The 123460-nt window shown below is 34.6% G+C and overlaps 2 protein-coding genes and 1 pseudogene across 2 annotated transcripts; 1 reads left to right on the top strand and 2 right to left on the bottom strand.

The window, feature by feature from the left end:
• Positions 1–2303: 2303 nt before the first annotated feature.
• On the bottom strand, positions 2304–21749 carry LOC134256039 (uncharacterized; annotated as a pseudogene).
• Positions 21750–33095: 11346 nt separating this feature from the next.
• LOC134256041 (galanin receptor type 1-like) lies at positions 33096–98506 on the bottom strand. Its single transcript, XM_062738632.1, has 3 exons — positions 97946–98506; positions 60529–60646; positions 33096–34038 (listed from the first exon to the last, which is right to left on the bottom strand). The coding sequence occupies exons 1-3, from the start codon at positions 98274–98276 to the stop codon at positions 33210–33212; spliced, it is 1278 nt and encodes a 425-aa protein (XP_062594616.1). The 5' UTR covers positions 98277–98506; the 3' UTR covers positions 33096–33209.
• A 12740-nt stretch (positions 98507–111246) lies between these two features.
• LOC134256040 (uncharacterized) lies at positions 111247–111853 on the top strand (the record flags this gene model as incomplete). Its single annotated transcript, XM_062738631.1, has 2 exons — positions 111247–111471; positions 111556–111853. Coding segments are annotated over exons 1-2 (523 nt in total), but the record flags the coding sequence as incomplete, so codon positions are not given.
• Between the last annotated feature and the right edge of the window lie 11607 nt (positions 111854–123460).

Genomic DNA, 123460 nt, shown 5'->3' with positions numbered 1-123460 from the left:
TATGATGAGAAAGGGTTTTACCAAAATTGTGAATTCGATGGCCCCAGGGTCAGGGGTTCTGGTGTTAGGGTGGGGCTCTATAGATTATATAGTGAAAATACACAAATTCTTTGAAAATCTTCTTCTCTGCTCCTGGATATTAAATAAACTAAATAAGTGCATAGTTATGATGAGCAAGAGTGCCTCTACCAAAATTGTGAATTTATGGCCCCAGGGTCAGGGTTTCTGGTGTTGGGGGGGGGGGGGGCTCTATAGATTATACAGTGAAAATACACTAAATCTTTGAAAGTTTTCTTCTCTGCTCCTTGGTATTAAGCAGATGAACTACCTATGTGGTTATGATGAGCAAGGGTCCTAATCTTCTAGAATTGGGAATTTCAAGGCCCCAGGGTCAGGGGTACCATAAAGGAGGGACTGTACTTATATACTGAAACTGGATGGATTGTTTGAAATCTGCTCCTTGGTATTTATCAAATATTTTTGAAAAGCAAGGGTGCCTTTTCAAAAATTGTGCAATGTGTGGATCTAGGCTTAAGGGTCAGGGGTTCATGTGTGATTGGGGCATTACTGATCATGCTGAATATTACTGATTACTTGAAATGCATTTTTGGTCCCCATACCCTGCCTATGGGTATTAAGTAAACAAACTAGGTAACTGCTAAGTGTATTGTTATGATGATCAATGGTGCCTATTTCAAAATTGTGAATGCCATAGCATCTGGATTAAAACATGAATCAAATTCAATCACTGGAAAGTTGTTGCATAATGCTCAGGTGACCTATAAGGCCCATGGGCCTCTTGTTTAAAAATTGAAAGTAATGTAAAAGTTACATGGCTAATGGTATCAGTTGGAATTGTAATTAATCGCAATTAGCATCGTATTGGAAAAAGTTGAGAGAGATATAAATGGTAGGCTCAAAAGAAAAGAAGTGATTTTGACAAGCCAGAAAAGGGGGAGGGGCTATCATATTTGCAACAAAAAGGGATGGGTTGTCCACTTCAACAATAAACAGCTGAAGGCTTTTGTTAATAGAAGTTTTAGAATTCAAGGAATTTAAAATTAAAGATAGAAATGGCCAATCCATTCCCTGTCTACATGTAGAACATTCGTACAAAATAAATTAAAATAGAAGCTATGGTCCGGAATTTGACATGTACACAGGGTGTTTTTTAGGACTGGGACAGATATATCGAGATATCTGTGAGTACGATACGCATATCGATACATATGAAGAAATATCGAAATATCTGACCTTTGTTTTTTCATCTTTATTTAACATTTGAGGTTTAATATATAAAATAAATAAGCTAAATATAAATGAAATAAATAATAATTACACCACTTGAGTAAAATATTTTTGTTTTACAACATATAAACAATTATTTTGAATAAATTGTTCTTATTTGCAAAGAAATAATGTGTTTATTTCAATGCAAAAAAGAAGATTTTATAAGCAATTAAATATATCGTAATACATATCGTATCGTGGCTTAAATATCGTGATACGTTTCGATATAGAAAAAATTGTATCGTCCAAGCCCTAGACTTTTTTTTAGGTCAAGTAATAAATATGTATTGGAGGCGTGGTTATCGATCAGCGTCATTATCGATATCTCTCTCTCCCCTCTCTCTCTCTCTAGAATTCGAATAATTATGTGTATGTTATATAACGGCGTTGTTAATATGATTTTTTTTAATGTTAGGACCCACAAAATTAATTTGCTACATTCTGAAAATGGCAGTCAAACACGTTCCAAGACGTGATTTATATCAAGATTAGGTTGAAAAATACAATGATTTATATCATAAAAAGAAATAAACACGAAACTTTCATTTACTGGATATTTTCTGGGTATATAGGTCCACCAATTCTTAACTAGTCTTCGTAGTGACTTTCACTAGTAATTTTTTTTCATTGAAAATGGGCTACGATATTCACTAATACAACCACTAATTCTGAATGTAAATTAAATATTATCAAAGAAATATATAGAATGTTAAAATATGAATTTAATAATTTCTTTTAGATACAAAAGTTGGCACTTCCAGATACTGTCTTAAATGAAAAATGACGTCATGTTTCTTTCCGAACTTTGCCGGAATGTTTTTCATACATTTTTTTTAACACGTTTAACATATCTACTTCATATCACAATTAGCTATTGCCTGGAAGTTGATAGAATGATATCTTTTTCTGCAGACGTACAAATGTTCATCTGTTGTAGGTGCCATGATGAGTATGCGAGTCCCTTCGATGGCGCCAAGGACATATAAGAAACCAGCGATTGCATGGAAACCAACCTTCGTCCTTGTTGTCTCGGCATCACCAGTCGGAAACTTTATCTTGTTCATTGTCCGACACAGAATATTGATAACCTCGTCGATAGACCTAATCAAAATTTTATATTGTATAAATTTATCATGAGGGCATATTTAAACTTTGCCCTCTCTCGACCCACGAAAGAAAAAAATGGACCGACTTAAATTTTCTAAACATTCCCACTCCCAGGAAACAATTCTTTTGTTTCATTATAATTTTCTTTTCATCCCTTCAACAGCTACATTTCAATTTTATCTTCGCTTCTATTTTTCTCTACCCTTTTTCATCATGAGTTAAGAGAGGACAATTTAACATTTTTTGAAAAAAAGGCCTATTGAAATTTGGATTAAATCCACAGGTACTTGTGATTAAACCATCATAAAAATTAATTTTATCATCCTTGTATTTAAATACCTGCAAACAGATGCCTTGGATATCCTCAGAGTGTCTCCAATCACTCTCTGCTCGGAGCCAGATGCAAGAAAGGTGACGTAAAGTTACGTTAATGTACGACACAACGTGAATTAAGACGCTTTCGTGAAACGCCGAAATTTATCTACGCACTACTTACGTCGCACTTACGTACTACGTATAATTTTGCGAAACGATACCCAGGACTTGTGTGAACAGGAAATATCACAGCTATTATTGTCCGGAACTGACACTAGTGAATCAAAATACCTAGAAATGAATGTTCTCCTACAGAATTTTCTGTCTTTTACCGATTTGTCAATATGTCAAGATCTGTTCCATTATAACAGAGGATCTGCCCTTGAGCTATCCCTCCCAGCACGACCAACTTCTTGTTTGTAAACTGTTAATGCATATAAATAAACATGTTTCTGTGTTGATTTCTTATTTATGATATAATGATAATACATGTAATCACATATTTTATTTACAGCATAAAAGTAATTTGAATTTGAAGTCTGTGTTTGTTTTTATGACAATATCATGATCCTTATATTTCATGTATAAAATTATATACCTTCAAGTGAACTGGGAGGACCTGCATGTATGATCCTTTTGATGTGTCGAAGATCACAACCCATTCCTAGTGCAATGGTTGAGATCACAAGTCTGATAGGTAAATCGCTGTTGGACAGTCTGTTACCTATTGATGTATTAAAGCTGAAAATATTAAGGGTATTAATCATATGAATTTAAAAATTTGATTATATTCTGTAGTATTTGAAATCTACAATTGTAACAATTGTTAATGATTATATACTGGTATACATATTCATGTGTGAATTATGTGAATATATTTACATCGTGTGGCTGCTAGACATGATATTGCACGACTCGTGGTAAATCATTAGCATCTGCACACGTTGATCTAAAGGTTGGACTTGAGACTCTTTGCGCAAGTTCTACTCCATATCCACTGAAGTTTGCAGTAAACAACTCTTAGGGGAAAATCCTTTTCTTCAGAGTAGAGTTGAAGCAGCAGTGGCTTGAACAAAAAAAAATATGCCTGTATTGCACCCAGTTGTAGATGGAATCCTCTCCTGGACATTGAATTTTACATTGCCATTTAGCACGGAGGTTGTATTCAATTGAATATAATCTTTCATTCCTAGGAAACTAGCAGTTTCTTTTTGAGAATGCTTGCTAGCAGTTGCTGTTATGTATGGTACAGACAACGCACGGATAAACAGGAAGTTGAAATCCAACTTGTACTAAAATGAATCCATCTATACGGCATGCCTCAACAAAGTATGTGCTAAAATTTCAAGCATCTGCAATGAGTAGTTGCTGAGAAAACTGGAACGAAAATTTATTATCTATGGTACGGACAGACCACGAAAAACAGAAAGATGACATTCGATTTTAACAAAAATGAATCCCACCAAATGGCATGCCTCAGCAAAAAATGCTAAAATTTCAAAAATCTGCGATGAGTAGTTGCTGAGAACGGGCAGACAGACGGACAGAGAGGTAAACAGTATACCCCCTCACCTTCGGAGCGGGGGTATAAAAACGTGCAAATGTGTCCCAGGTCTTTGATTGCCATTTTTGTTATACTAATATGATGTTCATAATAACTCGTTTGCTTATAGCAGGTACTTGTCAACTAAACTAAGGAGAGTTGATAACTTATTAAGCAGTTTTTGCATCCTTTTACATGGTAATGATCACTGGACCTCCAAGAATATGTCTTCCCGGCCACACATGGAGAAAAAATTTACGTTGTGTACAGCTCTCACGAAGAGCATTCCTGTAAGATAGTTCGCCACTGATATTGCATAGAATATTAATTGCCTGACTTTGTTTGGGAAGTTGAGTCTTCTTCTGTTCGATCAATGCTTGTTTATATTGGACAGTTTTTACTTATTTAAAACTGGCTTTGCATACGGAACAACAAAATTGGAATTGCTGAAGATCTTTTTGATGCATTTCAGTCCTCGTGATGTGTATATCTTTACACATTGATCTCACAAGAGGAGTAGTTTATGATTTTTCTTCTTTATGCCTAGCGTATTTATGCCTTTTCAGGTCATATAGCATTGCTTCAGATAGTCAGGCCCCCGACACTACGTTTCTCATTTCGTCTAGGGGTCATGTAAAGCAATATGTCCTCCTTTCTTTAAGGAGGGCATAACAAATTTTCTTCGCAGTTTTTGCAGCAACTACTCATCACACATGCTTGAAATTTTAGCACATACTTTGTTGAGGCATACAATATGATGGAATTTATTTATGATCAAATCGAATGTCAATTAACTTTCTATTAATCCGTGCATCTGCCTGTAACTGAACTTCAACTTGATAGTGTAAATTCAAATCAGAGCGGGGTATGATTGATTGATTGTATGTTGTTTAACGTCCCTCTAACGTCGCTGCGAGGGTTTGACATGCAAGTATTTGCTTACAGACTTTTTCACTTATTTCAAACTCTAATTAATCATCTACACATGTTGAATCTCTAATCATCTACACATGTTACCGTCACGTTAGCTCAGTCGGTAGAGTAATCGCTCTGTGACCGTAAGGTCGTGAAGATTTTGAATCTCGGCTGCGACTGAAGTAAGTCGTTAAAAAAACGAGACTCCGTGTCTCGGCAGGCGTTGGCACGATAAAGATCCCTCACTGCTCAATGGCCCCGAGTGCCTAGAAAAGGTCAAAATTTGTAGCTCTTCACTGGCATATGGTGGCGTCTCTTCATGTGTAAAAAATTCTGAAATAGAGCGTTATAACTTATGATCAATCAAACTACACATGTTCCTTTTTGGTTGTACAGTATTATATGAAATTAATATGAATAAACTCAGGTGACCTATTGCTCTCTGTTTTCGTCCGTCGTCGTGTGTTAACATTTGAACATTTTCAGCTTCTTCTATGCAACCGCTCAACCAACTTTAGTACAAAGCATGGGTGAAGGGGGAAAAAAAGTGTGAATTTCATGGTCCCTGCCCCCCTTGGGGCCTGAGGGGCGGGGCCAAAACCACTATAATTAATGCAATCTTTAAAAATCTTATTCTTTACTCCTGGACATCAAGCAGTAAATCTGTTGGCATGATTGTAATCCGCATTGGGTCCTTTACTAAAATTGTGAAATTCATGGCCCTAGGGCCGGGGATTCTAGTGCTAGGGGGTTCTATAAAGATTATATTGTGAAAATGCTTTATTTCTTTGAAAATCTTCTTCTCTGTTCCTGGACATTAAATAAACTAACCAAGTACATAGTTATGTTGAATATGGCTGCCTCTTCCAAAATTTTTAATTTCATGGCCCCAGGGTCAGGGGTTCTTAGGTGCTAAGGCGGGGCTATATAGATTATAAAAGTGAAAATGCATGATTTCTTTGAAAATCTTTCTTTGCACCTGGGTGCTTAATAAACAAACCAAATACAACATCATAGTTATGATTAGTAAGAATGTCTCTTTAAAATTGTGAATTTCATGGCCCCTGGGTTGGGGGTTCTGAGCTTAGGGTGGGGGGCTATTGATTATATATATAGTGAAAATACATTAATTCTTTAAAAAATTTCTTCTCTGCTCCTGGGTATGAAATAAACTGAGCAAGTACATAGTTATGTTCAATAAGAGTGCCTCTTCCAAAATTGTGAATTTCATGGCCCAATGGTCAGGGGTATAACTATTGGTGTTAGGGTGGGGCTCTAATGATTATATAGTGAAAATACATTAATTTTTTAAAAAATCTTCTCCTCTGCTCCTGGGTATTAAACCAGTGAACTATGTACATAATTATGAGGAAGGATGCCTCTTCCAGATTTGTGAATTTCAGGGATAAGGGGTATTGGTGTTAGGGTGGGGGCTCTAATGATTACATAGTGAAAACGCATGAATTTTTTGAAAATCTTTTCCTGTGCTCCTGGATATTATGCCAATACTCTAAGTACATATTGATGATGATGAAAGGTGCCTCTTTCAAAATTAATTTCAGGGCCCCTTGGTCAGGGGTAATTGGGATGAGGGTGGGGGTTACATTGTCTGAAAATAAATTAATGCCTTGAAATCTGCTTTTTAATAATAATCGACCATTTATGATGAAATAAAATTAATGATAAAATTTCTAGAATTTTGCAATATGTGCCCCCGGGATCAGTGGGTCCTGTGGGGTGGGTTGCACAACTGGTTATAACATAGAAATGCATTTTCTCTTTGTAACTCTGATCTACCTCTGGGTATTAAGTAACCAAAGTAAGCAAGATAAGTGTATAATTATGATAAGCAATAGTGCTTCTTTCAAAATTTTGAATTTTATGGCCTCTGGTTTAAAACACGAATCAATTCAATTGTTGGAAGTTGTTGCATGATACTCGGGGGACCTATAGGGCCCATGGGCCTCTTGTTTTCAGACTATGTAGCCCCAAGTACCCTGACCCAGGGACCCTGGAATTTAGGAAAAGGCACCTTTCATCGTCATTAATATGTACTTTAAACATTGGCATAATACCCAGGAGCAAGGAAAAGGTTTTAGAAGAATTAATGCATTTTCACCATATAATCATTGTAGCCCCGCCCTAACACTAAAACCCCTGACCCCGGGACCCTGAAATTCACAAATCTGGAAGAGGCGTCCTTCCTCATCATAACTATGTACATACTTCATTGGTTTAAAACTCAGGAGCAGAGGAGAAGATTTTTATAGAATTAATGTATTTTCACTATATACATTGTAATCAATAGAGCCCCGACCTAACCCCGAACCCCTGATTCCATGAAATTCACAGTTATGGAAGAGGCACTCTTATTCAACATAACTATGTACTTGGTTAGTTTGTTTAGTACCCAGGAAAAGATCTTATTCAACATAACTATGTACTTGGTTAGTTTGTTTAGTACCCAGGAAAAGAGAAAATTATATTCAAAGGATTTATGCATTTTCACTAATATAATTAAAAGAGCCCCGCCCTAACACCAGAACTGCTGGCCCCGGGGCCATGAAATTCATAATTTTGGAAGAGGCAGCCTTATTCAACTTAACTATGTACATGTATTTGGTTTGTTTATTAAATACCCCGGAGCAAAGAAGATTTTTAAAGAAATAATGCATTTTCACTATATAATCTATATAGCCCCGCCCAAGCATCTTAGAACCCTGACCCTGGGGCCATGAAATTCACAATTTATGATCCCCTTTCCCCATAGATGCGTTATGTCAAATTTGGTTGAGTGGTTGCCTAGAAGAAGCTGTAAATGTTCTAATGTTAACGCACAACGCACGTAGTCCAAAATATCTGACGTTTTCCAGGCTTATTTTAGATTTTGATATTTCATATGCCAGGAAAACGTCAGAACCAGCGCCATTATGGAAACTGGAAATTTCGCCGTTTTCAAACGGAGCATATGGAGAAATGGCGTGCAGTTTATTCGTGAGATTGCTCACACGTGACTTAAAACTCAATAATATTCATAAGATCTTGCAAAAACTCAAAATACACCATTTCTTTATTTTTCTTATATGTAAACACTAAAACCTGGCGTTTTGTTATTTTTGCAAGACCCGTCATAATTATATTGGTACAAATTTGCATAATTGATTGTTTACAGGGCGTGATACCGTCTTTTTAATAATGAGTAGGTCGCGCCGGGGCAAGATATTACCGTTTTTAAATCAAAAAGGCGGTCGTAACTCTTCATGAAATGCTAAATCAACTGTATTTTTTTAAAATAGACATTAGTCTGCGCCTATGATAAAAACACTAATCCTGTGCTCTTTCCTTAAATAAAACCATGTTCTCTCGCTTCGAATTTTCAAATAAATAAGGTGGTCGCAACTTTCACTTTAGCATCAACATTATTGTTATTTCCGGTAGAAAATAAAATGAAAAACCAAAACATCTTTAGCCGAAATGGTTAGTATATAAAATTTTGCAATTTTTGTACGTTCACTATATAAGCTCTTATGAATGCTGTCGCCATTATAGCTCCAATATGGCCGATATGCAAATGAGCAGAATGAACACCATTTCTCCATATGGTTCATTTTCTACACTTGCAAACCGAACTAAATGCCGGAATCAGAATTTATCAATAGCACAATGCCTCTAGTACTCACCAATATCGATGAAAAGAAAATATACCACTGCACATTCCGATTCCAGAACTTGCAAGATTTTAAAATGCACGAAATGAAGACAAAGCTCGACACTCTGATAAAATGTTTTCAACGGATTGTATATTTCATAAATAAACCATAAAAACGATATTAGCAAGTATTAAAGGTATTGTACTATATATAACTTGTGACTTTGAAATTTTTTAATTTGGTTTGCAAGTTTCTAAAAGCCGCCTCCGGTTGGAGGCAGCGATTTCCCAGTTTTCGTAATGGCGCCCGTTCTGACGTTATGCCGGCATGTAAAATATCAAAATCGATTAAAAGCCTGAAAAACGTCAGGTATTTCGGACAAAAAACACGAAGACGGACAAAATCGGATAGTAATAGGTCACTTGAGTTTACTCAGGTGAGCTTAAAAGCGTAGACAGAAAAGGTTTCAAATTGAGCATATTTTTGTTGAACTAACGTCAAGCGTACTAATACGTTTTTGACGTAACTCGTTGTGACGTAGGCAACTTATGTTGCACGAAATGGATTTAATCTTTTACCAAATCAAATGACGTGTCACAACTAATATTAAATTGTTAGAAAACGGTCAAATTTAATCCAACTGATACTATCACTTAGTGATATTGTCTTTATTCATGTTCAAGGAAGTGTTTCACAGACTGAAAAAATTATTATATCCGAGTAGCAGTCAAAGTCAATTAAATTCAAGAAGCATTCCCGGTAGGTACATTACATGTTAATGTTTTCACCAAGTCTAAAGGCATTAGCTACATTGAAACAGAATGTAAATAACAATTATTATCAATCATTCTTACATTGATGTTTTCTTTTACGAAAAATATTTTAAGAATTGTTATTTTTTAACACCTATCACAGGACCTTAATAAGCCAGATATAAAAATACTGTTCTGAAATGACTAAATGGAGCACCTTGGGTGAGCACTCCTAATACTCGGAATGGATTTGTTATGTATTATACTGACTTTATGAGCTAAAAGGCATCACTTTGGTCGTTTTAAATGTCAACACACATTAGGAAAAATTGTCAAAGTGTAATATAAGAGGGGACATGATTACAAGAACAAAACAACTAATATCTTTTCGAAAATATCTTTCTCGACAGATGCCATCTTTACTTAATTTATTAAATGCTGCTTTACATTGATTTTTACTGGGTTTTTTTCCTTACGTTTTAGGATTGTAATTGCGCTAATTGGATCTTTCACTACCCGCCACAAAATGCATGGACTTTTTAAACTGTAATGTCCCCGTAGACTATTCATTAGTGGAAGGCCATTTGACTCAGGGGGTGGGGGTACATTTTTCCGAGTCAGCAGAATATTTATTTTCATGTCGGTGAAGGAAAGATAATTCTACTTCAGTAAGATCAAGGACAGATTATTTATTATCTACGAAGAAAGTCTGACAAACCCATGGGTCTTGTGGGTTCTTAGCATCATATAACAACTTTCCAACCTTTGAATTTGGGTTGTGCCGTAAACCAGAGGCCATATCATTCACAATTTTGAAAGAGGCACCACTGGTTATCATAATTATACACTAAGCATGCTTAGTATTATTACGTTAGGTATGTCACTCGTCAGCTTTTATAGAAAAGTTCACGCAGTACCTTTTACTTCAAAACTATTTATTATAATTCAATTTTTATAACATAGTATCATTTAACAATGAATATTATTCAACATTGAATAAAAAACTGCTCCAAAATCCACAAAGAAGCAAGGTTTATGAGGGACTATTTCTTGTTGTGGAAGGATATTTAGCAGAAAATTCGGCAAATCTACACATATATTTATACATTTAATATCTTGAAACTGTTCTCGACCTCGACTCTAGAACCTTTTGACATAACATTTAAGAAATAAAGTCCGCGTTTTCGTGAATGTTGCAGAATAACCTCCGAGGTCGAGAAATGTTGTTTGAAAGATAAAAGCCGAGGCGTTAGCCGAGGCTTTTATATTTCTAACAACATTTCGAGACAATAAGGACTTTATTTCTATTCTACCATGTATACTACAATCGCTAAATTACGGATAATCGTTTCCTCTATAGAGAAACGAATTAGGTCACCATGTCTGTTTCATTTAACTCCAGAGGTAAAATTTGTTTGCTTACCTGTGTATAGAATGCAGCCGATTTGAGCTTTCGTTACATTAAAAATAGCCTTTTTAAATTACAAATTTGTTCGTAATATGTATTGATCAGTTAAAATGAATTTTATATTGATGTATTTATTATATATTACTGTAAATAAATTATTTGAATGTCAATGAAAAACTTAAATTGTAAAACATGTACATTAATACAAAATCTAATATGTTTACGATATTCTTGACAATGCGTCTGCAATAACATTGTCTTTGCCTTTGATATGCTTAATTGGTATGTTGTATTCTTGTAACAACAAACTCCATCTAGTCAGTTGATTCTGGTTTGACAATTTATGTAAAAATGTCAGGGGGTTGTGATCAGTATATACAAGAATTGGATGCAAAGTAACATTAAAAAAAACATCAAAATGCTGTAAAGCTAACAACAAAGCAAGGCATTCTTTTTCAATGGTAGAATAATTTTGTTGACATTTTGCAAGTTTCTTTGAAAAATAAGAAACATCTCTATCTACATTATCACTATGTTATTGAAACAAAGCTGCCCCGATTCCAACATCACTAGCATCAACAGTAAGCTTGAACTGCTTAGAAAAATCTGGAGTTGACAGAACTGGATTGCTTATAAGGACAGATTTGATTTTATGAAATTATTTTTCACAGTCCTTTGTCCATTCAAAGTTAACCCTCTTTGGTAAAAGCTTTGTAAGTGGACTAACTACTGAGGAAAAATGTGGACAAAATTTTCTGTAAAACCCAGCCATGCCCAATAACCTCATTAATTCTTTCTTGTTTGTAGGAATCGGGAACTTTGCAATTGCTTCCACTTTAGCCATTATGGGTGTAACATAACCTTGACCTACTTTATGACCTAAATACTCTACATAAGCATGAAAAATTCACTCTTTTCAAGGTTCACAGATAAATTTGCTTCAGCTAAAATGTCAAATAAAGCACGCATGATTCGGATATGTTCGTCCCATGTGTTGCTGTGTATGATGACATCATCAATGTAGGCCTCGCATCCCTCAAGGTCTTGGAGAAGGGAGTGAATCATCCTTTGAATGTAGCCGGTGCGTTTTTCATGCCAAAAGGCATTACTTTATACTGGTAAAGTCCATCTGGTGTAGCAAAAGCAGATATTTCTTATGCTCTATCTGTTAACGGCACTTGCCAGTGGCCTTTCAACAGGTCAAATTTACTGACAAATTTCGCGTTTCCAATGTTGGCAATACAGTCATCGATTCTAGGTATAGGAAATGAATCAGTTTTTGGAACAGAATTCACCTTTCTAAAGTCTGTACATAATCGGTAGGTACCGTCCTGTTTTGGTACAAGAATACATGGTGAGCTCCAGTTACTTTTACTAGGTTCAATAATGTCATTGTCCAACATGTACTGCACTTCCCTTCTTAGGTACTGCAATTTTATTGGATTAAGACGGTACGGATGTTGTTTGATAGGCAGAGCGTCACCCACTATAACATCATGACAAGCTGCATTAGTTTTCTTTGGAACATCCGAAAAGATTTGATGATACTCATTCATCAAGTTTTTAACTTGTTCTTTTTGGTGAATGTTCAAATGTCCAAGTTTTGCATCCAAAACAGGCTTAACTTCTGAGTTTTTCAAACGAACACTCTGATTACAATCTTTCTCATTCATTTCTACACTCAAATCACTTTCAATACAATTTTGAACAGTCTTAGCATTGGCTAAAGTGGAAACTGGTTTTAGAGAACTTCGGTCACACCTTTCAAAGTACTCTTTTAACATGTTAATGTGACAAAACCGTTTCTCTTTTCGTCGACCTGGTGTCCTAACTACATAGTTTACATCACTAATCTTGCTTTCAATTTCATAAGGGCCGTAATATCTGGCCTGTAAAGGATGACCAGGAATAGGTATAAATACAAGAACCTTATCACCTGGCTTAAAAAAAACAAATTTCTGGCATCTTTGTCATACCACATTTTCATTTTCATCTGAGAACTCTTCAAATATTCTTGTGCTAATTTACAAGCATTGTAAAGTTTTTCTTTGAAATCAGACACATAATCTAAAAGATTAAGATCACTAGTCTCAGTCAGCCACTTTTCCATCAACAATTTCAAAGGACCTCTAACCGTATGACTGAACACCAATTCAAAAGGACTAAACCCAAGAGATTCCTGGACTGCCTCTCGTGCAGCAAATAGTACAAGATGAACCCCTTCATCCCAGTCTTTCTCATACTGATAACAATAGGTCTTCAGCATTGTTTTTAGGGTTTGATGAAAACGTTCTAGCGCTCCCTGGGACTCAGGATGATAAGCAGTTGATCTATACTGCCTAATACCCAACTCGTGCATGACTTGCTGGAACAATCCCGACATAAAATTTGAGCCTTGATCTGACTGAATTGCCTTTGGTGCTCCTACAAAACTGAAGAACTTGGTTAGGGCCGTAACTATGCTCTTTGCTTTTCTATTCCTAAGAGGTATGGCTTCAGGGAATCGAGAGGATGTACACATAATGGTAAGTAAATACTGGTTCCCAGATCTAGTCCTAGGCAAAGGTCCTACACAATCCACCAACACTCGACTAAACGGTTCTTCAAAAGCTGGAATGGGTTGGAGAGGAGCAGATGGTATCTTCTGATTTGGTTTACCTACTATCTGACAGACATGGCATGACTTACAAAACTAGGAAACATCCTTTCCTAGCTTAGCCCAATAAAAATGACTTAAAATCCTATTATAAGTCTTATTGACACCTAAATGACCTGCCATAGGTGTATCGTGAGCTAAACTCATGACATCTTGGCGATAAGCAGCTGGTACCACTATCTGGTGAACAAAACGCCACACTTCATCTGGGGAAGCGTCTGGTGGTCGCCATTCTCGCATAAGGATGCCATCTTTCCTATAGAAGCATTCTCCAACTTTAGTGGCCTCTTCTGGTGGAAGTGCCCTCTTATTAAGTTGGATGATATCTGGGTCTTTATGTTGTGCTGAAAGTAACTGCTCTCGGCTTAGGATATCCTTGTCTTGGTTTACTGATAGATTTGACTCTTTTTCATCACCACTAAGTTTTGGTAAAGGTTCATTCGTCACCAGCTTCTTGATGTTGTGTGGTTCCATGCTTGTTTGAGTGCCATCAAGGTCAGATAAAAAAGTGTCATTCAAATCAATATCAATAGAGGAATTTGTCTCGTAAAAAGCTAGAGTATGGTCTCCTCCTTTTCTCCTCTTCTGGCCATCGCTCTAGTAACAGCACAGGCTGGATAAATGTCATCATCTTCATCATCGCACATGCCATTGGAAGTGATTTTCTCACAAACTATAGGATCAGGTACAACCTTTCCACCAGCTAAATCGTTGCCTAGCAATAAAGAAATGCCTGGAACGGGAAGAGTAGGTCGAACACCTACGATAACAGGTCCAGTAACTAAATCCGACTTCAAACTAATTCTCTGCAGGGGAACATCAATGACGCTTAGCTCCACACCCTGTAATAAAACTGACCCACCAGTAGAAGTCTGCTCAGACAAAGGAAGCACTCCCTCTAACAACAAAGTCTGTGCAGCACCAGTATCTCTCAAAATCTGGACAGGTTTAATTTCGCTAGAGTCACTGAGTGAAACAAATCCCTGAGACATAAAGGGCTTATAATCCTCCATAGAACCAATAGAACTGGACTGTGAACCCTGAACATCAGGAGTGTCAGAACAAATAGAAACTAAAGCTTCCTTATCACCTCTAACTGCCGCACAAGCATGTGGCTGAGTTTTATCAATGTCATTTTTTCTCTTAAGTTTAAAGCATTCACTGATCAGATGACCTTTTTTCTTACAATAACTACAAGTAGGAAGCGACCCTATTCCAGAAGATCCTTCAACACGTCCTGGACCGGACTTAAAACTACCTTGAGATGGAGACTGGGAACTTGTGGAAGACTGAGACCCTGAACCACTCTTTTTACATGTGTCTAAATTTGTAGAATTATTGCTAGACTGAGATCTTGAAACAAAATTCCTTTTATGAGACAGAGCATAAGTATCAGATATAACTGCTGCCTCTTCAAGAGTTTTCACATTCTTATCTTCTAAATGTGTTTTCAAATCTTGAGGAACACATTCCTTAAACTCTTCTACCAGGATGACTTGGCGCAAATTAGCAAAAGTTTTATCAAGTTTCTTAGATCTAAACCAGTGATCAAATAAATCTTCTTTCTCTCGTGAAAATTCAACAAATGTTTGATTATCAAACTTTCTATACTTTCTGAACTTTTGTCTATACGCTTCAGGTATTAATCCATATGCTTTTAGTATTGCTGCTTTGACCTTCTCATAGTCTGAACTCTCAACTACCCCTAGTGCAGAGTATACCTCAGCTGCTTTGCCAACCAGTACACTTTGTAACATCGTTGACCAAACATTTCGTGGCCATTTAAGATTCTCTGAGACCTTTTCGAATTGGGGAAATATTTGTCTACAGATTTTTCTTGAAATTTTGGAACTAATCTGATATTTTTAGCTGCGTCAAATTCAGTTTTGACAACTGACGGTTCTGGTTGGTTCTGTAATTTTAATTTCTCTAATTCAAAGTTCATTTCACGCTCTCTTTTTCGCTCTTGTCTTTCTAATTTGTCTAATTCAAATTTTCGTTCACGCTCTCGTTCTTCTCTTTCTCACTCTTCTCTTTCTCTTTCTCGATCTTCTCTTTCTAATTTTTCTCTTTCAAATCGCATTTTCTCTAACTCTACTTGAAACTGATATTCTGCCATTTTATAAGAGCCTAACTCTGATTTAACTGTATATTCTGGAAGATCGTATTTTTCAAAGATGTTTTCTTCTACTAGTTTGTTTGCAACCTTTTTTCTAATGTCTTGCTTTTTCTGAGAGGATTTAACATCTAACCCAAGATGCAAACCTAATGCGATCAAGTCATTCTTTTTTAACGTATCAAAAACCTGAACACTTGGTGAATTAAGAAAGTCTGTGACCGAAAACACCATGTTGATTTCTGCTGGCTTATAATTTAATTTAACGATTCAACTAACAAAATTCTGACAATAAACTGCAAAAGTGCAAGAAATTCTTTATCCCGGACGAGCCCCCAATTCTGTTATGGGCCAGAATAACCCTAAATGCCAGCAAAGATCAATCACACAATTTAAACTTAACAATTATTTATTTACAGTAATATATAATAAATACATCAATCATTAAGTACAAACTTAGCAAGAATCTAAAAATACATACATCAGAGTGTCCGTTGCTGCACACAATGTCCCAGTGAAAATATATCCCAGTTATACCTTAATGGTGCTTATCTATCCATCGAATGAACAGGGTATTTATACAGTATCATAAATTTAGAATATTCTAGAAGTTGTTAAAACATGATATTACTGGAACAATCTGGACATACACAGAATTTAAGAATGTTCTAGAAAAATGACCAAACATGTTGACCACTCTGGAACATTCAAGACATTTAATGTTACTAATAATATACATGATGAATCAATACAAATATAACACACCTCACAACAGATTATACTATAACAAAATCATGTTCCTGTTTTACTGCTAAAATCACGTTGTTTAATGTGTAGGGGGGTGATTCAACAAATTTGAGACAATTTTCATAAGTGAAGAAGTTGGTATTACTTTTTCTTCTTTCTCTGTCTAACATGGTTCAATGAGCTTTGTAATGCATATGCTCTTTTATTTCAACGCTAGCCGCGAGTCAAAGTAAACAGATTTTATTATATTTAAGAAGTAAAATCATATTTTTTATGCTTTTGTCATGACCGCAACCATACAAAAACATGCAGTATATATTTTTCTATATACTTCAAAGAAATATTTCTTTTACCAATGAAAAGAAAATGAATACTCTGTAATATAATAGAAGTTTTAGAATTTTGGAATACGTTTCTATTCTGTAGAGGGCCAAATAATTCGCCATATTTTAAAAAGATGCTATTTGTGTAATTTCAAATAAAGTTTTTTTGTCGTTGAAAACCAATATTAATACGTTTTAGGAAATAACAGGCATGAAATAAAGTAAATTATATCACTAAGACTTATTTTTTACTTATAATCAATAGCATGTAATTTTATATGCACGAAAGACAAGTGTTGTGGTCATGACTAAAATGTTCTGTCATGACATCAAATTTCGGTCATGACATTGCTTTTAAATACATACAAAGAATGTCAATGTATGACTCTAAAATAACAAAACCAAAAGACCATTTAATACTAAAAATAACAACCATTTTAATTCAAACAATTTCATTCAATTAAACTGCTAAATCTGAACAATGTTATTCAAACATTAACTGATAAATTTGAACACTTCTGATATTGTTCCTATTCATCCTCTTCTTTTTCAATGAAAGAAAAAGTGAGCTAGCTCACATACCCCACGCTCCCCCAAAACTTGACGGTGAAACACATAATGAAAGGCACAGCTAGTGTACATTAAATACATATAGATCAAAAAGGGCAATAATTGCAAAAAAATCTTCACATCAAAATGTCTTACATATGAGGACATTTAAATGTGGAATGAAGTTTCTAGATAAATAATGGAATCAAAATTTCTTGGCATTATACAAATCCAAACATTAATTTGAAGTGGTTGGGGGGGGGGATTTTCTTGAATAATAGGCAAAACTTTTGGGATAAAAGAAACTATTAAACAGTTTAAGAGGAGTGGTGCTAACAAACTGTTCATCTCTATATTCTAAATATGGCCAAAAAGTTTAAGTTGGAAAGTGTGGAAATTCCCGGAAAAATAAAGGAATCGGAATTTTTAATATGCACATCTACACATTGTGTCCTAAATACCTGCAAAGTTTGACGAAATTCTGTGCAGCGGTTTATGAGGAGTTGCGCTGACAAACTATTCATCTCTATATTCAAGGTATGGCCAAATGCCTAAGTTTAAAAGTGCGGAAATTCCCGGAAAAAATAATGGAATCGGAATTTCCTGGTAATAGGCACATCTACACATTGTGTCCTAAATACCTGCAAAGTTTGACGAAATTCTGTGCAGTGGTTTATGAGGAGATGCGCTGACAAACTGTTCATCTCTATATTCAAGGTATGGTCAAATGCCTAAGTTTAAAAGTGCGGAAATTCCCGGAAAAATAACGGAATCGGAATTTCCTGGTAATATGCACATCTACACATTGTGTCCTAAATACCTGCAAAGTTTGACGAAATTCTGTGCAGCGGTTTATGAGGAGTTGCACTGACAAACTGTTCATCTCTATATTCAAGGTATGGCCAAATGCCTAAGTTAAAAAGTGCGGAAATTCCCGGAAAAAATAAGGGAATCGGAATTTCCTGGTAATATGCACATCTACACATTGTGTCCTAAATACCTGCAAAGTTTGACGAAATTCTGTGCAGCGGTTTATGAGGAGTTGCGCTGACAAACTGTTCATCTCTATATTCAAGGCATGGTCAAATGCGTAAATTAAAAAGTGAGGAAAATCCGGGAAAAATAAAGGAATCGGAATTTCCTGGTAATATGCACATCTACACATTGTGTCCTAAATACCTGCAAAGTTTGACAAAATTCTGTGCAGCGGTTTAAGAGGAGTTGCGCTGACAAACTGTTCATCTCTATATTCAAGGTATGGCCAAATGCCTAAGTTAAAAAGTGCGGAAATTCCCGGAAAAAATAAGGGAATCGGAATTTCCTGGTAATATGCACATCTACACATTGTGTCCTAAATACCTGCAAAGTTTGACGAAATTCTGTGCAGCGGTTTATGAGGAGTTGCGCTGACAAAAAAAGAGGACTGACTGACGGACTGACTGACTGACTGACTGACTGACGGACGGGTCAAAAACATTATACCTCCCGCAACTAGTTGCGTGGGGTATAACAAGCTCCCAGATTTCTGGTTCAATTTCTAAATGTCTCTTAGTCACGGGTCTAGGTGGGTTGTCCAGAATTGTTATAATGTTTTCCTTTTGATACCAAAGCACATCATCCATCATAGGCCAGAAGAATCTGTTACGACCAACCCTGTGCATTGTTTTGACTTCGATTTCTACCTCTTCATCCACTGACAAAATAAGTCCAGGATAGGCTTTGCCATCATATTTCACAACACAGTAGTTTGAAACTAGACTCTCGTCCACCTCAACGATATGACGAAGCTTGGAAACCGTGCTCGCTGTGGTGTTTACTGCTACTTCCTCACAGGTTTGCAAAATAGACGATGAAGAATGCGCAGCTTCTCTCTGAAATATATACATGCACAATTACTTTGATTCTAAGCAATGAAGCATCAATTAATCTATACTAACAAATCAACTACAAGACATAATTAAAAAGGAAACTACAAAACTAAAAATTTTAAGGTCAACCTGGGTTGGAAAAGAAAACGTTTCTGGCTTGAAACATTGACAGATGGCTGGTCGTGCACAAAAGCAGGATAGTGGTCTATGCAAAATGGTTCCTCTACTTGGAACAATAATCTGTAAACAAGAGAAAACATAATTATCTTATATGCTAATATCAACATTTAGACTTACTTTTTTACATTATGTCTTATACAAAAACATGTGTAGTTAAAATATGTACCTGATGAATCTGCATAGTTCTTGTAATCGGTTTTAATGTTGTTGGCAATACACTTTCAATCTCTTTAACTTGTTCCTCTGTTATTTTCACTAGCTTAACTGATGTTCCTTTTGACTCTAATGCCAGGATGAGATCATCGGACCCCATTATGTCACCCCCTTCATTAACAAATCTGTCTGCTGATCTTTTTACAACGGCCCCGATGCCATCTGCAGCACCCTTTCCGTGACCAGCTTCAAGAAAATTCCATGAAGCTGAATTGAACCCAAACTCAAAGATCTTGTTTGCCAACAAATAAAAGTTTTGTTTGTTCCTGTACTGAGTAGTGGGGCCGTCACTTATAAAATGAATGACTGTTTTTCCTGTTTGTTGACGTAAATATTTCAACACTGGATGTAAATGTGCCCAAATGCTGGGAGGACCATGCTGTAAACAATCTGAGACAGAACAGAATGATAAAGTATTATCTCTTGTATAGGCTACTCCTGTGTGCAAAGAAATCTGCCGTTTCGATGATCCAAAATGCATACTCTGGATTTCATTACCATATTTGCAATTGTAATTCTCGGAGAAATCTATATGTACAATCAACTCATCAGCCGAAAGATTTTCTCTCAGATGTTTTAACGAGCTATACTGATGAAAAATGTTGAAGTTATGCTTCGCAACTCGAGGGAGATCCCTGTGAATCTCGTCCAGTAGCACTTGAATGGAACCTTGATTGGTTTCTTTTGATGTTATGTTGACTTTTTTTGAAACTGTATTGCCGTCTTGAGTTCTCTCCCTTTCAATGGACTTGGTTTCCCAGCTAAACCATTCAACTTGTTTTCCAAGATGAACACTCTGGTCAAAAGTTGAGAGGATTTTTCCACTGCAAGTGTTGCATTCACCATACATACATTCTTTACTTTTTCTGCTGCATTTCAAGCTGTCTAAAATCTTGTCAACATCTCTACTGTGGAGAACTTTTTCTATGTGAGCTCTTTCTAGTTTTAAAGAAATGTTCTGGCACGTCCTGCAAAGGCATGTGTCACGGTCCTTGTCTGAAGGCTTTCTTATGTGAAATGGCTTTAATTGGCAGAAAAGACTGTATGACACTTTGCAAAAATTCTCTGTAAGGTATTTTGCGTGAAGTGTTTTCAAATCATAGTTCAATAACCGAATCTGTCTTTTTTCGCCTTTTCGAGTAATAGTAGATTTTACCCCTGCCTTTATTCTAGAATTGTCATCACGACTTAGAAACTCATGTATGCTCTTCTTGGCTCTTGGGGTCTTCCTGATACATCTTACCCGTGGATGATTGCTTTTTAAGGGAATCCCTATGGATCGTTTTGCAAATACTCCAATACGATAACGGCGTAATATGTTATGAGCAAAGACTAAACTGGATATTACTCTTTTTTCCTGATTTGTTGATGATCGATATCGACGTTGAATTCTTTGAAGAATGCTTTCATATAACATCAGTGCTTTCTTTGCTTCTCCTTTTTTGATAGTTTCTTCTGCTTTTCTCACGATATCAGACTTGCAACTATTCTTAAGTCTCTGACATTTCTTTTTCCATTTGTTGACTAGCTTCTTTTGCCTAAACAGTGAAACTTGCAGTTTTTCAATAGTCCTGTACGCCTTTGCTCGATCCCTTTTAATTTTTTTTCTCCCTAGCTTCCGCATGGTTTCTGCTCTTCTATCATCCATTTGTTGATTTTGAAGTGGGGGTGAATTTGGTGGTGTTTCTGGTAATTTACTTATAAGATCTTTATCTCTTTTTCTTTTGTTTCTTTGTGTTGTTCTCCATTCTTTTCTCTTCTTTCTTTGCTCTCTTTGAGACATTTCCTTAATACTTTTCCTGTTTTGATCTCCCTTTTCCTTTCTTCTTTTGTTTCTCTCCCTCTCTTTTTTCTTATATTCTTCATAGAGGACAGGGTTTTCTTTTAATTTTTGTCGCCATATTGCTGAACGTTCCTTTGCAGTAAGAACCATTTTAGTTGTCGTGCTTCTTTTTGTCTTAGTTTTAAAATATCTTTTGATGTTTCTAAAGTATCGTAGAGTTCAACCACTCTGGTTGCCCACGAACCTTCTTGCGGACCATGTAATGTTGAATTAAACAAGCCCTCTAATTCCGCATGTTTTTTATCCGTTAGGTCCAACTCTTTACAAAACACTAAAAAAAATGTTTTATGCTTTATTAAATATAAATTAATTATAATAAAGATAGTTTAAAATATTTTATTTAATATATGTTGTTATTATAGCAAAATTAATAAATGATAAAAGTTTGTATTAACAATTGTAACTATTGTCATGACCACAACAAAATTAAGTTGCGGTAAATGACAGTTTTGGTCATGACATAAATTGAGTTATTACCTGATCAGCTCACCATACATACTATATGGATGGTACAATGATGTACATAGCATTGCAGAAACATAAAATAAAGCTGTTTGGTACAAGTTAACTATGTGAAATATTTGTATTATTGTGTTTTAGAACATTCGGTCATGATACATACAAAAGGAATTAATAAAAAAAGATACTTACAACGAGCTTTTTCTTCTAAATCAGTTGATCTAAACTGGTCTCTTCCCGCCATCAAAACTTTTCATACTTTATAAACCTTCTTATATAGAGAGTAATAATACAAAGGGCAGTAACTCCATTTAAATAGCAGATTGCACAATTGTTTCGGTCATGACGAAATATCAAGTGACACAAGAATATGCAACAAAATTTTATTGGTATGATTGATAAAGCTAATGAATAAAAAACAAAACATATTTAGAAGAAGTTTATTTAAGTAAATAAGACAAATGAAACTGAAAAACAAAAACTAGACGCGTCAAAAAAACTACTAAAAGTGGTAAGTCTATCATAGGGACACTGATATACGTCATTGATACATGATTCGGTTGGATTATTTTTCATTATTAAAATCAAACTTTAACATTTTTGCATATCACTACAAAAAAGAATATCTTTTTATTTAATATTTAGAACAAAATCATGAAAATTTTGTTATATTTAACAGACACATTAGAGTGTTTTTCGTGAGGGACAAAATTTGTCTCAAATTTGTGGAATCACCCAGGGAGGTCCGTGGAATAGCCCCGCTTAGCTATAAAAACCGAAATTCATCAGCAACTTGATGCAATTTACAGTGTTTATACTGCAAAAGACGACATATCGATGTGGTCTAAACAAGTATTTCATTCTACAGCCAAATATGCATTTGAATTGTTCAGATTTGATACGTGTTTCTGATCTGATAATTTTTTGATGACGTTCGTGATTTATTGGAGAATAATGTCCGCCGGTTTCCTTTGATCTTTACAATTATCGTAGTAGAATTAGCTATACTGGTCGAAGACAAGAAGAGCTTATGCGATGGTTAGGTGTCCGTCATCCGTCTGTCTGCAAAATAATTTTTCTAAATGCTATTCCTCCTACAGATCTGATTTGATTTCATTATAACCTGGCATACAAATAAACTACACTTAGATGTATAATTTAATTCATCGGTTTTTGATTTAGATGAATGGTGTTGTCATGGTTACTAAAAATAGAAAATTCTGTGAAATTCCTTTAAAACGCTACTTCTCCATTTAGTTTTGGTATGATTTCAATATAACTTGGCACACAAATAGATTACACGAAGATACATAATCAGTGCATCGGTTTTTGATTTCGATGAACGGCGTTGCCATGATTACTAAAAATAGAAATTTCTGTGAAATTCCTTTAAAACGCCATTACTCCTACAATTTTGGTTTGATTTCAATACAATTTGGCACACAAGTAGTCTACACTAAGATTTTCTATTTATTGCTGATTGTTGCAAAGTTTTAAATCCAAGTGCTACTTTTCCTTTGTTATACGTACAGACCAGCAGAGCTACAGTCTCATCGGACTTGTGGTTTTTAGCTTTAATCATGGAAAAAAGTAAGAGTGAATACTCTATTTCGGAAGAATGTTCAGTACCTTAATAGAGAGAAATAGAACGATGTATTTTGTGAACAGAAACCTATTTACAAGTCGTATTAAGGATAAATAACACAAACTTTTTTCTTCCAAAATTCAGATAGTTTTGCTGAATTAGGTGCCTTTCTCACTTTAGAAGTGTTCAGTTAAACCAACTTTATAACTGGCCAAGCCACAAAAAGTGCAAAATTGCAACTTTACAGTTTATAATGTTTTTATAAAAGTTTATAAAATGTATTCAATTTTCCATCTTCGCTAGCTCAGGGTTTCCGATCCGAAACTGTCAAGTAGATTTCGGTTCGGAAACCCCTGGCTAGCAAAGAAGTTAGTTTTCTTGCTTCAAATTTTCTGTGAACATTCTGAAGAGTGCGTTTTAACACTACACACAACTTAAATTACATTTTCGTCAAAAGAAATATTCAGTGCGTGCAACTCTTCTGTGTAGGCGGTAAAAAAAAATTTTGTAGTATGTATCCTTAAAGCATGTTAATGTTTTTCATTGTATTTGCTGGACAATTATTTACACACTGAATTGTTTAAGGATTTCCGCAATCATGACAAGGAGCACACATAATCGACAGGGTATGCTTACTCCTCCGTGGCACGTGATCCCACCTCTAGTGTCTTTAGGTCCGTTTTGATTTTGAATAGTCCTAAACTAGTTAAAATGCATTGCTTAATAATGATAGAAGTGAAATGAATCAAATTCAAAAGACTGATAACATGTAAGGAGACGGACAAGTTGCACGTCAAAAGTTTTCGAAGAGTTATCTGCCCTGGATGAAAAGAAGAAATTTTTAATTTCTCAAAATTTCTTCGGTAAATAATTCATTTTATTTCATATTTTAAGAAAGAAAGAGGTTATGCATATTTTCACCAAGAGATTTGTTTGACATTTAAATTACTCTTTGAAATACTGAGTATCTTACAAAAACATGCACTGTCCATAGACTTCAAAATAAAAATCAAGGTGCAATTAATTGGTCAGTAATCAAAATTTTATAAACTCCTTTGGTGAAGCATTTTTATTTGATAGCCTTTTTAAAATGCAACCATGATTTATAATATCGGACTATTTATTTATTAGGTACAAAATATGGTCGTTATACATTGAATACCTTGAATGGGTTTTTAAGCTTATTTGCTCGTTATCTAAAATATATTTAACCTAAATGTAGAGAAAACTAACGCTTTAAACGAGAGACATTATTCCATATGTGGGTATACAAATATATAGTATTTACGAGGTCTGATATAAAATTGTATTGCGTAGAAAGAAACCATTGGTATTTGACAGTGTAATTAACAGCAGGGCTCTGTCCCACCAAGCTGAGAAAAGATAATCACAGTAAGAACTCTAATTTATATGATAATTTCACTTTGAATAAAGAAAAAAAAATAAATGGGCTGCCACAAAAAGCATGCCTTCTGAAGAATTTTAATCTATGGACATCATCTCTAGATTGGAGGATTATTCAATAGAGAAGACAGTAGAATTTTCAATCTCAAATATGTACAGTATTTCATGTTTTGTCATCTTAAACAGGAATAACAGTAAATTAATACTGTAAACAAGTGTTGCTGATTCCTCAAGAAAATACTTATTCTGATGATAATGTAAAATAAGTACATGTAGTCATTTTCAAAAAATGGTTCCATGGATAGGGTATAAAAGTTTAAATTTTATCATTTAAAAGCAACATGGCTTCACAAATATTTTTTTTGGGGGGTCGGGGGTGGGGGGTGGGGTTTAAACCGTGAGTATACACCTGGTCCAAAGGAGAGAGGGGGGGGGGGGGTAAATATGCCCTGTTTTACCCGTGTGTGTCAGTCTGTCCGTAATAAATTTTCGTCGAAGTTTTCTCGACAAATACTCGTTGCAGATGATTCAAATTTTGAATAACTTATTTAGGCATGTTATTTGGTGAGATTGAATTTTTGTTCAAATCAGTGCCTGAGTCAACGTCTCCTGTTTATTCGTGCGTCTGCCCATTACACTCAGCGCAGATGCTTAAGATTTTAGCACACTTTTTCTCTAGGCCAGTAATTTTGTGGGATTTATGTCTACGTATTCAACATGAGAGGGTCTGTTTATCAGAGAGAAGTATAACTAGTGAGCATTCGTCCATAGTTCTTGTTTTATACTTCTCTGGATCTTTGATATACATTCACGTGCCAAAAGTATGTCAATTTTTCTCAAGATCGTCGCCATACAAATTTTGTTTACTACGTGAACAAGCTCATTCAAAGCATTTGTGTCCCCTGAAGGAAAAAAGAGGAGGATGATCAGATTGCTGGTTCGACCCCTCCCAGGATTTACAGATTATAAAATAACGGAATCAAGTAAATGGAAAAAAAACATAACAATATTCATATAAAGATTTTAATTATTTTAATATTTTTAATAATTAGTTTCAATTCCCAACTGCTACTTTTCTTTTCCTTCGCTATAAGTACAAACCAATGGAGCATCAGTCTCGACAGAGACTTCTGGTTTAGACCTTGCAGTATCACGGAAAAGTGCGATGAAAGCACAGTTTCTCGATCTTTGTTTCGGATACTTTCAAGAACAATTGGTCCTTAATTATCCCCAGCTTGTCCTGCACAAGGTCTATATCAGCGTGCATAACCCCACATATGGGGGCGCGGAATGGTGCCATCCGGGGGTGAGGAATTCGAAGCGGAATTTGCAAAGTTCATTGGCCTGATTAGCTATCCCACAGTGATTGAGATGAAAATAATACTAAATTCACTTACGGCGGAACACAGTGATATCCCAGCTTACTGTTACTCGTTTCCCAGCTCGGGACTCGTCCTAGAAATACATGAACACTTCTGCAATATCTGGCAAGAGCATGCGGGAACGCAAATTTGACCGTTTCTTTGTGAAAATTGGTGTCTTATATATCACTCAGCTTCATTTGACTTATGTGAGGGACTTCTAGATATGATTTTGCTCCAGACACTCTAATGTTTTGGAGAATTCCACCTCAAATAAAGGGGACAGACTTCAATTTAAGTGTGTGGCACCCGGGGGTAAAAATTTTAGTGGAGTCTGGGGGAAGGAATAAATCTCTCACTAATGAAAATGAATCGTTTCTATAAAAATTATATTGATTATACAACCATTGAATTGCTACAATAAATTTATTAACTCTCCCATAATTTCATAAACCTTTTTCCTGAATAAGTGCACTTTCGCGCATATTTAAACTGTTTACTAGACATCTATTTGTATATTTCGATATAATTTAATTTTAGTTGTAACACGTCATTTGATTGGATAAAAGATTTAATTTATATTGTATCACATACATAGGCGGAACCGGGGGGCTGGGAGGGGGCTTTTTTTCCCAAATATATACTTGGTATCGACATTGAACATTGCTTCGTAGATTTAGCCCCCCCCCCCCACTTTCCACAGACACGTCGAAAAGTGGGAGAAGTGGGAAAGTGGTGATGTTTGGAAAAAAAAATTGGTACTGAAGTTCGATCCCCCCCCCCCCCCCCCCCCCCGAAATAAGATTTTCGTGTTTGGCAAATGAACATCCCCCCCCCCTTTTTTTTTTTGCTTGTCAGGTTCATTTCAAGGTATAATTTTTTTTTTACACTTAGCCCCCCCCCCCCTTTCAATTTGCTTCCGACGCCAATTACATAACTTGGCTACGTCACCATCAGCTACGACAAAAACGTTTACTCCGCTTGACGTTAATTTTAAAATTTGCTCAGTTTGAAGTCATTCTTGGAGGAAAAAATTGTCTCTTTGTTTACACTGAAATTAAGCTTAATGTAACCCATGTGATACGATACATGCATATACATAAATTGGTCAAAGTAATGTTTTATCGTTTGTACGTGTATATTATAGGTTAAGATAAGATTCATTTCTTAAATATACTAAAGGTATACATATCTTTCTTTTACAGTAAATAGACACTTGCTCTGCTCCTGTTTTGTATTGTTTTATGAACTATTGATCTTGAATACTGTTCGTTATCTCCATATGTTCCATGTATATAGAATTGATTTAGAATTATATATACGCGTGTTCATGCAGTGAAATTAATTAGATATACTGACTATTGAAAGGAGACGAGCTAACAAGGCGTTCAGAATACCCATAGCTTCAGATATATAAAAATCATATTCAATTTGTGAAAATAGAATTTAGAGTAAATTTTTCATTATTGAAATTAAGATAAACAAAATCTTTCTGAGAAAAATTTTCTCGAAAAAAAAAATATTCCAGACCTGTTATTATAAATGGTATTCATGGGGTTCGCGATCGAACCCCTAGGAATAAAAACATTGAGTATCATCACAGGCACTTGAGGGCTGGACCACCCTTTCCATTTTTTTCTTTTTAAATCTGGGATTAAAACACTTTTCGAAGTTTTTTTCATATATTGGTAGTATAATAAGCATTACTTGATAACATGTATTGATAATGTACCCCTTTTGTTTCTATAAGCCTTTTTAAATACATGTATATCGTTTTAGATTGATACAGTCGAAAATGATATAACTACACATCTCCTGATGAAAAGTGAAGTGGACTCTTAACTAAATGGACTTGAAGTATTTATCCGAAAAAAATCGAATGTTGTGTCATAGAAATGTATTCTAAAGGATAATGGGTCTTTGCTCCATGTTTTTGTTGACCAAAAATGTATATTTTACGCAAACTTCCTTTAATAAAATTGAAAAAAAAGGCCCACTGCAATCGAAAAATTGTGTTAAACTATGAGAAAATGATCCCTTTTGGCCTCCCAAGTGTACTAGCATGTATGGTATTTTATTGGCAAATAATTTCAATCTTTGTAAGATTTTTGCAAATTGTGGAGATTCTTCAAAAGAGATTAATGTTAGATGAAAAGAACTCGTATTATAATTGAATTTTATTATTTCACCTTCATATTTGCCGCACTATAGGATTAGCTTGCAATATTCGACTATTTTCCGTAATTTCTCGGTTTTTTTCAAACGTATTTTTCATGTAGACGTTGAAAGTACGCACGGTTTCCCTGTGAAATCTGTGGAAAGACTTACTCAACAAAATCAAAGTTAAACAAACAAAAAATGTGTCATTAATCATCTTATTGACAATTGTGGTAAAATCTTTGCTGCAACAGGGGGCCAGGGGGCTCTTCCCAACTTTTTTTCACATTACCTTTACTATTGAAAATGTCCATTGACAGTTTGGTTGGACATCCCATTTCTTACCACAGTAGTGATATCAAGGAAATGTAGTATTGTATGCCAAAAAAATTGGCCACTACCCCCCCCCCCCCCCCCCCCCCCCCCCCCGAGATAGGATTTTCGAGATTGTTCAAAATCCCTCCCCTTTTTTTTGTTTGTCAACTTTTACAAGTAAGTAATTTTTTTTTCTTTGGTTGCCCCCCCCCCCCCCACTTTCAAAAACGATGCTACGTGCCTGCAAAAAGCACTATTTGTCGAATCATTTAAAAAAGACAGTTCCAATTTAAATTTATATTCCAGAATCTAAACCAATAAAACAGAGCAGATTTTAAGAATTACGATTGATATACAATGACTAAAAATTATTCCTTCCCCCAGCCTCCACTAAAATCTTTACCCCCGGGTGCCACACACTTAAACTGAAATCTGTCCCCTTTATTTGAGGTGGAATTCTCCGAAACATTGGAGTGTCTGGAGCAAAATCATATCTAGAAGTCCCTCACATAAGTCAAATGAAGCTGAGTGACATATAAGGCACCAATTTTCACAAAGAAACGGTCAAATTTGCGTTCCCGCATGCTCTTGCCAGTTATTGCAGAAGTGTTCATGTATTTCTAGGACGAGTCCCGAGCTGGGAAACGAGTAACAGTAAGCTGGGATATCACTGTGTTCCGCCGTAAGTGAATTTAGAATTATTTTCATCTCAATCACTGTGGGAAAGCTAATCAGGTCAACGAACATTGCAAATTCCGCTTCGAATTCCTCACCCCCGGATGGCACCATTCCGCGCCCCCATATGTGGGGTTATGCACGGTGTATATTCATCACCACTGAAAGTTCTGATAAATTGCTACAGGGATCGAATGTATTCAGGTGGAAAATTCGAAGAGTTGATTCTTTTTCCATCCACGCCTAACTAGTATGAATGAATTTTTTCTAGATCTTTATCTGCTATTGAATCTTTCATTGTGGGTAAGGCTAATTGTATTCGGCGCGCTCGCGCAACAGATTTTGTATATAAAATTTATCGCTTATACAATATTTGTCAGCATCGGACTCGATATTTCACTCGATATTCCTATACTAATCAAAGTACTGAAAGTACCGATAGGAGTTGATTTTGACGATTTTCAATAAAATTTAATGTTTGATACTTTGTTCACAACTTTTTCAAATTATGTTCATTTATGCTTCACAAGAAAGATGTGAGAATTAAATGAAAAAAGATTCTACAGAATCAAAAAGGTAAGGTTGTTTTGATCACCATAACATTAGAATGATTAAAGTAAGACTTTTCCTCTGTTCTATCATTTTCATTAAATTTTAAAGTATTTCTCTGACCTAAAGTTCGTTTAAAAGGGCTATTAATAGCAAAACCATTTCTGTAACTAAAGTTACTCCCCATCCTCTGATAAAGACAAGTTAATCTTTAGTAGTATTATTTTTAAAAGTAACGAGGCATCTTGTTCAAACACTTATACCAATGTATGGTAGCTTATTGCCATGCAAATCAAGTCTTTAAAAGGAGGTTAAACTCTAGAGTATAGGGTTATAATGTAATACTGGTAATTTTATTTTGTTACATTGACGTCGGTAGCAAATTGAAAGGGGGGGGGGTTAAGTGAAAGAAAAAAAAAAATAAATTTCGAACCTGAAAAATCTTAGCAAGACCCCCCCCCAAAAAAAAAACAAAAAAACGGAAAATGTGTTTATTGTCCAAATAAGAAAATCCTATTTCGTGAGGGGGGGGGGACTTCTTTCAGTACCAATTTTTTTCTTTCAAACATTACCACTTACACTACCACTTACCCTTCTTCTAGGACTACACTGCCTTGCCTGATGAGAGTTGGGGGAGGGGGGACTTAATGAGCTTACGCCCTAATGTTGAATACCTATATAATGTCCATCATTATAACTCCCCCCCCCGATTCCGATGCCTATGTGTTATGCATAAAGTTGATTTATAAAAACAAATGAACTAAATGTTTTTTAATGCTATAGTTAAAGTTTGGAGATATAACTATTAATATACAATATGTATGTAGAGAGAAAGAGAGAAAAGAGAAAATAGGTCAACTAAAAAAATGCAGTAAATTTTGGATTACACTTGCACAAATCGTGGTTAGACATGCATGGGTCAAAGGGGATCCGGATCCCTGGAAGATTCTATTTTTTTAAATTGACATAGTAAAATTACTAAAGCTATGTCTCAAATCCTTTTCGCCTTCCGATTTGAGCCACCACCTCCTAAAGAAAATTTTCTGGATCCACCTAACCAAAAAAATACAATCGGACTCGGGGTGTCGACTTGAATATAGCCGATAATGCTTAAATCATAAATAAAATCGCTGTCATTTGTGTGTTTTAATGCAGGGAGAAAATACTTGTGTGATATTGGGATGAGATGGACGCGCTGGTGCGCCGACGCGCCGAATACAATTAGCCATGGGTAATATTCCTGGTGTTAAAACCTCTTCAGATTTATGATGTTTCATTGAGTCCAAAATAGCACGAGATGGTACGACAAAATTTTTGATTGTTTTGGATTACTTTGTCCCCTTTCAGAATGTCCATTGTGTATATTTCAATTATTGTTTAATCCTGACATGAAACGAAGACATTTGCATTTGAATAATTCCAAACCGGTTCTCCAAAAACGTTTAACTATATCTCTGTATCTCATGAAGGAAGAATTTTCTAAAGAATACCACTGGACCACATCTCCAAATAACCTCCAAGCTGTATTATATAGAGGAAATGATCCTGTTGATACCAAATTGATAAATTTCAGCAAAGTGTCGAGCTGAATTGGGAAAAAAAATAAGGGGAGGATGGAAATAATTTCTTCGATATTATGATCACAATCCACAGTATCCGAGAATGTCATTGTACAGTGTTGAAATTCATATGGACTATCATTCTACAATCACATGTTACAGAGGCATCGTCAGATTGGAGGGGATTTGTGCAACCTTTTTTTTTTTAACTTGATCCGTTGGTTGAGTCATAAGAACTGTAAACTTTGAATTGAATTTTTTTTCGAGACATGATTTTGAATACATGTAATAAATTTGCCTTGGCGTTTATTTCATTTGAAATGATTTTAAAATTGTGTTCTTGTTGTTTGCGTTTCCTTATTTCTTGTTTCGTTGTATCTGAGATATTCATTAGGGTGTCCTGTGATCAATGATTTCGTGTAAATTTTTTTGTCTGAAAGTGGCAGTAGTAGCACACAACAAGAAGGTATTCCTCGATTACTGAAAGAAGAACTATAATTTATCCTAAAAATTTCCAATGAAAAACGCACCTAATTTACCAACGCCTCGTACAACGAAAATACTTTCCCGCACAACGACAAATATAGTAAATATTTAACAACGGATATAGTCGTATTTTCACGGAAGCTGTTAAATTTAGGATAATCTAATCATAAGCAGTAATAAATTACGTTTGCATACTAAAGAACTTATATTTCACATTGTTTAGTACAATTATTAACGAATATGGGATGAACTTCAACATGGCCATGCATCTTTTCAAGTCTTTGTACAATTATACTGTACACTTCCAGTTTTTTAGTATGTGGGTTTGACACTGTGAAAAGTATCAGTGAATATTCGATGTGGCCCCTTGGCCTCTAGATAAACCTTTTGAAGACAGCACTTAAATCTTCCTCAAGGTCGTAAAATTAAAGGTTGTTCCATTAGATACTTTGAAATTCAAGCCGTCTGACGGACAGAATTTATATAATGCGCCGTGAATTTCACTATATAATTTATACTGCCCCGCCATAGCAAATATGGGGCCCTGAATTTCACAACTGCGATAGGGGACTTAATGCTGATTATAATCATGACAACACAGTGACTGCTTGATGTACAGGAGTAAAGAAGAAGATTTTGATTTTAGTGGTGTTTGGCCCCACCCTCCGGCCCCAGGGAGGCAGGGATCATGAAATTCACATTTTTTGTTCCCCTTTACCTATAGATGCTTTATACCAAAATTGGTTGAACGGTTGCAGAGAAGAAGATAAAAATGTTCAAATGTTCACGCACGACAATGGACGAAAACAAATAGCAAACCCGAATTTACTCAGGTGACCTAAAAATCATATTATTAGTTTTTAGGAATAACAACAACAAAATGAATTCAGAATTAAAAGATTGTCAAAATGTACACATTTATTTTGAGAAATACTTTATTAATATCGTTCATAATCTGAAAATTAAAATGTATAATAATAATATCATTAACAGTTACATTAAGGGAAATGTAAAATAATGCATCAATGCGTCAATTCAACAATCATCATCAACAATGAAGAATCTTAAGGAATAACCTACTGAATTGAAAAACCATAATTCCTCTTATGTTTGGTGATTTGTTGAGCTTAATGAAGCTCTTTAGAAAAGCAATAATATTGTTAATACATTTTATAAATCTAGAATCATATATTCGTTGTTTGGGATATACAAGTCTTTTCTGTTTGGCATTCTTTATCGACAAGGTTGTCCGGTGAGGAAGAACTTTCAAGCAAGTTATTTATCGCACAATCCAAATTTTCGGGCACTGAGGAAGTTTCCGTCTGGGTGTTCATAGTGCAATCGATAGATCCATTTGCATGTGATGACTTGTCATGGTTGTTGGTTATGCTTCTAAGTTCCCAATGCTTACTGCTGTTGCTCATATCCTGATTATTTGGAATCAATTCAGCATCTTCCCCTAGCATGGCAGAACTTAACGAGATTGCTCTACAGGTAAATGCAGCTCTCAAAAATTTTCTGAAAGTTTTACTCATAAAACAATAAATTGCAGGATTAAGAGACACTGTGATATAAGCAAAACACGGCGCAAATAATTGCAAATGATACGAAAATGTCGTCGCTGGAACGTTTAGTGAATTCATTATTGCTGCTACGTGAAGGGGTAGCCAACAAACTGCAAATGCCAGAGTTACGACAAATGTCATCTTCACTATCTTTCCTCTTATTTTCAGTGTGACAAGTGCCGCCTGGTTTAGTCTGGCACCACGCCTCAAGTGCGCGCGTAGTTTTTGAGCAATCTGAATGTAACAAAACCCAACCAATGTCTGTGGAATCAGATAAAAGAAGATAAACATGCAGGCTGAGTAAGCTTTTCGTTCGTCATCTTCCATTTCCTCCACACAAATGGGACGAAACGCCTTCACTTCCCGCACAACCATTAGTACCCATGAAAATACGAGGAAGGAGAACACCCAAAGAGCTATGATAATATAGCACGTGTTTTGAGGAGTTCTGCAATTAAGAAACCGTGGTTATTAAAAAATATATGTTAATAAACATTGTCAATTTGATAAGATAGCACCTAGTGGACTTCTTTTACGAGTAGCGCTGACTTTTACAGTTGACAGCTTACGTTTACACTAGAACGATGTACAGAAGCTCTTTTATGATAAAATATTTAGCTCAACATTTAATTTAACCAAAATAACAGGTTATTTCAAGGAGTAAATCAGTTGTCCTTAAAGAAAATGACAACCACCCTACCCTCAACTCCCGGTCTTCACATGTTAGTACCACTAACAACATTAGGGGCCCTACCTATGACCACTAGAAAGGTGTTCTTATCTATTATCAAATCCGTACCTCCATACATTATGCGGGTTTAAATGTCAAGTAAACTGTCAACTGTGTAAGTCAGTGCTTCTCGAAAAAGTCCATTAGTGTAACAAAATTAAACAGAAATGTAACGAATAATAATCAAGCTGAAAATTCACATTTTGTCCGGCGTCCATCTGTCTGTAAACTTATATTTGTATATTCTTCTCAAGAACCACTGAACCGATATCAACCAAATCCCTGGGTGAGGGGATGGCCAACACAGTGTTTGCTTTCAAAGACTTCTAAAATACGATTGTAATCAAAACCAATATACAAAGAAAACAACTTAAAAAGTTCAAAAACGATTTTATAAGATCTTTACATTATGTAGAGCGAAATATGAAATGAGTGACGTTTCAGTTTCCGGCGGAGAAATATCGGTTTGATGCATATTCCTCAACAACTTACATCGAAGGATTGTATGGAGCGTAGTGGAGTTAATTGAGGATTGTTTACGTCACACGTTTGGTCCGAGTGATTCAAATGCAGATGATTTTGATACATGAAGGTCGTCGTCAAAATCGAAATGTTGAATTGAAGTCCATATCAAGATAGATCTTTTCATATAGCACTCGATACTGCTACACAATGATATATTATAATATATTACTTGATTTTTAAGTTAACGTAATTTTATGAAGTCTTTCAGTTCTCGTTCAATCTATGTTTTACTTTGCCTGCAAAAAAAGTTGTTCGTTTATGCTTTACTGAAAATAATATGTCAGCTACGATTAGTTCTGGCTATTATCGTTATATCTTACCTGTCGTTATGTCATGTAAGATTGTAGGATTAATAATACAGGGGAAATGGGGTGGATTTTACATTTCATCCTTTGGTAGCCATCAGACTTTACTAAAATCGTGTTTTCCGGTTTGGTGACCTATATGCATTTACTAATTAATGCATTGTTCTGTTCAAGTTAAGAATATTGGATCGTATTCTACAGTTTTAGTTGTGTGTTTGAGGCTATAAGTTGTTCTTTATTGTTAGCATAAGCTTGATAATCAGTCGGCTCTGCCATTGAAGGTATATTAATTCGTCTAGTCAAGTTTATTTTATGTACTCCATTTCCAGTTGCTAGTTATGTTCCCCAAACGAAGTTGGGGAACATATTGTTTTTACTCTGTTTCTTATTATTATGTTCCCCAAACGAAGTTGGGGAACATATTGTTTTTACTCTGTTTCTTATTATTATTATTATTAAGGTCTTCCGTTTCAGACGGAAGACCTTATAGTGATTCTACTGTTTCTTTTTATTATTATTATTTTATTTTCCCCTTTTGTAATTTCTTTTTTTGACGATATCTCAGAGATGACTGGACAGATTTTTATGAAATTTTCAGGGATGATAGAGATCAAAAATATCTTTCAAATGTAGTTTACAGTTTTTCAAAATTCACTTCCGGTCGTCAAATATGTCCAATTTCCGTTTTTCAAAAAGTGATCATGTCCGGACGATATCTCAGAAACGATAACAGATTAAGACATAAAACTTTCATGAATAATAGATCATGATAAGTAGATTTGTGCAATCCGTTTAAATCCGTCCTCCGTCACTTCCGGTCGTCACAGGAAGTGATCTAAGAAATCGAAAATTTCAACTTTTTGTTTTATGAAACTTTTTTGCATCACATTATAGTATCTTATTTGTACTTTTGAAATATATCAGTCCCACCGGAAACAAAAACGACAACTTCCGGTTATAAGAGAAAAACTGCATATTTTCAGTATTTTTCTTTCCCATAAATATTTTTTATAGATAAAGTATTTGTAATGATTTTTGGATATGTTATTCAGACTGCAAATGTCTACAGTAACGTCAGATATCTTTGTAAAATTCACTTCCGGTCGCGTGATTTCCTGTCCTCAAAATGAGAAGTTATCATAGCTAGATCTCGTAAACGGAAAAAGATTAAGACACCAAACTTATACAATTGGTAGATCTTGATGAGTAGGCAAATTCAGTTTGGAAAAGATTGTCCGCCGTCACTTCCGGTCGTTATAGGAAGTGTTCCAAAAAATCAAAATTTTCAAATTTTCTTTTATAAAACTTTTTTGGCATGACGTTATACTATCTTTTTTGTATTTTTAAAATATATCAGTCCAACTGGAAACAAAAACGTCAACTTCCGGTTTTAAGAGAAAAATTGCATTTTTTTAGTATTTTTCTTTCTCCTAAATATTTCTTATACATGACATATTTGTAATGATTTTTGGATATGTTATTCAGATTGCAAATGTCTACAGTAATGTCTAAAATCTCAGGAAAATTCACTTCCGGTTGCGTGATTTTCTGTCCTTAAATTGTGAAGTTATCATAGCTAGATCTCGTAAACGATAAGAGATTAAGACACCAAACTGTTTCAAGTGGTAGATCTTGATGATTAGGCAAAACCAGTTGGGATAACATTGTCCGCCGTCACTTCCGGTTGTCACGGGAAGTCATCAAAGAAATCGAAAAATTCAACTTTTCTTTATAGAAACTTTTTGCATCACATTATAGCATCTTATTTGTAGTTTTGAAATATGATAGTATCACCGGAAACAAAATCGACAACTTCCGGTTAAAAGAGAAAAACTACATAATTTGAATATTTCTCTTTCCCATAAATACTTGTTATAGTTAAAGTATTTGTAATAATTTTTGGATATGTTATTCAGACTGCAAATGTCTACAGTAATGTCTAATATCTCAGTAAAATTCACTTCCTGTCACGAGACTTCCTGTCCTCAAAATCAGAAGTTATCATTACTAGATCTCGTTAACGGTAAGAGATTAAGACACTAAACTACTAGGGGTGGTAGACCTTGATGAATAGACAAATCCTTTGAGTTTAAGATCATCCACCGTCACTTCCGGTCGTCACAGGAAGTGATCAAAGAAATCAAAATTTTAAACTTTTCTTTATGGAATCTTTCTTAGAATTACCTTAATAGCTTTTTACTAGTAGTTTCGAAATATGTCAGTCCCATTGGAAACAAAAACGACGACTTCTGGTTATGAGAGAAAAACTGCATAAATTGAGTTTCTTACTCTCCCATAAATATCTTTTATAAAAAGAGTATTTGAAATGATTTTGGGACATACCTTCTTACAGATAATTAGAGGAGAACGGAAGACCTTCTTTGTTGCTGAAGCAACAAGAGTTTCTAGTTAAGTCTTCCGTTCACAACGGAAGACTTATAGTGTTTGTATTGTTTCTTTTTATTATTATTATTATTATTATTATTATTCCTCCCAAATTTTGTGAGCGCGATTACTCAGAGATGGCTGGATAGATTTTCACAATTTTTCTCATGTAAGTAGGTTGATATATGAAGTTTATATAAAATTCCGTTTTTTGAAAAATTCACTTCCGGTCCGAAGTTATGGCCGATTTTCGAATTTTAAAATGGACTTTTGTCCGGTAGTTTTCTCGGAAACGGTTTTAGGTAAAGATATGAAATTTACAGGAGTATTAGATCATGATATTCTATTTGTTTTGAAGTTGTTTTCGTGTGTTTCCAATACTTCCTGTCCGAACCGGAAGTGAATTTGTTTTTGGTCAATTTTTTATTTTTTTGTTTTTAGATATTTTTTCAAGATATTCTTATGTAAAACAGACATTTTTCTACAAATACTAAATATATAATTTGTTTTTAAATCAGATTCCGCATTTTTTATATTTTCGGTACTGAAATTTTCTCTATTTACGTAGTATGTATAAGGTGGGTAAAGAAAGATAACTCTGACCTGTGAATGAGAATAGAACTTTCGAGATAAAGGCGGAAATAGTATTGATGACGTTAGAGACATATATATATACGCTCTCCAGATCAACATATTTACACATTCAATTTTTCATCTTTTGCATGCTACTTAATTCAGTATATGTAAAGTTTAAATTTGACTGTGTAGTGTTAGTCTGTATATTGAAAGTTATTTATTTACAAATTTATATGTAAAAAAAAAATATCCGTTCTGTGTCAACCATAGACCTCGATTTAGGTCTATGGTGTCAACTAAGCACTTTGAAGAAAATAATATTGTACGCAGTATACAATACAGCGATGTATATACAAATTATTCTACAAAAATACTAAATATATTATTCATTCAATCGGATTCTTCCTTTTGGAGATTTAAGGTACCGTCAATAAATTGATTTTCTCTATTTACGTGGTGACAATAAGTAAAGATAGATAACTCTGACATGTTAGTGGGAAAAGAACTTTCGAGAAAAAGGCGGAGGTAGTATTCATGACGTTGCAGACGTCTAGACCTACACATTCCACATAAAAAAATATTTAGACTTTGAGTTTCCATATCCATTTCTACATGTAAGATTAAAAAAATTTAGATCTGATCCACCTTCTTACTTTGATTACGGCAACAGTCCCTTGTGCACGTGCGGTAAAGTTTAGGACACATATCATTATTTTTTTCGTACGTCCCAAGTATGCGAACGCCAGAAATGAATTTTTACATAAATGTTTACATTTTGACAAAATCCACATATTAGATACACATGTCTTATTGTGGGGGGTTGATTCACTGAATACTGCAAAGAATGAAATGTGTAATTTACATGTATAGGGAGAGGGCGTTATAAGTTTTCAGAACTTGTGCTCAATCCCATTGTAATTATATTACAATAAAATCTGTTCAAATTACATGTAAGATTACGTTAGTTACCGCATTCAGTATATGTATAGTTTAAAGTTGCCAGCGTAGTGTAAGGCTGTAATGGCAGTTATGATTTTACACATGAATATATATATATAAAGTATTCTTAATTCATTCTCTGATTTGAATGCGAAATTATCCCGGAATCCGAGTTTTATTTTCGATTCTAAAATAGTACATGTACTCAAAAGGGAACTGAGCGAAAGAAGAGTAAGTGTAAAGCCTTTAGAAATAAATTGATATCTGCCACTTAAAAGAAAGAAAATCAATCTATAGATTAGATTTGGTTATAACATGTATATTTCATTGATAAAAAGTCGTTGTTATTCATTATACATGATCTATACTTTTATATACCCGAGAAGCTATTAAATATGAGAAAAAACGATTCATGGATTTTTGTGAAATACTAGTACTCAAAGGGTTAACATTATGTAAAAGTTGCGCGTTTCTGTGTGAAATAATGCTACGCTAAAACATGATACAAAAACATCTGCAAAGGTCTGTTGATATGTTGGATAAAGTATACGAATGAATTTTATGCAATGTTATATGATTATATGTATGTACATGCAACCTGACGTATTTTCCTTATAATTCATCAAACATAAAATTACTGAGTATGTAATTTTTTTGAAGCCCCCCCCCCTCTGGATTTATATTCGGAGATATTCTTGCAAGCATTGGCTTTTGATTCGTTATATACAATTAAATCTGACTAAATATTTGGTTATAATTACCATAAACATGTATACAGAATTTCATATTCCATAACAGAATATTTTTTTATTGTGCAAGATACTGATATTCACGTCTGAGAGAGAGAGAAAAAGAGAGAGAGAGAGAGAGATTCCCTTTTAATCCCGATTATCCTATCCATTTACATAGACAAAATATCAGTTCTATATCAGTTGTACCCATTCTTTATTAAATATTTTCTGATTTCATTGTCCGTCATAGTCAATCTATCACGCGAAGTGCACATGTATTGAACTGTCAATCAAAATCACCGGACAATGTATGCATTGCAAAAAAGTTGTTCGAAATGATCTTTATTAAGTATGATCTTTCAGAAAATCTGATGCAACAAATTTGTGAAATGAAAAATAAAATAAAAACATGGCTTGAGCATCATATATCAAAGGCGTTTGGTTTCAGGATTGAATTTTTCATCGCCGACTTTTATCGATGAAAAATGTAGAGGCGTCCCGGAATTAAACGGAAAATCTAGAGAGAACAAGTTTGGCGCGGTTTCTGACCTCTCTAGATTTTCTATGTAATTCCGGGACGCCTTTACATTTTTCATCGTTAAGGACGCTCTAAACACTGCACACGAAAGAGCTCTATTTCTTGGGTAGTTTTTTGCAGTTAGAGTGATCTGCCCTTAGATGTAAGATTAAAAAAATTGTTATATACCGTTAATTACATAATTTATAATAGATTAAAATATTTTTAGCAATAAAGTAGACCAACAGTAAGAAATTTGATTAATTATTTTCATATATTTCCCAATATAAGTAAACAATAGTGATTTCTGCTCACAAATAGTCCATTGTCTTTGAATATTTTTCCTGCGCAAATAAGGCACGCATCCTATGTTCTAAATGAATGAAAAAGTCTCAATATGCATATCTTTATATGATATTTTTTTCTGTGAGTCCAAAAAGCAGTTTCTGTTCTCTTAAAAATCGGCACTTCCGTTGCTTTGGAATAAACAGGTCAAGAATCGAGGACGTTTTGGGTTTAAGTACTGCATGTTTTATACGACAAGTTCAAATCGGCAGACGTTTGAAAGGCGTTAATCAATCATTTTTGAAGCTAGATGTCACCCGACACTAGTAGGAAAAATGTAGAGATAGATGAAAATTAAGTGTGAACCGAGGTACCCCCTGATATAAAGGATGGAGAGTGACGCTCCTTTACTCTTTTTATATACAGTAAATATGACATTTTTAAAACGTGCTAATTTCAGCGAATTTTTATTTTTATTTTGATGATGGTATTCAGACACACATAGAAAAACACATAATACACAATCCTGAAACCAAGCACCTATGTTATTGACTTCAGTTGTGGGACGTGGAGACCGGTCCTTCAGATGAGATCGTTTTTTAAAAATCGAGGTCCCGTATGTCTGATGGTACTGGCTTAAAAAGATTCCCCACTGCTCAGTGGCGATAAGCGCCAAGTTATAGGACAACATTTTGCAGTCTCCACCGGCGAGTGGAGTGAAAAATTCTCGAGAGGGACGTTAAACAACATATAATCAATTAATCGGTTGCTGAATAATTCCTGTAATTGAATAAATTAATCTTTCTGCTGGTAAATCTCGATAGTATTACTTTAAAAATCAACGACTTTACGTTTTATGTGGTACTAACTTATAGTTCATGACATTTTTATAACACCATCACAATTGTGCCAAACATAAACACAGTGAAGTTTATGAGAGTACGGTGTTCGTTCGTCTGTTGGTTTGTCTATGATACATATGTAGCTCTTATGAGTGCCAAAATGATTGATCATGAAAATCAAAGTACCTTAAGTACTGAAAGACCTTTTTGCATTTTTTTTTCTTTTAGAATAGATATGTCTATGTTTTTTGCAGAGAAAAAAAAGCAAATTCTAACAGATTTAGAAGAACGGAAGACTTATTTGTTGCCATGGCAACAAGATTCTAGTTATTATTATTATTCTTTTTTCTTCTTATTTCTTCTCCGGTACTTTTTTGTCCGGAAGTGTTCTCAGAAACTGTTCACCAAACTAAGTTAAAACCTTTTTAGGGTTAGTAGGCATGTTGTGTAGATGTGCCGAACGAAGGTCATTTTGCGCGCATTCGCATGCACGTGCGGGCGCGTGCAATGAGTAAACTGACTGATATATTTAATATGGTTGTAACTTTTACATTTTTTGATAAAATGTTTTGAAACTCATTATATAAAGATATATAAGTTGTGTACATAAGATGACATGGTCAAATTTGCATGAACTCACGCGCATGCACGTGCGCTTTGCTCTGATTGGCTGAAACAGAAATCTTAATATCTTTTTTGTTTTATGATGAAATGCTTTGAAACTTATATCATAGACATGTATTAGGATGTACTACAATATGATATATAAAAAAAATCATGAAATCACGCGCATGCACGTGCGCTGCAATCTGATTGGCTGAAACTTTAAATGACTATAACTCCCTTGGTTTTCAACCAAACAGTATGGGATTTAGAACATAGATAGACATAAAGGACTCCTACAAGATGGTATGGTACTATTCACATGCATGCACGTGCGTGCACGTGCACCTTGCTCTGATTGGCTGAAACAAAAATCTCAATATTTTTTCTGTTTTTTTACAAAATGCTTTGAAATTTAAAACATAGGCATACTTTAAGATGTCCTACAATATGATATATAATAATTGTCATGGAAACATGCGCATGCACGTGCGCTGCAATCTGTTTGGCTTAAACTTTAAATGGCTATGACTCCCTTGTTTTTCAACCAAACAGGATGGGATTAAGAACATAGACAGACATAATGGACTCCTACAAGAAGGTATGGTCATCATGCACGTGCATATGAGTAAAATAGTGTAGACAAGATGATATCGTCATTACGCTCATGCAATCACATGCGCACCCCTGCATTGCTTAAATTTGAAATACTTGGTTTACTTTTGGGAAAACGTTGTTTACATCTTAAATGAATAGATTTTGCCTTCTTTAATGAAACTTACAGGGAATATGGCACGAAAAGGGAGTTGGGGAGCGTTTGGGGAACATCTGTAACGGTTCCCGTTACAATTAGCACTAGTTATTATTATTATTATTATTATTTTTCTTCTTCTTCTTCCTGGGTACTTTTTTGTCCGGGAATGATCTTGTAAACTGTTCGTCCGAGGTAGGTAAAACCTTTTTAGGATAAGTAGACATGTTATGCAGATTTGCGGAATCAAGGTCATTTTGCGCGCACGTGCTTGCAAGAGCGCGCACGTGCAACACTTGAAATAACCAATATAATAGATATAGTCGGAACTTTTCTATTTTTTGATAAAATGCTTTGAAACTCATAATGTAAGGATACATTAGTAGTATAGACAAGATGGCATGGTCAAAATAGCAAGATCTCACGCGCATGCACGTGCGCTTTGCTCTGATTGGCTGAAACTAAAGTCTCAATATCTTTCTTGTTTCTTGTCATAATCTTTTGAAATTTTGAACATGGTCCTACATTATGAAGATCTACAGCATGATATATTAAAATTTTAATAAAAGCATGCGCATGCGCGCGTGCTGTAATCTAATTGACTAAAACTTTAAATGGCTATATCTCCTTTGTTTTTTGACGAAATGCATTGAAATTTAAAACATAGTCATGCATTACGATATCCTAAAATATGATATAGAAAATATTCATGAAATCACGCGCATGCACGTGTGCTGCAATCTGATTGGCTGAAACTTCAAATGGCTATAACTCTCTTGCACGTGAAATGAGTAAAATAAAAAATACACTCGAATGAGTGCATTTTTTAATACTTTTGGATTAAATGCTTTGATATTATTAAAATTTTAGATAGTGTAGACAAGATAATATGGTCGTTACGCACATGAACACGCGTGCAATGCCTATTTTTTTAATATATTTTGTATATTTCTTGGAAGACCTTGATTAAGTCTAAATTCCATAAAGTATTTCTTATTTAGAGATTACGGGGAATATGGCACCAAAAGGGAGATGGGGAGCGTTTGGGGAACATCTGTAACGGTCCCCGTTACAATTAGCACTAGTTTTACATTGTTATAATATGTTACCGCATATTTGAGTTCATCTCACAATATGCGTCGTTATCAAAGCTTAAATTATATGTCATCATTCACCACCTTTTTGTGAAAAAACTAATAAATGAGATAAGCCGGAATTTATTTATCCATCCATTCAGTGTCGGTACTTAGTCACTAGGTTTACGGGTTATCTCCCCTTTTCTATACATCAATGAAAGTGAAAGGTGGGTGATGAAAGTATCCGATTTATTCTTCTGTATTATGAAATATTTTATCATAGTTTCCAGTTTTTAAAGTTACGTTTCAGTCAAAGAATCAACATGGATTATCTTATTAACATTGATATTGCTCGATGGCAAATATTTCATTGGATTGAAACAGATCGATTTGCCACCCGTCCATACTTTAAACAGTGGCACATGGTACAAGATAAGCTAATATGGTAATAATAGCCAACTTCATCAGCAGATTTTGGATGAAGAAAAGCGTACTTAGTTAAATATTATTTAAACAAAATGAGCTTATGTAAAAATAGCTATGAACTTCAACTTTATTCGGTCCTTGTTATTCAAGGTCACTGGTCAATGAGCATCCGTACACATGGTAGCCTATGTTTAGATACTTAGGTCCCTTGGCCTATCTTTACGGGGTTTAGAAATGGGAATATCCATAGTTATAACTCTTACAATATAAGTATGCTTTTGTAACTTTGGGTTTGTTGTATTTATCAGTATATTCAAAATATTTTGTGACATTTTAAAAAAACTACCTTTTTCCTTAAAACATTGAATAAATAGAAAAAAATACAGATTGAGAATTAATAAAAGTTTGAAAAATCTATTGAATCATGTCTTTAGAAATGTTATTTAGCTAGATTCACAAAGAACAGAATTCTAATTAAAGTATATAAATTTTCAATCAAGGCCATTCAACTTTAATAAGGTCCAAAGAGAGGCATGAAAGATATGAAATTGCAACAAAGGCAGTAATCAATTGTGAAATGAAATAGTGTGAAGTGAAATACAGAATTTGAATGTTATATTACAATTAATGAATTTTATGTATATGAATTAATACATATTCACAGTTGTACAATGCTATGACAAAACTCAAGGTAAGTAAATACAAATGATGACAATAGATTTTGAGTCAAAATTTCAGTTGGATGGAAGCATTACAATGAACAATTCAGACTGTAAAATCGGGGGGGCATAGGTTCCATGCACCAGAGTTGAATTGTACATTGTCTGTCAAATCTACATAATAGTTATGTTAGGACCAGCAGCATCCTCACCTATTCGGATATCTCCTCTCTTAGGGGGCTTGACAAGGAGCACAACTTCAGACTCAACCAGAACAATTATGTGTGCATAGTAATTTAGGACCTCATTGGTTCACTAGTTGATATAGATAGGATTCCCCGAATTTTATTTTAATTAACTACATGTAGATATCTAGCAAGGCTAGCTACTATTTTGCTGGTTGATATATATACAAGGGTTCAGATTAAGTAAGTCAAAGATGGGGTCTAAGGCATGTTTCGCATATATATTCTGTGTTGACATTTTGGTTTAGTTAAAATTATACATAATCATAAAGGAAATAAATGAAGGTCAGGCTGTTCATTCATTTGGAAGCCATCTCCAGTGTATATGAACATAATTATGAATTTCTCTAACACGGCCTGTACCTTAAGTGAGTAGGTTTGATGATATAATTATAACACAATAAAGACACATACATTTCCTTAACTGCATAAATGCCTTGTATTTTATATAGTTGTGTTTAGTAAATGAAAAGTTTTGTACCATCTTAAGTTAACATGGAAAATCAGGTAAACTTATTTTACTAAATTTATTATATAGATTATTTCACGAGTGTCTATTATTCACACAGAGATTAATCACTAAATTTATTATTACATGTATTTAGATTATTTCACAAATGTCGATTATTCACACAGAGATTAATTTCAGCATGGGCTTTATTTCCTGACAATGTTCTAAAAAAAATATGTGTCTAATTACTTGTTTATTAAAGTCCCTGAACTTTTACCAATTTTACTCAAGTTATTCAGTTTGGCAACGGGATGAGGGACAAATTACAGAGTTCTTCAGGTGCTAAAGTCAATGCAGGCTCATTTGAAAAAGGCTCACAGTCCTGGTTCTTTCTATGTATTTTCCTTATGGCATATGCTGTATGAATGGTCATGCAATAATAATAAATAAATCAATAAATAAATTTAAAAAATGGGTTATAATGAGATTTCCGGTGTAAGGTTTAAAATGGGGCTTAATTTTTTGGCAGTGCTGGTTTCTGCTTTGTCTCTAAGTTGGTAGATAAAAAGTTTTGCTATCTTCACACAGATAAAAGTTGCTTCAGTTAAAATTCTATATTCACAGATTTAAATTCACAAAGGATAAATTGTTTAGGTAACTGTTTTTATTTATTGGGAATTATAAGATTAAAATAAATAAATAAATATATAAATAATGCTTAAGGCGAGATTACCTAACAGCATAGGAGATACAAATTCTTTTTTGGGGGGTGGGGGTGTCAGACACATATTGATCCACAGGCTACGTTACAATCAGATCCATTTCCATTTCCATTTCTGATCTTTTTAATAGTATGCGTTTACTGTTAAAAATATATATAAACAAGAGGCCCACGGGCCTTATAGGTCACCTGAGTTTCATGTAACAACTTTCCAACAATTGAATTTAGTTTGTGTTTTAAACCAGAGGCCATGAAATTCACAATTTTGCAAAGAGGCACTACTGCTTATCATAATTATACACTTAGCAATGCTTACTAGATAGTCACTTAACACCCATAAGTAGATCAGAGTAAGTAAGAGAAAAATGCACTTCCATTCTAAACCATGCAATTGTGCACCCCATCCCACAGAAACCATAGACCCTGGGGCCACATATTTCAAAATTTTATCATTATAAATGTTATTTCATCAAATATGGTTGATTGATACTAATGAGTAAATTTCAAAGCATTCATTTATTTTCAGACTATGTACCCCCCCCCCCCGATACCCCTGACCCAGGGGGGCATGAAATTAACCATTTTGCTAGATGCACCTTTCCTCATCATAAATATATATATATACTTAGATCATTGGCATAATACCCAGGAGCAAAGGAAGAGATTTTCAAAGAATTTATGTAATGTAGAGCCTCCCTCTCCTTACACCAAATAGCTAAACCCCTGACATAGGGGCCATGAAATTAACATATTTGGAAGAGGCACTCTTGCTCATTATAACTATGTACTTAGTTAGTTTATTTAATACTCAGGATCAGAGGAGAATTTTTTTTTAAAAATAATGCATTTTCACTGAATAATCTATATAGCCCCGCCCTAGCACTAGAACCCCTGACCCTGGGGCCAAGAAATTCACAAATTTGGAAGAGGCATTCTTGCTCATCATAACTATGTACTTAGTTAGTTTATTTAATATCCAGGAGCAGAGAAGAAGATTTTCAGAGATTCAATGCATTTTCACTATATAATCAATAGAGCCCCGCCCTAACACCAGACCCCTGACCCTGGGGCCATGAAATTCACAAATTTGAAAGAGGCACTCTTGCTCATCATAACTATGTACTTAGTTAGTTTATTTAATACCCCAGAGCAGAGAAGAAGATATTCAGAGATTCAATGCATTTTCACTATATAATCAATAGAGCCCCGCCCTAACACCAGAACCCCCGACCCTGGGGCCAAGAAATTCACAATTTTGGAAGAGGCATTCTTTCTCATCATAACTATGTACTTAGTTAGTTTATTTAATACCCAGGAGCAGAGAAGAAGATTTTTAAGGAAATAATGCATTTTCACTATATAACCTATTTAGCCCCGCCCTAGCACCAGAACCCCTGACCCTGGGGCCATGAAATTCACAAATTTGAAAGAGGCACTCTTGCTTATCATAACTATGTACTTAGTTAGTTTATTTAATACCCTAGAGCAGAGAAGAAGATTTTTAGAGATTCAATGCATTTTCACTATATAATCAATAGAGCCCCGCCCTTACACCAGAACCCCTGACCCTGGGGCCAAGAAATTCACAATTTTGGAAGAGGCATTCTTTCTCATCATAACTATGTACTTAGTTAGTTTATTTAATACCCAGGAGCAGAGAAGAACATTTTTAAGGAAATAATGCATTTTCACTAATATATAACCTATTTAGCCCCACCCTAGCACTAGAACCCCTAACCCTGGGGCCATGAATTTCACAATTTTGGTAGAGGACTCAATGCTTATTACATTCATGTCAACAGTTAGCCTGCTTGATGTCCAGGAGTAAAGAAAATGATTTTTAAAGATTGCACTAATTTTAGTGGTTTTGGCCCCACCCCTCAGGCCCCAGGGGGCGGGGACCATGAAATTCACAATTTTTGTTCCCCTTTACCCATAGATGCTGTATACCAAATTTGGTTGAAATTGGTTTAGTGGTTTCAGAGAAGAAGCTGAAAATGTTCAAATGTTAACACACGATACACGACACACGACGGACGACGACGGACGAAAACGGATAGCAATAGGTCACCTGAGTGACTCAGGTGACCTAACAAAATCTAGGCTGTCCACTTTCTTGCAGAATGCACTTGAACTTCAGTCATGGCCTATTTGGTCCTGTTTTGGTTTACTGGTCTTACTTTTTCTTTATTCATCTTATATAGTAAATCCTTTGATGAAAAAATGATGAAAATAATTATTTTCCTAGGAACATGATCAAAAGGAAAATTCATTTCATTCATACACAGACATGTTCATGTGTGTGATCATCTTACCAGTAGTGAATATTTGCCTGAGTATCAAATAATTTGTTTAGAATATTATACAAGAGGCCCATGGGCCTTATAGGTCACCTGAGCATTATGCAACAACTTTCCAGTGATTGAATTTGATCCATGTTTTAAGCCAGATGCTATAGCATTTACAATTTTGATCATCATAACTATACACTTAGCAGTTGCTTAGTTTGGTTACTTAATACCCATAGGCAGGGTAGGGGAACAAAAAATGCATTTCAACAAATCAGTAATATTCAGCAATAATCAGTAGTGCCGCTACCACACATGAACCCTTGACTCTTAGGCCTAGATCCACACATTGCACAATTTTTGAAAAGGCATCCTTGCTTTTCAAAAGTATTTGATTAATACCAAGGAGCAGATTTCAAACAATTCATTATTTTTCAGTACAGACCCCCCTCTATGGTACTACTGACCTTGGGGCCTTGAAATTCACAATTCTGGAAGATAAGGGCCCTTGCTCATAACTATATAGGTAGTTCATATGCTTAATACCCAGGAGCAGAGAAGAAAATATTCAAAGATTTAATGTTTTTTCACTATATAATCAATAGAGCCCCTCCCTAACACCAGAACCCCTGACCCTGGGGCCATAAAAATTTACAATTTTGGTAGAGGCATTCTTGTTCATCATAACTATGTACTTAGTTAGTTTATTTGATACTATGGAGCAGAGAAGAAGATTTTCAAAGAATTCGTGTATCTTCACTATATAATCAATAGAGCCCCGCCCTAACACCAGAACCCCTAACCCTGGGGCCATAAAATTCACAATTTGGTAGAGGCACTCTTGCTCATCATAACTATGTACTTATGTAGTTTATATAATACCCAAGAGCAGAGAAGAAGATTTTCAAAGAAATAATGCATTTTCACTATATAATCAATAGAGCCCCGCCCTAACACCAGAACCCCTGACCCTGGGGCCATAAAATTCACAATTTTGGTAGAGGCACTCTTGCTCATCATAACTATGTACTTAGTTAGTTTATATAATACCCAGGAGCAGAGAAGATTTTCAAAGAAATAATGCATTTTCACTATATAATCAATAGAGCCCCGCCCTAACACCAGAACCCCTGACCCTGGGGCCATAAAATTCACAATTTTGGTAGAGGCACTCTTGCTCATCATAACTATGTACTTAGTTAGTTTATTTAATACCCAGGAGCAGAGAAGAAGATTTTCAAAGAAATAATGCATTTTCACTATATACTTATTTAGCCCCACCCTAGCACAAGAACCCCTGACCTCAGGGCCATGAATTTTACAATTTTGGTAGAGGACTCAGTGCTGATTACAATCATGCAAACAGTTTGACTGCTTGATGTCCAGGAGTAAAGAAGAAGATTTTTAAAGATTGCATTAATTTAAGTGGTTTTGGCCCCACTCCCCAGGCCCCAGGGGGGCAGGGATCATGAAATTCACAATTTTTGTTCCCCTTCACCCATAGATGCTTTGTACTAGATTTGGTTGAAATTGGTTCTGTGGTTGCAGAGAAGAAGCTGAAAATGTTCAAAAGTTTACGACCGATTGACGACGAACGACGTACGACGACGGACGAAAACAGATAGCAATAGGTCACCTGAGTGACTCAGGTGACCTAAAAAAGCTTACACAGGGGCATTTCCCCATCAAAAATATCAGTTTAAGACAGTTGCCATTCGCATGTGATATGATATGTGTTTATCCTTCATTTGAGCAGTTAGCTTAATTATTTTATGTTTACACATTAATCTCATATGGGATTAAGATGCATTAGTCGGTGCATATGTACATGTAGTTTACTTCCATGCATTAGCTAGTGGGTACAAATACAGGTTAACTCCTCTGAGCTAAGTCAAAAGCATCTCTTCGTGAACCTCGTCGTGAACCTATAGCATGCTGGAGTGAAATACAGGTTAGCTAGGGGATACAAATACCAATCCACATGTGAGTAGGAGTTAAAGTTTGATAGTGCTAAGATTAGATAAACTTCACCAGAATTTTAGGGTATTAGATAAAGGATAGGTTTCCACTTACTTAGCATATTAATTTTCATGCTCTCTATCATATATCCATTTTTACAGCCTTAAAAAGAATTTTAAGTCTATATTTTTAATAACCTTTTCCATAGCATATTTTTGCAGGGGGGAAGGGGGGGGGGGCAAAATTCACAAAGTAGGAAGTGATTTTTATTGGTGTAGGAAGATCATGCCTTTTTGATAAAGCATCAGCTGGGAAGGGATTTAGAATAAAAGTTTTAGTCATATGTGCCTTACATGTCTGGTGCAGTCCATCTACATTTACAAATACTTAGGGGTAAATACAAAGTCCTCTATTGTGTTTCTTTGCTTGAAAGATAATTAGTAGATACAAGATTTAATCTATTTTGCATGGTCCTTGGAAGAGCTTGGTTTCAAAAATAAGTGGTACTTGTATGACCTCATTACTTCAGAACTAGCAAGATATATTACAAAATACATTTATCACAAAACATGTTCTGCAGTTTACAAATTGGGAATAAGAACACTTAAAATTATTGTCAACAATACAGGAACAGCATAATCATGCTGAAAGGGGAGGGGGAGGGGTAGAGAGTATAGGTGCTCATTCATCTTGTTTGTAATCTTTGCAGCAAAGTATTTTACAAATTTTTCTTTCATATCACCTTAAAAATAAATAAGAAATAAAATTCAAAAAATGAATAAACAAATAAATAAAGGGGGGGGGGGTTAAATCTAGATAAGACATATTTTCTACATTATTTTCTTGCATTAGTCCAGTTAATTCTTTCTTTCTGACTTGGTAATATAGCTGGATATTAATAATAGAAATAGAGACCCTAAGCAATACAACTTCTAAAGATATAAAATCAGGGAAGGGGGGGGGGGCGTTAGGCACGATTGATTTGAAGGGAAACCAGAATTACTTTAATGCAGCAGATCTACAGTGGGTTGGAAATGAGAGAGAGTGATGTTCACGATTGATGGGTTGCTGAGGGTTTTGAGTAGGCTAGGAGTCCATGGTGGGTGGTTAAATTGAATTTGCCTACCCCCACCAGGTGGTGGTGCATGGGCACTTACGGTGCCCATGTGGCGAAATCGTCACCTTCAATTTAACCATTGAACTGTTGATTTTGTTGACTTTTTGTGGTCGATGTTGATATATGTGATGGTTGATGTTGATATATGTGATGTTGACTTTGAAAATTATATCTTATATAATGTAAATCTAAAGCAAAATAATATAATTAAAAGACAATTTGTGTTGAAATGTGTCCATAGCACAAATGAGGTCAACCCAGCGTGCTACTTTTCCCGTCAGGGAGGGCACAACTTATGTTGATGTTGGGAGTATGCCAGTTTGCCGGCTGCCCCACTGTTGTGTAGACCACTGTGGACAATACCTGCCAACTCGAATAAAACATTAAACTAAAAATACTTAGCATTTGTTTATTATATATAGGTCTTTGATAATACCGCATATTTGAGTTCATCTCACAATATGCGTCGTTATCAAAGCTCTATCCTTAAATTATATGTCATCATTCACCACCTTTTTGTGAAAAAACTAATAAATGAGATAAGCCGGAATTTATTTATCCATCCATTCAGTGTCGGTACTTAGTCACTAGGTTTACAGGTTCCCTTTTCTATACGTCAATGAAAATGAAAGGTGGGTGATGAAAGTATCCCATGTATTCTTCTGTATTATGAAATACCCTCCCACCTCAACCCTTTAGCTAGTTGTTAAGTATATACCCTTTCTCCTTTTGTTTTTTTTTAAATTACGTTTACATTGTTTTACATGGGTTAGCTATACCCAATTTATTAAAGTTGGGGAAATGTTATTGAGAATTTTTTTTTCTGCTGTGGGTTTGTTTTTTTTTGTTGTCTTTTCAGGTATCGGATATTTCGTTGAAGGAGACTAACGATGATGATCAGAATTGCCAGCTATTTCCGTATTCTAGGACCTTTGGAATGATCTCTGGCCGAATACCATGCGTGACATGGGTCAACTTGGCAAATTATCCATGATGTCGAGGAGTTCGGGGAAAGACAGTAGACTATACTTCACAGTGGTCGTATTGGCGAAATCGTCACCTTCAATTTAACCATTGAACTGCTGATTTTGTTGACTTTTTGTGGTCGATGTTGATATATGTGATGGTTGATGTTGATATATGTGATGTTGACTTTGAAAATTATATCTTATATAATGTAAATCTAAAGCAAAATAATATAATTAAAAGACAATTTGTGTTGAAATGTGTCCGTAGCACGAATGAGGTCAACCCAGCGTGCTACTTTTCCCGTCAGGGAGGGCACAACTTATGTTGATGTTGGGGGTATGCCAGTTTGCCGGCTGCCCCACTGTTGTGTAGACCACTGTGGACAATAACTGCCAACTCGAATAAAACATTAAACTTAAAGGCCGAGATTTTTAACCGTACGGTTTTCTCAGGTAAGGGGAGGGACTAAATTTTACATGCGTGGTACCCCGAGACATTGATGGTCGTGCGGACCGTGGGAAGCGCTAATCCCTATACACAAACAGCATACACAGGAAGTATTATCTGTACAGCTTGCTTACCTACTGTTCATTATAAACTTAGTAGATCTCGACATCGTAATAAAAAATATCATTAGTAATAGTAAATGATCATTGTAAAATTCCATAATTTCTGACATATTAAATATCAAAACAAGAAGAAATCTCACCGGTCGACTTTTGTGAAAAAAAGGAAAAAAAATCTACGGTATGTACCTTACATTGTTTGTCACAGCAGCAATGACTTATCAATGAGTTCGTTGTTAAAAGAAATATAATGAAATACAGGTATAAATTCAACAGTAAAATACTCATCCTTGTCTGTCCCTTTCAAAATCTTAAAAACTATTCATAATTATCGTAAATATCGATTCAATTAGAGCTTCGATCACGGTCAAATAGAAACAGTTACTTCCCGTTTGTATAAAAAGTCGCGTGGTCCTATTTTTAGCAATGTACATTCTGTATCTTGTGAAAAATTTGTCATAACGATGCATGGTTACGTTAAGTTAAAATTACATACAAATGTGTGTATTTTATCGATAAGTAAATTCAGATTATAATTAAAAAAAACTTAAAACAAAATCTTGATTTATTGCTAACTTCTGTATTTCTTTTAAAACTGTTTTTAACACCTGTGACCTTGAACGGAGGTAAAAACCCACGTAGCAAGAAATGCTCGGTTATAAAAAGGGAAAAGGAAAAGAAAGAAACTCTAAATACTGTAATACTTGTCCAGGCGAAGTTGTTACTAATCAGACATTTTGTTTTCAACCTTACTATCCATTTCAAGCAAAAAATGTGACCAGGTTATTTTCTCCTTTATTTTCATCGTAATTTTTTCGCCGGGTCTCAAACCAAGAATCTTTTCACGAGTAAAAACAAAATTTCAGCCACCTATGCACTTTTCATTAGAAAAAAAAATTACACGATTTTATTTTATTGAAACACTATGAGAACATTTTCATTTTTCAATGTTTGTAATACAGATAATTATAATCAATTATAATCAAGCTAAAATTGTTTACATCGAAATGACCCCTCATTGCGATGGCAATTTAGCGGTCAACATCAGAGGACCGAAAGTTAATTTGATGGTGGCCACGCGTGTCAAACAAGGTGAAAAAGATATACACAGGGACTAGCAGCTAAATGTCAATCATTTCCAAGTACCCAATGATGGACCTTAATTTATTTGATTGACGGGGGAATACAGACCAGGTAAATCTGAAGGCGGTGCTTATTATCTCGGGCTTTAAATACTTAGCATTTGTTTATTATATATAGGTGTTTGATAATACGATGTTGCACGGCTTGTGTGGCAAAAGTAGTTTTGTATAGGAACTTTCCGTGCAAGCTGTTGATTGGTTTTCAGTTCGCACGGCGTATTTTCATTTGATAATTTGAGTCATGTGAAAGTGGATAGGGGGGTTTATATAACGAAGCCCGTACTACGCTACAACGATTTCAGCTAGTTGTATGGCGGCAATATTTAAAAAGTATACAAGGAAAAGAAAGATGGTGAGATGCTTATGAATGTAATTTACTCATAATTAACCTATATATTTTTTGTGAACTTCACTTTGTTGATGAACTTGACTTTTCTAGAAATTCGTAGATGTCCAACGGAAACTCGAGTATCTTTTTTTATTTAAATTGCGAGTACTTGTGAGTACACTCAAAATGATTTTTAAAAATATAATTCTGTAGATGAGCAACGGCAACATATATAAATTCAACACTGCACAGGAAACTTCCCACTGCTCATTTTTTGAAGTATCGAATACAAGTAAACATTTGCAGCCCTAAACTAGCAAGTAATGGCGCCTCAATGCGAGTGAAAAATTTAAGGCAGTTAAGTAATAAAAAAAAATTCACAAATATAAAACAAATTTTAAAATGTTGCCCCATGATTTGTTCAACATGGATGAAACTTAGATTGATTGATTGTATATTGTTTAACGTGCCTCTTCGAGAATTTTTCGCTCATATCGAGATGCCATAACTTGCCGGTGGAGAGCTGCAAAATTTGTCCTATACCCGGGCGACGAGACGATGAAACTTGGAATACAGGTATATATCCTTTTCATACCAACTGCTTTACCGTCACCATAGTCCAGCCGGTAGCTATAGAGTGCTCGTTCCTTGATCGGAAGTATGTGTGTTCAAAATAAGGCCGTGTAAATCGATACAAAATATGCATAAACTGTTTCTTCGCCAAGGGCACCATGAAGTTAAACTTGTGGGTTTAATTTTTTCATGAGACCTTTAAAAACCGAGGATATGTATCACGACACGATAAAGAACCCTCAATGCTCAAATGCCCAAAGTGCCTTGTGAATGGTCACAATTTGGAGCCTTTCTTCGGTACATTATGATGTCTCTATATGAATGAACTATTCTTGAACGGGAATAAGTCAGCATTCAATCAAACATATAGTTTTCAATAATTCGTATTGCCTTTTTAAAAAAATGAAGTAAAAAATTCAGATTTTTTTTACTAAAAAAAATATATAGTTTGTTTCTGAATATAAACATATTTGGTTCCATGAATTTTCAAAAAATAAAGTAAAGGTTAAGTCAAAACTTTACATTTATAAAAATAAACCATAACTTTATCACTATAATACTTTTTCATAGGCGTCTGATGCAATTTGAAAGGGGGGGGGACTAACCCAACAAAAAAAGGTAACCCACAATTTTCAATTCCTATTTCATGTTTAACTTTGCCCCCGGTTCCAACGCCTATGTTTTTAGAAGTCAAAAATAAAAATATTGAACCACGAACTTCCAAATAAATCGTAAAAATTATAATTGCTTAAATCAATTTTGTATTATACCGATGTAAAAATCTTATCCCTACCTGAGGATTGACTCCTCCTCTGGGGCTCATGATTAATCTACTCTAGCTATCATAATATAAAAGATTTTAAATAGAAATAGTAAGTAAAAGTAAGACGCACCCTTCCTTATCATAACTCATAATTGTATAGAGTTTATCAGCTTAATAACCAGAAGCAGAGGAGAAGACTTCCAAAGTTTTAATGCATGTCCACTACATTAGAGTCCCTCCCTAGCACCAGAACCCCTGACTCAGGGACGTTAAAATTCATAAGTTTGAAAAAGGCAACTTTCCTTATCATGACTATGAAAATAGTTTATTGGTGTGAAACCAAGATTTTCAAAGTACTAAGGATACAATCCACAATCAAATTTTCTTATCTCCTACACAGAATAGTAAATGGTATTTTTTCTTTTTTTTTTTTTTTTTTTTTTTTTTGGTAGATTACACTAAAAATACACAATTTTGTGCATCGGTTTTTGATTTTCATGATTGGTGTTGCCGTGGTTACTAAAAATAGACATTTCTGTGAAATACTTTTAAAATGTTACTCCTCCTACAATGTACAATGTTTGCCTGATTTCACTATAACTTGGCACACACGTAGACTGCACTAAGGAATATAATTCTGTGCATCGGTTTTTTTTTCCATGAATGGGTTGCCATGGTTACTAAAAACATATTTTTGTAAAAAATACTCTCAAAATGCTACTCAAAACACAGTTTTAGTCTGATTTTAATATGTGGCATGTAAGTAGACCACTAAAAGATACAAAATTGTCTCAATTTTTTTTAATTGATGAATTATGTTGCCACGGAACATACGAGTGTTGACGTCTCCATATGAGTGAAAAATTCTTGAGTGGGACGTTAAACAATATACATTCAATCAATGAATTAATTGATTTTTCGATGAAGTTAAGCTTATATTTTATAATTATTTAATTATATTTTATGAATCAATTTTTTGTGTATAATTTTTTTTCGATTATCACCCAAAATTGTACATCAATAAGGAGACCAGGGATAACCTTATACTGTACACCAATAGAGAGATTAAAGGTCGTTTTCTTTTTATTTGAATGCGCGTCTTTTAAAAGAAGTATGGAATTAATATGTGTATAATCTTTAAGATTTCTTTCATACACAACGTAATGAATGTAAACTCATTCTGTACGGTAATGGCGAACACTCAAAGTGTTAATGAACGTATTATTCGAAATAAGAAAAAGACCTACGCCAACCTGCTAAAAGGGTCACCATCTTTGCTAGCCAAGGGATTCCAAACTCAAGTAGATTTAGGATCGAAAAAAACTTTGCTGACGAAGATTAAGGGTCTCAGATGTTTGAAATTCCATGTTTTAGGAAGTCTTCTAATTAAGCAAATGTATCACGAGTAGATTTCAATATATGTGAATTGGAGAGGATTTGTTGCCTGATAAAATTTAATACAAGCATCCTCATTTTTGGAATTCAAAAGAGAACCTTAGAAGCTAAAGAAAATCAAACATCTATTTCTTATGGATTGGATACAAAGAAGATTTCAGATATCTTGGAGCGATGCTAATGCTATTAAGATAATTCTTGTAGTGTAGTGTTATTAACCTTCTCCTATAACCAGTCAGTGACACGGTAAATGGTCTATTCTTGGATACAAATAATATAAACTAAGTAACTTTGATTTGCATCCTTAACAGCCTAAACGTACATTTGAGAATTGATAAAAAAAAAAAACAAGTTTTATTACAGCACCTTTATTTAATCTTACTTTCTAAGTCAAAATCTATTTGGGGTACTTTTTAGCTCACCTGAGCCGAAGGCTCAAGTGAGCTTTTCTGATCAAAATTTGTCCGTTGTCTGTCGTCGTTGTAGTCGGCGTTGTTGTCGTCGTCGTCGTCGTCGTAAGCTTTTCACATTTTCATCTTCTCCTCAAGAACCACTGGGCCAATTTCAACCAAACTTGCCACAAACTATCCTTAGGTGAAGGGCATTCAAGTTTGTTCAAATGAAGGGCCATGCCCTCTTCCAAGGGGAGATAATTATGAATTAATGAAAAATTAATGGCATCTTTCAAAAATCTTCTTCTCAAAAACCACTGGGCCTGGAAAGATGAAACTCATGTGGAGGCATCCTCAGGTAGTGTAGATTCAAATTTGTTCAAATCATAACCCCTGGGGGTAGGGTTGGACCACAATGGCCGATCAAAGTTTAACATAGGAATATATAGGGAAAATTTTTAAAAATCTTCTTCTTAAGAACCACTTTTGCCAGGAAAGATGAAACTCATATGGAAGCATCCTCAGGTAGTGTAGATTCAAGTTTATTCAAATCATGACCCCCGGGGGTAGGGTGAGGCCACAATGGCCGATCAAAGTTTAACATAGGAATATATAGGAAAAATCTTTAAAAATCGTCTTCTCAAGTACCTCAAAGCCATCATTAGTGATATTTATATGGAATCATTCTCAGGTAGTTTAGATTATAGTTTGTTAAAATTATAACCTCCAGGGATAGAGTGGGGTCACAATGGGAGATCCAAGTTTTACATTAAAATACATATTTAAATCAAAGTACTCAGAAGTACAGAGAGCCGGGCTCATTTACAGAGTAGAATGGATTTCTTACATGAATCACGTTCATATTCTGATGAAAAAAATATTTTAAAACTATCAATATAAATGATAAGACACTGACAGTGAGTTTTTCAATCCGAATACCACGGTCCGATTTTGTCAGAATCGGAATTAATCTGGTACCGCAGCTGAATGTAAACAAACAGGCCAATTTGGTTCCCTCTCCTGCTTTACCTCGTATGTGTAGAGAACTACGGTAACACTGATTATCAAAAATCCTTACGCTAATGAACTATGATCTTTGACTTGTGAAGTTTTCAAAGTCATTACTACTAATGTTTATTTTATACAGATAAAACTTCGTTTTATATTTGTTGCTTTATTTAGCGTTTGTATTATCTCAAAAGCGGTTGAGAGTAAGAACTATATTTATGCACGTAACTTTAAAATGGCGACTATGGGGTCAACATCCTGCCTTGAACAGGATCACATAAGCCGGCAGTTGCTCTTTGAGCAATAAGCCCGGCTAAAAACTCTTTTTCTCAAGAATAGCAAAACCATGATTAGTGATACTAGTATTTATATAGAAGCATTTTAGGGTAGTGTAAAATTAAGTTTGTTCAAATCCTGATTTAAATTCATTCAAATCATGGCCCTGTGGTGTAGGAAGGGAAACAATGGGGAATTAAATTCAAATTTTTATGAAGTTATCTATATAGAAAGGAAATGTTTAAAAAAAATCTTTTTATCAAGAACAGCAAAGTGATATGCTGTATTAATATGAAGGCATTCTCAAGTAGTATTAAATTCAAGCCCCCCCCCCTTCAGTAAACTTTTCAGTTCTGATCTCATTTGTGATTTTTCCTAGCTGCTTTGCTCAGGTGAGCGATGTGGCCCCTGGGCCTCTTATTTAGTAAATACTTTCACCGAACATAAATCCATGTACAAATGTATTATCTCAAAGAGCACAATTAAGGCAGGTGTGACCGGTTGGCAGTGGACACTCACTTCGCCATGGCACCAGATCCCACCTCTGATGTCTTAGAAGCTCATGTTTGCTTGCTCCTGATTTGTTTGTTTCAATGGGCTAGTGAGCTTAAATACTGTCTGTTATCTCCATTTTTTCTTTTCAGAATAACCCATCAAATTAATCTTTTCTAGTGAAAATAAATATATCAAATATTCATTAATTATACATTGTTATAATCGAAATTAAACAATGATCAACATTCAATAATTTAATTTAACTTTTTATCAAGGGTTTTATTATCAGCTTTATATGCCACTATACTGACATGTTTATTTCTATTCCTGAACTGTGAGTCGGCTAATGTTTGTTACGCTATGGTCAACCTTTTGATATTTTTAGCTCAACTGAGCCGAGGACTCAAGTAAGATCGAATTTTGTCCGCTGTTTGTCGGTAAAGTAAACTTCTCACATATTTATCTTCTTCAGAAACACTGGCTAATTTCAAGCAAACTTTGCACAAAGGATATTCGACTAAAGGGGAAACCTTTGGATTTAGGTTTGATAAATCATCTGGTGTGGCAGGTAAGGCTTCAATGGGGGATTCCAAGTTTTACATAGGGATACACACATGTAGGAAAATATTTTAAAATCTCCCCCCAAGAACAGCAAAGCCATGTTTATAGTCATACTGAGTAGTTATATGAAACATTTTTAGAAAGAGTCGATTCATTTTGGTTCAAATCATGACCCCATCATTGTCCAAATCAAATGCTGCCCAAACGAAACCAAAGCTTACTTAAACTTTGCTTTTGCCCTCTGATTCTTATTTCTTTGTCTTCTGTTGTTCTGTGGTTGTATATTAAATATATTGGGGGGAAGAGGATTGCGTCAAATACGAGGGAAATAATTCTTACCTGTATGATCTTACTCTTTTAGGATGTACAATGACGAAATAACGGTCGAATCCTATCGCCGTTAACGTCATTACATTGACGGACATGAAGACCACCATCAAGTACTGTACCATTTTGCCTAAAACATAATAGAATATCAGGACATGTTAAAGCAAAAAAGATGTATTCATACAGAACAGATGGCGGTATTGCTACAAAAACAGATCAAGTTCGTTATAAGTCATTGCATGATACATGTTTTTGAAGATCGTATTATTGACACAGTAAAGAATATAGCAAGTTAAATCCCCCCCTAAAAACCAGCACTGTCTGTCGAGACAGTACCCCCAATGGCTTGTACTTATAATAAAGAAAGAATAGTAGCACTTGGACTTGAAACTTTACGATAGCAATAAATAGAATAATGATCCATAGTTAAGTTACTTTGCATGCAGAATTAAACTGAAGCGAGGGTAGCCATTTAAAAGAATATTACAGAATTTTTAATATTTTAGTTACAATGGCAATATCAGTCATCAAAATAAAAAAAATCTATAAAAAACAATTACTTAATTCATAGTAGTCTGTTTGCATACCACGTTATATTAAAATCAGACCAATATGTGGGAGCAGTAGCATACCTTAAAAGCATTTCATTAACGGCCGCAGCGGCCGATCTATTTGTGGTCGTGTTAGAAAGTGCACATAGGGAAATGAGACGTTGTTTTTTTTATTAGTTCAGTAAAATAATTCTTAAATGATGACATGTACAAAATAATGAGTAAAATATATTAAAAACTTGCTCTAAACTAAGTATTGATTTTCCGTATAATAATGACGTGGGACAAGTGCATGTTGAATAAGTTTGAAAAAGTTCAACTGGTAAAAATTATTTTGAACAAGCTAGGGCTGCAAATGACAAATGGATTATTAATTTTTCCTACATTTTACACCGCGCCTTGCAGCATAGCCGACTCTGCAGAAACATCACGTGACAAAGATCCAGGGTATCAGCACGACGCTTACATCTTCATTTTGATGACAGTAAATTCTTATCATTTATCATTGACTTTATTACATCGATGAATCCATTCTATAAGCAAATGCACTAAAATTTCTACTTTTTAAATTTTTTAAAATTATTTTGCATTGTAAACAGTCTGAAAAAATGATCAATATTTCAGATTTGAATATCTTGTGCTTTTCTTGCATGGATGCTTTTAAAATTGTGAAAGTACTATTTGAAATGCTAAATTTTGTTTGCGGCCGATTTGATCCTTTGCATCACATTGCTGGATTAGATATGGATTGGCATCATTTACAACTAATGTTGCAAAGAGTGGTGAAAATAGTTTGTTGTGTGAATGTATTATCTGCTAAGAACAGTCTAGATAAACCATAGACAAGCATTTACATTGGGGATATAAAACCAAAGCTTTGTTATTTTCAGGAATGGTATTTCTTAGCTGCAGATCTGTAGCTCTCCGAAAGAAATATATTGATAGACCGGAGAGCTACAGTGCCACCCATTGAAAAAACTGTATATTTATTGCGCACGAAAAAGTGCGCTCAGTTCTCGATTTATTTCTCCATGTTTCTAAAGCTGTAATCTCAAGATATTACTAACCGTGTGTTCCTAACATATTCTTTCGCTGTTTCCACAACCAAACATTCCTCATAATTGTTGTTAATAGTCTTCCTGACCCGGATATTGTAATCATCGAACATTTTGCTTATTTATACTGCCATTTTGGTTTCAAAGATAATTCGGTCCAATATGCTTCGTTCGGATGTCAACCACGAGAGTACTTGTTAGAAAATAAGGGGATTTTTTAAAATCTTTCATTATTTTCAATTGAGAAAAGAATTAAGAATCGAGCGCACTTTTTTGTGCGCAATAAATATACAGTTTTTTCAATGGGTGGCACTGTAGCTCTCCGGTCTATCAATATATTTCTTTCGGAGAGCTACAGATCTGCAGCTAGGTATTTCTATATTTTATTTCATTTTAGATGGTTTACTTCTCCTTTAAATCCATTAAGAACAACACAATTTTTGGATATACATGTAGCAACGACACGCAGCAGCCCTAAATATACAGAGCGGGAATGAGTGTTAAATTTTGAAAATTTACGAACAAGTAACATTCAAACTAACTTCATGCATATAAATCTTAATACAAAATATACGGCAAATTGAGTTAATTATAAGTTCCGTGAAACATTTAAACGATCACACAGCGGATACTGGCTTATCCATCTTTAGCGGACCCCGAACGCCAACGTCCATGTCTTTTGAATATCCTTTCCGAAATTCCTCGTACCACAAATGCGGTTGCTCCACCGGAACGCAAACTCTGAGAGGACGTTCTAAGTTTTAAGAACTTGTATCCAACCCTTTTGTTGTAACATCTAAACAATATAATTTGTTCAAACCACAAACTGTGCAGCCCGTAATCATTGATGTCATTCACAATGCCAATATATGCTTCAATGAATATTTCACGAACTGTGGTAGAAGACAACGGTTTAGCACAATTACGTAAAGAGTATTCCTTTCCTGTCTTAGAAATTGCACAGAATACAAAATCCTGAGAATCATCGTGAACTCCATCTAAACGATTGATCGATTGCACTTGTTCAACGTCCCTCTCGAGAATTTTTCACTCATATGGAGACGCCACCATCTAAACGAAGTTAGGAACAAGACGCATATCCGAAAAGGTTCTTACAATAACAACTCTAGTACCATGAAATATATGGAATTAACAAACAAAATTCAAGCTCAAAAGTCCATTAGACAATACAAAATAGGAAAAGAGCAGAACATCAGAAGTGGGATCAGGTGCCATCTCTGTATAAAATATCAGCCTTACTAGATTCGATGAATATTTCAACATGATCATGAAATAATTGGATGTCAGGTCTTTCGAAATTAATAGCTTCTCTACTACGTAAAATTCTGCGAATGCTAACAGTACCATACTAACAATTCTCTGATTATAAAGATTATTTTTATCAAATAGCTTCAAACACATATCATGTAAATTATCAACAGTTATTGGGCTCTTTCTTTGAAATAGGCTTTGCATCTTTACGTTTTTCACCTCTCATAACATTTTAACAAACTGGACATCCGTCGGAGACGTAAATCCAACAAGATTACGAGCCCGCTCATCAAGAAGCATAAACAGCGTCAGTTATAGATGATGGAGAATGAGCCTATTGAGTTAAACATGCTAAATAAATGGATACATGTAAAGTTTTAGAAGAAAAAATATCACATTCCTCTATCTATAGCCCATTTCTCACATCTCGTAAAACTGTTGCAGATTTTGTAGATCGTGGAATCCGCCCGGGAAGCTTGAATGATCCCAGGGAGAACAAACTTTTTCACGTAACTTCAGAGGCAATTCATTCAATTCTATCAAAAACCTGGATTGTTCCATACTATCGCCTGCTCGCTTCACATTACAAATTCTTAACCTCAGAGGACACAGACGACGTTGATCCTTGCAATTCTCTTAAGTCTTGAACTGTTCCAATTGCACAGCCATGTTTCTCTTCATATCTATTGTTTGGTCGTTCATCCTATTTAAAATGGATTTATAGCATGTCTGCGTTAGCCCCGCCGGACATTTCTTCGTTATCCATGTCTGTACCGTGCTCTACGTGACTTCCTACACTGGTATGTTCACCAATCACAACCGCGTTAAATCTTGGAAGCAGTGTTGAGCGAATTTAGTAGACGACTTAGTAGACAATAATCTAGTCCATAACTTTTGAGTGGATGGGGCGATGTCTTCATATTTCACAGGTGTATTTCTTGTGATAAGACCTTTCGTTTGGAAACACCAAATTCGACCTTGGAGTTTGACCTTCTTTTACCAAAAAAAGACCACACTTTAAACTTTAACATATAAACTTTTGAACAGTTGGTGCCTGGGCTTTCATACTTCACATGTGTATTTAATGTGACAAGACCTTTCAGCTGGTATAAATATTTTTGACCTTGACCTAAGAGTTTGACCCACTTTTTGAAAACTAACCTTGGTCATAACTTTTAAACAGAACAAGGGCTTTCATCACAGATGTATTCTTTGTAACAAGACCTTAATTTGGGTACAAACACTTATGACCTTGACCTTCGGAGTTCGACATGCATTTGAGAGAATTCAACCCTCGCCATAAGCTGCCATACGAGGGCATCAGTGTTTCACAAAGACATCTTGTTTTTAATTTAGACTACTACTGTTAAATGAAATGAGTAACCGAAGGACACTCGTTTTAATCGGGATAGGGTGTCATCTTGAAGAATAACCGATGGTTCAGTGACAGAATTTTTCACTTTTCGCTTATAATTTATAGAATAAGCCTGATTAAATTTAAGTTCGTATTTTCTAGAATGACCTTCAATACTAGTATGGGGGGAGTTAATAACGTCAAAGAAAAGAATTTCACTTAGCTTATAATCTCGATCGTCCATAGGGTTTTAAAATGAACGCATAAAAGTTTAGAAATTGATGCTCGAAGCTTTCTTTTGTCGTCGTGAATAACTAAAATAGAGCTGTTGGGGCGTGTATTGCCAAACATAAACCACCGCAGATGAAACACACTTGCTAATTCTCGATATTAATATCACCGGTGCCATAAGCACGCAGAAATGACATTTCAAACTAAGTAATAAAGGTTTTAAGGAGTAGTTATACGTTGCAGACTTATACATCGCTTTTCATATGGACAAGTAATTTGTAAGGCTAACTCTTTTTATAGAGCCCTATAATCTTAGAAGAATTTTACAACAGACAAGTCTAATTATACTCGCGGGTAAAATACGGAACGGACAGCGGCAATGAAAGGAAATTATGATACCACATTAATCAATTTACAAATGAATAAATCACACCACAAAGATACATGTAATTAAAAAAAAACTGTTTATTAATAATCAGAGAATATTTTTAAAAATGATTATCAGACTAGTCTTATTAATTCTCTTTTAAAATATTGCAAAGGGCACGATAAATTCTTTTAGTAGGCAGCTTCACCATATCAAAATATAAAAGTAAAATAATTGTTTAAGACCAAGGTGTTCAATATGAATGTTAAGAATTTGATATAAATGAAGACCTTGTGAGCAAAAAAAAAAAAAAAAACATTTTAGAGCAACTCAGAATGTTTTAAGCTCTCAAAAAATTGTAAATGCTACCTTTTCTGAAATAAACGTATTTTTAAATATCATCCATTACATTTAAAATGAAATATAAATATATGCACTCTAATTAAAATCAGATTCTTTGATCCGCTCTTGTGAGCGGAATAAACGATATGAGATTGTAAATCTACGAAATAATATATGTAACTATATATATATATATATATATATATATATATATATATATATATATATATATATATATATATATATATGGTGTTTGTCAAAATAAACCATTTATACACAATATTTCCATGTATAAATCCATAGTCCTTTATCAAAAGAGAGTATTGATTTTTTTTTTCCATTATAGCGATTTGTGAACGCTGTCACCACATGTATAATTGACGTTTACTTCGTTAATATTTAAATTTTATGAGATTGACTTCAAACAAATAAAAAGAATATACAAATATGGTCACATAAGCAACACTTTTTGGCAAAAAGAACCTTAATATTATCGATAATTTATGATGCATTGCTCAAATAACAAACTTCTTTGTTTATTTACCCAAGGGATGTAATTGATTGCATTTTGTTTTACAACCATCTTCGCCAGCCAAGGGTTTCTGATGCGCTCTTCTCCAAATTGAATAACATAAAACCGGCGAACAATATCCTCACCTAGGCACACTGGCTACGAAAAAAACAAATCAGTTCTATATTGAAAGGGGGACAGACTTAAAAATTTCACTACCTCTGGATTCTTCCAATATTACTGCTCAAGGGATTGTTTTTCTTTACCAGAATTTCTTCTTTTTTTTTTTCTCGAGATGTTTACCAAAATTTTCAATTCCAATGTAAAACTCTGATCGATCAATGATAGGGGCAAGTGGTGGCGTCTCAATATGATTGAAAAATTCTCCAGAAGAACGTCAAATCAAGTATTAAAAATTTTATGGAAAGTCTGGTTTTCCCTTCTTTTTATAGTTGAACCACGATAGTTTTGTAATGTATTTAGAAATTTAACACGTACCCAACCCCCAAATTGATTTCCAAGTTTGGGAATTTTCCGTAGTCATCAAAGCTTTTTCAGGCAAGCTGTCAAGTCATTTCTCTCTCTCTCTCTCTCTCTCTCTCTCTAATCCAACAACAAATCTCTGATTGAAATTGATGACTTTGACTTTTAATCGTCAACTTCCCTTACTTATGCAGTAATATACCTTGTCAACTGCATACGGAGTTTACATATCTCAGTTGATTCGATACGCAAGAGCATGCTGTACGTACGAATAATTTCTAAAACGAGGTAAATTACTTACAAACAAGTTGGTGAACCAAGAATATCAGAAGTCTCGTTAAAAGTCATCATTTCTCGCCTGCTTGGCGCAATGGTTAGAGTGTCTGCTCTAGAGTCGCAAAGTAAGGAGTTGATCCTTACGTCGCGGGTTCGAATCCCACTGTGGGACGTGGAGACCGGTCTTTTGGATGAAACCGTATAAACTGAGGTACCGTTTCGCACTGCTGGCACGAAAAAGATCCCTCCCTTCTCAATGGCCTTGAGTGCTGAGTATAGGACAAAATATGCAGCTCTCCACCGGCAAGTGGAGGCGTCTCCATGAGTGAAAAAGTCTCAAGAGGGACGTTAAACAATATACAATCAATCAATCAAGTCATCATTTTGTAAGTTCTATGATCGATACAATTATCTTGTCAGCAAATACAATTTTATAATTGAGTCAAATGCCGACTGACGTTTTTCATACTAATTGTTAGTCCATTGTTTATACACTTGAATTGTCGACGGATTTTTCCGTTATTTTCCGATCATGACAAGGAGCACATGGCGAGTGTGACCGGTCGGCAAGGATGCTCACTCCTCCAGATGGTACCTGATCCCACCTTTGATGTTTTAGAGGTCCTGTTTTGTGTTGTTCTATGGATTTTGATCTTGAATACTGTTCATTATCTCCATGTTTTATCTGACACAGACACAGCCCTGGATCGCCTGCCTCCCCAATTAATTTGCCTATATATAGAACACTATAGAAAACGTTTAAAATTTATTAAACTTTGTGTGCCCCCTCATTCCATAGTTCTGGCTTCTGTTTTTAGCTCAAGGAAAGTTTGAATGGTAGCGCTCTCGCACAAAACTGAAAATGCTCCCCCCCCTTTTAATGACATGCGGGAAACACCAAAATGTATTTTCATTTAACAGTGCGACATTTAACTCCGGACACGACATAGTCCGGACTTTTTGCTACCATTTCTAATTGTCATGTCCAAAAAAAATTTATAGCACCTGGTGGGATTTCTTTGCAGTATCACATATTCTCATGTTGAACTCATAAACATCACTACTTTAAAAGATATGAAGTCCTAAATGTCAGAATCCCATGGGAGAATGGTGGGATTTTCAGTCCCACCAACTATCCCACCATTCTCCCATGGGAGAAAAAATGTCAGATGGGATTTTTTCTCCCATTAGGATTTTTTCTCCCACAAATTTGTTCAAATGGGATAAATCCCACGAACACTGGCAAATGGGATTTTTTTCTCCCATTCATTGTCAAATATGGGATAAATCCCATAGAACATGATATGTGGGACATTTACTCCCATCAGTATTCAAATATGTGATAAATCCCATATGTAACTGACCGATATTGCATCCAAATATTTTTTACGTAAACAATATTCATATACATATTATTTAAAGAAAATACTTATTTGAAATTCATAATACATGTAATCATTTCATTAAAACATTGCTTATTAGTTGTAAAAATAAATACGAAAGGCCCAAGGTCCTTGTATCACTCTTCTGGTAAATTATACAATCTATTATTTCTATTTGAAGCCTCTAACTCTAAGTAACCTATTACCCCAGATGCATCAGCTGAGAAAGTTTGAAGATTCTAACCCCAAAAGTACAAGAGATGTGTATAAAATAAAATGATAAAAATAGGTCATCATGACCTACTTTTTGGTCGACATTATCCGAAAACCTAAGATGCATCAACTGACAAAGTTTGATGATTCTAAGCCAAAAAGTACCCAAGATACTTAAATAAAGCAATAAAATGATAAAAGTAGGTCACCATGACCTACATTTTGGTCAACATTATCCGAAAACCCTAAATGCATCAACTGACAAAGTTTGACGATTCTAAGCCAAAAAGTACCCAATACTCAAATATAGCCATAAAATGATAAAAGTAGGTCACCATGACCTACCTTTTGGTCGACATTATCCGAAAATCCAAGATGCATCAACTGACAAAGATTGACAATTCTAAGCCAAAAAGTACTCAAGATACTGAAATATGGCCATAAAATGATAAAAGTAGGTCACCATGACCTACTTTTTGGTCGGCATTATCCGAAAACCCAAGATGCATCAACTGACAAAGTTTGATGATTCTAAGCCAAGAAAAGTACCCCATACTCAAATATAGCCATAAAATGATAAAAGTAGGTCACCATGACCTACCTTTTGGTCGACTTTATCCGAAAATCCAAGATGCATCAACTGACAAAGTTTGACAATTCTAAGCCAAAAAGTACTCAAGATACTGAAATATAGCCATAAAATGATAAAAGTAGGTCACCATGACCTACTTTTTGGTCAACATTATCCGAAAACCCAAGATGCATCAACTGACAAAGTTTAACAATTCTAAGCCAAAGAGTACTCAAGATACTGAAATATAGCCATAAAATGATAAAAGTAGGTCACCATGACCTACATTTTGGTCGACATCATCCGAAAACCGAAGATGCATCAACTGACAAAGTTTGACAATTCTAAGCCAACAAGTAGAGCTTTTCAAAAAAGCTTACCGTCTTTAGCAACAATTTTAAACAGTAAACAGATCTATACTTAACAGGCCGTATAATTCTTTTGAATTTCTTGATTTTGTATTTCTAAATTAGCTTTTTACGGGCATTAGCCCTACCACGGTTGTCGCTCGGTCATCTCCATAAACTTTGACTGGCCGAGAGCTTTCGGCAAACCTCGGCTGATTCCCATTCACTCTTCAAACAAGAAAGGGGAAAAGAATAATAACAAATTGTAAAGCCTGCAAGCAATAACTATCAAATTTTATTTATAAAGAAATTAAAGAGACCTTTTTATTTATTGCTATAAAAAATATCATGTTATTAAGAAATAATTACTGCCGATTTTGTTGTTCGTTTTGTCATTTTTTTAAGATTGGAAATCTTGCAAAATTGTTAGGTCGTACGAAAAATAGATCATCAGAAAGTTATCTCCCTTGCCTTGAACAGCATTTCAACCAATGAAATAATTGAAAATTTTCTCATCATGCAATTTCTACCAATCACAAAAGAGAGGAAGTGCATAGTCTGAAGACTGTAAAAAACTTCAACTATACAATACCGTCTTCCAAGGAAGACGGTAAAAAGTACCCAAGATACTTAAATGTAGCCATAAAATGATAAAAGTAGGTCACCATGACCTACGTTTTGGTCTGCATTATCCGAAAACCCAAGATGCATCAACTGACAAAGTTTGATGATTCTAAGCCAAAAAGTACTCAAGATACTTAAATGTAGCCATAAAATGATAAAAGTAGGTCACTATGACCTACTTTTGAAATTCTATGGCTTATCAGAAGTGATTCAAGACCCTTGGGTGTCTTATTTCTCATACATTCATTTATAATTTAATAATATTTAGAATGCTAACTTGGTGTTGGTTAATATGGGATTTATCCCATCTGAATGTTTGTCTCGGGTACTTTTTGGCTTAGAATCGTCAAAAAAGATGGGTGGATAAGGCGGGTGAAGTGCCTACAGTACGACAGATAAGATGTGAAAAATTTAATCTCAATTATATCCGAATTTTATTTGATATTTCATCTTATATTTTAAGTATATTTAATGTAAAATTTTTATAATTTGCAAAAATCTCAATAAGACTGACAATATTTGCCTACGAAAAAGCATACACACACTAAAAAGAACAAAATCGATCATTTTCTCATACTTTAACAAAATTTTTCAATATGAGTGGGTCTTCCCTCCATCATTTTGAAAGATAATCCTAAAAGTTTGCAATAAAATAAATTATACTTTTTTGGTTTACAAAAACATGGAGCGAAGACCCACTATATCTTGAAAGTACACTTTTATGACAAAACATTCGCATCTTTCCGAAAAATACTTCAAGTCCATTAAGTCATGGGTCATGCCACAAACAAGATTTAAATGTTTGAAATTTTCATGACCCATGTAGCATAGTGGTTAGCATGTTAGTCTCAGAGCAGTATGATAGGGCGGATTTTTATTGCTTAATAGGGTTCGAATCCCACTAATATCATCTTATATTTTATAAAAGAAATTTTTTTACGAGATTTTTTTTCTCTCAGAAAAGTTATTTTTTCTCATAATTTCATAAATTTAAATAATGAGAAGTTAATTTAAATACCCAATTCACATATTGAATATGATTTCTTAATATCCGACGCTATAGGCATTCTACCCGCCTTGTTCACCCATCTTCTTTGTCAGTTGATGCATCTTGGGTTTTTAGGATAATGTCGACCAAAAAGTAGGTCATGGTGACCTACTTTTAACATTTTATGGCAATTTTAACACATCTCGGGTATTTTTTGGCTTAAAATCATCAAACTTTGTCAGTTGATGCATCTTGGGTTTTTGAATAATGTTGACCAAAAAGTAGGTCATGATGACCTATTTTTAACATTATATGGCTTTTTTTAACACATCTTGGGTACTTTTTGGCTTAGAATTGCCAAACTTTGTCAGTTGATGCATCTTGTGTTTTCGGATAATGTCGACCAAAAAGTAGGTCAAGGTGACCTACTTTTATCATTTTATGGCTATTTTTACACATCTCTTGTACTTTTTGGCTAAGAATTTTCAAACTTTCTCAGTTGATGCATCTGGGGTAATAGGTTACTTAGAGTTAGAGGCTTCAAATAGAAATAATAGATTGTATAATTTACCAGAAGAGTGATTCAAGGACCTTGGGCCTCTCATATTTATTTTTACAACTAATAAGCAATGTTTTAATGAAATGATTATTATAAATTTCAAATAAGTATCGGTCAGTTACATATGGGATTTATCCCATATTTGAATATTGATGGGAGTAAATGTCCCACATATCATGTTCTATGGGATTTATCCCATATTTGACAATGAATGGGAGAAAAAATCCCATTTGCCAGTGTTCGTGGGATTTATCCCATTTGAACAAATTTGTGGGAGAAAAAATCCTAATGGGAGAAAAAATCCCATCTGACATTTTTTCTCCCATGGGAGAATGGTGGGATAGTTGGTGGGACTGAAAACCCCACCATTCTCCCATGGGATTCTGAATTTTAGGACTTCATATCTTTTAAAGTAGTGATGTTTATGAGTTCAACTTGAGAATATGTGATACTGCAAAGAAATCCCACCAGGTGCTATAAATTTTTTTTGGACATGACAATTAGAAATGGTAGCAAAAAGTCCGGACTATGTCGTGTCCGGAGTTAAATGTCGCACTGTTATTTGCTTTTTTGATTACTTTGACCCAAACAACCTACACATACTTGACCTTCTAGGGATGATCAGTTATGAACCGATTCGAACACAAGATATTTATGTTGTGGTGACGCTCTGTTCAATTAATAAGTAGCCACCAAACACGTGCTACTTTATTATTCCAGTTAATGAGTTGAATCTAATTAATATCGGGAAAAAAAATTGATTTGGCTGTACCTGCAGCTCTTTTTATGGAAACTTTCATGCCAAAGTTTTCAATGTAATAAAGGAGAACTGAAACATACAAGAGGCCCACGGGCCTTATAGGTCACCTGAGTATCGTGTAACAACTTTCAAACAATTAAAATTGGTTCATGTTTTACCCCAGAGGCCATGAAATTCACAATTCACAATTTTGAAAGAGGCACTATTGCTTATAATATCATAATTATAGACTTAGCATGCTTACTCTATTTACTTAATACCCAGAGGTAGATCAGAGTAACAAAGAGAAAATGCACTTCCACTTTCTAACCAGTTATGCATCTCACCCCAAAGGAACCACTGACCCTGGGGCCACATACCGTAAATCTGGAAATTTTTACTGTAGATAAATTTTTAGCAAATTTGCGCGTTCATTGCATTCGCAAAAATATTTTTCTTAAAAATAAATCAACATGTGAAGAATTTTTTTCTGAGGACTCGTGTCTTTTTTTAACTCAGTGAATAGGCGTCGGTAAGCACTGGTCATTTTTAAAAGAAACCTGTTTACACTAGTCTACTATATAACTACAAGTTAATAATTACCCGTGCGTGTAAATTGCCCTCATTATATGCAATATCGTGGCTGCGATGATTTTTCAAGCATTGAGGCGGTATGCCCCTTTTTAATTATTTTCATCAATTAATTTGCCAATAAAGGGAGAACTATCATTTTATCTAACCGTTTATCAACACGGGAGATAACTCAAACTCAGTGCATTTACTAGAAAGTTCCAAATGCAAACGCGGCGTGTAAATTTTAGGTGAGAAAAAAAAGAAACGTTGAGAAAATAAAATATTTTTTCTTCATTTGGATTATACTTTAGGTCAAAAGGCATACACAACCTTAAAGATGTTTGTTATAATTGATTTTAAAATTATTTTCAGTGCAAATCCTTTCGTATTTTTATCAAAATTTTTTCGGGCGATTTTACAATATCTTGCCACGTTGTGAGTATATTGGTGGTATTCTAACTAGGCATATTATTTGAAACATAACCTGATATGAAAATCTTCAGTGATTTTTATTTTTAGCACCAGTGACAATTCGCAAAAATTTGAAGCGTAAAAATTAATCAACAGCTTTTTGACCCGAATTCGCAAAAATAAATCGACGTAAAAATTTCCAGATTTACGGATTTGTGGCCCCAGGGTCAGTGGTTCCTTTGGGGTGAGATGCATAACTGGTTAGAAAGTGGAAGTGCATTTTCTCTTTGTTACTCTGATCTACCTCTGGGTATTAAGTAAATAGAGTAAGCATGCTAAGTCTATAATTATGATATTATAAGCAATAGTGCCTCTTTCTACGTTCACTTTATAATCCATAGAGCCCCGTCCTAACACCAGAACCCCTGACCCTGGGGCCATAAAATTTACAATTTTGGAAGAGGCACTCTTGCTCATCATAACTTTGTGCTTAGTTAGTTTATTTGATACCCTGAAGCAGAGAAGAAGATTTTCAAAGAATAAATGCATTTTCACCATGTAATCAACAGAGTCCCGCCCTAACACCAGAGCCCCTGACCCTGGTGCCATAAAATTCACAATTTTGAAAGTGGCACTCCTGCTCATCATAACTTTGTACTTAGTTAGTTTATTTATAAGTTAGTTTATAAAATTGTAAAATTAGCAGCCAATCAAGGACCAAAGCTAACAGGCTCCGCCCACTTCATTTGCATACCGTTTCCCAAAGCGTACCGTCCACAATGTACTTAATTAGCTTATTTAATACCCAGAAGCAGAGAAGAAGATTTTCAAAGAATTCCTGCATTTTCACTATATGATCAATAGAGCCCCGCCCTAACACCAGAACCCCTGACCCTGGGGCCATAAAATTCACAATTTTGGAAGAGGCACTCTTCCTCAACATAACTATGTACTTACTTAGTTTACTTAATATCCAAGAGCAGAGAAGAAGATTTTCAAAGAAATAATGCATTTTCACTATATAATCTATATAGCCCCGCCCTAGCACAAGAACCCCTTACCCTGGGGCCATGAATTTCACAATTTTGGTAGAGGACTCAATGCTCATTTACATTCATGCCAACAGTTTGCCTGCTTGTTGTACAGGAGTAAAGAAGAAGATTTTTAAAGATGAACGAGCAAATTTGCTAAAAATTTATCTACAGTAAAAATTTCCAGATTTACGGTATGTGGCCCCAGGGTCAGTGGTTCCTTTGGGGTGAGATGCATAACTGGTTAGAAAGTGGAAGTGCATTTTCTCTTTGTTACTCTGATCTACCTCTGGGTATTAAGTAAATAGAGTAAGCATGCTAAGTCTATAATTATGATATTATAAGCAATAGTGCCTCTTTCTACGTTCACTTTATAATCCATAGAGCCCCGTCCTAACACCAGAACCCCTGACCCTGGGGCCATAAAATTTACAATTTTGGAAGAGGCACTCTTGCTCATCATAACTTTGTGCTTAGTTAGTTTATTTGATACCCTGAAGCAGAGAAGAAGATTTTCAAAGAATAAATGCATTTTCACCATGTAATCAACAGAGTCCCGCCCTAACACCAGAGCCCCTGACCCTGGTGCCATAAAATTCACAATTTTGAAAGTGGCACTCCTGCTCATCATAACTTTGTACTTAGTTAGTTTATTTATAAGTTAGTTTATAAAATTGTAAAATTAGCAGCCAATCAAGGACCAAAGCTAACAGGCTCCGCCCACTTCATTTGCATACCGTTTCCCAAAGCGTACCGTCCACAATGTACTTAATTAGCTTATTTAATACCCAGAAGCAGAGAAGAAGATTTTCAAAGAATTCCTGCATTTTCACTATATGATCAATAGAGCCCCGCCCTAACACCAGAACCCCTGACCCTGGGGCCATAAAATTCACAATTTTGGAAGAGGCACTCTTCCTCAACATAACTATGTACTTACTTAGTTTACTTAATATCCAAGAGCAGAGAAGAAGATTTTCAAAGAAATAATGCATTTTCACTATATAATCTATATAGCCCCGCCCTAGCACAAGAACCCCTTACCCTGGGGCCATGAATTTCACAATTTTGGTAGAGGACTCAATGCTCATTTACATTCATGCCAACAGTTTGCCTGCTTGTTGTACAGGAGTAAAGAAGAAGATTTTTAAAGATTGCACTAATTTTAGTGGTTTTGGCCCCACCCCTCAGGCCCCAAGGGGGACAGGGACCATGAAATTCACAATTTTTGTTCCCCTTCATCCATAGATGCTATCTGCCAAAATTGGTTGAAATTGGTTGAGTGGTTGCAGAGAAGAAGCTAAAAATGTTCAAATGTTAACGCACGGCGCACGACGGACGACGACGGACAACAACAAATAGCAATAGGTCACCTGAGTTTACTCAGGTGACCTAATAAGTTGAAACAAAGCCTTTTACAATCTCTAATGGCCATAATTTTATAAATAAAATACATCATATTCCTTTGGGTACTTGCTTTCATTGGATCTTAGACGCAAAATTTTAGTTTGTGTGACAAAACTCACAGAATAAACGTTTTAGCGTCTTTTCAACACGAGTTCTTTCCGAAGAGTTCACCGTGAGACAGTAATTTTAATCTATAAAGGGTTGCATCACATTTTCTGTTTTGTGTGTTTGTTGTTTAACGTCTCTAGAGAATTTTTCAACTACACTTGCCGGTGGAGTTTTTTTTATACCTATACACTCAGGGGAGCAGAGATAGAAATTGTTTTGTGCCTGGACTTACCGGGTTTATACGATCTGACGGAAAGATAGGTCTCCACGCCCCACAATGGATTCGAACCCGCGATGTAATGATCAACTCTTGCTCAGCGATTCGAGAGCAGACACAACCACTGCGTCATTTGAGCGACTTCTTTGTATTGTAGAAAGTGGCCACAGGGACCAGTAACATTCTAAGTCTCGAACAGTCCATTCTGTGAGAGATAGAACAAATCATGGACCGTAGGTTTGGGCTTTCTCTTACTTAAAACATGATTTTAAAGATGCAGTAGTAAACATTCTTTACAGAATAGACAGTCACAGATAAGTTTAGGGCTCAATTGCCATTGCGTTACAAGATGCTACATAACACAGGCCTTTTCTAAAGAATTAACACTTACAGGTGGGATTTCTTAAGTATACAAGCATGTGCAGCTCTTGAATCATTTGAAAGCTTGTCTTTGCAAGATAAACATATTTTCCTGTGATGGGGAAAGTGTTTTTTTTTCAACTCGATCAAAATCCAAGGATACTGAAGAAGCACAAAATGCAGATACCAGCAGTACGAGGGTTGTCCCGTAAAATCGTGGACAAAGCGTTTTTCTCGAAAAGTAATGGGCGCACTAAGCTGAAAATTTCAGTAAATGTTTATTTATCATATTTAAGTGCATGATAATTTTTTTGATAAAATATAGGCAAAAATAAAGATTTTATTATGCTTGAATATGCACGAGGTATTGTCCTACGGCGCACGATCAAAAAACCAAGGTTTTATTAAAGAATATACAAGTTTGAATTTAAAATAAAAGTTTAGATACATAAGATTTAGATTAAAGTTATCCTAATTCAAGTCCACCATCAATTTCGTAGTCTTTGTCAAAATTTTAAGGCACTTGGTTAATTTTTGGCAGTTTCTCGAGCATTCGAAATGGGAAAGTGATAAACACAACATCCGAAAAATGGCGACGTTTTATGACGTTACGGCGCACCGGAGAACAGTTCAGTTTTATTTCGATGTTGTAATGACACCTTTAGAGACTTGAAATGACCATAGAAGAAAAAAGATTATAAAATATCACCATAATTTAAGTACACAAATGAAATAGAAGTTTTTTTCTTAGCGAAGTTTTTTATCGAGTCCCTGGGGAGTACAGAACATACGGACAAACTCCTAATGTAATAGCAAAAGATGCTGTCACAGTAGACCGCCGATATGAGATTTTTGTATTAGTTAAATGATGGTGAGAATATTGTCCGTAACTTACTAATAAATCTTCAGAAGATCGCATGAGGGTGCCAACTGGTTCTTCGGCTGTTTATGGAGACTAAAGAATGTGTATCAATGAAATTCCTAGATTTAAGTCGGACTCATCCAACTTCATTTTCAGCAAAGATAAAACGTGACGCTGTTTTAGACACTTTGATGTTATAATCCATATGCGCCGTAAGATGATACAATACATGGCATAAAATCTCACAATTTGTTTATTTATGCATATATTTATCTGAAATTTGCTGTGTATATTACTAAAATATGTACTAAATAATAGTGAAAATTTCAGAACGCACTGATGTTTATTTTTCACACTAGACAACTTGTCCACGATTTTACGGAACAACCCTCGTATATTAAGTGAAATTTTGGAGCTGGAAACAGAAAATACAAAAACCCCAAACTTCCTTTTATATTCGTACATTTCTGGCGAGGAGCTTGTAAATTCTATACAGGATATTGAAAATATCGAACAATTTCTTGAACCCTAAATCAGGAGGAATGAAACTGAATAAAGTCTTAAACAGGAGGAAAGGAGAGATGGGATATATCGTTGTTTGAAACTTGGCAGCATAACAGGCAAAAATTCTTCTGGAATTACATTACAAAAAGATAATTTGAAGATGAGTGATGAACTAAACACAGCAATAAGCTGAGGTCAATAATAAACAATGGGGGAGACTACAAACCAAATACTCTGTATGAAAATACTTGTGCAGTTCAACATTACCTTCGAAAGAAAAGAAAGATTCATTAATTTCATTGATGACAAATCATTTGAAGGCATGCTTAGAATTCTCGATTTAAGAAAAATCAAGAAACTTATCTTGTCAGGGCTTGGAACAGAGAGAAGAGTGCATCAGTGATATCAGAGGAATAAGAAAATATGTGGACAAAGGGTTTTCTTGGTACCGATAATCCTCAAAAGTTGTTGGTTACTCTTATTTATTTACTAATTTACACTTCACATTTAGAGCTTGGTAAGAGCAAAGATCTGAAACTTTGGGATTGGACCAAACAGTGTCAAATCACAGTCTGCACACAGCCTTGTGGAACAAAATATCTGGAAAAGACAGCGCACGTTTCCAAACCCAACAGAGGTTGTTACAGCTCAGAAATCGTCAACGTCCTTTACTTATGCAGCAATATACGTACCTTCACCACCTGCATACGTGTTTATAGATCTCAGTTGAATCGTTAGGCAACAGAATGCTTTTTCTAAAACGAGGTAAATTATTGACAAACAAATTGATAAAACAAAGATATCAGTAGTCTTGTTTAAAGTCATTATTTCCGAAGTTCTATGGTCGATACAATTCCTTGTCAACAAAACATTACAATTTATCATCGAGTCAAATTTTGACTGATTTTTTTTTTTCGCGAATGTTTCACTTGTATGACGACGCCACCACCTTAGGTAGAGAGCTGCAAAATTAGACCCATTATTCGCACTTGCGCCTTTGAGCACTGACGGATCTTTTTCATGGCAGCACTTTCTGTGACAAATAGTCACATCCTTTAGATCAGCCCCCATCTTCCGCAAAGGGATTCGATTTTTTAAATTTTTTTTTGATGAATGAATTTTTCACTCAAAAAGAGACAACAGTGGGATTGGAAACTAGGTAAGGTAAAACTAGCAACTTGTTGAACAAAACGTAGAAAAAATGCTTAAAATCTTCCCCACTTAATTACCCTATGGAATCTTCACCTGATTTTATGTAACAATATAAAAAGTATTCGATATATTATTCCCAAAACAATGTTCATAATTTCTGAAAATGTCTTTCACATAAGTCATGTACATTGAAAACAAAGTGGTGTGACAATACTTATACAGTGGCGTGCCAAAAGTGAAGATAATTATTTTTTCTCTATATATTTCATTGAAAACAACATTTTGTAAAATCATAGGTAAATGGTCAATTTTTGTCCAATTTAATTATTTATTTCAGTACTTAAACCAGAAAATGTGTAGTTATCTTTCTTCAAAACATCATTACACGTTTAATATGTAGTAAAATATAGTTCATCACTAAACATCAGTTCTAAAATTCATGATCAATGTTGACTATATAATTCATTGTGAATATATGACTTAAAAATTCATGTCACACTTAAATTACAATATTTTTAAATTATCAATGCTTATCAGATAAAAACTATTGTTGTTTTTAACCACAACAATTTCTTGGATTATCAAGAAATTTTTGATAAAACTGTATATTCTTTAAATAAAACCTTGTTGTCATACCAGCGATTTTACAAAATATTGTTTTCAATGAAATATATAAAGAAAAAATAAAATTATCTTCACTTTTGGCACACAACTGTACATTTGGATCTAGTTTTCAAATTTGATCATACTCAAAAGGATACACTCTCACACTATCAAACAAAGCTGAGGTAGCTTTGGTATTCGAGATTCTTAATTTCTATTGAATTTGATAACACTATTACGTGCAAAAGATACTTAATATGATCCATTCTGGGAAACAATGCAACCATTTTTAGATAAAACAAGCTAATTTAGAGAATCTGTGTCACCCCTTAAGAAAAAGAGAATGTGCTAACCCGGGAGAAAGGGGAATCAAGGGGGTGGGGCATAGGGAATTGCGGTATAAAATTTAATTGTAAAAACTCAGACGCTTCGCGAGATATCACCCGGAAATGAAAGTTTTACACACGCGTACGCACATTCATGTAATATATGAATTTACGACTTTGACCTTTGACCTAAAAAAATAAATGGGGTCTTCCTAAGACCATAGGGAGTTGTGGTATAGAATATCATTGTAAAAGCGACGCTTCTCGAGATGTTGCGCGGCACGAATGTGTGAAAATTTTTTTTTTTAATTTATGAGCTTGACCCTAGACCACAAAATCAAGAGGGGTCTTTCATAAGCCATATCTAGTTTTATTGAGTAAAATTTCACTGCAAAACCTCAAAGCTATTTTCGAGATATCGACTAACGTTTTTCATACTAATTGTTAGTCCATTATTTATACGCTGAATTGACGACAAATTTTCCCGTAATTTCCCGATCATTCGAAGGAGCACATGGCGGATGTGACCGGTCCGCAGGAGATAATCACTAGATCCGCCATGGCACCTGATCCCACCTCTGATGTTTTGGAGGTCCGTGTTTGCTCTGCTTCTATTTGTATTGTTTTTGTGGACTTTTGATCTTGAATACCGTTTGTTATATTCATATGTTTCATTATCCATATTTTACATGTTACGTCAAGCGGATTGATATATTTTAGACTTAGGCAACTCCTGACTTTATAAGTTAAATGACCAAACCAAATTTATGGTCGCCTGCTTGGGCAGGGGTAAGAGCGTCTGCTCTATGGTCGCGGAGGAAGGAGTTGATCCTTACGTCGCGGGTTCGAATCCCACTGTGGGACATGGAGACCAGACCCTTTTATTGATAGAGCCCCCGGTCGCATAAGGTGTTGGAACGTAAAAGATCCCTCACTGCTCAATGGCCATAAGTGCCATGTATAAGACAAAATTTGAAAGTCCCCACCATCAAGTAGTGGCGTCTCCATATGAGTGACATTTTTTTGAAAAGGGCGTTAAACAATAAACAACCAAAATCAAATAATTTGTCCATATACAAGAGTATAAAGAGACAACTTATTTTTCAATTTCTAAGAATTGCTATGCTTAATAAAAATGTTAAAATTGCTAACAGCAACAAAAAATAACGCTTAGGAAGAAAGTTTCCAAACCAAATGACATAAAATTGCATCGCCTACAGGTCGACTTATCTTCCAATCAATCACGCATTAATTCCCGCAGCAAGGACCTTTTATGTTAAATGGGAAATTTTTTTTAAAAAGGCTGATATGAAATATGTTGATTTTAGATACGAAAGGACTACAAAAGAAGCGAGATCAAATTGATATGCAATGTATCCATCTTCAATAATATATTTTTTCTAGATTTAATCTAGATCAAAAATTGCACGGGAAACCCGACTGAGAAAGGCAAAATAATGTCTGTGGAATGAAACAAGATATAATCATGTATTGCTGGATTTGTTGACATCATGAATTTAGTTGAAAACGGCGAAGAGTCCCTTCATTTTTTTTTTTTACAAACACAAGTGTTCTTGTTAAACGTCCCTCAAAAGAATGTTGCACTATGTATGGAGACGCCTACACTTAGCTTTTCTGCATATTTTCAACTGTATTTGGCGCTCGCCGTTTAGCAACAAGAGAAGCTTTTGTGGCAGCACCTAATGCGACATGGGACCTCGGTTTAGACGGTCTCCACGTTCTACAGTTGTATTCGAAGCCGCGATATAGGAACCAACACCTCGAGTAGTTCAATTTTGAGTAAAAAAAAATTATATTGTTAATTGTTGACCGTGAAAGGAAATTTTATTGGTTTACTGTGATTTCGGCTTAAAACCAACAAAAATGTATAAAAACCGAGCTAGGTTACTGACAAAAGAGATGATTTTACAGGAATATCAATTTAAAACACCTCTTGAAAAGTCGGGATTTCCTTAATTTTAGGGTTAAAATGACATTTTAGCAGACACAAACCTATCTATTGGGTCGCTTTTTAGCTCTACTGGTTAATTGAGACCAGAAGAGCTTGCCTTATGCCATAGTAAGGTGTCCGTCCGTTTGTCTGTAAACAATTTTTCTAAATGCTACTCCTCCTGCCGTTTTTGGTCTGGTCAATATAACTTGTCACACTACTAGACTACACTAAGATACATCATTGAGTGCGTTGGATTTTGATTTCCATGAACGGTGTTGCCATGGTTACTAAAAATAGAAATTTTTGTGAAATTCCTGTAAAACGCTACTACATGTACTCCAACAGTTTTGGTCCGATTTCAGTATAATTTGGCACACAAGTAGACTACACTCAGATACACAATTTAGTGCATTGGTTTTTGATTTCAATAAATGGTGTTACCCTGGTTACTAAAAATAGAAATTTGTGTGAAAATCTTTTAAAACGCTACTCCTCCTACAGTTTTGGTCTGATTTCAATATAACTTGACAAACCAGTAGACTACACTAAGATACACAAGTGTATCTTTTTAAAAAGATAGGTGAGCTAGCGCCGTAGCAATTTTTATACACAGAGAGGGGGATCCGTGATCAAGTGAGTTATTTTGTTGAATTCTTTAATTTTTATCGAGGCTAGAGAATGATAAAGTTATTGTTGTTTTGTGAAGTGTATTTTATAGACACGTAAGTAAAGAAACGATCGAGGGTGGGGACCTATTGGAGTTTTGGCGCAACGGAACATTTATGACCTTTACTGGAGAGGGGGACTCTATTTAATATGGAGAAGATGCCGATTGAGGCATTGCATGAGCTGGTTTAAGAACAGAATTTGTTTGCAATGTAGCCAAGAAAATACAGGGGAGTCAAAGGAATATAGAAAATAACTCAAAGTGTATGCTGTATAAAGAAATCCAGAAAGTTCCGAATGTGAAGATGTGAAGTAGCTTGGTCCTTTGGGTCATCTTTGTCAAGAAATGTTAGATTAAAAGCCATACACATCAGAACTTTTTTTATATCAATAATGGATTTATTCGTTATTTTTAGTGTAAATTCTTGGTTCTGGAATGACCAATCAGAAATAAGAGTTTATCTTTGGTTGTGCTAAGATATAAAAAAAACCTTCCTTGTCTTTGTTTAGAACAATCAGATGACCCGGGTTTTTCCGTCAGAAAAAAAAACCGGAAAATTTGATCTTTACAGTGTAAGCTACACAATAAATAAACATATTTATTTAATGTTACATGATACAACGAAATTGTTATCGTACGATCTATCTATAGTAGTTTTCACAGGTTTCCCAGAATGCACGACCGTGAAGCCGAGCATGCGTATTCAAGGAATTTGGACTAACGTAGTTGCTAGCGAGCGCTAGCAATAATTTAGTGCATCTGGGTTTTTTTAATTTGCAGATTAAAAATATTTGACAAGGGCAAATAAGAACTTAGGTTGTGTCTTCGAGTGCGGAAACAATTTAAAGAGGGGGGGATCAGATGTACTTGTTATAAGCTGTGGATATCGACCTGCCCAGCTCGGTGGATTATACGCATGATTATGATGCAGGCTGGGACCCAAGGTTTGATTCCCAATCCGAGAATACGTTTTCTCCTTTCCTTTAACACAGCTACTTTATGTAGAAAAGTTCCTCTTGGGATATTAATTTGATTCTCGGTACACGTATGTTAGACGTTATTGTTCCTTGGATTGTGAATACATTTTAGTGCATAGTTTGCTGTGTGTATTTGTTCATCTGGTGTACTGTGTTGTGACGATTAAACAGACTTTCAAGTAAATTACAGTTTACCAAACTTGTAAACCGTCTATAGCTCAAGACCTGCTGTCTGATGAAAGTAGAGATACCTCTAAAGATAAAAGTTATATTAATTGTTTCTAACATTAAAACTAAATTATTGGTGAAATGCTACTCATCATAGATAACATAAACCTAAACTTAACTCATCATTACAATTATTATTATCTAAGCAGTACAAATATTTTACTTGTCCATCACAATATAAATAAGAGTATCGGGGGGGGGGGGGGGGCTGTGCCTGAACACCTGAACACTAGCAGAAATCAGTTCAAATATATGAATTTAAATATACATGTATAAGTGGTTCCTATTCTGAAATTAATTCGTATAATTTTTTAACAAACTTGAATCTACACTTCCTAAGGATGCTTTGATAATATTAATATGACACATAATGGCTTTGCCGCTCTTAAAATGATTTTTTTTTAAATTGATACATCCTTTATATTCCTTTGTATAAGTATGATCCCCTGTTATGGCCCCTCTATTTTCTTTGAGGATCATGATTTGAACTGTTTTAAATGACACTACGTGATAACGCTTTTACGACTTTGTGGTTCTCTTGAAGAAGATTTTAAAAGATATTTCCTTGTGTTAAACTGTTGCCCAGTGTTGCCTTATCCTATCCCGGAGGGTCATGGTTCGAACAAATTTGAATTCACACTACCTGAGGATGCTTCCGTATAAAGTAAGTACCGGTATGTCTGACCATGGCTTTGCTATTCTTGAAGAGAAGATTTTTCCTATCTGTATTCTTGTGTAAAATTTTAATCATAACTTTTGGCCCAACCCTACCCATGGGGGTCTTGATTTGAACAAATTTGAATCTAGGCTACCTGAAGATGCTTTTGTATTATGACCAATCATGCCTTTGCTGTTATCTAGAAGATTTTTCCTGTATATTTCGATGTAAAACTTTAACCTCCCCTACCCTCATTGTGACCGAAGCAACTCCCAGGGGTCATGATTTGTTCAAACGAATCTACACTAACACATGATATTTCCAAATAAATATGACCACGGCTTTGCTATTCTTAAATTAAAGATTTCGTGCATTCCTATGCAAACTTTTATCTCCCAATGTGGCCCAACCCTTCCACCGAGGTGTTGATTTTAATAAATTTGAATCTACACTACCTCATAATGATTTCACATAAAGTTTCTTATTTTCAAGTTTTTAAATTAAAAAAAAAATGTATGCAGAAATTTCGTTCGTTCCCAAAAAGCAAGAAAAAGGATAATCAGGATCTACGATATGTTTCTAGTACAGGATCTGCGATATGTTTCTAGTACACAGTTACAGCTAGTTCTACTAACCAATTTCATCAAAAACACCATGTACATTTTTTTACCGAAAATAGTGATCCCTCACAATGGTAAGTCCCATATTAATACCGCTCACAAAGAATCTCTTGGTTTGAGGCCCGGGCAATATTCAATGATTTTTTTTCTCATTTGTATGATAAGTCCTGTTTGTTCATTTTAACTTTAGATGTATTTTTTGCATTAAACAGTAACATTTTGGCATAATTATTTTTATTCTATTAATCTTTAAATACATTATTTACAGTTATTAATACGATAATATATACACATGTATATAAAAATTATAATCTATCAAAACCTGACACTGAAAGTCAGTGAAAGTTAATTTTCCTAAGATATTTATTCATTTAAGAAAGTTTTATTTTAGGAACGCCATCTGCTAACAAAAAGGGTCGATGCACAAAATTGAAACAGGTTTTTCCATAAATACGGACCAAAAATGTAACAAGTCATTAAATAACAATTCGTTTGTTCGATTTCTTCCAGATTTTTTCAAACATGAAATGAAGAAGCCATAAATAAGCCTCTGGCATAAAACGGATAATTTTTATTCTTAATGGGCTACGTTGTAACAATACAAAGGAACACGCATCTTTTAATGTAAAACTTACTCGAGAAATACTATACCCTGTTTCCCTCGGACACAAACCATTAGAATACACAAAATTCCTTAGGGTTGTCGATAAAGGGGAAAACGTGTTTCACAAAACATCAATCTTCCTTGTTTAATTCAGGTGACAGTGAAGGCCCGCGAGTCTCTTTACAAGCATACGAATGCTTTGAGAACAAAAGAGACACATATATACTCCTACGTTCAATTGCCGAGAGATTGCTAACCTTTAATGGAGTAAAGGAAAACGGCATTTTTCATCTTGGAAGAACTTCATTACACATATGCATTATTTGAAGTACAACAACTGAACCCCGGCCTTCTTCGATTCTCTGAGCTTGGAAGAAAAATTGAAATAAGCACAAGGCTCATCTTGAACCTTTAAATCAATAGCTAGGTACACCCAATGTATTTCAAATATATAATGAAAGATAAAAAAAATTGTTTGCAATTTAATGTATTTCAAATCAGAAATTTGGAAATAACAGTTCTTAAGCGTAGAAATGAAGATAACGAACAATATCCTAAATGAAGTTAAGATGACGAATCATAAACTGAACAAATCATGGATCCCTGCAGAGAACAGGTGAGATATAAAGTGGGAAGAAGGAGTAAGCAATAAAAAAAGAATAGGTTTAAAAGAAATCACACTCTGAGTATGCCAGGGCACCAACGATAGTTGATAACGTGAGATAATTTGCATAACAAGTGAAAAAATAAATTTAAAAAGGAGTATATAAATCTATATGTTTTAGTAAGGTTTGAAACTCAATCACTTTCGGTGACTTTAATTTTATTGCATATTTTTCTATTTCTCCGAAAATATCGGGTTGTAGGAACACGATCCCAAATAACACTAACCTGGATCCGCGTTTAGTACACTCTATTGGAACCAAAGTAAAGATTTCTTTAACTTTAGACTTACGAAATGAATCTGCTTGCCTTAGTACATGTATGAAGAGAAATCTTAAAATTATCAAGCGAATCTTGTGCAACAGTATGGTACAACTTGAAGATAATCTTTCAGTCTGGATTTTTATCACAAGATATTATGAAGTTTGCAAAATTGGCATCTGGTCCGCTTTTTAAAAAAAAACTTTCAGTTAAAATTAGTAGTAGTAACTTTAATAGTAAATTTGAATGATTTAACACGCAATCAAACTACTATTGAAAAGTAAAATCTGAACAAAAGATGTATTTAAAACACATATGCCCCCCCCCGGACATACATTATAGGTTGCACAGGCCTTTATTATGGGCAGTTTACATTTTGGGCAGTGATTTAGCAGTATCGGTTCGTTTTCTTAGCGGAAGTTGCAAATACTGAAATGAAATTATATGATACAACGATTTTTCATTTCAATGTTCATCGGAATTTTCTTAAGTCCTAGGGCCATAACTGTGTCAAGACTTGCTCAATCGTACCCAAAAGAAAACTGGACCTAGATATTATGATAAATCTGTGTTCCAATTTTTAGCTCACCTGAGCCGAAAGCTTAAGTGAGCTTTTCTGATCACATTTTGTCCGTCGTCCGTCTGTCTGTAAACTTTTCACATTTTCAAATTCTTCTCAAGAACCACTGGGCTAGAAAAGCTGAAACCTATGTGGAAGCATCCTGGGGTAGTGTAGATTCTAAATTGTACAAATCATGACCCCAAGGGGTAGGGCGGGGCCACAATAGAGAATCAAAGTTTTACATAGAAATATATTGGAAAAAACTTTTAAAATCTTCTTCTCAAGAACCACTGGGCCAGAAAAGCTGAAACTTATGTGGAAGCATCCTGAGGGTAGTGTTGATTTTAAATTGTCAAAATTTTGACCCATATGGTAGGGTAGGATCACAATATGTATTACAAGGGGGAAATTTAGTGAAGAACAGCATGGTCAACGCTACTCAGGTGAGCGATGTGGCCCATGGGCATCTTGTTATTTCAGTGTATGCAACCTCTGCATAGAAACAATTAACGGAAACTGCAAATAATTTGAATTTTTCCGAGTTCAAGGGGCATAACTCTGTCCCAAATATTGTTCGATCGCATCTTAAACAAAACTTGACTTGGATATACTAATGATGAATTTGTATATCAAATTTCATTTCAGTATGTGCAATTTTTACATAGAAATGAACAGAAACTCCAAAATAATTTGAATTTTTTTTTCAAGTCCATGGGGCATAACTCTGTCAAAAATTACTCGATCGTACCTAAAACAAATCTGACCTAGATATTCTTATGAAAAGTCTGCATATCAAATTTCACTTCAGTGTGTGGAGCCTCTGCGAAGAATATGAACGAACACTTTTTGGACCAACAGGCAGATAGCAGCAAAGCAATATGCTCTGCTTTCTTCGACGGGGGGGGGGTATACATGTGTGCGTCTTGTCTTTTTTTTTTTTTTTAGCGCACTGGACATGCAAAACGCCTTGTTAATCGATGTATTATTCTTGATTTCAGAGATGTTGTGCTTGAAAGTCTCTTTAGAAATGGAAAACACTGCCCAGTCAAGGGTTTTGCTACAAATAGCTTGTAATTAACCTTAGCTGCTCAGCTGCAATGTTACTCAAAATTAGGCAAATGATTGTAGTAAAAATCGACTGAAGAAACGGGCATTGCTTCAACCTCTTGAAACATGATTGTTGATTTCGTCCTGAAAAAACGGCACTGTTACTAAACAAGAAACAAAGTTCTAAAAAAGTATTTCCGTTAAACTTCAATCATCATGATTATACTAATAAATTACTTTGACAATAATATAAATTTGTTCTGATGCAAAGGAGGTAATTCAGGATCATGAAGGTAAAAAATATTTTCTTACTTCGATCTAGTGAAAGAAATTAAATGAATACTGCTTTGGAAAAAGACAAAACAAGTTACCTTTTTTAAAACTGAATATCAATAGACAACAAAAAAAAAACACAATACTTTATTTATTTATATAAGTCGGATAGGGTAATTAATTGGAATCACCGTGTCTGTCTAAAGTATGACGGTATACATTTATTGACTGGGTTCGAGGACAACATGCGTTTTGTCGGACCAAGAACCAAACTGTATGCTTAAGGTCGTTATACCTTATACTTTTTTATTTTGAAAAATCATGAGGTAAATTTCGTGTACCCAGTCCTGCACTGAAGACTCTATTGAACGAATGCAAATAAGATATAGCTGACCCCGCTCACCCCGTGACTCACGTATAGGTCCTACACCTCACTCTGCGGTCAAACATCGATTTTTTTATCCCCGCTCAGTAAAACATTGGATATGTAAGTTATGTTATTTTATCATATACTTAGTAGTAAATACACCGATTCTTTTTATCCCCGCTCCATATCAGTAAAACATTGGATATGATTTTACTTAAATATTCATGTAAAATATTTCTTTAATGACATCTATTTTTTTCCATTAATATAATGTCATAAACAAGCGTTCTTCAATGACAATACATGAACTACATTAAGTATTTTAAATATATGATAAATAGAATCTTTCAAAATCCATATCATATGTCACATACCAATGCATGTGATATGGATTTTAGTATGTAATATTCTCTATATATTAATATAATTCAGCGTAAGTTTACAATAAGTATCAATCTTGCATGCATACTTATACTAATGCATGTGTCAAAGGCTGCATTTAATTCATCTAGATACATCCTGTACAGTTCAGATATTAGTTAATAACGACACTTGATACTATTCCTTAGCTTTAAGCCACCTGCGTCACCCAGACGACATATGTTATCCGATTAATTTCCTTCCTGCGTTGCTAACTCTAGATTACGAGTTTTAAAAATCATTATTACAGGTTACCCCATATGGTCTTGCACATCATTTATTGCATGATATTTAAGGAGATATGCAGACTTAATCAGCCAAGAAAAAGCATACTAGTATTCCCCGAGGCTAAACAACATCATGCATATTAATTACTTTACAGAATCAAACCATAATAACACAATAACATGAACGAAAAATACAGTATCAATTACGGTGCCATTCTGGAAAAAAAATCCAAATACTTCGCTTCAAGGTTTGTTTTCTCTATTTTTTCATAGGTAGTACCGTTTTACAGTTGATCAGTGAATTCCCGTTATTCTTGGTCAAGAAGGATAATAATTTTAATTTTCTTTGAGCAAACCTATCAGTGCGAACAATAAAAAGCGATAAAAGTCGTAATTACTTAAATGTGGCCCTTAATCGAACCAGTCAAACTTCACATACATGGACTTTCATTCGGATACATTTTCAAGAGAGACAGCTTCATTACAATCTTCTATTTTCAATGTGATGCATTATACCATTATATCATGCTTCATTTTGGATTATGCATTTATCTAATCAATATCTAAAATTGAAATGATTCAATCGTTTATTACTAAAGAATTGTATTATATGCGTGTGTCATCGGAGTTTTATGAGTCTTGGATATGAAATGAATTCATATTTACTGTACATAGATCGAGCGCTCTTTCAGTATTTGAAATTCTTTGCCCACAAAATAAAAAAACAACAATTATTAAAATAATAATTGTATTTATGTATTTAATGCGATAATTTGTGAGGAGGTTTCCAGTAACATTTAGGTTGGTAAATTGTGAAAATTCGTCTGATGATTTAATCGTAATAGAATGTGTAAGGTCTCAAATCAGCACTCACCACCGAACATAGGTCCACCCCAGCATTCCCATCTGTATCTTTGCCCAAAATTATAAAAAATTAAAAGTTGTGTTTTGATCTTCTTTTTGCAATTTTCTGAGGTTTTGATTGTCTTTTTGAAATCTCTTAGAATTTTTATGTGCCATCTTTTTGAGGATTTAATATTTGCATTATTAGCTGATAAGCAAAGATTGTGAATCTGATCCCCTTCTTGGAAATTATTCATCAACATCTGTTTCACTTTTAAAAATTAGCAATTTTAATTGCGTTTTATTTGTAATAGCTTCTATAGTGAGAATTTTAAAATCACTAAAATTATTCCTCATGGATAAATCGCTAAAGTCGCATCTCGCTAAAATTTTCACATGTACTTGTACGGTATGTCACCACGTGTTTTGGTACTAAATGAACCCTCGCTGCTTTATGGTAAGTTGTAAAGAACTGTAAACCATAGTATTGTTCTGATGCCTACCTCTAGGTCATTTTTAACATGTAAACATATATTTTTATATAAATATTTGTTTAATTTTTTTTTTTTTTTACAAAATATCTATTTAATTCATCCACTATTATTTTACATAAAGATTTAGGTATTGTAATAGATTACTCTTGTTGAATACCAAGTCATATTGTTATCCTTTGAAACAATAAGACTGAGCATATGTCAAAATCCCTTGAACGAATCTGAACTGTTTCGTAAATCTTCATGTAAATTCTCTTAGTTGAATATTTGGTGTATTGTGCAGAAAATAAACTAATTTTGGGAATTTGTGTCCGCCGTTTAAAGTAAAACAGAAAGACAGGGGAGACCTGATTAGAAATAATGCAAGCGAAGAAAGGGAACTATTTAGCAAAGACGGAGTTATAATAAATGTAGATTGACGGTTGAGAAAATCGAATTGGGAATTAATGAGGAAAACTATTTCCCAGATATTTCAAGAAGTTTTGTGTCGGACTTTTATGTGTCCGTCGATTTGGTGAGGGATCTTTCAAAGATGGGCCTGTAGGATGAAAACACTAAACCCCTCTATTCAGAAGCAAGATGAGGACGAAGAACAAACACGCGTAAAACGGAAAAAATTTACGAGCGTTTATATAGTATACTATGAAGAAGTCCTATTATATCAAGTTTACAAAAAGTATGTTAGGTGAACAGTGATCGATAGAAAATAACGGACCGCAGAGTTGATATTACATGTAGGTGTCCTGGAAGAGTTAGCATCCCTTGTTTACCGATCACAACCACCGTGACTATGTATTGATCAGGTAGACAGACTTTCCGAAGTAAAATTCAGTTTAAAAACAAACGCATAAACAGGTATTAAACAAGTCAGCCAATTGAGACCCAATGACAAAGTTTGTGCGATACTCGCTAATATTACATCGGCGTCGCAAGCGGGGGGGGGGGGGCACTTTTTTTTTGCAAAAATAGACATTGTATAGGCATTGAAAATTGGGATTTAGCATTTTTTGGTGGTTTAGCCTACCCACTTTCGATTAGCCCCCCAACTTTCAATTTGCTTCCGACGCCCATGTATTATTTGGATCAAAAATGAAACATTGAATTTGAAAAAGACCACTTTTGCTAAATATTCGACTGTAATGTCGAGTTCTTCAAATTTAGATACCTAAAAAGCCAATGATTAATCAAAATACCAAGTTTTAAGGTTAATCATTATTTCTCACAATTAATTCACACGGAACATGATCTTTATATGTCTGAACAATTAAGATAACACTGTTTTGCTGCTCAATTACGATTTTCATATAGATGACAAATGTCATGAAGCTACTCTGTGTCGATGCAAGAGGATACTGAATTCATTTTTTTCGCTGTTTAAGAATACTAGAATGCAAGATAGTCTTTTTGACTCGTTGCGGACGTTTGACATAGATGAGCAACTCTTGCTTTGGTGAAACCGGGTTAAAAAAGACTTTTTTCTGACGTACAAAAGTGATCAGAATATCCATGTACTTGTTTATCAGAACATTTCGTTTGTAAAGAATTACCCTGATACCAATGTGTTTATAATGTATCGCTAAATTAGAATAAAGAGATCATACTGTTTGTAAAATAGAAATCCCGTATACCGATTACACAGTGTCTATGATGAGAATTGTTATGATTTGAATTTGACAAAATCACTGAGTAGTTCTTAAAAACATCCATTCACTTGTAACAATCTGCAAATAGACTTCAAAAAAAAATCTACAAATAAACCAAAGGAAATTAATGTACGAATGAACTTGGAGGGCCGACTGCACTCTCGTTTGTTGACATCGTTCGAGCATATTTTTAGCTCTACTGGTCAAAGACCAGAAGAGCTTTTGCGATACTAAGGTTTCCGTCGTCCGTCCGTCTGTCCATCTGGAAACATTTTTTTTCAAAATGCTACGCCTCCTACAGTTCTTGTCTGATTTCAATATAACTTGGCACACAAGTAGACTACACTAAATACATAATTTTGTGTATCGGTTTTTGATTTCGATGAATAGTGTTGCCGTGTTTACTAAAAATAGAAACTTCTTTGAAATATTTCAAAATGCTACTCCTCCTACAGTTTTGGTCTGATTTCAGTTTAACTTGGCACAAAAGTAGACTAACGGTGTTGCCGTGGTTACTAAAAATAGAAATTTCTTTAAAATATTTTCAAAATGCTACTCCTCATACCGTTTTGGTCTGATTTCAGTATAACTTGGCATACAAGTAGACCAAACAAACATACAGAATTGTATGGTCTGATTTTTTATGTATAGTCTGATTACAATAAATCTTGCCAAGAAAAAGACTTAACCAATGATAACTTTGTTAACGTATGCTGTTGAAAAGTTTCAAGTTAAAATGCTTCTTTTCTCTTCTCTTTGTTTCAAGTTTAAACCATTAGAGCTATAGTCTCGTCACAGACTTCTGGTCTTTTTTAAACTCTTAGGAATAATAACAATATTTTGTGCTATTTAAGAAAACTCAAAGAATTTTATGACGAAAAGATTTTTTTTATGAAATGATAACATGCACTATAACTATATTTATTTGAAGCCTTGTATCACTTTGTATTTCTTACACTTGACTTTTCAGTTTTCTTGGAAGCAAGCAAAAATTACATGCATTCCAAGACAAAAACAACAATGTGCTTATGTTACCTTCAAAGAGTTACTTTGCCTCAAGCACGCAACAAGAACTTTACTTCTAAAACTATGGCGACTGGCGGAAAAGCCAACAAATGGACTTTTACAAAAGCTTTCCGTTTTCTGATATTAAATCAGGATCACACGGCATGTAGTGTATATTTTATTACTGAAAAGTCTTTTTCTTTACTTCAAAAGACCTTTTCTAGATTTTCTTAATCCAGAAATTGACAGCGTCTTATTAAGGATTCTTCAGAAAGAGTAGTCGCTGACCCACTATAAGCTACGAGTACATGATCATGCAATGAAAAAAATCTATGCATTTTAATTATATAAAAGGTTCATGAATGTTTCAATCATTGTGTTGACAATATATCGATCTCAAAATATATATATATATTTTATTATTTAAGGACGCTTTAAACACTGCACACTAAAGAGCTCTATTTATTGGATAGTTTTATGCAGTTAGAGTGATCTGCCCTTAGATGTAAGATTAAAGAAATTGTTATTTACCATTAATTACATAATTTATAATAGATTAAAATATTTTTAGCATTTTATAAGATCAAGAGTAAGAAGTTTAATTATTTTCATTAATTTTCCCAATATAAGTAAACCACAGTGATTTCTGCTCATAAATCGTCCATTGTCTTTGAACATTTTTCCTGCGCAAATAAGGCACGTACCTTATATTCTGAATGAATGAAAAAGTCTCAATATGCATATCTTTATATGATATATTTTTCTCCGAGTCCAAAAACAGTTTCTGTTAGTGTTTAGAGCTTCCTTAAGGAAGAAATATTTAAAAGTAAATATTTATCCTTGAAGGGTTGATTTCGTCGTTTAATGCCCTGTTCACACGGAAAGTTTAATTCGCAGTAGATTAATGCGAAGTAAAGTAATGCGAATCAGACTAATGCGAATTAAATTGCGTTCACACGACAGTTAATGCGAAGTAAATTAATGCGAATTAAGGGGGCCGACTATAGTTTTATTGCGTGAAAACTACAATAGCGAAACTCTTCATTTTTATACCATATATAACCGACATTAACTTTAGTGTACATGCAAAGTTTGGGCGAAATCTACCGTCCAGATATTTCTCAAAATATAGGTACATTTACTATAGGATTATGCAGGAAAGTGCCAATTTTTAGCACTTTAAAGCAAATTATACAAATACTACAATAGCGTTTTTGTTCAAACTATAATATATGAGGAGTAATACTATCTTGTACATTATGTGTAAGAAACACAAAATTCTACCGTCTTGTTACCAGAGGGGGCATCTCAAAAGGCCAAAAATTAACGAATTTTCCTGTTATTATAGAATGCAACAAAATATGACGCATGCATAGGATTTATACAAAAAATAATAAAATATGATGAAGAGATTATCAAATTCCTCTGTAGTAAATTTCAAGAGCGTATGTTTATTACTTTTTATTTAATAACATTTTTATTACCCCTGTCTTTAAGAGCTTCAGTTTATCATAACGTCAAAAACGCACTATAACGACGTCAACCTACCTATCAGTTGCGAAACGGTTAAAAATTCAGTTATATAAAATTGTAATTACATTTTTATTTCTTAATTTTGTTGAATTTTATTAATCAAGTGAAAAAAGTTGCTTTAAACATTTTACTATGATGCGCGAAATATTGCGCAATGAAAACTAGAGTCGGCCCCCTTAAAATTTTACTTCTGCAGCCCGGCTTTTAAGACGTCATTTGCAAATCACGTCACCTTCTGCAGAAGCAGATCCAATTGACATAATGTCACAGTGTCGGTACACACATTTTATTGATTAACAAAATTTTCCTTAGTTTTTTCACTCAAAAATAGCACAAGTACCTATAGCTGACCATCGACAAGTGGTATTTGACTAAATTTTGCCATTACACAAGCGTCAGAATTTAATTCGAATTAGCTTCGCTTAGCATTCACACGGAGCTAATGCGAAGTAATTTAATGCGCAGTAAACTAATTCGAATTAAACTAATTCGCATTAAATTCTCCGTGTGAACGCTAAGCGAAGCTATAATTCGCAGTAACTTTACGTTTAATTCGAATTAAACGCTCCGTGTGAACAGGGCATAAGAGTTGGTATAGAATTCCTTTTATAAATAATAGGTCTTTTGTGCCCTGTTCACACGGAGAGGTTAATTCGCAGTAAATTAATGCGAATCAAACTAATGCGACTTAATTTGCGTTCACACGACAGCTAATGCGAAGTAAACTAATGCGAATTAAAATTTTACTTCTGCAGCCCGGCGTCAGCACGGCTATTATGACGTCATTTGCAGATCACGTCACCTTATGCAGAAGCAGATCCAATTGACATAATGGCAAAGTGTCTGTATACACATTTTAACCATTAACAAAATTTTTCTTTAGTTCATCACTCAAAAAAGCACAAGTACTTATAGCTAACCACTGATAAGTGGCATTTGACTACATTTTGCCATTACGCATGCGTCAGAATTTAATTCGAATTAGCTTCGCTTAGCGTTCACACGGAGCTAATGCGAAGTAATTTAATGCGCAGTAAACTAATTCGAATTAAACTAATTCGCATTAAATTCTCCGTGTGAACGCTAAGCGAAGCTTATTCGCAGTAACTCTACGTTTAATTCGACTTAAACTCTCCGTGTGAACAGGGCATTTGATATGGTGGATTTTGTAGTTTCTTAGCGATATCAAAATCAAACCCAAATTCAAATTATTTAAATAAACTTGTTTTATCGTATTTCAATATGATTGCTTGATTTAATAACGCGTTAAAATTAAAGAAAATATAAGGTGTATATAACATTATCATTCTGTGTGAGTTCAAGTTTGTACATTATTTAATTTACGGAGTGTCCATTTTGGGGGAACTTTTCTCGAGACATAAAGTGCACTCCTAAAGTTTTGGATTGAGAAGTATGGGACTATTTTAATAGTCTCTACTTAAAATCTATTAATAATGACAGAAAGCCGGATCCAAGAAATCAGATTACCTTGGATACAAACTGTCATTTTGACGTGGTCTCGTGTAGACCTGCCATTGAATTATGTCATATGTGAAATTCTTCCTTCCTACGGTATTTGGAGATAAAATCTAAAAGATTTCGTGACAAGGTTTTTCAGAGAAAAGAGTGGAAAAATAATTGAGTACGAACGATGTCTGTTGGTAGCAAATGATAAAAAAAAGTCAATTTGTACGAATTCCTGGAGTAAAATGAAATCTCTGATGCAGCTGATGACACCTTCCTAATATATATGTTTTGTATTTCTTGGGTTTATCTAAAAATAATTCTTAATGTTCTTTTTTGTGATTGCTACATTGTGTTCAATATGTTTTATAAATATAAGTACACCTGAAATTGCGATATAAAATTACCCATAAGGATTACGTAGGAAATTTTACCCTCTGGTATTTTTTCCAAATATCTAGCAAGGTACCTAATTTTTATGTGAAGAAACTTTTTTGAGTACATATACTTCCATGACAAAGTTTAGGGGAAAATATATTTAAACAAAAAACGTGTTGTCTGACCTTAATATTTATTTGCATACATCATTCGCGATAATTATACTTTAGTCCAAGAAAACATTTATAAGCGTCTCTTTCCCGATAGTTTAGAAACAAATTTATAGTTCATAACAGTTTGCTCAAATTAATATCGTATCAAATACAAACACTGACTTTGTTCAAAAGCAATCGTATCATTAAAAATAATTTGAGAATACAACTAATACAAAGATATATTCCTCCAATATATTTTTAAATTGTTTGTTTATTATGCAGGATTATTATAATTCATGTAATAAATAACTATATGCGATATGTAGTATATACAAATAACTATGTTCAAAAAATACAATAAACAAAGATTTGAATAAACTATTTACCATCTTCTATGAAATCTTGATTAAATTCGTTCAATGCGCATTTAAAAAAATCAATGGTTTGCTTAACAAATATTTGAAAGTAAACCGTGTAAAGCATGTGATTTAATAATGAATGAGGAAATCCTTAATAGCAAATGTGAAATAATAAATATCATGACGAATATATTATTTCAAGAAAGTGACATTGAATGGGTGCATTTTCGCCCACTAATACCTTTAAAATTTATGACACGGAGGAAAGTGTAGAAAAAAGGAAACGTTTATTGACGGAGCAGATCCTTTCCAATTACAATTAACCTAAGCTTTCTATTATAAAGTAATAAATCTCATGTTCAATCATCTTTTCAACATAAGCTGTAATTTTCTACGCAAATACCGGATATGTGAATTATTTAAGATTTAATGCATATATTTTTTTCCTATTTGATTAAGTATTATCAAATTATTTTATAAAGACAGCTTTTTCTACCCAGTAAATTTTATTTGTATTTTTATTATTTTTTCTTCAGAAAATCAAATATCGAGAAACGTGTTTTATTTTGATTAGAAAATGGTTTAATTCAACAAAATGCTGTACTTACACATCATATTTCCAAATGGCCAATACATCACCAAAACTTTAACAGTTGTAAAGGGGCAACAGAAGCACAGGTACACAAGATCCACCAACGCAAGATTGAGCAAAAATATATTGGTTACGGTGCGAAACGCTTTGTTCCTCACGAAAACGTAAACAACAAGTGCATTCCCAAATATCCCAGTGACAAAAATCACCATAAAAATAATGGGTACTACCCGTATGGCAATTATGTCTTTTTCCGAGTCGTTCATTGTTGACCAGTGTTCGTAAGATATGTTGAAGTGTCCGAAAGAAGACGCATTCTCGCTCATTCCCTCATGTATTCCTGACATCTCTTTTAATATACCGCTGTTTTATATTGGTTATTGGTATCGCCGAGAGCACATCACTACATTTCCAACTTTTGTCACCACATGCGTCTTCGACCAGCGCAGACAATTCTATCTTTTAAAAAAAAATACTTTGTTGCTTTTACTATTACTTAAATTGATTTTTTCAGTGTCTCGGCATATAAAATGCATGCTGTTGCATAGACGAAGTTGAACGTGCATATCCTACAGCTGGATTTCTAGAGTTAAGTATTTTCTTCCAATCATTTCACTGAATCAATAAAAAAATCGCAGCGGAAAAGTTTCTTTTGCCAGTTAAACAAACATGGAACAAATTCCTTATATTTAACTTGTTATAGACATCAATGAAAAGAGCCAAATAAAAAAACACATGGTTGGCAGTTAAACTATGCATATACAGGCACATAAGGCCATCATTAAAAAATAATCGTTTATTTGATGCACTCCGACTCACATTTTTCAATGCAGGTAAGTACACGTAGGTAGGTTTTTTTTTTTGCTCTACAGTATTGAACAAATTGATATCCGTCCAAAAAAAAAAAAAAACAGACTTGTAAATTTTTTTTTTTACACACTGGATATAGCTAGACAGATTTAATATATTTAGAAATCGATAAGCATCCTAGAGAAATTATATACCTTAGCTTTAAGATGTCTTTTGAAATGAAAGAGAACAAATTAAAATGCATAGTGCTGAAAAAAAAAAAGATTGGGTAGGAGCGATTTTGACGGATAAGTCGGAGTACATCAAACATTTTCTTTTTATTGTTGGCCTAAAATCTCGAGAATTCTCAGGCTTTTAATGTGTATTATAATGAATTGTACGGGAAAGGTGTAACTACGTATACAGCTGAAATTTACAATTCAACGAAGTTATAAACTCTTGATCCATTGAATTAAATTTATATCTTAATGTTTTACAAAATTAAGAGGGCGATATATCCGAAACCTCTTGAGATACTGTATGGAACTTTTTACCTACCATACCCGAGGAACTGTCAATATTTTTTAGTTATAAAATACTTATAATCATAAATTAATATAAAACTCCGAAAGGAATGCATATTTTCCAGTTAAGTTATTTTTCGTCTCAAAAAAGGTCACACTCTTACAGGACAAGAGAGACACACCCTTACAGAACAACAGAGATAATTCTGCTGTATTTCTAGATGTTCATAACATGTTTGGCAACGAATGATGATTACCAGGGACCGACTTTATGATCCTTTGTCTGAGATCGGTGTACCCCGAATTGCGATGGTCATATGACCGACGTGAAACGGCCAAGTGGTAAAAATAAGTTAACCGGCGAAAACCACACGAGTTATACTAAATACTGAGCAATTAAGGATCTTTCTGTGTTAGCGAGAAAAAAAGTCAAATAATTCAAAATTCAATATAAAAACCAGAAGCCTCTGTCGAGACTGTAGCTCTACTGGTTTGTACTTATAAAACAAAGGAAGAGAAAAGTAGCAGTTGGGACTCAAAACTTTACAAAAGCAATAAATAGAATAATGAGATCCTTGATTAAGTCTCTTTGTGGCAAGATTGCAATAAGACTACAACTGTAGGAGTAGCTTACATGTAACAGAATTTTCAATTTGAATCACTATGGCAACATCAATCATATCACTATGGCAACATCAATCATCAAAATCAAAAACACAAAACTGATTTTTTGTATCTCAGTGTAGTTTACTTGCATGCCAAATTATATTATAGTCAGACTCAAACTCAATTTGGAGTAGCACGTTGAAAGTACCGTATATATACTCACCTATAAGTGTATTTTTTAAGCTTATATTAGAAAGATTTACCTTCTAAAATACCAATCTTTTTATGTCTCACCCATACGTCAGACATAGAGTTTTGGACCAAAGTTGAACTCCAAAAAAGCCGACTTATAGGCAAGTATATATGGTATTTTACAGTAATTTCTATTCTCAGTAACCAAGGCAACACTGTTCATCGAAATCAAAATCGATACTAGTATATAGAATTATGTATCTTAGTGTAGTCTACTTGTGTGCAAAGTAAATTGAAATCAGACCAAAACTGTAGGAGGAGTAGCATTTTAAAAGTATTTCACAGAACTTTCCATTTTTAGTAACCACGGCAGCACCATTCATCGAAATCAAAAACGGATATACAGAATAATGTACCTTTATGTTGAATACTTGTGTGCCAAGTTATATTGAAATCAAACAAAAACTGTAGGAGGAGTAGCATTTCGAATGTTTTTCACAGAAATTTCAATTTTTAGTATCCACGGCAACACCGTTCATCGAAATCAAAAACACATACACAGAATCATGTATCTTAGTATAGTCTACGTCTGTGCGAAGTTATATTGAAATCAGAAAAAGTTTGATGCTTTTGGCGACTCACCACTTTTGTACAATCCACATTTGTATATTGGTGGAAAACCATTTTAAATGTTTGACAGCAACATAGACAACTTAATGTTATTTCATATGAAGGTTGTTCACTATTTTCTTATGAGTATTTCTACAACACCTATCCAAATATAAAGATTTTTTTTATAAAAAAAAAAATCAGTAGTGTTATTCATGCTATAAAGGCTTGAATGAAAAATTCTGGCAGGAAAAAACCATAAAAAAAATTGTTGAATAGTGCTCTTGAAATTTCTCCTTCGCTACGGTTAATATCTGAGTGAAGAGTAATGAAAGCTTCTTGGTAGAACATTTACTGGAACCGAGTATGATTCTTTGTAAGGATTTTTATGGGATTTCGGAATCCAACGTACATATGGTAATTCAAATTCATTGTGGTTGCTGGAAATATTAAAAAATATTCAAAACTGACGAAGAATTTCCTCCTTAGAAAGTCTTATCACTACTTGTAGGATTAGATCCCAGTCCTTCTGAAATAATTTTATATAATGAGCCTTACAAACAAAAACATTGTTGTTACCTACTTACTCAGCAAGAACCAGTTTGTACTGCTCATGTATTCTAATTCTTTTTACACTTCTGAATAATTGAATATGGAACGATAGATAGTTTTCATATTGTAACTCAATCGCTGAATGCGCGATTTGAACATACATACGATATATATAATCTTTTCTGACAAAGTGTTAGGGTCTTCATTTTCATGTCAGGCCCATTGCCTGTCCTAATCTACTACAGAATACATAACATTTATGAAATTACGACGCCATTTGAAGGATCGGGTTCCTTATATCTAGGACGTTTTAAAATTAGTGACTTAGGTGCCTATTATTTAACTTTACATGTATTTACGTCACCAGTAAAAGGTGCCCAGCAGGTCTATACATTATAGGGTGGAGAAGAGCATGAACAGAAAGGAAGATTATGTTTCAGATATTCGGTATCCAGGCCCTGTAAACGATTTCTTATAATTCAAAGGTTTGGAAGCGGATATACTAGTACAATGTTTTAGTCTTTAAACGGACATGAACACAGCTTCAGCTAAAAATTTCAAATTTATTTTTTCAGTTTTCCATGTTTACAAATATCAAACTAAGGTTTTTCTAATGATCTTCAAAAATTTGAATTTCCGTTCTCAAGATACAAGATAGATTTAGAGCTCCAAACCTTTGCTATGTGAACAGGACACGTGCTTTTTGTTTACAGTACCATTAGACACTTGAAGTGATTTGATGAATCTCTTTTTGTTATAAATGATATTTTCTATATGAAAACAAAAAAAAAGGCACAAGCTTTGTTTATATTATGAAGTTCTGTTTCTCCTTTGTAAACCAACAAATAATGTTCAAATTTTTGTTATTCATTAGAATTGTCTTGGCTGGGAAATGTAAAACATGAAAATTGGTTTTAAAAAATCCGTTGAAACTGTGTCCATGTCCCTTGAAATGTGATGGAATACCAAAATGGACTTTTTTGATTAAGAATAGTATACTTACCTTAATTCCTTTGTTGGTATATTGAAAATTAAGGAAAAGGGGTTGTATTATTTTCATTTTCTTCTGTAAAATGTAACGGTTTAAAACTGTAAAATGTAACGGTTTAAAAAGTCTATGATTTGACACATCTATAATCACATATCCGAGCCGATATTCTGGTGTTGAAGAATCAAAATAAGAACTTTCCTTGAACGCTTTAAGAAGACTAGTCAAATATTTCAAAGAAACAGAGTAAAGTTTGGTGCGTATATTAAGAAGACCTACTGTGAAATCACGAATTGTCGTGGGGGTTTAATTTTCGTTGTTTTCGAGGTATGAAAAGACCCACAAATTTATGTCCACCACGAAATGTAAAATGTTACATACATAACTACTAAAAATTTCACCATCCACGAAATCAAATCCCCGTGAATCAAGAGTTTTTCCTCAAACCACGAAAATTTGACCTCATGAAAATATGTGATTTTACAGTATCTGTTTATTTACACAGGGAGTAAAAAATCAGAAAAGACAATCAAAGGTTGATTGTAGGACCGATGCCCATTACTGCGATTAAGTCTCTTTGTAGAGTTGAAAAGTTCCATCACATTGACATGTTACACTGTGGACTGGAAAGATTCCCAACATTATCGACATTGACTGTGGACTGGAGAGATTCCCAACATTATCGACATTGTTATTGCATCCATAGAGAAAGGCCACCCCTTGTTATCAAAAGGACTTTCGAAGTGCTACAAAAGATTTATTCGACGCATAAGACTTGATATTAATTTGTACATTATATTTAAGAAATGCAAATTTTACATGTATCGCCTGGTCTCAATAGGGCATCCCAAAATGTAAAACATAGTTTACGATTTTTCTGTTTTTATTAAAGAGTACTGTAATTCAGAAAATATATTTCAATTTCTTATTTTCATAATTTCAAGAGCATATACTTTTTAATACTTTAATGCCCCCCCCCCTGTAATTGATGATTCGGGGGAATATACTTTAGCCTAGCTGTTATAATGTAGCCTCTCCTTGGGGGGGGGGGGCTACAACTCCTTAGGATCTTCGTAATGCTGCAAATGCAGGAGCGATTCACTCCCGCACGGATTTCGGCTTTAATTAACAGTTAATGGCTATTTAATTAACATTAATTTTCTTACCTGAACTCCAAAAAATGTAGTTATACAAAACAGAAATCAATCCAAACATACACAGAACAATCCATATATCGGTTATTTTTTGTGTATGACAACATCACAACTTAAATTTATCCGCCATGATTACTGACCTTGATCGGTTTTATTTTGGGACAGCTAATGAGACTAAAGATCTCGAAGGAGCTGATCTCGGTAGGAAGTATCTTTTTTAGGCATTAATAATATCGCTGTTTACGACAAAATGTCACATGGGGTAGTTTTATTTATCAATGTTTAGTGATGCCAATCATTTAGTAACCATTTCAATGTTAAAAACGAACAAAAACACAATACAATTTTGTCTTTAGAAGAAAAAAAACCGAAAATCTACTTTACAAAATAATCATAATTCTCAAGGGCAAGTCTCAGTGCATCACGCGAGAACTGTCATGGCGTCAGATGAGAGCGACTGTAAACAAGCAGATTTATTTTATGTGGTTTTCGCGTTTAACGGACTTTGTTGTTGATGTCGAAGAAAAATCTCGTCTTTTTAGAAGTAAGTTGAATGTAAAAACAATTTATTTTGCCAACAGTCGCCCGTATTAAAAAATATATTTGCACCATTACGGAGATGCTGTGGAATTGTAGCCCTCTCCAGAAAATATCAGATAAAAAAAATCGGAGAGGGCTGTAAGTTAGACATTATTGCAGCTAGCTTTTGCCTATTTCATCTTTTTTGACATTACCAGTATGTGCGGGGAAAAAACGTTAACCTTGCTTACAATTTACTTGTGTGTGTTCGGCTTTGACTTTCATATTTCATAAGTGTATATCTTGTTACAAGACCTTTTTTAGTACCACTAAATTTAACCTTTTGATCTTTGAGCTTGACCCACTTTTATGAAAAGTTATCACACAATAATCTTGATCATAACTTTTGAACAGTTGGTGCTAAGACTTTCATATTGTACGTGTGATTTATTGTGACAAGACCTAATTTCAGAATATAATAAATATGTTTGATTTTGACCTGAAAGATTGACCCACTTTTTAAAAACTTTATCTTTGGCCATAATTTTTGAACAGTTAGAACTAAGCTTTCATATTTCGCAGGTAACTTGTGAACTTGTGATCACCTTCTTTTAAGTACCATCAATTTTGACCTTGACCTATGAGAAAATTCAAAGTTTTCCATAGGCAACCATATGTTGCATTAGTGTTTCACAAGCACATTTGCCTCTCTTATAGAACTACCCTTTATCAAAACATCACAAACACAATTCTACCCATAACATTTTTTGACACCCAAACGCTATCTACACATTTTAATTTCTTATTTTCTCCATTTGTGAACATTTGAAAACAAGTTAAACTCCAAGGGACATTAAGCAAGCAAATACATTTACACGTATTATGTTTTGTATAGTGAAAGTATTAGGATCCTTGTGTCCCCAGCTTTCGCAAAAGCGTGAGGGCATTAAATTGCATTCGTGTGAATCAGATGTGGATACGTAAAAATTCCATGGAACTTTTGGACAATTTGAAATTACAAGATTTTACGAAATTCAACAGCATAAAAACTTACGACTTTTCAACTATATACATAACCATACCCCAGGGTAAATTAAAGACCAGACTTTTTGATAGAATTCACAGCTGCTTTTTCAATAAAAATTGAACTCGTAAATTTACTTCGTCATTGGTCATTTGCAAAAATTTATAAAACTTTCTGATTGTACACACATGTACTCTGAAATTGACACCAAAAAAATGCTTGAGTTTCTGATTGACAGTATCTGTGGTTTTTGGAGACTAGGTCTCCCATCAATTTATTGGAATTTCCTAGGGAACAACCCCGTTGTAAGCAGACCTATTCTTGAATTCATTCCACGCAATTGTCAAAAATCTTATACGTGAAAAGAAGAAAACACTTGCTGTGGCCTTCAACTCGACATATAGCGACGACGTATTGTTAATAAACACTTGTAAATTCTGTTCTTACGTCGATAAGATATATCCCGGTGGATTAAATCCAAAATGAATTTTTGTCCCTCGTGTTTGAATTCAAATGGGGCGTCGGGCACGTGCAAAGCGCTTTACGCAGAACTGGCCAATTTTTCAGTGAGCGTTGTAATAGAGTTCACAATAACCGAAGTCTGTTTCTCTAAAGCCTTATTTACAGATGAAATAAACAAGGAAACATCCTGTTCGTTCGATAAACCAAGTCATCTACAGAAGATTCCACGTGTGGATCGTCCATTTGTAGGTCAGGTGACCTATTGCTATCCATTTTCGTCTGTCGTCGCGCGGTGTGCGTCGTGTAACAACGTTTGAACATTTTCAGCTTCTCTGCAACCGCTCAACCAATTTCCACCAATTTTGACACAAAGCATCCATCGGTGAATGGGAACAAAAATTGTGAAGAAGGATGTTAAGATAACGAAAAGTATTCAATATCAAAGTCCATAAAAACAATACAAAATAGAAGCAGAGCAAACACGGACCTCCGAAACATCAGAGGTGGGATCAGGTGCAATGGAGGAATGAGCAACCCCTGCTGACCGGTCACACACACCGTGTGCTCCTTGTCATGATCGGGAAATAACGGAAAAATCCGTCGTCAATTCAGTGTAGAAATAAAGGGCCAACAATTAGTATTAAAAACTTCAGTCAGCATTTGACTCGGTGATAAATTGTATTTAAGAAAAAAGTCCGTGTTATCGTGTGTGTTGCAGGATAACCTCCGAGGTCGAGAAATGTTGTCTGAAATATAAAAGCCGAGGCGTTAGCCGAGGCTTTTATATTTCAGACAACATTTCGAGACCGAGGAGGTTTCCTGCAACATGCACGATAACAAGAACTTTATTTCTATTCTACCACGATATAAAACTTGAAGTTTACGATTTCGTCTATAGAGTCGAAAAAAAAACAAACAAAAAAAACAAAAAAAAAACAAGAGGGAGATAAAAGTTTAATACTGTGTAGATTATGCAAGTCTCTATGCCCAGCATAAATCTATAGCTTACATATTAATTTTTATTGTTGATAAGTCAGTGGCCCATGGGCAAGTGGTTGATAAAATTTCACTTGCCCACCTCTAAAATTCACTAGCTCTGGGTGTGGCAATGGGATTTGTCATCCCCTGATTATAACATGTATATAATAAGTAAAACAATTTTCAAATCTCATAAACTTTAATATCGATTATTACTTAAGAACACATTAAATAATAATTCAAGAAAATTTAATAAATGTAAATTTTAACTGTAATAAGTTTTAACTTAGAGAGGACTGAAGTTTTTAACACTTGTCCATTTATTTCTTTTCACTACCAGATGCAGCATACACATTTATGTGCAGTTGACCCTCTCCTGCAACATGGAATGTTGAACCACAGAAGAGTGTTCCACCACCAAGCATTGTGCTCTCCGATACTTCCCTAACAGCTACTGAAGAAGTGGTGGCAACTGAAGATGGAGTGGCTACTGATGACTGAGTGGCAGAAGAACTGACACTTACGTGATTGACCACACCAGTTGCAACTCTCTGAAGGGTTTCACTGTAGTTACGGCGCTGTGACACGGAATGTGCATTGACGTAACTTTGAATGCTTTTCTCATTCCTGTGGCCTGTGACGGACATGATTCCAAGAGAGCTTACTCCAGCATGGGCTAACACGGTGGCTATAGTGTCCCCGACACAGTGATTCGTGTAAATCACTGATAATCCAGCAGCTTTCGAAATGTTGGCCATCATGTTTCCAAGGGTGTGATATCCTATGGGAGCGTTAACATACCACACATTGTAGGCTGACTCAAAATTTGTCAGCGGCCGCTGGAAGAAAGCATCATTTTTGGGGTTGCGCTTTGACATATACAACTTAAGTGATTTCACCGGACACAGATCACTTTCAAGCATCAAGTACATCCGAGTCTCCTTAACGGATTTCCTGGAATCAACACCGTGGTGTGTTTTATCAGCCTCATTGTAGGCCATAGTGTAAAACTCTTTGCCGGAATCATCCTTGTGCAAAAGAAAGGAATGCGCAGTTAGTTCCCGAAGACCTTCCCTCCCCCTCCTACAGAAGTGAAGTATAATCTCGAACCACACCTTTCTCACTAGTGATGTGGGGTTCGTGATCGACAAAACCCCAGAGGAGTACATTTTCTGCAGATCTCCCTCAGAGATTGGAGGATGATGTTTTGTTTTGTCTGCCCCTTCTCACTTACGAGATTTTACTATCCCTGTTAGAACGTTATTAGCAGACATAAATTCTTTATCCTTCATAAGGTTTAGAGCTCGAGAGTAAGGGGGGCTTGTCAAATGTCTATTGATGCTTGCCCTTATTGACACTAAGGCGGACTTGAAATACTGGTTGCCATTTTTTGTCCTTGCCTCAGCGTAGAAACACCGCAATTCCTTTGAGAAACACCGCAATTCCTTTGACAGATCAGCTGTACTAAGCTCCTCAAAATTAATGGACCTTTTTTTCTGGGAAAGCCAGTCTAAAAGAAAAGATTCATTTCAGTTTTGATGTTTTCAGTTTAGGATTTTGTCTTTAAAAAGAGAAAAATTCATCTGAATTGTGATTAAATCAATTGTGACGGTGTACAATTTATTCATTTGAAAGGAGAAACTGTACTTGAGTTGTTAAAAAAAAAGTAACATGTTGGGTTGCCAAAAAAAAAAAATCATTTTTAGTGGGGGGGGGGGGATGAGCAGGGAGGTTGAGATAATTGTTTGTTGTTTTTGTGTGTGTAGATTATCATTATGTTGTGCTGCATGCCATTGTTTTTTCAACTGTATTAAAAGTGTATATTCAATTTTCATTTTTATTTTGTATATGTCTTACTAGGTCAGTCAAAAGCTTTACAGAGCTCGGGTTATTTTTATTCAAAATGCAATTTTGAATAAAAATTTCTGATTCTGATTCCGAGATATGAAAAAAGTTGTAACAATTGTAATTTTTAGTGGGGAAGGGGTTCTTGAGTAGTGAAACTTGCTTCAAGGTGTAGAGTGCAACACAAAGTTAGATTGGCACCTCTAAAGAGCTTTACAGCCCAGGTGGTCTGCTTGGCAGTGGTTACTTCCATGCGGGCGTTCTCTAACTCTCTTAGATTTTCCTCATTGCTGGTAGCAAACCGTTCCGTTTTACTGGAGTCAGGGAGGGTTTCTTCCATTTCATCAGCCAATAATATCTGGAGCTGCTGCTCATCATCGTTTAGATCAGGGCTGGTTGGGGTGTTGATAGGGTGCTGAAACAACTCGTTCCGAAATACTCGCTGGATTTGTCTATTTACCAAAGAGGCAATTACATATTGCCGAGCGAACATTGGGTCAGGCTGATGATAATCTATAATCTGTACCCTTTCTGATTTGTAATAATAACGTTCTCCAATCGGCAGAGGATCTATTTGTTTGTACATCGGCATGTTTGTTTACATGTGTATCGATCGCAGACTATCGATCGCGATAGGAATGGAATGCAGACGATAGATATTTTCTTTGGATGTAAAATTCATTATATTATTTTTGAAATTGTTTATATTATGTAATTTTAAAATTATAAATAATTGAAATACAATTTTAAAAATTAAATTTCATTATTTTATTCGTAAGAACACACAGTGCACAAATGTGTTGGGGAGGTCCTTGGAACAGCCGTATTGAGCTTCAGAAATAAACATTTGAGGCAATACATAACGTTACACAACATTGTTTCTGGTACTGACAAATTGCTAAGACGTAATATTAATGGTTTTAATAGGTATCAACACTCCAACTCTTTCTTAGTATGTATTTAATGTGTGTTTCTGATCTGATAATTTTTTTGATGACGTTCGTGATTTATTGAAGAATGATATCCGGCGGTTTCCTTTGATGTTTTCAATAATCGCGGTAGAATTGCTGACAAGGTCATTGTATCGACCATAGAACTTACGAAATGATGACTATAAACGAAACTGCTGATATTCTTGTTTCATCAACTTGCTTGTCAATAATTTACCTCGTTTTAGAATTGTTCATACGTAGAACATGCTCTTGCGTATCGAATCAACTGAAATATATACACTCAATGAGCATGTGATGAAGGTATATTGCTGCATACGTAAGGGAAGCTGACGATATTAAAGTTAAAGTCATCACGTTTATCATATGAAATTCGTGGTCCCTGCCCTCCTGGGGCCTGAGGGGTGGGGCCAAAACCACTTAAATTAGTGCAATCTTTAAATATCATCTGATTTACTCTTGGACATCAAGCAGTCAGACTGTTGGTATGATTGTAATAAGCATTGAGTCCTCTAGCAAAATTGTGAAATCCATGGCCCCAGGGTTAAGGGTTTTAGTGCTAGAGCGGTGCTATTTAGATTATGTAGTGAAAATGCATTATTTCTTTTACAATCTTCTTCTCTGCTCCTGGGTATTTAATAAACATACAAATTACATAGTTATGATGAGCAAGAATTCCCCTTCCAAAATTGTAAATTTTATGGCCCCAGAGTTTGTGGTTCTGGTCTTAGGGTGAAGCTCTATTGATTATATAGAGGAAATACAGATATTATTTGAAAATCTTCTTCTCTGCTCCTGGGTATTAAATAAACTAAGTACATAGTTATGATGCGCAAGAATGCCTCTTCCAAAATTGTGGATTTTATGGTCCTAGGCTAGTGTTAGGGGTTCTTGTCTTAGGGCGGAGCTCTGTTGATTATATGGTGAAATCACAGTAATTCATTGAAAGTCTTCTTTTCTGCTCCTTGGTATTAAATGAACTATTATAATTGTGTCTCATAAACTCTTTTGCAATAAAATTGAAAACCTTTAGAAAAGAAAAGTATTGACCTGTTTGTTGAATACAAAACCTTGCGCTTTGTACAAAAAAACACAAGCAAACACTCCATTTTTACAAATTGAAAAAATAAAATAATTTAAGGTTGAATAAATTTGAGTCAGTAATAGAGCTTCCATAGACATAAGTAGATCTTTCAATTACCAAATGTTCATTAATCAGAGTTATTGTACTAGAAAAATCAATATAAAGAATTCCAGGAAATGTTTCTTAAAATTTGATAATGTTTGTTCTTCATCTTAAGCAGAACCCCGAGTTAATCAGAAGCTCTGTGCATTGGAAGGTCTCCGTGATAACGGGGCTTAGATATTGAGATCCTTCACAGTGATAACAAGACTTAGATATTGAGATCACTGAAGGAGTATCATCTATAAGGTATCAAAACCGCATAAAATCTCTTACAGGGATGATTAAAAGGTTTCTGAATGTGAATGTTGGATACCGGTATTAAATCATGGTGTAGATCCTACTTTGCTTGTTTTAAATACCAGGTGTGTGTTTCTATTGTTTACCTTAATTTTTACCCCCTTTTGCATGAGAAACAATATTTTTCACAATTGACTTTCTTTCTTCTTGACAGACGAGCATGAACCTGTTCGCGCAAAGCTGTTACCGTGTAATGGGTTATTTTTGCGGGGTGATAATTTTGGCTTATTTTGGTGTTTTGATGATAGTCCGCTAAAATTTAAATCGCTAAAATAGTCAGTAATCTTCTTATTGTATATCTGCAAAGAGTTGAAACCCTGCGCCCGCCAAAATTAAATGGAGTAGTTAATTAACGTCAGGAATTGCTACTCAACGTTGTAACGTCAAAATGACGTCATTTAAAAAAAATTACGTGCAGTGTTTAAAAATGTACAGTCGCGTGCCAAAAGTGAAGATAATTTTCTCTTCTTTCTTTCACTTCCGCTCACAAAGATCCAAATTCCTGTGCGTTTTTCTCAGTTTAAAATTAAAAGTTATCCTTCTTGCATTGCAAAGTGAAAGTTATGACGTAGTAGTCTGACCCTGCAGGTTACCGGAAGTGTGACATCGTCTGCTATTCTATATATAGCTGTTTGAACGAGAATGGCAACAAACAGGCGTGAGCTGTCATTGGCAGAAAAAAATGCAATTGCTGAATTACATAGAGCGGGTATCAAGGGTTTAGAGATAGCTAAGCAAACGGGACATCCACTACCAACTGTGTATGGTGTTTTGAGACGTTTGAAAGACAGAGGGAGTATAGAAAATCAGGATCGAAGGGGGAGGCCGTCTTTGTTGTCAGAGAGGGATAGTCGGAAACATGGAACTGTTGTTAAATCTAACAGAAAGCGTCCGCTACAAGAAATAACATCAATATTTAATGAATTCAGACCTTGAACTGTGTCAAAACAGACAATTCAGAGAAAAATATATGAGGAAGGATTTCACAAGTGTGTTGTAAAAAAGGCTATCCGAATTCGTGCAGAAAATGTGAAAAAGCGACTTGTGTGGTGCAAGCTGAATAAAGGGAAAACTGTAAATGAACACTGGAAAAAAGTTATCTTCAGTGACGAATGTAAGGTGGAATTGGATATGGATAAACGTGTTCTTGTTTGGAGACGGCCCGGAGAAGAGTGGACCCCCCCTTGCTTGAATCCCAGTCGTGGTACACGCACGAGTCTGATGATCTGGGGTTGCATTACCTACGAAGGTATGGGAACAATTACTGTTATAAATGGTAATATTAATGCTGCAAAATATATAGAGATTATTGACAGTAATTGCTCGCCATTTCCCGGATAACAATTATATATTCCAAGATGACAATGCTCCCGTCCATCGAGCCCGAACTATCAAAACATACATGGAAAAAATTCAAATTAATTGCATGGAATGGCCAGCCCAAAGCCCAGACATCAATATTATTGAAAATGTGTGGCGAAAATTAAAACTTGAACTGCAGAAACAGGCCCATACCATTACAAGCACTGCGTTACTAGAGGAGGCAATTCAGAACACATGGGTGGAGATCGACTTGGATTTCATCAGAAACTTATACCATTTCATCCCCAAGCGAATCCAGACTGTTATTAAAGCCAAAGGAAACATAACAAAGTATTAGGTAGGTCATCAATCATTTTTTTACATTTTGATAACAGATAAAAACTGGAACTCGCTTCACGTCTTAAGCCAACCGCCATCTTGGAATTATCTTCACTTTTGGCACGCGACTGTATTTTAAAAACAATTCATAACATTGTAGTATTTACAGTAATTTAAAGACAGAACCTTGAGTAAATGTACTTTTTCATTATTAAAGCGGTTCACTCAGACAATTTACATAATATTTCTAATGTTCTATTAGTGTGTTATCTATTTCATCTGAAAAGAAAATTCTGCAGACTGTATGGATTTAAAATTATAACTACATTTGTATGCGAGTAGTTTATCATTTTTGATTTCGATGAACATTATTGCCTTGGTTATTAAAAATAGAAATTTCTATAAAATACTCACAAAATGCTACCCCAAATACAGTTTTAGTCTTATTATAATGTATAATGTGGCATACAAGTAGACTACATTAAGAACATAGAGACTTAATCAAGGATCATTATTCTATTTATTGCTGTTGTAAAGTTTCAATTCCCAACTGCTACTTTTCTCTTCCTTTGCTATAAGTACAAACCAGTAGAGCTTCAGTATCGACAGAGACTTCTTGTTTTAACAGAGATTGTCAACGAAAATGTTATGTCTAAATATGATGTAAGAGAACGATTCTGTGAAATATCTCAGAGATCCGAGAAGAATTTTCAACTTTTTTTCGAAAAATAAACTGTTAAAGGTATTTTACTGTTACAACGGGACAAGGCAAAAATCGACGTTATTCCCGAATATAATGACCTGTCAATGTTTTATGAATACCGCATATACTCGCCTATAAGTCGGTATTTTGGGAGTCAAATATTGGTCTAAAACTCTATGTCCGACTTATAGGCGAGTCATAAAGAGATTGGTATTTTTCTGGGGGCTAAAAGGTAGTATCTTATTTGCATTTCCGACGATTATCAAAGAAATTGTCTGGATATATATAGATAATTAATGTATTCTTAGATTATATGTATAAAGTACAAGTATATACATATAATAATTTTATTTGCATTTTAAGTGATATTACCTTTATGTTTGATAATTTTAGATTAAATATCAGTGTCATTTCGAAAAATATTAATTGAAACCAGGTTAAAATATCAACGGATTTACTTGAAATTGTCACCAGATTTTGGCAAAAAAAGTTGTACCGACTTACAAGCGGGTCAATAGCAAATCCAACCAAAATAACATCAAAAGATACAACCGACTTATAGGGGAGTATATACGGTACTCTGGAATAAGTAATAGTTATGGTGTATCCTGATTTATTTGGACGTCCAAATAAATCAGGATACACCATAATAAATATTCAATAACTTTCTTGTATCATGGCGAATCAAACGTCATATCACAAATTACCATGCTTGATTTTTAATTACACCAATAGAAAATGTAGTTTTTGTCAGGTGACCGCATGGATAATCTCCTTCCTGCCAGTATTTTAATAAATTCATCTTACGTGTGTGTGTTTATGAGAAAGGATGTCGGATTGCAGCATCCCGTCGTAATTCAAGCACGGTTTGTTTATGAAATTCACAAGAAAACCTTTGGATATTAAAGAAGAAAAATTCGAAGTTAAGAAGGAAAATTCAGGTGTTATTCGAAAATCAAGAAAAAAAAGATACCCGTTGATCATTTGACATATTTGAGAGCTGTTGCATTCACGAATACGCTGTGTCAGGGTCTATAACTCTTCATCTGTGGATGAAGTACATCTGCACTTATCCTAGTTGAGCAAAGAACACGGCAAAGATGGTAAAGCGCTGTATTACAATAGGTGTGATATTTTAATATAATTCTGTGTGAAATTCATGTCAAGAACTTGATTTCTTGTTGCGGAGGATTGAATATTTGCAGAGATCCGTAAAAGCATTTCGTAGTTTGGGATACGCACTGTAATTTATGTGAAAGACTTTTATTTCACTTGCAGAAATTTTGCCATTGTATAGCCCAATTCATTCTGTAATTCAGATTCAATATACGTGTACATGTAATTTAAAATGATGAAATCGCCTTGGTGTTCAATGATTTATTTACACGGCACAGTTTTTGCGTGTTCCGCCCATCGGTGTATCTCCAGTTATTGTACACTTTACATCAAAGGAAAAACACCGCAGCCATGATACAATACTTCTTTTTGTTACAATATTATTGGTGAGAAAGAACCTTTTATTTTCATATATAAAACTACATGTTTATTATCAAGACCGCTCTAGAAATTTAAGCTGAAAACTGATTAAACGCATTTTGCAAATAAACTCTGAAACGGCTGCATAAGAGTTCTTACTTAAGCATGTAGGGATACATGTACACTAGGTATAAGGTGATGTCCGTAAACTATATTCAGATTTCACTCGCATAGTTATTATCGTAAATTTAAAAAAAAAAAAGTGTACTTTCATTTTCGAGTAATAGCCTCCAAATAGCACTGAAGAGAGTAAAGTGGTCGCGGATCTAAGTAACTGGCATTTTATTATAAAACTGACAACAAGCAAACTTTTATTTATTTCATAAAACATCATTAATGGATTATTCAATCAAGACTTGATTTAAGTGATGTAACAGAAATAAGCTGTGGTCATTGATTAAAAAAACAAAATGCGCAAATCCTTTCTGTTTATGTCCGATCTCACTATTTGTTGAAAGTTCTAGAAAGTCAGGTGGCATCGAACCCGATGTCTAAAAGAAAATCGAGGCGAATGTTTATCATGTTTATCATGAATGGACATGGAAATAAATGTAAAGAAATTGGTAACACACTGAGTTTGTGAATATATCTTAGTAAGTTGTGCTAATGTTTTTTGATGAATACATTTCAGTAGATTTTCTACATACAGTCTTTTATTTTTAAAACTTATTTATAACCTTTTAGGCCTGCATGTACATTTGGGATGAAAACTAATCTTTTTTCAATAATTTAAAATGCTGACAAATTTAAATGTGCACATCCAATATCTTATCCGTGATGTAAATGGAAACAGATCATCTGAAGTATAATAAGCAATGATACGAGGGTATAGCTCAAAATATATTAAAATAAAGTTTCTAACATGTAAAGAGAAAATGCCAGTTAGCACCCGTAGTACATGATGTATAACAGTACAACAGAATAAATTTGCATTTGTTACATGTAAGAAGAAGAGGCCTTTAATGAAATTGATATTTGTAAAAGAAAAAAAATCCCAAAATATTAGGAAATGTGTTTCTTCTAATTATCTTTTTCTGTTCCTACACTAATTGTGGGACTTTAAAGTATTTCGTCATTCAATATTCCAGTAATAAATTGTCAATAGAATCTGAAAGATAGTTTTTGTAATAGTTCTGTAAGCAGTAAAAAAGTATTAATTTTCCTCGTGCTTGCGCGGGATTTCAGCTAGTAATTTCTTATTAGAAGGAATTCCTGACGTTACGTCTAGGCAAAACGCCACCGCCAAGAAAACACGCTATACGGTAATTCATGTTTCCTATCAAAGAAAAACAGCATAGGAAAGTGTAACCTATAAAACCATTGATGTTGCATAGACATGGAATTTTTGGCCAGTAAGCAAATATAGTTTCGTTTTGCAGATAGAAAAGTTGACAGTCGTATATCACTTAAATATTGTTAAAATGAGCGTTTTTTTCTGCAAGGCATTCGAAAGCACCTAGCTCTGCTAGGAATATGCTAAGTCGTTAAACAATCATTAGAATATGCGATACCGGTATATTGTTGTAAAAGGCAAGATGAGATATATTGTCGTAAAAGGCAAGATGACGGAAGTGTTCAGTCTGTCATAAATGAACTCAACAAAATGAAAAGAGCGAAAACCAGGATCAGTGGACCAGAAGTGTTGGGATCGGGTAACCAGGAGAAGTAACCACCCCCTGTCGACCGGTTGCTCCCGATTAGTATGTTGATCGAGTGAGTGTATTGCTCCATAGTCAAATTAGTATAAAAGCATTGGTCTAACAAGTTAAATAAAACACGTTTAACAGCAGAACGCACAAGTTACTATTGAACTAATGTAGAGAAAGTCACATTAGAAACAAAAGATTGGAGAAAGAGGACCTTTACTTGAACAGCAAAGTCAAAGATCGAGATTCGCCATGAATGTGGAAAGCTTGCGATTTTTACATATTTGGCTGTTTAACGTCCCTTTCAGAATTTTTTATTCATATTCAGGTTTTCAGCTCTGTGGGTCTTTGAGCAGCGAGGGATCAGTTTCGTGCCAGCACCTGCTGCAACAGGGGACCTCCGTTAATACGATCTTATTCGCATGACTGTCTTCATGTCCCATCTCTACCCAAATGTATCGTTCCACTAATACCTCTGTCTACATTGACAAAATAGGTAGGAAAGCGGAGAAATCTACTTTTTTAGATGTTCGTCAAAATGGCCTATGGGAAGATTAACGTACACCATGTCACCGTTGCAAGTTGTTTGTAAGAACTTAACTACATGTATGTTGATATTTGTTAGCAATGCATTCAAAATCTTTTTATATATTTTTTATTCATGTACCCCCCCCCCCCCCCGACAATATATATGTGTATATGTGAACAATACATGTTACTCATTCAGATACACGTTTAACACGAAACATGAAGATAAAGAGATGCATCATGCAGAATTAAATGTCCATTTAAACAATGCAAATTGGGAAGAGAGCAAACACGGACCTTCAAAAACATCAGAGGTGGGATCAGGTACCATTGAGGAGTATCCCTATTTGACAACGGCCATGTGTACCCTGTCATGATCGAGGGAAAACAAAAAAGTACTGGAAAAAATCATTATGTAAATAATGGCCTACCAATATTAGTATGAAAAACGTCAGTAAGCATTTGACTTGAAAAACGACGGATTGTATTTGACTTAATAAATCAAGGATTGTATTTGCTAACAAAGTCATAGTGATTAATAATCTGAAAGGAAAAAAACGCATAGTACGAGGGCTGTTCGAAAATTATTGAGACACTGTGTATATATTCTTTCTAATGAACGTATTTCGGTGAAAAATTGTATATACGTTTGACATACACTAAGAATTAATAAAAGCAAAAAATATTTTACAAATATTAAATGAGTCATAAATGAGTCAATAGTTGGGGTACCCGGAGCAGTCACGAAATCAGATATTGAAAATATGTAACATCAACGTTCTAACTCTTCGTGGACCCATAATAAGAGCGAAAATATTTCAGTTTATGTGTATTATTTTTCAGCTTTATTTCAAATTCAAATTGTGAAACTTTGTTAGAATTTTGATCAGGAATACGGAGATCATAGAAAAAATTAAGCCCGGTAGAGAAATCTGCTGAGCAGCCAGCATATACCTAAAATTTTGAGTAGCGCTATGTAGAAGTCTTTCTCAGACTGAACGACCTGCTAAAACAATAACGAAAAAAAAAATTGTGTTAGGGTTTGTTATTTCATCGGCTTACATTTTATTTTACAATTAGAGTAAAATCAAAAGCTCCGGACGACGATCAATTATTACGTACGGTATTAATATTGTTACGGTATTACATGTAATATCCATGACCCGCGTTGCATAAATCGGCACCTCATGATTCTAAGTCATTTTCCCACAAATGAAAATTTTACACTGGGTTACCAACAGCATATATTTTTAAAGAATAGTATAAGAAAAGACACTGTTTGATTTTTGTAATGTTATTTGTAATGACAAAGAAGGAAAAGTATTAAACACTTACCGGTCGATTTACATGCGAAACCATCTCCGGCTGACGTGACGTTAAATGACGTAGCGATACTGCTCCGGGTCGATAGACATATACATGTTTATCATTTCACCGAAACTTAACTTATTATCATAGGAATTAGAAATTTTGCATAAGTGTTATATTCGTCCTTAATAAAATGTTTATGAGTTTGAAATTATGAAATTATCTCCGTCCTTTATGGAGTTAATGTAATTGTCTCAATAATTTCCGAACAGCCCTCGTAAACTTTTAAAATAAATTAAAACTTTTATTTCGAATGTATTTTCCAGTATTGTTATCAAAAATTTAAATTCATCTTTAATCAACAAGCACCAAAATCTCATGTGATTTGTAATTCATGAGTTATTGAAATTCATTTGTCGATACCCCCCAATTTGTAAATGAAAGGCTCGTCATCTTTTTTTTGCCTTGATTCTCCTATATATGCATTGAATTCATCAGAGCATTATTCTTTCTGATTGGGATATTATTCAATCCTCCCGACAGGATAGGCTGAAGTTGGTCGAGAGTAGCTGGAGCATTTTAAATCCAACAAACCCTCCCGCCCAATTAATCCCACAAATTTTCGATTAAGGAAAAAAAGATGGAATTTACAGAATCTAACTGATTTGGTAAATGTGAATGTTTGTAAGAAAGTCTTTAAACACTGCCTACATTTTCCCCGGCTTGGACATGCTAAAAACATTATATTTTTTACCTTGACCTAAGAGTTTGATCCACTTTTTAGAAAATTTAACCATGGTCCTAGCTTTTGAACAGTTAGTAATAGGGCTTTTATATTTCAATTTCACAGGTGTATCCTTTGTAATAAAATCTTCCGTTGGGTATCAAATCTTTTGACCTTGACCTTTGGAATTTGACATGCATTTGAGAGAATTCAACCTCGCCATAAGCTGCCATACGGAGTCTTCAGTGGTTCAAAACCACATCTTGTTCCTTTCAGTATATTTGTAGATTGACTTTTATAAGCCCAATGCAAATGATGTGTAATCGATACGATGTCTGAGTTTTGTTTCTTTTTTTTTAAATGGATTTCCCAAACATGGCTGAAAAATTACCAACTCGGCGCTGAACAATATACAATCAACAATCAATCTAATGGATTTACGGAAGGTAATCTCGCCTTTCTTCTATGGATGTAAAAATTGTCAATAATTGATATTCGAATATTCGATAGGATTATTCGAATATATTCGAATATTCGATAACGTTAATACATTTGCATTTTAAAATATTTATTTTCACTCTCCTGTTAACCAGTATACGTTTTATGTCATTATTTTGGAATAAAATTTCACGTAGAGTTTCGTAAACGCAAAGTAATTATCTTTTTAAAAAAATTTTACAGTATATATGAAAAGTACACATCCAAAATGTAATGAAAATTTGTTTCTGAAAATTCAGATGAATCTTTAGTATGTTCCAATTGATCGTCTTACCAAAGTCTACACCAATTACGCCTACAAATTTATACCACGCTGATTATCTACTGAAGAAAAATTAACATCAATTAATTTTAGCTAATTAATTTCCTGATAATTATTTTAATGATATAAACATATTAAACAAGGGTTCATGTGTTTTCTGTAAAACTGTGGCCTTACAACAATACAAACTGATTGTAAAATTGGAGGTTTGAAAAAGTGCTTTAACAATGACGAAACACACCTAAATGCAAATAGCTTTAACACTTTTTTTTTTTATTTTCAAATATTGTCTTTGAATATTTGAAATAATTTACCTGTGTGTTTTTTCTTCGGACCCAGCCTGAAGCACAGAATGTATATTAATGTGTCACATCGATAATTGTTTTTACTATAAAATTCTATATAGAATTAAAAATCGTAAAAAACCAGGTATTTGTTCACATGAAAAAATATTTAGCAGGAGGTGTTAAACATTACCTGTCACATTAGCTGACACCAAAAAAACAGGGTACCTACACGGCATTTTCCGACTTTTTCCATCTGCAAACAGGGCTACAATCAAATCCACGTGTTTTCAATTTGTTTTTAAACATCTCGAGTGCACCACAGGAAGTAGCCTCCTATGCCCTGAAAAAAATAGTTCCTGTCTAAAACCTTTATTTATTCACAAAGTACATATAATTTTCTAGGCATAGGTACCAAAGTTGTAAAAATGGCCTGGATGAAAATAGAAAAACGTCTTAAAAGAAAGGAAAATCAATTTTATATGTATGGACCTACATTTGAGTTCATTTTGATTGGTCAATTACCGGTGTGATACCTTAACGTCGCGGGGGCACGTTTCTAGTTTTATCAATTTCCACCTCATACATTAATTCCCATTCGATGAATTCATCGTATTTGAGAATTACTCAATTCCTTAGGGGTAAGGATCCTTAATTTTCTTCTCTAGCTAATTTTGACCAGTAATATGCAGTAATTTAAAAAAAATGTGTTAATGTATAAATCCAAGACTCGGGCAGTGCGGGCAAGATGATATATAGAGGTTTAGCGGCCTATTGGACATTTGCCGAATAACGTTCAGTGGAAAACGGACTTTCGACTTCGGGCTTTAAATACGGGGAGAATCTCAAAGAGTAGAATTAATAAATATTTGAGTCAATCCAATGATTGCAGCTTCACTTGCCCTGAAATCTGCTAAAAAATTATAAAGAAATGACGATTGCAATTTTTCCCAATACATATGAATAATAGTACAATTCGTTATCCGTGGACTTTCAGTAAGGCGTGGCATTCTAGACGTTACATTAGCGTCTGAAATTTACACGGCCTTCCATTCACTGTTGAAATACACATGGAAGAGAAATTCGGTTGAACGTCAACAAGGGTAGCAAGCATCCAATCACAGCGTTCGTACGGCAAAGTCATTATCGTTGTCAACAACAATTCAAAAGTTGCTGATTCAATTGATTTCTTAACCAATGAGAATTTGAGAGGGCCTACTTATGTAGCTTCAAGAATGCCACGCCTCACTGAAAGTCCATGATAAAGAATTGTACCAGTAGATATATAGAGGATATCTATATTGTGTGATTTGATATTGACTTTATCCAACGAGTTGGAATGGAGTATATTCGCGAGGCTTGCCGAGCGAATATACACCATTTCAACGAGATGGATAAAGTCAATATCAAATAACACAATATAGATGTTCTATCTATCTCATACGATTTTTGATTACTTTTTTTAATAACCCCTTCGAAATTATATGAATGACTTTGATTAATTTCTATTCACACTAATGACACATAAATTTCACTGTTAATGTTGACAGGGCGAAAGGAAGAATATAATGTAACAAATATAAGATCTTTGCTGTCTGCGTATCTTAAAACGTGTGACAATCAGTTGAAGGCTTCTTTCAAACTAACTTTTAAATGAAAGTTTTAAGGACCGAGGGATCATGATTTTCTTCTGTCATTCTTTGAGTCATACATTACTACAAGACATACATAATATAATGTAAGAAAGTGTCAATAGAATTTTGCACTACCACTAGCCCTACGTTTATCTAAAAAAACGTTGGGGTGGTGTGGTTAACATCTGTCATTACAGTAACCAATAGGGATACTTTGCTAATTATAACACTTGACACTTCTTTGAAGTATACGAGTCTTTTTGACTTGCTTTTAACAAAATTCTTGCTTATTATCATTTATTTCACAAAGCAAGAATTTTTCAAAATCAAAGTTTTGATAAGTTTGATTCTTGAAGCGACGCAGAAGGATTGTATCAAAATCGGAAGTGCTATTGACAAAGCACATAACCGTGGATAAAGCATAGGTTTATCTCACGGGTAGTATCGTCCACATGTATGCGATAAATTGTTTATATTGGAATTGTCTAATTCACTTTTTTTTATTGCTGATTTCAGATTATTAGTTTAAAAATTAAAAAAAAATATTGATAGTACATCTGTGTTTGCTAATATTCTTTCTAATTATCAGGTGTTTTTTTTTAAATGTCAACTTTCTGAAATTTCAGACAGCACATGATGTCACATTATCTGGAAATGGTTCCAAAGTGGGGAAAGTACGCCTTGTGTAATTACCTCTGTAACAATAGGACTAATAAGCTCACATATGGTACATTGTGCAATCAATTTATATATTACGTTAAATATACATTGAACAGCATTGCAAAATATTGACGGATCGGCCCGACGTGACCCGGAATTGGAGACCTCTCTATATGTATCAATATAGACCGCACTCATGTTACCTTTCGAAAAGTATTATAAAAACTCACTCACCTCCTGGCAATTTTTTCCTCTGTTAACTAATGATGCGTTCAGCCGTGATGAGGAGATTGTTAACTTGTCTACTCCTATCTGTTGCAGTACTTTCACTCATGTTTACTTGGATCTTCAAAGCAAACTCACCAGGTTTGTAGCAATGACATTTATTTTAATTTTGTAATTAGAGGATATTGAATTTATTTATTTGGTCAATATGATATATGAGATTGATGAGATCTCTTGCCGACAACATTTTAACTCACTTGAACCAAATTTCTAGTCACCTGTCGTATGTCTGCCTGACTGTTTTTTATATTTTGGTCGCTGGAACATACCACACCTTTGGATACTGTTATTCCAAATGTTACAAAGAAAGGTAAAGTCATATTTAAAGGAGTAAGAATCACAACTAGGTAATGAAGGAGTGTATCTTCAGAAACATTTATTCACAAGAATCACTTGGCCAGAAAGATGAATTTATAAACAATATTATGACAGTATTCTGATTAAAATTTGTTCAAATCATGGATCTAGGGAAAATATGGGGCTGCAGTAAATTATTCTATTTTGCGTAAAAATATGTAAGGAAAACAATTTTCTAAAGAATAGCAGGATAAATCATAGAACCAAGTGGGGCATCGGTGTTACATGCATTAAAATTTGTAAAAATCAATTTGGCATTTGTTATATATATCATTTTTAGGTCACCTGAGTAAACTCAGGTGACCTATTGCTATCCGTTTTCGTCCGTCGTCGTGCGTCGTCCGTTAACATTTGAACATTTTCAGCTTCTTCTCTGCAACCACTGAACCAATTTCAACCAAATTTGGCACAAAGCATTTATGGGTAAAGGGGAACAAAAATTGTGAATTTCATGATCCCTGCCCCCCTGGGGCCTGAGGGGTGGGGCCAAAACCACTAAAATTAATGCAATCTTTAAAAATCTTCTTCTTTACTCCTGGACATCAAGCAGTCAAACTGATTGCATGATTGTAATCAGCAATGAGTCCTCTACAAAAATTGTGAAATTCATGGCCCTGGGGTCAGGGGTTCTAGTGCAAGGGCGGGGCTAAATAAGTAGGTAGTGAAAATGCATTATTTCTTTGAAAATCTTCTTCTCTGCTCCTGGGTATTAAATAAACCAACTAAGTACATAATTATGATGAGCAAGAGTGCCTCTATCAAAATTTTGAATTTTATGGCCCCAGGGTCA

The sequence above is a fragment of the Saccostrea cucullata genome, unplaced genomic scaffold (genome assembly GCF_032062105.1).
Source record: "Saccostrea cucullata isolate Sc308-1 unplaced genomic scaffold, CSIRO_AGI_Scuc_v1 ctg2761, whole genome shotgun sequence".
In the NCBI taxonomy this organism is placed as follows: domain Eukaryota; kingdom Metazoa; phylum Mollusca; class Bivalvia; order Ostreida; family Ostreidae; genus Saccostrea; species Saccostrea cuccullata.
Note: the sequence above shows the minus strand (reverse complement) of the source record. Positions and strands in the feature narration are given on the sequence as shown.

Coding starts and splice junctions, on each gene's coding strand:
- LOC134256041 (XM_062738632.1), bottom strand. CDS start 98,276: ATGTCAGGAATACATGAGGGAATGAGCGAGAATGCGTCTTCTTTCGGA. Junction 60,647..97,945: donor GCCATTTGGAAATATGATGT/GTAAGTACAGCA, acceptor ATTATGTTTTAG/GCAAAATGGTACAGTACTTG. Junction 34,039..60,528: donor AAAAGAGTAAGATCATACAG/GTAAGAATTATT, acceptor TCTTAATTGCAG/AACTCCTCAAAACACGTGCT.